The following is a 144,179-nucleotide window of genomic DNA, read 5'->3' on the forward strand; positions in this document are numbered from 1 at the left end:
CACACACACTCCAGGCCACTCCCGGCCAGCCCACACACAAACTCCAGGCCACTCCCAGCCAGCCCACACACACTCCAGGCCACTCCTGGACAGCCCACACACACACTCCAGGCCACTCCCGGCCAGCCCACACACACACTCCAAGCCACTCCCGCCCAGCCCACACACACACTCCAGGTCACTCCCGGCCAGCCCACACACACACTCCAGGCCACTCCCGGCCAGCCCACACACACACTCCAAGCCAGGACACTCCCGGCCAGCCCACACACACACTCCAGGCCACTCCCGGCCAGCCCACACACACACTCCAGGCCACTCCCGGCCAGCCACCACACAGACTAAAGTCCACTCCCGGCCAGCCCACACACACACTCCAGGCCACTCCCGGCCAGCCCACACACACACTCCAGGCCACTCCCGGCCAGCCCACACACTCCAGGCCACTCCCGGACAGCCCACACACACACTCCAGGCCACTCCCGGCTAGGCCACAAACACAGTCCAGGCCACTCCCGGCCAGCCCACACACACTGTCCAGGCCAGGCCACTCCCGGCCAGCCCACACACACTCTCCAGGCCACTCCCGGCCAGCCCACACACAAACTCCAGGCCACTCCCGACCAGCCTACACACACACTGCAGCCCACTCCCGGCCAGCCCACACACACACTCCAGGCCACTCCCGGCCAGCCCACACAGACACTCCAGGCCACTCCCTGCCAGCCCACACACACACTCCAGGCCACTCCCGGCCAGCCCACACACACACTCCAGGCCACTCCCGGCCAGCCCACACACAAACTCCAGGCCACTCCCAGCCAGCCCACACACACTCCAGGCCACTCCCGGACAGCCCACACACACACTCCAGGCCACTCCCGGCCAGCCCACACACACACTCCAAGCCACTCCCGCCCAGCCCACACACACACTCCAGGTCACTCCCGGCCAGCCCACACACACACTCCAGGCCACTCCCGGCCAGCCCACACACACACTCCAAGTCAGGACACTCCCGGCCAGCCCACACACACACTCCAGGCCACTCCCGGCCAGCCCACACACACACTCCAGGCCACTCCCGGCCAGCCACCACACAGACTAAAGTCCACTCCCGGCCAGCCCACACACACACTCCAGGCCACTCCCGGCCAGCCCACACACACACTCCAGGCCACTCCCGGCCAGCCCACACACTCCAGGCCACTCCCGGACAGCCCACACAAACACTCCAGGCCACTCCCGGCTAGCCCACAAACACAGTCCAGGCCACTCCCGGCCAGCCCACACACACTCTCCAGGCCAGGCCACTCCCGGCCAGCCCACACACACACTCCAGGCCACTCCCGGCCCACACACACACTCCAGGCCACTCCCGGCCAGCCCACACACACACTCCAGGCCTCTCCCGGCCAGCCCACACACACACTCCAGGACACTCCCGGCCAGCCCACACACACACTCCCGGCCAGCCCACACACACACTCCAGGCCACTCCCGGCCAGCCCACACACACTCCAGGCCACTCCCGGCCAGTCCACACACACACTCCAGGCCACTCCCGGCCAGCCCACACACACACTCCAGGCTAGGCCACTCCCGGCCAGCCCACACACACACTCCCGGCCAGCCCACACACACACTCCAGGCCACTCCCGGCCAGCCCACACACACACTCCAGGCCACTCTCGGCCAGCCCACACAAACACTCCAGGCCTCTCCCGGCCAGCCAACACACACTCCCGGCTACTCCCGGCCATCCCACACACACACTCCAGGCCACTCTCGGCCAGCCCACACACACACTCCAGGCCACTCCCGGCCAGCCCACACACACACTCCAGGCCACTCCCGGCCAGCCCACACACACACTCCAGGCCACTCCCGGCCAGCCCACACACACACTCCAGGCCACTCCCGGCCAGCCCACACAAACTCCAGGCCACTCCCGGCCAGCCCACACACACACTCCAGGCCACTCCCGGCCAGCCCACACACACTCCAGGCCACTCCCGGCCAGCCCACACACACACTCCAGGCCACTCCCGGCCAGCCCACACACACTCCAGGCCACTCCCGGCCAGCCCACACACACACTCCAGGCCACTCCCGGCCAGCCCACACACACACTCCAGGCCACTCCCGTCCGGCCCACACACACACTCCCGGCCAGCCCACTCACATACTCCAGGCCACTCCCGGCCAGCCCACACACACACTCCAGGCCACTCCCGGCCAGCCCACACACACTCTCCAGGCCACTCCCGGCCAGCCCACACACACTCCAGGCCTCTCCCGGCCAGCCCACACAAACAATCCAGGCGACTCCCGGCCAGCCCACACACACACTCCAGGCCATTCCCGGCCAGCCCACACACACACTCCAGGCCACTCCCGATCAGCCCACACAGACACTCCAGGCCACTCCCGACCAGCCCACACACACACTCCCGGCCACTCCCGGCCAGACAACACACACACCCCAGGCCACTCCCGGCCAGCCCACACACACACTCCACGCCACTCTCGGCCAGCCCAGACACACACTCCAGTCCACTCCCGGCCAGCCCACACGCACACTCCAGTCCACTCCCGGCCAGCCCACACACACACTCCAGGCCAATCCCGGCCATCCCACACACACACTCCAGGCCACTCCAGGCCAGCCCACACACACGCTCCAGGCCACTCCCGGCCAGCCCACACACACACTCCAGGCCACTGCCGGCCAGCACACACAGACACTCCAGGCCACTCCCTGCCAGCCCACACACACACTCCAGGCCACTCCCAGCCAGCCCACACACACACTCCAGGCCACTCCCGGCCAGCCCACACACAAACTCCAGGCCACTCCCAGCCAGCCCACACACACTCCAGGCCACTCCCGGACAGCCCACACACACACTCCAAGCCACTCCCGCCCAGCCCACACACACACTCCAGGTCACTCCCGGCCAGCCCACACACACACTCCACGCCACTCCCGGCCAGCCCACACACACACTCCAGGCCACTCCCGGCCAGCCCACACACACACTCCAGGCCACTCCCGTCCGGCCCACACACACACTCCCGGCCAGCCCACACACACACTCCAGGCCACTCCCGGCCAGCCCACACACACACTCCAGGCCACTCCCGGCCAGCCACCACACAGACTAAAGTCCACTCCCGGCCAGCCCACACACACACTCCAGGCCACTCCCGGCCAGCCCACACACACACTCCAGGCCACTCCCGGCCAGCCCACACACTCCAGGCCACTCCCGGACAGCCCACACACACACTCCAGGCCACTCCCGGCTAGGCCACAAACACAGTCCAGGCCACTCCCGGCCAGCCCACACACACTCTCCAGGCCAGGCCACTCCCGGCCAGCCCACACACACTCTCCAGGCCACTCCCGGCCAGCCCACACACAAACTCCAGGCCACTCCCGACCAGCCTACACACACACTGCAGCCCACTCCCGGCCAGCCCACACACACACTCCAGGCCACTCCCGGCCAGCCCACACACACACTCCAGGCCACTCCCGGCCAGCCCACACAAACACTCCAGGCCACTCCCGGCCAGCCCACACACACACTCCCGGCCAGCCCACACACACACTCCCGGCCACTCCCGGCCAGCCCACACACATACTCCAGGCCACTCCCGGCCAGCCCACACACACACTCCCGGCCACTCCCGGCCAGCCCACACACACACTCCAGGCCACTCCCGGCCAGCCCACACACACACTCCCTGCCATCCCACACACACTCCAGGCCACCCGGCCAGCCCACACACACACTCCAGGCCACTCCCGGCCAGCCCACAAACACTCCAGGTCACTCCCTGCCATCCCACACTCACACTCCAGGTCACTCCCTGCCATCCCACACTCACACTCCAGGCCACTCCCGGCCAGCCCACACACACACTCCCTGCCATCCCACACACACACTCCAGGCCACTCCCGGCCAGCCCACACACACACTCCCGGCCACTCCCGGCCAGCCCACACACACACTCCCGGCCATTCCCGGCCAGCCCACACACACACTCCAGGCTAGGCCACTCCCGGCCAGCCCACACACACACTCCAGGCCACTCCCGGCCAGCCCACACACACACTCCAAGCCACTCCCGCCCAGCCCACACACACACTCCAGGTCACTCCCGGCCAGCCCACACACACACTCCAGGCCACTCCCGGCCAGCCCACACACACACTCCAAGCCAGGACACTCCCGGCCAGCCCACACACACACTCCAGGCCACTCCCGGCCAGCCCACACACACACTCCAGGCCACTCCCGGCCAGCCACCACACAGACTAAAGTCCACTCCCGGCCAGCCCACACACACACTCCAGGCCACTCCCGGCCAGCCCACACACACACTCCAGGCCAATCCCGGCCAGCCCACACACTCCAGGCCACTCCCGGACAGCCCACACACACACTCCAGGCCACTCCCGGCTAGGCCACAAACACAGTCCAGGCCACTCCCGGCCAGCCCACACACACTGTCCAGGCCAGGCCACTCCCGGCCAGCCCACACACACTCTCCAGGCCACTCCCGGCCAGCCCACACACAAACTCCAGGCCACTCCCGACCAGCCTACACACACACTGCAGCCCACTCCCGGCCAGCCCACACACACACTCCAGGCCACTCCCGGCCAGCCCACACAGACACTCCAGGCCACTCCCTGCCAGCCCACACACACACTCCAGGCCACTCCCGGCCAGCCCACACACACACTCCAGGCCACTCCCGGCCAGCCCACACACAAACTCCAGGCCACTCCCAGCCAGCCCACACACACTCCAGGCCACTCCCGGACAGCCCACACACACACTCCAGGCCACTCCCGGCCAGCCCACACACACACTCCAAGCCACTCCCGCCCAGCCCACACACACACTCCAGGTCACTCCCGGCCAGCCCACACACACACTCCAGGCCACTCCCGGCCAGCCCACACACACACTCCAAGCCAGGACACTCCCGGCCAGCCCACACACACACTCCAGGCCACTCCCGGCCAGCCCACACACACACTCCAGGCCACTCCCGGCCAGCCACCACACAGACTAAAGTCCACTCCCGGCCAGCCCACACACACACTCCAGGCCACTCCCGGCCAGCCCACACACACACTCCAGGCCACTCCCGGCCAGCCCACACACTCCAGGCCACTCCCGGACAGCCCACACAAACACTCCAGGCCACTCCCGGCTAGCCCACAAACACAGTCCAGGCCACTCCCGGCCAGCCCACACACACTCTCCAGGCCAGGCCACTCCCGGCCAGCCCACACACACACTCCAGGCCACTCCCGGCCCACACACACGCTCCAGGCCACTCCCGGCCAGCCCACACACACACTCCAGGCCTCTCCCGGCCAGCCCACACACACACTCCAGGACACTCCCGGCCAACCCACACACACACTCCCGGCCAGCCCACACACACACTCCAGGCCACTCCCGGCCAGCCCACACACACTCCAGGCCACTCCCGGCCAGTCCACACACACACTCCAGGCCACTCCCGGCCAGCCCACACACACACTCCAGGCTAGGCCACTCCCGGCCAGCCCACACACACACTCCCGGCCAGCCCACACACACACTCCAGGCCACTCCCGGCCAGCCCACACACACACTACAGGCCACTCTCGGCCAGCCCACACAAACACTCCAGGCCTCTCCCGGCCAGCCAACACACACTCCCGGCTACTCCCGGCCATCCCACACACACACTCCAGGCCACTCCCGGCCAGCCCACACACACACTCCAGGCCACTCCCGGCCAGCCCACACACACACTCCAGGCCACTCCCGGCCAGCCCACACACACACTCCAGGCCACTCCCGGCCAGCCCACACACACACTCCAGGCCACTCCCGGCCAGCCCACACACACACTCCAAGCCAGGACACTCCCGGCCAGCCCACACACACACTCCAGGCCACTCCCGGCCAGCCCACACACACACTCCAGGCCACTCCCGGCCAGCCACCACACAGACTAAAGTCCACTCCCGGCCAGCCCACACACACACTCCAGGCCACTCCCGGCCAGCCCACACACACACTCCAGGCCACTCCCGGCCAGCCCACACACTCCAGGCCACTCCCGGACAGCCCACACACACACTCCAGGCCACTCCCGGCTAGGCCACAAACACAGTCCAGGCCACTCCCGGCCAGCCCACACACACTGTCCAGGCCAGGCCACTCCCGGCCAGCCCACACACACTCTCCAGGCCACTCCCGGCCAGCCCACACACAAACTCCAGGCCACTCCCGACCAGCCTACACACACACTGCAGCCCACTCCCGGCCAGCCCACACACACACTCCAGGCCACTCCCGGCCAGCCCACACAGACACTCCAGGCCACTCCCTGCCAGCCCACACACACACTCCAGGCCACTCCCGGCCAGCCCACACACACACTCCAGGCCACTCCCGGCCAGCCCACACACAAACTCCAGGCCACTCCCAGCCAGCCCACACACACTCCAGGCCACTCCCGGACAGCCCACACACACACTCCAGGCCACTCCCGGCCAGCCCACACACACACTCCAAGCCACTCCCGCCCAGCCCACACACACACTCCAGGTCACTCCCGGCCAGCCCACACACACACTCCAGGCCACTCCCGGCCAGCCCACACACACACTCCAAGCCAGGACACTCCCGGCCAGCCCACACACACACTCCAGGCCACTCCCGGCCAGCCCACACACACACTCCAGGCCACTCCCGGCCAGCCACCACACAGACTAAAGTCCACTCCCGGCCAGCCCACACACACACTCCAGGCCACTCCCGGCCAGCCCACACACACACTCCAGGCCACTCCCGGCCAGCCCACACACTCCAGGCCACTCCCGGACAGCCCACACAAACACTCCAGGCCACTCCCGGCTAGCCCACAAACACAGTCCAGGCCACTCCCGGCCAGCCCACACACACTCTCCAGGCCAGGCCACTCCCGGCCAGCCCACACACACACTCCAGGCCACTCCCGGCCCACACACACACTCCAGGCCACTCCCGGCCAGCCCACACACACACTCCAGGCCTCTCCCGGCCAGCCCACACACACACTCCAGGACACTCCCGGCCAGCCCACACACACACTCCCGGCCAGCCCACACACACACTCCAGGCCACTCCCGGCCAGCCCACACACACTCCAGGCCACTCCCGGCCAGTCCACACACACACTCCAGGCCACTCCCGGCCAGCCCACACACACACTCCAGGCTAGGCCACTCCCGGCCAGCCCACACACACACTCCCGGCCAGCCCACACACACACTCCAGGCCACTCCCGGCCAGCCCACACACACACTCCAGGCCACTCTCGGCCAGCCCACACAAACACTCCAGGCCTCTCCCGGCCAGCCAACACACACTCCCGGCTACTCCCGGCCATCCCACACACACACTCCAGGCCACTCCCGGCCAGCCCACACACACACTCCAGGCCACTCCCGGTCAGCCCACACACACACTCCAGGCCACTCCCGGCCAGCCCACACACACACTCCAGGCCACTCCCGGCCAGCCCACACACACACTCCAGGCCACTCCCGGCCAGCCCACACAAACTCCAGGCCACTCCCGGCCAGCCCACACACACACTCCAGGCCACTCCCGGCCAGCCCACACACACTCCAGGCCACTCCCGGCCAGCCCACACACACACTCCAGGCCACTCCCGGCCAGCCCACACACACTCCAGGCCACTCCCGGCCAGCCCACACACACACTCCAGGCCACTCCCGGCCAGCCCACACACACACTCCAGGCCACTCCCGTCCGGCCCACACACACACTCCCGGCCAGCCCACTCACATACTCCAGGCCACTCCCGGCCAGCCCACACACACACTCCAGGCCACTCCCGGCCAGCCCACACACACTCTCCAGGCCACTCCCGGCCAGCCCACACACACTCCAGGCCACTCCCGGCCAGCCCACACAAACAATCCAGGCGACTCCCGGCCAGCCCACACACACACTCCAGGCCATTCCCGGCCAGCCCACACACACACTCCAGGCCACTCCCGATCAGCCCACACAGACACTCCAGGCCACTCCCGACCAGCCCACACACACACTCCCGGCCACTCCCGGCCAGACAACACACACACCCCAGGCCACTCCCGGCCAGCCCACACACACACTCCACGCCACTCCCGGCCAGCCCAGACACACACTCCAGTCCACTCCCGGCCAGCCCACACGCACACTCCAGTCCACTCCCGGCCAGCCCACACACACACTCCAGGCCAATCCCGGCCATCCCACACACACACTCCAGGCCACTCCAGGCCAGCCCACACACACGCTCCAGGCCACTCCCGGCCAGCCCACACACACACTCCAGGCCACTGCCGGCCAGCACACACAGACACTCCAGGCCACTCCCTGCCAGCCCACACACACACTCCAGGCCACTCCCGGCCAGCCCACACACACACTCCAGGCCACTCCCGGCCAGCCCACACACAAACTCCAGGCCACTCCCAGCCATCCCACACACACTCCAGGCCACTCCCGGACAGCCCACACACACACTCCAAGCCACTCCCGCCCAGCCCACACACACACTCCAGGTCACTCCCGGCCAGCCCACACACACACTCCAGGCCACTCCCGGCCAGCCACACACACACTCCAGGCCACTCCCGGCCAGCCCACACACACACTCCAAGCCAGGACACTCCCGGCCAGCCCACACACACACTCCAGGCCACTCCCGGCCAGCCCACACACACACTCCAGGCCACTCCCGGCCAGCCACCACACAGACTAAAGTCCACTCCCGGCCAGCCCACACACACACTCCAGGCCACTCCCGGCCAGCCCACACACACACTCCAGGCCACTCCCGGCCAGCCCACACACTCCAGGCCACTCCCGGACAGCCCACACACACACTCCAGGCCACTCCCGGCTAGGCCACAAACACAGTCCAGGCCACTCCCGGCCAGCCCACACACACTGTCCAGGCCAGGCCACTCCCGGCCAGCCCACACACACTCTCCAGGCCACTCCCGGCCAGCCCACACACAAACTCCAGGCCACTCCCGACCAGCCTACACACACACTGCAGCCCACTCCCGGCCAGCCCACACACACACTCCAGGCCACTCCCGGCCAGCCCACACAGACACTCCAGGCCACTCCCTGCCAGCCCACACACACACTCCAGGCCACTCCCGGCCAGCCCACACACACACTCCAGGCCACTCCCGGCCAGCCCACACACAAACTCCAGGCCACTCCCAGCCAGCCCACACACACTCCAGGCCACTCCCGGACAGCCCACACACACACTCCAGGCCACTCCCGGCCAGCCCACACACACACTCCAAGCCATTCCCGCCCAGCCCACACACACACTCCAGGTCACTCCCGGCCAGCCCACACACACACTCCAGGCCACTCCCGGCCAGCCCACACACACACTCCAAGCCAGGACACTCCCGGCCAGCCCACACACACACTCCAGGCCACTCCCGGCCAGCCCACACACACACTCCAGGCCACTCCCGGCCAGCCACCACACAGACTAAAGTCCACTCCCGGCCAGCCCACACACACACTCCAGGCCACTCCCGGCCAGCCCACACACACACTCCAGGCCACTCCCGGCCAGCCCACACACTCCAGGCCACTCCCGGACAGCCCACACAAACACTCCAGGCCACTCCCGGCTAGCCCACAAACACAGTCCAGGCCACTCCCGGCCAGCCCACACACACTCTCCAGGCCAGGCCACTCCCGGCCAGCCCACACACACACTCCAGGCCACTCCCGGCCCACACACACACTCCAGGCCACTCCCGGCCAGCCCACACACACACTCCAGGCCTCTCCCGGCCAGCCCACACACACACTCCAGGACACTCCCGGCCAGCCCACACACACACTCCCGGCCAGCCCACACACACACTCCAGGCCACTCCCGGCCAGCCCACACACACTCCAGGCCACTCCCGGCCAGTCCACACACACACTCCAGGCCACTCCCGGCCAGCCCACACACACACTCCAGGCTAGGCCACTCCCGGCCAGCCCACACACACACTCCCGGCCAGCCCACACACACACTCCAGGCCACTCCCGGCCAGCCCACACACACACTCCAGGCCACTCTCGGCCAGCCCACACAAACACTCCAGGCCTCTCCCGGCCAGCCAACACACACTCCCGGCTACTCCCGGCCATCCCACACACACACTCCAGGCCACTCCCGGCCAGCCCACACACACACTCCAGGCCACTCCCGGCCAGCCCACACACACACTCCAGGCCACTCCCGGCCAGCCCACACACACACTCCAGGCCACTCCCGGCCAGCCCACACACACACTCCAGGCCACTCCCGGCCAGCCCACACAAACTCCAGGCCACTCCCGGCCAGCCCACACACACACTCCAGGCCACTCCCGGCCAGCCCACACACACTCCAGGCCACTCCCGGCCAGCCCACACACACACTCCAGGCCACTCCCGGCCAGCCCACACACACTCCAGGCCACTCCCGGCCAGCCCACACACACACTCCAGGCCACTCCCGGCCAGCCCACACACACACTCCAGGCCACTCCCGTCCGGCCCACACACACACTCCCGGCCAGCCCACTCACATACTCCAGGCCACTCCCGGCCAGCCCACACACACACTCCAGGCCACTCCCGGCCAGCCCACACACACTCTCCAGGCCACTCCCGGCCAGCCCACACACACTCCAGGCCACTCCCGGCCAGCCCACACAAACAATCCAGGCGACTCCCGGCCAGCCCACACACACACTCCAGGCCATTCCCGGCCAGCCCACACACACACTCCAGGCCACTCCCGATCAGCCCACACAGACACTCCAGGCCACTCCCGACCAGCCCACACACACACTCCCGGCCACTCCCGGCCAGACAACACACACACCCCAGGCCACTCCCGGCCAGCCCACACACACACTCCACGCCACTCCCGGCCAGCCCAGACACACACTCCAGTCCACTCCCGGCCAGCCCACACGCACACTCCAGTCCACTCCCGGCCAGCCCACACACACACACCAGGCCAATCCCGGCCATCCCACACACACACTCCAGGCCACTCCAGGCCAGCCCACACACACGCTCCAGGCCACTCCCGGCCAGCCCACACACACACTCCAGGCCACTGCCGGCCAGCACACACAGACACTCCAGGCCACTCCCTGCCAGCCCACACACACACTCCAGGCCACTCCCGGCCAGCCCACACACACACTCCAGGCCACTCCCGGCCAGCCCACACACAAACTCCAGGCCACTCCCAGCCATCCCACACACACTCCAGGCCACTCCCGGACAGCCCACACACACACTCCAAGCCACTCCCGCCCAGCCCACACACACACTCCAGGTCACTCCCGGCCAGCCCACACACACACTCCACGCCACTCCCGGCCAGCCCACACACACACTCCAGGCCACTCCCGGCCAGCCCACACACACACTCCAGGCCACTCCCGTCCGGCCCACACACACACTCCCGGCCAGCCCACACACACACTCCAGGCCACTCCCGGCCAGCCCACACACACACTCCAGGCCACTCCCGGCCAGCCACCACACAGACTAAAGTCCACTCCCGGCCAGCCCACACACACACTCCAGGCCACTCCCGGCCAGCCCACACACACACTCCAGGCCACTCCCGGCCAGCCCACACACTCCAGGCCACTCCCGGACAGCCCACACACACACTCCAGGCCACTCCCGGCTAGGCCACAAACACAGTCCAGGCCACTCCCGGCCAGCCCACACACACTCTCCAGGCCAGGCCACTCCCGGCCAGCCCACACACACTCTCCAGGCCACTCCCGGCCAGCCCACACACAAACTCCAGGCCACTCCCGACCAGCCTACACACACACTGCAGCCCACTCCCGGACAGCCCACACACACACTCCAGGCCACTCCCGGCCAGCCCACACACACACTCCAGGCCACTCCCGGCCAGCCCACACAAACACTCCAGGCCACTCCCGGCCAGCCCACACACACACTCCCGGCCAGCCCACACACACACTCCCGGCCACTCCCGGCCAGCCCACACACACACTCCAGGCCACTCCCGGCCAGCCCACACACACACTCCCGGCCACTCCCGGCCAGCCCACACACACACTCCAGGCCACTCCCGGCCAGCCCACACACACACTCCCTGCCAACCCACACACACTCCAGGCCACCCGGCCAGCCCACACACACACTCCAGGCCACTCCCGGCCAGCCCACAAACACTCCAGGTCACTCCCTGCCATCCCACACTCACACTCCAGGTCACTCCCTGCCATCCCACACTCACACTCCAGGCCACTCCCGGCCAGCCCACACACACACTCCCTGCCATCCCACACACACACTCCAGGCCACTCCCGGCCAGCCCACACACACACTCCCGGCCACTCCCGGCCAGCCCACACACACACTCCCGGCCATTCCCGGCCAGCCCACACACACACTCCAGGCTAGGCCACTCCCGGCCAGCCCACACACACACTCCCGGCCACTCCCGGCCAGCCCACACACACACTCCAGGCCACTCCCGGCCAGCCCACACACACACTCCAGGCTAGGCCACTCCCGGCCAGCCCACACACACACTCCCGGCCAGCCCACACACACACTCCAGGCCACTCCCGGCCAGCCCACACACACACTCCAGGCCACTCCCGGCCAGCCCACACACACACTCCAGGCCACTCCCGGCCAGCCCACACACACACTCCAGGCCACTCCCGGCCAGCCCACACTCACACTCCAGGCCACTCCCGGCTAGCCCACACACACACTCCAGGCTAGGCCACTCCCGGCCAGCCCACACTCACACTCCAGGCCACTCCCGGCCAGCCCACACACACACTCCCGGCCAGCCCACACACACACTCCAGGCCACTCCCGGCCAGCCCACACACACACTCCAGGCCACTCCCGGCCAGCCCACACACACACTCCCGGCCAGCCCACACACACACTCCAGGCCACTCCCGGCCAGCCCACACACACACTCCAGGCCACTCCCGGCCAGCCCACACACACACTCCAGGCCACTCCCGGCCAGCCCACACACACACTCCAGGCCACTCCCGGCCAGCCCACACACACTCTCCAGGCCACTCCCGGCCAGCCCACACACACACTCCAGGCCACTCCCGATCAGCCCACACAGACACTCCAGGCCACTCCCGACCAGCCCACACACACACTCCCGGCCACTCCCGGCCAGACAACACACACACCCCAGGCCACTCCCGGCCAGCCCACACACACACTCCACGCCACTCCCGGGCAGCCCAGACACACGCTCCAGGCCACTCCCGGCCAGCCCACACGCACACTCCAGTCCACTCCCGGCCAGCCCACACACACACTCCAGGCCAATCCCGGCCATCCCACACACACACTCCAGGCCACTCCACGCCAGCCCACACACACGCTCCAGGCCACTCCCGGCCAGCCCACACACACACTCCAGGCCACTGCCGGCCAGCCCACACAGACACTCCAGGCCACTCCCTGCCAGCCCACACACACACTCCAGGCCACTACCGGCCAGCCCACACACACACTCCAGGCCACTCCCGGCCAGCCCACACACAAACTCCAGGCCACTCCCAGCCAGCCCACACACACTGCAGGCCACTCCCGGACAGCCCACACACACACTCCAGGCCACTCCCGGCCAGCCCACACACACACTCCAAGCCACTCCCGCCCAGCCCACACACACACTCCAGGTCACTCCCGGCCAGCCCACACACACACTCCAGGCCACTCCCGGCCAGCCCACACACACACTCCAAGCCAGGACACTCCCGGCCAGCCCACACACACACTCCAGGCCACTCCCGGCCAGCCCCCACACACACTCCAGGCCACTCCCGGCCAGCCACCACACAGACTAAAGTCCACTCCCGGCCAGCCCACACTCACACTCCAGGCCACTCCCGGCCAGCCCACACACACACTCCAGGCCACTCCCGGCCAGCCCACACACTCCAGGCCACTCCCGGACAGCCCACACACACACTCCAGGCCACTCCCGGCTAGCCCACAAACACAGTCCAGGCCACTCCCGGCCAGCCCACACACACTCTCAGGGCCAGGCCACTCCCGGCCAGCCCACACACACTCTCCAGGCCACTCCCGGCCAGCCCACACACAAACTCCAGGCCACTCCCGACCAGCCTACACACACACTGCAGCCCACTCCCGGCCAGCCCACACAAACACTCCAGGCCACTCCCGGCCAGCCCACACAAACACTCCAGGCCACTCCCGGCCAGCCCACACACACACTCCCTGCCATCCCACACACACACTCCAGGCCACTCCCGATCATCCCACACACACGCACTCCAGGCCACTCCCGGCCAGCCCACATACACACTCCAGGCCACTCCCGATCAGGACACACACACGCACTCCAGGCCACTCCCGGCCTACACACACACACTCCAGGGCACTCCCGGCCAGCCCACACACACTCTCCAGGCCACTCCCGGCCAGCCCACACACACACTCCAGCCCACTCCCGGCCAGCCCACACACACACTCCAGGCCACTCCCGGCCAGCCCAAATACACACTCCAGGCCAGGCCACTCCCGGCCAGCCCACACACACACTCCAGGCCACTCCCGGCCAGCCCACACACACACTCCAGGCCAGGCCACTCCCGGCCAGCCCACACAAACACTCCAGGCCACTCCCGGCCAGCCCACACACACACTCCAGGCCACTCCCGGCCAGCCCACACACACAGTCCAGGCCACACCCGGCCTGCCCTCACACACACTCCCGGCCACTCACGGCCAGCCCACACACACTCCAGAACACTCCCGGCCAGCCCACACTCACACTCCCGGCCAGCCCACACACACACTCCAGGCCACTCACGGCCAGCCCACACTCACACTCCAGGCCACGCCCGGCCAGCCCACACACACACTCCAGGCCACTCCCGGCCAGCCCACACACACACTCCAGGCCACTCCCGGCCAGCCCACACACACTCTCCCCGCCAGCCCACACACACACTCCAGGCCAATCCCGGCCACCCCACACACACACTCCAGGCCAATCCCGGCCAGCCCACACAAACACTCCAGGCCACTCCCGGCCCACACACACACTCAAGGCCACTCCCGGCCAGCCCACACACACACTCCAGTCCACTCCCGGCCAGCCCACCCACACACTCCAGGTCACTCCCGGCCAGCCCACACACACACTCCAGGCCACTCCCGGCCAGCCCACACACACTCTCCCCGCCAGCCCACACACACACTCCAGGCCAATCCCGGCCAGCCCACACACACACTCCAGGCCAATCCCGGCCAGCCCACACAAACACTCCAGGCCACTCCCGGCCCACACTCACACTCCAGTCCACTCCCGGCCGGCCCACACACTCCAGTCCACTCCCGGCCAGCCCGCACACACACTTCAGGCCACTCCTGGCCAGCCCACACACACACTCCAGGCCACTCCCGGCCAGCCCACAAACACAGTCCAGGCCACTCCCGGCCAGCCCACACACACTCTCCAGGCCAGGCCACTCCCGGCCAGCCCACACACACTCTCCAGGCCACTCCCGGCCAGCCCACACACAAACTCCAGGCCACTCCCGACCAGCCTACACACACACTGCAGCCCACTCCCGGCCAGCCCACACAAACACTCCAGGCCACTCCCGGCCAGCCCACACAAACACTCCAGGCCACTCCCGGCCAGCCCACACACACACTCCCTGCCATCCCACACACACACTCCAGGCCACTCCCGATCATCCCACACACACGCACTCCAGGCCACTCCCGGCCAGCCCACACACACACTCCAGGCCACTCCCGATCAGGACACACACACGCACTCCAGGCCACTCCCGGCCTACACACACACACTCCAGGGCACTCCCGGCCAGCCCACACACACTCTCCAGGCCACTCCCGGCCAGCCCACACACACACTCCAGCCCACTCCCGGCCAGCCCACACACACACTCCAGGCCAATCCCGGCCAGCCCACACAAACACTCCAGGCCACTCCCGGCCCACACTCACACTCCAGTCCACTCCCGGCCGGCCCACACACTCCAGTCCACTCCCGGCCAGCCCGCACACACACTTCAGGCCACTCCTGGCCAGCCCACACACACACTCCAGGCCACTCCCGGCCAGCCCACAAACACAGTCCAGGCCACTCCCGGCCAGCCCACACACACTCTCCAGGCCAGGCCACTCCCGGCCAGCCCACACACACTCTCCAGGCCACTCCCGGCCAGCCCACACACAAACTCCAGGCCACTCCCGACCAGCCTACACACACACTGCAGCCCACTCCCGGCCAGCCCACACAAACACTCCAGGCCACTCCCGGCCAGCCCACACAAACACTCCAGGCCACTCCCGGCCAGCCCACACACACACTCCCTGCCATCCCACACACACACTCCAGGCCACTCCCGATCATCCCACACACACGCACTCCAGGCCACTCCCGGCCAGCCCACACACACACTCCAGGCCACTCCCGATCAGGACACACACACGCACTCCAGGCCATTCCCGGCCTACACACACACACTCCAGGGCACTCCCGGCCAGCCCACACACACTCTCCAGGCCACTCCCGGCCAGCCCACACACACACTCCAGCCCACTCCCGGCCAGCCCACACACACACTCCAGGCCACTCCCGGCCAGCCCAAATACACACTCCAGGCCAGGCCACTCCCGGCCAGCCCACACACACACTCCAGGCCACTCCCGGCCAGCCCACACACACACTCCAGGCCAGGCCACTCCCGGCCAGCCCACACAAACACTCCAGGCCACTTCCGGCCAGCCCACACACACACTCCAGGCCACTCCCGGCCAGCCCACACACACAGTCCAGGCCACACCCGGCCTGCCCTCACACACACTCCCGGCCACTCACGGCCAGCCCACACACACTCCAGAACACTCCCGGCCAGCCCACACTCACACTCCCGGCCAGCCCACACACACACTCCAGGCCACTCACGGCCAGCCCACACTCACACTCCAGGCCACGCCCGGCCAGCCCACACACACACTCCAGGCCACTCCCGGCCAGCCCACACACACACTCCAGGCCACTCCCGGCCAGCCCACACACACTCTCCCCGCCAGCCCACACACACACTCCAGGCCAATCCCGGCCAGCCCACACACACACTCCAGGCCAATCCCGGCCAGCCCACACAAACACTCCAGGCCACTCCCGGCCCACACACACACTCAAGGCCACTCCCGGCCAGCCCACACACACACTCCAGTCCACTCCCGGCCAGCCCACCCACACACTCCAGGTCACTCCCGGCCAGCCCACACACACACTCCAGGCCACTCCCGGCCAGCCCACACACACTCTCCCCGCCAGCCCACACACACACTCCAGGCCAATCCCGGCCAGCCCACACACACACTCCAGGCCAATCCCGGCCAGCCCACACAAACACTGCCAGGCCACTCCCGGCCCACACTCACACTCCAGTCCACTCCCGGCCGGCCCACACACTCCAGTCCACTCCCGGCCAGCCCGCACACACACTTCAGGCCACTCCCGGCCAGCCCACACACACACTCCAGGCCACTCCCGGCCAGCCCACCCACACACTCCAGGTCACTCCCGGCCAGCCCACCCACACACTCCAGGTCACTCCCGGCCAGCCCACACACACACTCCAGGCCATGCCACTCCCGGCCAGCCCACACACACACTCCAGGCCATGCCACTCCCGGCCAGCCCACACACACACTCCAGGCCAGGCCACTCCCGGCCAGCCCACACACACACTCCAGGCCACACGGCCAGCCCACACTCACGCTCCGGGCTTCTCCCGGCCAGCCCACACACACACATTCCCGGCCAGCCCACACTCACACTCCAGGCCACTCCCGGCCAGCCCACACACACACTCCAGGCCAATCCCGGCCATCCCACACACACACTCCAGGCCACTCCAGGCCAGCCCACACACACGCTCCAGGCCACTCCCGGCCAGCCCACACACACACTCCAGGCCACTGCCGGCCAGCACACACAGACACTCCAGGCCACTCCCTGCCAGCCCACACACACACTCCAGGCCACTCCCGGCCAGCCCACACACACACTCCAGGCCACTCCCGGCCAGCCCACACACAAACTCCAGGCCACTCCCAGCCAGCCCACACACACTCCAGGCCACTCCCGGACAGCCCACACACACACTCCAAGCCACTCCCGCCCAGCCCACACACACACTCCAGGTCACTCCCGGCCAGCCCACACACACACTCCACGCCACTCCCGGCCAGCCCACACACACACTCCAGGCCACTCCCGGCCAGCCCACACACACACTCCAGGCCACTCCCGTCCGGCCCACACACACACTCCCGGCCAGCCCACACACACACTCCAGGCCACTCCCGGCCAGCCCACACACACACTCCAGGCCACTCCCGGCCAGCCACCACACAGACTAAAGTCCACTCCCGGCCAGCCCACACACACACTCCAGGCCACTCCCGGCCAGCCCACACACACACTTCAGGCCACTCCCGGCCAGCCCACACACTCCAGGCCACTCCCGGACAGCCCACACACACACTCCAGGCCACTCCCGGCTAGGCCACAAACACAGTCCAGGCCACTCCCGGCCAGCCCACACACACTCTCCAGGCCAGGCCACTCCCGGCCAGCCCACACACACTCTCCAGGCCACTCCCGGCCAGCCCACACACAAACTCCAGGCCACTCCCGACCAGCCTACACACACACTGCAGCCCACTCCCGGCCAGCCCACACACACACTCCAGGCCACTCCCGGCCAGCCCACACACACACTCCAGGCCACTCCCGGCCAGCCCACACAAACACTCCAGGCCACTCCCGGCCAGCCCACACACACACTCCCGGCCAGCCCACACACACACTCCCGGCCACTCCCGGCCAGCCCACACACATACTCCAGGCCACTCCCGGCCAGCCCACACACACACTCCCGGCCACTCCCGGCCAGCCCACACACACACTCCAGGCCACTCCCGGCCAGCCCACACACACACTCCCTGCCATCCCACACACACTCCAGGCCACCCGGCCAGCCCACACACACACTCCAGGCCACTCCCGGCCAGCCCACAAACACTCCAGGTCACTCCCTGCCATCCCACACTCACACTCCAGGTCACTCCCTGCCATCCCACACTCACACTCCAGGCCACTCCCGGCCAGCCCACACACACACTCCCTGCCATCCCACACACACACTCCAGGCCACTCCCGGCCAGCCCACACACACACTCCCGGCCACTCCCGGCCAGCCCACACACACACTCCCGGCCATTCCCGGCCAGCCCACACACACACTCCAGGCTAGGCCACTCCCGGCCAGCCCACACTCACACTCCAGGCCACTCCCGGCCAGCCCACACACACACTCCAAGCCACTCCCGCCCAGCCCACACACACACTCCAGGTCACTCCCGGCCAGCCCACACACACACTCCAGGCCACTCCCGGCCAGCCCACACACACACTCCAAGCCAGGACACTCCCGGCCAGCCCACACACACACTCCAGGCTACTCCCGGCCAGCCCACACACACACTCCAGGCCACTCCCGGCCAGCCACCACACAGACTAAAGTCCACTCCCGGCCAGCCCACACACACACTCCAGGCCACTCCCGGCCAGCCCACACACACACTCCAGGCCACTCCCGGCCAGCCCACACACTCCAGGCCACTCCCGGACAGCCCACACACACACTCCAGGCCACTCCCGGCTAGGCCACAAACACAGTCCAGGCCACTCCCGGCCAGCCCACACACACTGTCCAGGCCAGGCCACTCCCGGCCAGCCCACACACACTCTCCAGGCCACTCCCGGCCAGCCCACACACAAACTCCAGGCCACTCCCGACCAGCCTACACACACACTGCAGCCCACTCCCCGCCAGCCCACACACACACTCCAGGCCACTCCCGGCCAGCCCACACAGACACTCCAGGCCACTCCCTGCCAGCCCACACACACACTCCAGGCCACTCCCGGCCAGCCCACACACACACTCCAGGCCACTCCCGGCCAGCCCACACACAAACTCCAGGCCACTCCCAGCCAGCCCACACACACTCCAGGCCACTCCCGGACAGCCCACACACACACTCCAGGCCACTCCCGGCCAGCCCACACACACACTCCAAGCCACTCCCGCCCAGCCCACACACACACTCCAGGTCACTCCCGGCCAGCCCACACACACACTCCAGGCCACTCCCGGCCAGCCCACACACACACTCCAAGCCAGGACACTCCCGGCCAGCCCACACACACACTCCAGGCCACTCCCGGCCAGCCCACACACACACTCCAGGCCACTCCCGGCCAGCCACCACACAGACTAAAGTCCACTCCCGGCCAGCCCACACACACACTCCAGGCCACTCCCGGCCAGCCCACACACACACTCCAGGCCACTCCCGGCCAGCCCACACACTCCAGGCCACTCCCGGACAGCCCACACAAACACTCCAGGCCACTCCCGGCTAGCCCACAAACACAGTCCAGGCCACTCCCGGCCAGCCCACACACACTCTCCAGGCCAGGCCACTCCCGGCCAGCCCACACACACACTCCAGGCCACTCCCGGCCCACACACACACTCCAGGCCACTCCCGGCCAGCCCACACACACACTCCAGGCCTCTCCCGGCCAGCCCACACACACACTCCAGGACACTCCCGGCCAGCCCACACACACACTCCCGGCCAGCCCACACACACACTCCAGGCCACTCCCGGCCAGCCCACACACTCCAGGCCACTCCCGGCCAGTCCACACACACACTCCAGGCCACTCCCGGCCAGCCCACACACACACTCCAGGCTAGGCCACTCCCGGCCAGCCCACACACACACTCCCGGCCAGCCCACACACACACTCCAGGCCACTCCCGGCCAGCCCACACACACACTCCAGGCCACTCTCGGCCAGCCCACACAAACACTCCAGGCCTCTCCCGGCCAGCCAACACACACTCCCGGCTACTCCCGGCCATCCCACACACACACTCCAGGCCACTCCCGGCCAGCCCACACACACACTCCAGGCCACTCCCGGCCAGCCCACACACACACTCCAGGCCACTCCCGGCCAGCCCACACACACACTCCAGGCCACTCCCGGCCAGCCCACACACACACTCCAGGCCACTCCCGGCCAGCCCACACACACACTCCAAGCCAGGACACTCCCGGCCAGCCCACACACACACTCCAGGCCACTCCCGGCCAGCCCACACACACACTCCAGGCCACTCCCGGCCAGCCACCACACAGACTAAAGTCCACTCCCGGCCAGCCCACACACACACTCCAGGCCACTCCCGGCCAGCCCACACACACACTCCAGGCCACTCCCGGCCAGCCCACACACTCCAGGCCACTCCCGGACAGCCCACACACACACTCCAGGCCACTCCCGGCTAGGCCACAAACACAGTCCAGGCCACTCCCGGCCAGCCCACACACACTGTCCAGGCCAGGCCACTCCCGGCCAGCCCACACACACTCTCCAGGCCACTCCCGGCCAGCCCACACACAAACTCCAGGCCACTCCCGACCAGCCTACACACACACTGCAGCCCACTCCCGGCCAGCCCACACACACACTCCAGGCCACTCCCGGCCAGCCCACACAGACACTCCAGGCCACTCCCTGCCAGCCCACACACACACTCCAGGCCACTCCCGGCCAGCCCACACACACACTCCAGGCCACTCCCGGCCAGCCCACACACAAACTCCAGGCCACTCCCAGCCAGCCCACACACACTCCAGGCCACTCCCGGACAGCCCACACACACACTCCAGGCCACTCCCGGCCAGCCCACACACACACTCCAAGCCACTCCCGCCCAGCCCACACACACACTCCAGGTCACTCCCGGCCAGCCCACACACACACTCCAGGCCACTCCCGGCCAGCCCACACACACACTCCAAGCCAGGACACTCCGGGCCAGCCCACACACACACTCCAGGCCACTCCCGGCCAGCCCACACACACACTCCAGGCCACTCCCGGCCAGCCACCACACAGACTAAAGTCCACTCCCGGCCAGCCCACACACACACTCCAGGCCACTCCCGGCCAGCCCACACACACACTCCAGGCCACTCCCGGCCAGCCCACACACTCCAGGCCACTCCCGGACAGCCCACACAAACACTCCAGGCCACTCCCGGCTAGCCCACAAACACAGTCCAGGCCACTCCCGGCCAGCCCACACACACTCTCCAGGCCAGGCCACTCCCGGCCAGCCCACACACACACTCCAGGCCACTCCCGGCCCACACACACACTCCAGGCCACTCCCGGCCAGCCCACACACACACTCCAGGCCTCTCCCGGCCAGCCCACACACACACTCCAGGACACTCCCGGCCAGCCCACACACACACTCCCGGCCAGCCCACACACACACTCCAGGCCACTCCCGGCCAGCCCACACACACTCCAGGCCACTCCCGGCCAGTCCACACACACACTCCAGGCCACTCCCGGCCAGCCCACACACACACTCCAGGCTAGGCCACTCCCGGCCAGCCCACACACACACTCCCGGCCAGCCCACACACACACTCCAGGCCACTCCCGGCCAGCCCACACACACACTCCAGGCCACTCTCGGCCAGCCCACACAAACACTCCAGGCCTCTCCCGGCCAGCCAACACACACTCCCGGCTACTCCCGGCCATCCCACACACACACTCCAGGCCACTCCCGGCCAGCCCACACACACACTCCAGGCCACTCCCGGCCAGCCCACACACACACTCCAGGCCACTCCCGGCCAGCCCACACACACACTCCAGGCCACTCCCGGCCAGCCCACACACACACTCCAGGCCACTCCCGGCCAGCCCACACAAACTCCAGGCCACTCCCGGCCAGCCCACACACACACTCCAGGCCACTCCCGGCCAGCCCACACACACTCCAGGCCACTCCCGGCCAGCCCACACACACACTCCAGGCCACTCCCGGCCAGCCCACACACACTCCAGGCCACTCCCGGCCAGCCCACACACACACTCCAGGCCACTCCCGGCCAGCCCACACACACACTCCAGGCCACTCCCGTCCGGCCCACACACACACTCCCGGCCAGCCCACTCACATACTCCAGGCCACTCCCGGCCAGCCCACACACACACTCCAGGCCACTCCCGGCCAGCCCACACACACTCTCCAGGCCACTCCCGGCCAGCCCACACACACTCCAGGCCACTCCCGGCCAGCCCACACAAACAATCCAGGCGACTCCCGGCCAGCCCACACACACACTCCAGGCCATTCCCGGCCAGCCCACACACACACTCCAGGCCACTCCCGATCAGCCCACACAGACACTCCAGGCCACTCCCGACCAGCCCACACACACACTCCCGGCCACTCCCGGCCAGACAACACACACACCCCAGGCCACTCCCGGCCAGCCCACACACACACTCCACGCCACTCCCGGCCAGCCCAGACACACACTCCAGTCCACTCCCGGCCAGCCCACACGCACACTCCAGTCCACTCCCGGCCAGCACACACACACACTCCAGGCCAATCCCGGCCATCCCACACACACACTCCAGGCCACTCCAGGCCAGCCCACACACACGCTCCAGGCCACTCCCGGCCAGCCCACACAAACACTCCAGGCCACTGCCGGCCAGCACACACAGACACTCCAGGCCACTCCCTGCCAGCCCACACACACACTCCAGGCCACTCCCGGCCAGCCCACACACACACTCCAGGCCACTCCCGGCCAGCCCACACACAAACTCCAGGCCACTCCCAGCCATCCCACACACACTCCAGGCCACTCCCGGACAGCCCACACACACACTCCAAGCCACTCCCGCCCAGCCCACACACACACTCCAGGTCACTCCCGGCCAGCCCACACACACACTCCAGGCCACTCCCGGCCAGCCCACACACACACTCCAGGCCACTCCCGGCCAGCCCACACACACACTCCAAGCCAGGACACTCCCGGCCAGCCCACACACACACTCCAGGCCACTCCCGGCCAGCCCACACACACACTCCAGGCCACTCCCGGCCAGCTACCACACAGACTAAAGTCCACTCCCGGCCAGCCCACACACACACTCCAGGCCACTCCCGGCCAGCCCACACACACACTCCAGGCCACTCCCGGCCAGCCCACACACTCCAGGCCACTCCCGGACAGCCCACACACACACTCCAGGCCACTCCCGGCTAGGCCACAAACACAGTCCAGGCCACTCCCGGCCAGCCCACACACACTGTCCAGGCCAGGCCACTCCCGGCCAGCCCACACACACTCTCCAGGCCACTCCCGGCCAGCCCACACACAAACTCCAGGCCACTCCCGACCAGCCTACACACACACTGCAGCCCACTCCCGGCCAGCCCACACACACACTCCAGGCCACTCCCGGCCAGCCCACACAGACACTCCAGGCCACTCCCTGCCAGCCCACACACACACTCCAGGCCACTCCCGGCCAGCCCACACACACACTCCAGGCCACTCCCGGCCAGCCTACACACAAACTCCAGGCCACTCCCAGCCAGCCCACACACACTCCAGGCCACTCCCGGACAGCCCACACACACACTCCAGGCCACTCCCGGCCAGCCCACACACACACTCCAAGCCATTCCCGCCCAGCCCACACACACACTCCAGGTCACTCCCGGCCAGCCCACACACACACTCCAGGCCACTCCCGGCCAGCCCACACACACACTCCAAGCCAGGACACTCCCGGCCAGCCCACACACACACTCCAGGCCACTCCCGGCCAGCCCACACACACACTCCAGGCCACTCCCGGCCAGCCACCACACAGACTAAAGTCCACTCCCGGCCAGCCCACACAAACTCCAGGCCACTCCCGGCCAGCCCACACACACACTCCAGGCCACTCCCGGCCAGCCCACACACACTCCAGGCCACTCCCGGCCAGCCCACACACACACTCCAGGCCACTCCCGGCCAGCCCACACACACTCCAGGCCACTCCCGGCCAGCCCACACACACACTCCAGGCCACTCCCGGCCAGCCCACACACGCACTCCAGGCCACTCCCGTCCGGCCCACACACACACTCCCGGCCAGCCCACTCACATACTCCAGGCCACTCCCGGCCAGCCCACACACACACTCCAGGCCACTCCCGGCCAGCCCACACACACTCTCCAGGCCACTCCCGGCCAGCCCACACACACTCCAGGCCACTCCCGGCCAGCCCACACAAACAATCCAGGCGACTCCCGGCCAGCCCACACACACACTCCAGGCCATTCCCGGCCAGCCCACACACACACTCCAGGCCACTCCCGATCAGCCCACACAGACACTCCAGGCCACTCCCGACCAGCCCACACACACACTCCCGGCCACTCCCGGCCAGACAACACACACACCCCAGGCCACTCCCGGCCAGCCCACACACACACTCCACGCCACTCCCGGCCAGCCCAGACACACACTCCAGTCCACTCCCGGCCAGCCCACACGCACACTCCAGTCCACTCCCGGCCAGCACACACACACACTCCAGGCCAATCCCGGCCATCCCACACACACACTCCAGGCCACTCCAGGCCAGCCCACACACACGCTCCAGGCCACTCCCGGCCAGCCCACACACACACTCCAGGCCACTGCCGGCCAGCACACACAGACACTCCAGGCCACTCCCTGCCAGCCCACACACACACTCCAGGCCACTCCCGGCCAGCCCACACACACACTCCAGGCCACTCCCGGCCAGCCCACACACAAACTCCAGGCCACTCCCAGCCATCCCACACACACTCCAGGCCACTCCCGGACAGCCCACACACACACTCCAAGCCACTCCCGCCCAGCCCACACACACACTCCAGGTCACTCCCGGCCAGCCCACACACACACTCCAGGCCACTCCCGGCCAGCCCACACACACACTCCAGGCCACTCCCGGCCAGCCCACACACACACTCCAAGCCAGGACACTCCCGGCCAGCCCACACACACACTCCAGGCCACTCCCGGCCAGCCCACACACACACTCCAGGCCACTCCCGGCCAGCTACCACACAGACTAAAGTCCACTCCCGGCCAGCCCACACTCACACTCCAGGCCACTCCCGGCCAGCCCACACACACACTCCAGGCCACTCCCGGCCAGCCCACACACTCCAGGCCACTCCCGGACAGCCCACACACACACTCCAGGCCACTCCCGGCTAGGCCACAAACACAGTCCAGGCCACTCCCGGCCAGCCCACACACACTGTCCAGGCCAGGCCACTCCCGGCCAGCCCACACACACTCTCCAGGCCACTCCCGGCCAGCCCACACACAAACTCCAGGCCACTCCCGACCAGCCTACACACACACTGCAGCCCACTCCCGGCCAGCCCACACACACACTCCAGGCCACTCCCGGCCAGCCCACACAGACACTCCAGGCCACTCCCTGCCAGCCCACACACACACTCCAGGCCACTCCCGGCCAGCCCACACACACACTCCAGGCCACTCCCGGCCAGCCTACACACAAACTCCAGGCCACTCCCAGCCAGCCCACACACACTCCAGGCCACTCCCGGACAGCCCACACACACACTCCAGGCCACTCCCGGCCAGCCCACACACACACTCCAAGCCATTCCCGCCCAGCCCACACACACACTCCAGGTCACTCCCGGCCAGCCCACACACACACTCCAGGCCACTCCCGGCCAGCCCACACACACACTCCAAGCCAGGACACTCCCGGCCAGCCCACACACACACTCCAGGCCACTCCCGGCCAGCCCACACACACACTCCAGGCCACTCCCGGCCAGCCACCACACAGACTAAAGTCCACTCCCGGCCAGCCCACACACACACTCCAGGCCACTCCCGGCCAGCCCACACACACACTCCAGGCCACTCCCGGCCAGCCCACACACTCCAGGCCACTCCCGGACAGCCCACACAAACACTCCAGGCCACTCCCGGCTAGCCCACAAACACAGTCCAGGCCACTCCCGGCCAGCCCACACACACTCTCCAGGCCAGGCCACTCCCTGCCAGCCCACACACACACTCCAGGCCACTCCCGGCCAGCCCACACACACACTCCAGGCCACTCCCGGCCAGCCCACACACAAACTCCAGGCCACTCCCAGCCAGCCCACACACACTCCAGGCCACTCCCGGACAGCCCACACACACACTCCAAGCCACTCCCGCCCAGCCCACACACACACTCCAGGTCACTCCCGGCCAGCCCACACACACACTCCACGCCACTCCCGGCCAGCCCACACACACACTCCAGGCCACTCCCGGCCAGCCCACACACACACTCCAGGCCACTCCCGTCCGGCCCACACACACACTCCCGGCCAGCCCACACACACACTCCAGGCCACTCCCGGCCAGCCCACACACACACTCCAGGCCACTCCCGGCCAGCCACCACACAGACTAAAGTCCACTCCCGGCCAGCCCACACACACACTCCAGGCCACTCCCGGCCAGCCCACACACACACTTCAGGCCACTCCCGGCCAGCCCACACACTCCAGGCCACTCCCGGACAGCCCACACACACACTCCAGGCCACTCCCGGCTAGGCCACAAACACAGTCCAGGCCACTCCCGGCCAGCCCACACACACTCTCCAGGCCAGGCCACTCCCGGCCAGCCCACACACACTCTCCAGGCCACTCCCGGCCAGCCCACACACAAACTCCAGGCCACTCCCGACCAGCCTACACACACACTGCAGCCCACTCCCGGCCAGCCCACACACACACTCCAGGCCACTCCCGGCCAGCCCACACACACACTCCAGGCCACTCCCGGCCAGCCCACACAAACACTCCAGGCCACTCCCGGCCAGCCCACACACACACTCCCGGCCAGCCCACACACACACTCCCGGCCACTCCCGGCCAGCCCACACACATACTCCAGGCCACTCCCGGCCAGCCCACACACACACTCCCGGCCACTCCCGGCCAGCCCACACACACACTCCAGGCCACTCCCGGCCAGCCCACACACACACTCCCTGCCATCCCACACACACTCCAGGCCACCCGGCCAGCCCACACACACACTCCAGGCCACTCCCGGCCAGCCCACAAACACTCCAGGTCACTCCCTGCCATCCCACACTCACACTCCAGGTCACTCCCTGCCATCCCACACTCACACTCCAGGCCACTCCCGGCCAGCCCACACACACACTCCCTGCCATCCCACACACACACTCCAGGCCACTCCCGGCCAGCCCACACACACACTCCCGGCCACTCCCGGCCAGCCCACACACACACTCCCGGCCATTCCCGGCCAGCCCACACACACACTCCAGGCTAGGCCACTCCCGGCCAGCCCACACTCACACTCCAGGCCACTCCCGGCCAGCCCACACACACACTCCAAGCCACTCCCGCCCAGCCCACACACACACTCCAGGTCACTCCCGGCCAGCCCACACACACACTCCAGGCCACTCCCGGCCAGCCCACACACACACTCCAAGCCAGGACACTCCCGGCCAGCCCACACACACACTCCAGGCTACTCCCGGCCAGCCCACACACACACTCCAGGCCACTCCCGGCCAGCCACCACACAGACTAAAGTCCACTCCCGGCCAGCCCACACACACACTCCAGGCCACTCCCGGCCAGCCCACACACACACTCCAGGCCACTCCCGGCCAGCCCACACACTCCAGGCCACTCCCGGACAGCCCACACACACACTCCAGGCCACTCCCGGCTAGGCCACAAACACAGTCCAGGCCACTCCCGGCCAGCCCACACACACTGTCCAGGCCAGGCCACTCCCGGCCAGCCCACACACACTCTCCAGGCCACTCCCGGCCAGCCCACACACAAACTCCAGGCCACTCCCGACCAGCCTACACACACACTGCAGCCCACTCCCCGCCAGCCCACACACACACTCCAGGCCACTCCCGGCCAGCCCACACAGACACTCCAGGCCACTCCCTGCCAGCCCACACACACACTCCAGGCCACTCCCGGCCAGCCCACACACACACTCCAGGCCACTCCCGGCCAGCCCACACACAAACTCCAGGCCACTCCCAGCCAGCCCACACACACTCCAGGCCACTCCCGGACAGCCCACACACACACTCCAGGCCACTCCCGGCCAGCCCACACACACACTCCAAGCCACTCCCGCCCAGCCCACACACACACTCCAGGTCACTCCCGGCCAGCCCACACACACACTCCAGGCCACTCCCGGCCAGCCCACACACACACTCCAAGCCAGGACACTCCCGGCCAGCCCACACACACACTCCAGGCCACTCCCGGCCAGCCCACACACACACTCCAGGCCACTCCCGGCCAGCCACCACACAGACTAAAGTCCACTCCCGGCCAGCCCACACACACACTCCAGGCCACTCCCGGCCAGCCCACACACACACTCCAGGCCACTCCCGGCCAGCCCACACACTCCAGGCCACTCCCGGACAGCCCACACAAACACTCCAGGCCACTCCCGGCTAGCCCACAAACACAGTCCAGGCCACTCCCGGCCAGCCCACACACACTCTCCAGGCCAGGCCACTCCCGGCCAGCCCACACACACACTCCAGGCCACTCCCGGCCCACACACACACTCCAGGCCACTCCCGGCCAGCCCACACACACACTCCAGGCCTCTCCCGGCCAGCCCACACACACACTCCAGGACACTCCCGGCCAGCCCACACACACACTCCCGGCCAGCCCACACACACACTCCAGGCCACTCCCGGCCAGCCCACACACTCCAGGCCACTCCCGGCCAGTCCACACACACACTCCAGGCCACTCCCGGCCAGCCCACACACACACTCCAGGCTAGGCCACTCCCGGCCAGCCCACACACACACTCCCGGCCAGCCCACACACACACTCCAGGCCACTCCCGGCCAGCCCACACACACATTCCAGGCCACTCTCGGCCAGCCCACACAAACACTCCAGGCCTCTCCCGGCCAGCCAACACACACTCCCGGCTACTCCCGGCCATCCCACACACACACTCCAGGCCACTCCCGGCCAGCCCACACACACACTCCAGGCCACTCCCGGCCAGCCCACCCACACACTCCAGGCCACTCCCGGCCAGCCCACACACACACTCCAGGCCACTCCCGGCCAGCCCACACACACACTCCAGGCCACTCCCGGCCAGCCCACACACACACTCCAAGCCAGGACACTCCCGGCCAGCCCACACACACACTCCAGGCCACTCCCGGCCAGCCCACACACACACTCCAGGCCACTCCCGGCCAGCCACCACACAGACTAAAGTCCACTCCCGGCCAGCCCACACACACACTCCAGGCCACTCCCGGCCAGCCCACACACACACTCCAGGCCACTCCCGGCCAGCCCACACACTCCAGGCCACTCCCGGACAGCCCACACACACACTCCAGGCCACTCCCGGCTAGGCCACAAACACAGTCCAGGCCACTCCCGGCCAGCCCACACACACTGTCCAGGCCAGGCCACTCCCGGCCAGCCCACACACACTCTCCAGGCCACTCCCGGCCAGCCCACACACAAACTCCAGGCCACTCCCGACCAGCCTACACACACACTGCAGCCCACTCCCGGCCAGCCCACACACACACTCCAGGCCACTCCCGGCCAGCCCACACAGACACTCCAGGCCACTCCCTGCCAGCCCACACACACACTCCAGGCCACTCCCGGCCAGCCCACACACACACTCCAGGCCACTCCCGGCCAGCCCACACACAAACTCCAGGCCACTCCCAGCCAGCCCACACACACTCCAGGCCACTCCCGGACAGCCCACACACACACTCCAGGCCACTCCCGGCCAGCCCACACACACACTCCAAGCCACTCCCGCCCAGCCCACACACACACTCCAGGTCACTCCCGGCCAGCCCACACACACACTCCAGGCCACTCCCGGCCAGCCCACACACACACTCCAAGCCAGGACACTCCCGGCCAGCCCACACACACACTCCAGGCCACTCCCGGCCAGCCCACACACACACTCCAGGCCACTCCCGGCCAGCCACCACACAGACTAAAGTCCACTCCCGGCCAGCCCACACACACACTCCAGGCCACTCCCGGCCAGCCCACACACACACTCCAGGCCACTCCCGGCCAGCCCACACACTCCAGGCCACTCCCGGACAGCCCACACAAACACTCCAGGCCACTCCCGGCTAGCCCACAAACACAGTCCAGGCCACTCCCGGCCAGCCCACACACACTCTCCAGGCCAGGCCACTCCCGGCCAGCCCACACACACACTCCAGGCCACTCCCGGCCCACACACACACTCCAGGCCACTCCCGGCCAGCCCACACACACACTCCAGGCCTCTCCCGGCCAGCCCACACACACACTCCAGGACACTCCCGGCCAGCCCACACACACACTCCCGGCCAGCCCACACACACACTCCAGGCCACTCCCGGCCAGCCCACACACACTCCAGGCCACTCCCGGCCAGTCCACACACACACTCCAGGCCACTCCCGGCCAGCCCACACACACACTCCAGGCTAGGCCACTCCCGGCCAGCCCACACACACACTCCCGGCCAGCCCACACACACACTCCAGGCCACTCCCGGCCAGCCCACACACACACTCCAGGCCACTCTCGGCCAGCCCACACAAACACTCCAGGCCTCTCCCGGCCAGCCAACACACACTCCCGGCTACTCCCGGCCATCCCACACACACACTCCAGGCCACTCCCGGCCAGCCCACACACACACTCCAGGCCACTCCCGGCCAGCCCACACACACACTCCAGGCCACTCCCGGCCAGCCCACACACACACTCCAGGCCACTCCCGGCCAGCCCACACACACACTCCAGGCCACTCCCGGCCAGCCCACACAAACTCCAGGCCACTCCCGGCCAGCCCACACACACACTCCAGGCCACTCCCGGCCAGCCCACACACACTCCAGGCCACTCCCGGCCAGCCCACACACACACTCCAGGCCACTCCCGGCCAGCCCACACACACTCCAGGCCACTCCCGGCCAGCCCACACACACACTCCAGGCCACTCCCGGCCAGCCCACACACACACTCCAGGCCACTCCCGTCCGGCCCACACACACACTCCCGGCCAGCCCACTCACATACTCCAGGCCACTCCCGGCCAGCCCACACACACACTCCAGGCCACTCCCGGCCAGCCCACACACACTCTCCAGGCCACTCCCGGCCAGCCCACACACACTCCAGGCCACTCCCGGCCAGCCCACACAAACAATCCAGGCGACTCCCGGCCAGCCCACACACACACTCCAGGCCATTCCCGGCCAGCCCACACACACACCAGGCCACTCCCGATCAGCCCACACAGACACTCCAGGCCACTCCCGACCAGCCCACACACACACTCCCGGCCACTCCCGGCCAGACAACACACACACCCCAGGCCACTCCCGGCCAGCCCACACACACACTCCACGCCACTCCCGGCCAGCCCAGACACACACTCCAGTCCACTCCCGGCCAGCCCACACGCACACTCCAGTCCACTCCCGGCCAGCACACACACACACTCCAGGCCAATCCCGGCCATCCCACACACACACTCCAGGCCACTCCAGGCCAGCCCACACACACGCTCCAGGCCACTCCCGGCCAGCCCACACACACACTCCAGGCCACTGCCGGCCAGCACACACAGACACTCCAGGCCACTCCCTGCCAGCCCACACACACACTCCAGGCCACTCCCGGCCAGCCCACACACACACTCCAGGCCACTCCCGGCCAGCCCACACACAAACTCCAGGCCACTCCCAGCCATCCCACACACACTCCAGGCCACTCCCGGACAGCCCACACACACACTCCAAGCCACTCCCGCCCAGCCCACACACACACTCCAGGTCACTCCCGGCCAGCCCACACACACACTCCAGGCCACTCCCGGCCAGCCCACACACACACTCCAGGCCACTCCCGGCCAGCCCACACACACACTCCAAGCCAGGACACTCCCGGCCAGCCCACACACACACTCCAGGCCACTCCCGGCCAGCCCACACACACACTCCAGGCCACTCCCGGCCAGCTACCACACAGACTAAAGTCCACTCCCGGCCAGCCCACACACACACTCCAGGCCACTCCCGGCCAGCCCACACACACACTCCAGGCCACTCCCGGCCAGCCCACACACTCCAGGCCACTCCCGGACAGCCCACACACACACTCCAGGCCACTCCCGGCTAGGCCACAAACACAGTCCAGGCCACTCCCGGCCAGCCCACACACACTGTCCAGGCCAGGCCACTCCCGGCCAGCCCACACACACTCTCCAGGCCACTCCCGGCCAGCCCACACACAAACTCCAGGCCACTCCCGACCAGCCTACACACACACTGCAGCCCACTCCCGGCCAGCCCACACACACACTCCAGGCCACTCCCGGCCAGCCCACACAGACACTCCAGGCCACTCCCTGCCAGCCCACACACACACTCCAGGCCACTCCCGGCCAGCCCACACACACACTCCAGGCCACTCCCGGCCAGCCTACACACAAACTCCAGGCCACTCCCAGCCAGCCCACACACACTCCAGGCCACTCCCGGACAGCCCACACACACACTCCAGGCCACTCCCGGCCAGCCCACACACACACTCCAAGCCATTCCCGCCCAGCCCACACACACACTCCAGGTCACTCCCGGCCAGCCCACACACACACTCCAGGCCACTCCCGGCCAGCCCACACACACACTCCAAGCCAGGACACTCCCGGCCAGCCCACACACACACTCCAGGCCACTCCCGGCCAGCCCACACACACACTCCAGGCCACTCCCGGCCAGCCACCACACAGACTAAAGTCCACTCCCGGCCAGCCCACACAAACTCCAGGCCACTCCCGGCCAGCCCACACACACACTCCAGGCCACTCCCGGCCAGCCCACACACACTCCAGGCCACTCCCGGCCAGCCCACACACACACTCCAGGCCACTCCCGGCCAGCCCACACACACTCCAGGCCACTCCCGGCCAGCCCACACACACACTCCAGGCCACTCCCGGCCAGCCCACACACGCACTCCAGGCCACTCCCGTCCGGCCCACACACACACTCCCGGCCAGCCCACTCACATACTCCAGGCCACTCCCGGCCAGCCCACACACACACTCCAGGCCACTCCCGGCCAGCCCACACACACTCTCCAGGCCACTCCCGGCCAGCCCACACACACTCCAGGCCACTCCCGGCCAGCCCACACAAACAATCCAGGCGACTCCCGGCCAGCCCACACACACACTCCAGGCCATTCCCGGCCAGCCCACACACACACTCCAGGCCACTCCCGATCAGCCCACACAGACACTCCAGGCCACTCCCGACCAGCCCACACACACACTCCCGGCCACTCCCGGCCAGACAACACACACACCCCAGGCCACTCCCGGCCAGCCCACACACACACTCCACGCCACTCCCGGCCAGCCCAGACACACACTCCAGTCCACTCCCGGCCAGCCCACACGCACACTCCAGTCCACTCCCGGCCAGCACACACACACACTCCAGGCCAATCCCGGCCATCCCACACACACACTCCAGGCCACTCCAGGCCAGCCCACACACACGCTCCAGGCCACTCCCGGCCAGCCCACACACACACTCCAGGCCACTGCCGGCCAGCACACACAGACACTCCAGGCCACTCCCTGCCAGCCCACACACACACTCCAGGCCACTCCCGGCCAGCCCACACACACACTCCAGGCCACTCCCGGCCAGCCCACACACAAACTCCAGGCCACTCCCAGCCATCCCACACACACTCCAGGCCACTCCCGGACAGCCCACACACACACTCCAAGCCACTCCCGCCCAGCCCACACACACACTCCAGGTCACTCCCGGCCAGCCCACACACACACTCCAGGCCACTCCCGGCCAGCCCACACACACACTCCAGGCCACTCCCGGCCAGCCCACACACACACTCCAAGCCAGGACACTCCCGGCCAGCCCACACACACACTCCAGGCCACTCCCGGCCAGCCCACACACACACTCCAGGCCACTCCCGGCCAGCTACCACACAGACTAAAGTCCACTCCCGGCCAGCCCACACACACACTCCAGGCCACTCCCGGCCAGCCCACACACACACTCCAGGCCACTCCCGGCCAGCCCACACACTCCAGGCCACTCCCGGACAGCCCACACACACACTCCAGGCCACTCCCGGCTAGGCCACAAACACAGTCCAGGCCACTCCCGGCCAGCCCACACACACTGTCCAGGCCAGGCCACTCCCGGCCAGCCCACACACACTCTCCAGGCCACTCCCGGCCAGCCCACACACAAACTCCAGGCCACTCCCGACCAGCCTACACACACACTGCAGCCCACTCCCGGCCAGCCCACACACACACTCCAGGCCACTCCCGGCCAGCCCACACAGACACTCCAGGCCACTCCCTGCCAGCCCACACACACACTCCAGGCCACTCCCGGCCAGCCCACACACACACTCCAGGCCACTCCCGGCCAGCCTACACACAAACTCCAGGCCACTCCCAGCCAGCCCACACACACTCCAGGCCACTCCCGGACAGCCCACACACACACTCCAGGCCACTCCCGGCCAGCCCACACACACACTCCAAGCCATTCCCGCCCAGCCCACACACACACTCCAGGTCACTCCCGGCCAGCCCACACACACACTCCAGGCCACTCCCGGCCAGCCCACACACACACTCCAAGCCAGGACACTCCCGGCCAGCCCACACACACACTCCAGGCCACTCCCGGCCAGCCCACACACACACTCCAGGCCACTCCCGGCCAGCCACCACACAGACTAAAGTCCACTCCCGGCCAGCCCACACACACACTCCAGGCCACTCCCGGCCAGCCCACACACACACTCCAGGCCACTCCCGGCCAGCCCACACACTCCAGGCCACTCCCGGACAGCCCACACAAACACTCCAGGCCACTCCCGGCTAGCCCACAAACACAGTCCAGGCCACTCCCGGTCAGCCCACACACACTCTCCAGGCCAGGCCACTCCCGGCCAGCCCACACACACACTCCAGGCCACTCCCGGCCCACACACACACTCCAGGCCACTCCCGGCCAGCCCACACACACACTCCAGGCCTCTCCCGGCCAGCCCACACACACACTCCAGGACACTCCCGGCCAGCCCACACACACACTCCCGGCCAGCCCACACACACACTCCAGGCCACTCCCGGCCAGCCCACACACACTCCAGGCCACTCCCGGCCAGTCCACACACACACTCCAGGCCACTCCCGGCCAGCCCACACACACACTCCAGGCTAGGCCACTCCCGGCCAGCCCACACTCACACTCCCGGCCAGCCCACACACACACTCCAGGCCACTCCCGGCCAGCCCACACACACACTCCAGGCCACTCTCGGCCAGCCCACACAAACACTCCAGGCCTCTCCCGGCCAGCCAACACACACTCCCGGCTACTCCCGGCCATCCCACACACACACTCCAGGCCACTCCCGGCCAGCCCACACACACACTCCAGGCCACTCCCGGCCAGCCCACACACACACTCCAGGCCACTCCCGGCCAGCCCACACACACACTCCAGGCCACTCCCGGCCAGCCCACACACACACTCCAGGCCACTCCCGGCCAGCCCACACAAACTCCAGGCCACTCCCGGCCAGCCCACACACACACTCCAGGCCACTCCCGGCCAGCCCACACACACTCCAGGCCACTCCCGGCCAGCCCACACACACACTCCAGGCCACTCCCGGCCAGCCCACACACACTCCAGGCCACTCCCGGCCAGCCCACACACACACTCCAGGCCACTCCCGGCCAGCCCACACACACACTCCAGGCCACTCCCGTCCGGCCCACACACACACTCCCGGCCAGCCCACTCACATACTCCAGGCCACTCCCGGCCAGCCCACACACACACTCCAGGCCACTCCCGGCCAGCCCACACACACTCTCCAGGCCACTCCCGGCCAGCCCACACACACTCCAGGCCACTCCCGGCCAGCCCACACAAACAATCCAGGCGACTCCCGGCCAGCCCACACACACACTCCAGGCCATTCCCGGCCAGCCCACACACACACTCCAGGCCACTCCCGATCAGCCCACACAGACACTCCAGGCCACTCCCGACCAGCCCACACACACACTCCCGGCCACTCCCGGCCAGACAACACACACACCCCAGGCCACTCCCGGCCAGCCCACACACACACTCCACGCCACTCCCGGCCAGCCCAGACACACACTCCAGTCCACTCCCGGCCAGCCCACACGCACACTCCAGTCCACTCCCGGCCAGCCCACACACACACTCCAGGCCAATCCCGGCCATCCCACACACACACTCCAGGCCACTCCAGGCCAGCCCACACACACGCTCCAGGCCACTCCCGGCCAGCCCACACACACACTCCAGGCCACTGCCGGCCAGCACACACAGACACTCCAGGCCACTCCCTGCCAGCCCACACACACACTCCAGGCCACTCCCGGCCAGCCCACACACACACTCCAGGCCACTCCCGGCCAGCCCACACACAAACTCCAGGCCACTCCCAGCCATCCCACACACACTCCAGGCCACTCCCGGACAGCCCACACACACACTCCAAGCCACTCCCGCCCAGCCCACACACACACTCCAGGTCACTCCCGGCCAGCCCACACACACACTCCACGCCACTCCCGGCCAGCCCACACACACACTCCAGGCCACTCCCGGCCAGCCCACACACACACTCCAGGCCACTCCCGTCCGGCCCACACACACACTCCCGGCCAGCCCACACACACACTCCAGGCCACTCCCGGCCAGCCCACACACACACTCCAGGCCACTCCCGGCCAGCCACCACACAGACTAAAGTCCACTCCCGGCCAGCCCACACACACACTCCAGGCCACTCCCGGCCAGCCCACACACACACTCCAGGCCACTCCCGGCCAGCCCACACACTCCAGGCCACTCCCGGACAGCCCACACACACACTCCAGGCCACTCCCGGCTAGGCCACAAACACAGTCCAGGCCACTCCCGGCCAGCCCACACACACTCTCCAGGCCAGGCCACTCCCGGCCAGCCCACACACACTCTCCAGGCCACTCCCGGCCAGCCCACACACAAACTCCAGGCCACTCCCGACCAGCCTACACACACACTGCAGCCCACTCCCGGCCAGCCCACACACACACTCCAGGCCACTCCCGGCCAGCCCACACACACACTCCAGGCCACTCCCGGCCAGCCCACACAAACACTCCAGGCCACTCCCGGCCAGCCCACACACACACTCCCGGCCAGCCCACACACACACTCCCGGCCACTCCCGGCCAGCCCACACACACACTCCAGGCCACTCCCGGCCAGCCCACACACACACTCCCGGCCACTCCCGGCCAGCCCACACACACACTCCAGGCCACTCCCGGCCAGCCCACACACACACTCCCTGCCATCCCACACACACTCCAGGCCACCCGGCCAGCCCACACACACACTCCAGGCCACTCCCGGCCAGCCCACAAACACTCCAGGTCACTCCCTGCCATCCCACACTCACACTCCAGGTCACTCCCTGCCATCCCACACTCACACTCCAGGCCACTCCCGGCCAGCCCACACACACACTCCCTGCCATCCCACACACACACTCCAGGCCACTCCCGGCCAGCCCACACACACACTCCCGGCCACTCCCGGCCAGCCCACACACACACTCCCGGCCATTCCCGGCCAGCCCACACACACACTCCAGGCTAGGCCACTCCCGGCCAGCCCACACACACACTCCCGGCCACTCCCGGCCAGCCCACACACACACTCCAGGCCACTCCCGGCCAGCCCACACACACACTCCAGGCTAGGCCACTCCCGGCCAGCCCACACACACACTCCCGGCCAGCCCACACACACACTCCAGGCCACTCCCGGCCAGCCCACACACACACTCCAGGCCACTCCCGGCCAGCCCACACACACACTCCAGGCCACTCCCGGCCAGCCCACACACACACTCCAGGCCACTCCCGGCCAGCCCACACTCACACTCCAGGCCACTCCCGGCTAGCCCACACACACACTCCAGGCTAGGCCACTCCCGGCCAGCCCACACTCACACTCCAGGCCACTCCCGGCCAGCCCACACACACACTCCCGGCCAGCCCACACACACACTCCAGGCCACTCCCGGCCAGCCCACACACACACTCCAGGCCACTCCCGGCCAGCCCACACACACACTCCCGGCCAGCCCACACACACACTCCAGGCCACTCCCGGCCAGCCCACACACACACTCCAGGCCACTCCCGGCCAGCCCACACACACACTCCAGGCCACTCCCGGCCAGCCCACACACACACTCCAGGCCACTCCCGGCCAGCCCACACACACTCTCCAGGCCACTCCCGGCCAGCCCACACACACACTCCAGGCCACTCCCGATCAGCCCACACAGACACTCCAGGCCACTCCCGACCAGCCCACACACACACTCCCGGCCACTCCCGGCCAGACAACACACACACCCCAGGCCACTCCCGGCCAGCCCACACACACACTCCACGCCACTCCCGGGCAGCCCAGACACACGCTCCAGGCCACTCCCGGCCAGCCCACACGCACACTCCAGTCCACTCCCGGCCAGCCCACACATACACTCCAGGCCAATCCCGGCCATCCCACACACACACTCCAGGCCACTCCAGGCCAGCCCACACACACGCTCCAGGCCACTCCCGGCCAGCCCACACACACACTCCAGGCCACTGCCGGCCAGCCCACACAGACACTCCAGGCCACTCCCTGCCAGCCCACACACACACTCCAGGCCACTACCGGCCAGCCCACACACACACTCCAGGCCACTCCCGGCCAGCCCACACACAAACTCCAGGCCACTCCCAGCCAGCCCACACACACTGCAGGCCACTCCCGGACAGCCCACACACACACTCCAGGCCACTCCCGGCCAGCCCACACACACACTCCAAGCCACTCCCGCCCAGCCCACACACACACTCCAGGTCACTCCCGGCCAGCCCACACACACACTCCAGGCCACTCCCGGCCAGCCCACACACACACTCCAAGCCAGGACACTCCCGGCCAGCCCACACACACACTCCAGGCCACTCCCGGCCAGCCCCCACACACACTCCAGGCCACTCCCGGCCAGCCACCACACAGACTAAAGTCCACTCCCGGCCAGCCCACACTCACACTCCAGGCCACTCCCGGCCAGCCCACACACACACTCCAGGCCACTCCCGGCCAGCCCACACACTCCAGGCCACTCCCGGACAGCCCACACACACACTCCAGGCCACTCCCGGCTAGCCCACAAACACAGTCCAGGCCACTCCCGGCCAGCCCACACACACTCTCCAGGCCAGGCCACTCCCGGCCAGCCCACACACACTCTCCAGGCCACTCCCGGCCAGCCCACACACAAACTCCAGGCCACTCCCGACCAGCCTACACACACACTGCAGCCCACTCCCGGCCAGCCCACACAAACACTCCAGGCCACTCCCGGCCAGCCCACACAAACACTCCAGGCCACTCCCGGCCAGCCCACACACACACTCCCTGCCATCCCACACACACACTCCAGGCCACTCCCGATCATCCCACACACACGCACTCCAGGCCACTCCCGGCCAGCCCACACACACACTCCAGGCCACTCCCGATCAGGACACACACACGCACTCCAGGCCACTCCCGGCCTACACACACACACTCCAGGGCACTCCCGGCCAGCCCACACACACTCTCCAGGCCACTCCCGGCCAGCCCACACACACACTCCAGCCCACTCCCGGCCAGCCCACACACACACTCCAGGCCACTCCCGGCCAGCCCAAATACACACTCCAGGCCAGGCCACTCCCGGCCAGCCCACACACACACTCCAGGCCACTCCCGGCCAGCCCACACACACACTCCAGGCCAGGCCACTCCCGGCCAGCCCACACAAACACTCCAGGCCACACCCGGCCTGCCCTCACACACACTCCCGGCCACTCCCGGCCAGCCCACACACACTCCAGAACACTCCCGGCCAGCCCACACTCACACTCCCGGCCAGCCCACACACACACTCCAGGCCACTCACGGCCAGCCCACACTCACACTCCAGGCCACGCCCGGCCATCCCACACACACACTCCAGGCCACTCCCGGCCAGCCCACACACACACTCCAGGCCACTCCCGGCCAGCCCACACACACTCTCCCCGCCAGCCCACACACACACTCCAGGCCAATCCCGGCCAGCCCACACACACACTCCAGGCCAATCCCGGCCAGCCCACACAAACACTCCAGGCCACTCCCGGCCCACACACACACTCAAGGCCACTCCCGGCCAGCCCACACACACACTCCAGTCCACTCCCGGCCAGCCCACCCACACACTCCAGGTCACTCCCGGCCAGCCCACACACACACTCCAGGCCACTCCCGGCCAGCCCACACACACTCTCCCCGCCAGCCCACACACACACTCCAGGCCAATCCCGGCCAGCCCACACACACACTCCAGGCCAATCCCGGCCAGCCCACACAAACACTCCAGGCCACTCCCGGCCCACACTCACACTCCAGTCCACTCCCGGCCGGCCCACACACTCCAGTCCACTCCCGGCCAGCCCGCACACACACTTCAGGCCACTCCTGGCCAGCCCACACACACACTCCAGGCCACTCCCGGCCAGCCCACAAACACAGTCCAGGCCACTCCCGGCCAGCCCACACACACTCTCCAGGCCAGGCCACTCCCGGCCAGCCCACACACACTCTCCAGGCCACTCCCGGCCAGCCCACACACAAACTCCAGGCCACTCCCGACCAGCCTACACACACACTGCAGCCCACTCCCGGCCAGCCCACACAAACACTCCAGGCCACTCCCGGCCAGCCCACACAAACACTCCAGGCCACTCCCGGCCAGCCCACACACACACTCCCTGCCATCCCACACACACACTCCAGGCCACTCCCGATCATCCCACACACACGCACTCCAGGCCACTCCCGGCCAGCCCACACACACACTCCAGGCCACTCCCGATCAGGACACACACACGCACTCCAGGCCACTCCCGGCCTACACACACACACTCCAGGGCACTCCCGGCCAGCCCACACACACTCTCCAGGCCACTCCCGGCCAGCCCACACACACACTCCAGCCCACTCCCGGCCAGCCCACACACACACTCCAGGCCAATCCCGGCCAGCCCACACAAACACTCCAGGCCACTCCCGGCCCACACTCACACTCCAGTCCACTCCCGGCCGGCCCACACACTCCAGTCCACTCCCGGCCAGCCCGCACACACACTTCAGGCCACTCCTGGCCAGCCCACACACACACTCCAGGCCACTCCCGGCCAGCCCACAAACACAGTCCAGGCCACTCCCGGCCAGCCCACACACACTCTCCAGGCCAGGCCACTCCCGGCCAGCCCACACACACTCTCCAGGCCACTCCCGGCCAGCCCACACACAAACTCCAGGCCACTCCCGACCAGCCTACACACACACTGCAGCCCACTCCCGGCCAGCCCACACAAACACTCCAGGCCACTCCCGGCCAGCCCACACAAACACTCCAGGCCACTCCCGGCCAGCCCACACACACACTCCCTGCCATCCCACACACACACTCCAGGCCACTCCCGATCATCCCACACACACGCACTCCAAGGCCACTCCCGGCCAGCCCACACACACACTCCAGGCCACTCCCGATCAGGACACACACACGCACTCCAGGCCACTCCCGGCCTACACACACACACTCAAGGGCACTCCCGGCCAGCCCACACACACTCTCCAGGCCACTCCCGGCCAGCCCACACACACACTCCAGCCCACTCCCGGCCAGCCCACACACACACTCCAGGCCACTCCCGGCCAGCCCAAATACACACTCCAGGCCAGGCCACTCCCGGCCAGCCCACACACACACTCCAGGCCACTCCCGGCCAGCCCACACACACACTCCAGGCCAGGCCACTCCCGGCCAGCCCACACAAACACTCCAGGCCACTCCCGGCCAGCCCACACACACACTCCAGGCCACTCCCGGCCAGCCCACACACACAGTCCAGGCCACACCCGGCCTGCCCTCACACACACTCCCGGCCACTCACGGCCAGCCCACACACACTCCAGAACACTCCCGGCCAGCCCACACTCACACTCCCGGCCAGCCCACACACACACTCCAGGCCACTCACGGCCAGCCCACACTCACACTCCAGGCCACGCCCGGCCAGCCCACACACACACTCCAGGCCACTCCCGGCCAGCCCACACACACACTCCAGGCCACTCCCGGCCAGCCCACACACACTCTCCCCGCCAGCCCACACACACACTCCAGGCCAATCCCGGCCAGCCCACACACACACTCCAGGCCAATCCCGGCCAGCCCACACAAACACTCCAGGCCACTCCCGGCCCACACACACACTCAAGGCCACTCCCGGCCAGCCCACACACACACTCCAGTCCACTCCCGGCCAGCCCACCCACACACTCCAGGTCACTCCCGGCCAGCCCACACACACACTCCAGGCCACTCCCGGCCAGCCCACACACACTCTCCCCGCCAGCCCACACACACACTCCAGGCCAATCCCGGCCAGCCCACACACACACTCCAGGCCAATCCCGGCCAGCCCACACAAACACTCCAGGCCACTCCCGGCCCACACTCACACTCCAGTCCACTCCCGGCCGGCCCACACACTCCAGTCCACTCCCGGCCAGCCCGCACACACACTTCAGGCCACTCCCGGCCAGCCCACACACACACTCCAGGCCACTCCCGGCCAGCCCACCCACACACTCCAGGTCACTCCCGGCCAGCCCACCCACACACTCCAGGTCACTCCCGGCCAGCCCACACACACACTCCAGGCCATGCCACTCCCGGCCAGCCCACACACACACTCCAGGCCATGCCACTCCCGGCCAGCACACACACACACTCCAGGCCAGGCCACTCCCGGCCAGCCCACACACACACTCCAGGCCACACGGCCAGCCCACACTCACGCTCCGGGCCACTCCCGGCCAGCCCACACACACACATTCCCGGCCAGCCCACACTCACACTCCAGGCCACTCCCGGCCAGCCCACACACACACTCCAGGCCAATCCCGGCCATCCCACACACACACTCCAGGCCACTCCAGGCCAGCCCACACACACGCTCCAGGCCACTCCCGGCCAGCCCACACACACACTCCAGGCCACTGCCGGCCAGCACACACAGACACTCCAGGCCACTCCCTGCCAGCCCACACACACACTCCAGGCCACTCCCGGCCAGCCCACACACACACTCCAGGCCACTCCCGGCCAGCCCACACACAAACTCCAGGCCACTCCCAGCCAGCCCACACACACTCCAGGCCACTCCCGGACAGCCCACACACACACTCCAAGCCACTCCCGCCCAGCCCACACACACACTCCAGGTCACTCCCGGCCAGCCCACACACACACTCCACGCCACTCCCGGCCAGCCCACACACACACTCCAGGCCACTCCCGGCCAGCCCACACACACACTCCAGGCCACTCCCGTCCGGCCCACACACACACTCCCGGCCAGCCCACACACACACTCCAGGCCACTCCCGGCCAGCCCACACACACACTCCAGGCCACTCCCGGCCAGCCACCACACAGACTAAAGTCCACTCCCGGCCAGCCCACACACACACTCCAGGCCACTCCCGGCCAGCCCACACACACACTTCAGGCCACTCCCGGCCAGCCCACACACTCCAGGCCACTCCCGGACAGCCCACACACACACTCCAGGCCACTCCCGGCTAGGCCACAAACACAGTCCAGGCCACTCCCGGCCAGCCCACACACACTCTCCAGGCCAGGCCACTCCCGGCCAGCCCACACACACTCTCCAGGCCACTCCCGGCCAGCCCACACACAAACTCCAGGCCACTCCCGACCAGCCTACACACACACTGCAGCCCACTCCCGGCCAGCCCACACACACACTCCAGGCCACTCCCGGCCAGCCCACACACACACTCCAGGCCACTCCCGGCCAGCCCACACAAACACTCCAGGCCACTCCCGGCCAGCCCACACACACACTCCCGGCCAGCCCACACACACACTCCCGGCCACTCCCGGCCAGCCCACACACACACTCCAGGCCACTCCCGGCCAGCCCACACACACACTCCCGGCCACTCCCGGCCAGCCCACACACACACTCCAGGCCACTCCCGGCCAGCCCACACACACACTCCCTGCCATCCCACACACACTCCAGGCCACCCGGCCAGCCCACACACACACTCCAGGCCACTCCCGGCCAGCCCACAAACACTCCAGGTCACTCCCTGCCATCCCACACTCACACTCCAGGTCACTCCCTGCCATCCCACACTCACACTCCAGGCCACTCCCGGCCAGCCCACACACACACTCCCTGCCATCCCACACACACACTCCAGGCCACTCCCGGCCAGCCCACACACACACTCCAGGCCACTCCCGGCCAGCCCACACACACTCTCCCCGCCAGCCCACACACACACTCCAGGCCAATCCCGGCCAGCCCACACACACACTCCAGGCCAATCCCGGCCAGCCCACACAAACACTCCAGGCCACTCCCGGCCCACACACACACTCAAGGCCACTCCCGGCCAGCCCACACACACACTCCAGTCCACTCCCGGCCAGCCCACCCACACACTCCAGGTCACTCCCGGCCAGCCCACACACACACTCCAGGCCACTCCCGGCCAGCCCACACACACTCTCCCCGCCAGCCCACACACACACTCCAGGCCAATCCCGGCCAGCCCACACACACACTCCAGGCCAATCCCGGCCAGCCCACACAAACACTCCAGGCCACTCCCGGCCCACACTCACACTCCAGTCCACTCCCGGCCGGCCCACACACTCCAGTCCACTCCCGGCCAGCCCGCACACACACTTCAGGCCACTCCTGGCCAGCCCACACACACACTCCAGGCCACTCCCGGCCAGCCCACAAACACAGTCCAGGCCACTCCCGGCCAGCCCACACACACTCTCCAGGCCAGGCCACTCCCGGCCAGCCCACACACACTCTCCAGGCCACTCCCGGCCAGCCCACACACAAACTCCAGGCCACTCCCGACCAGCCTACACACACACTGCAGCCCACTCCCGGCCAGCCCACACAAACACTCCAGGCCACTCCCGGCCAGCCCACACAAACACTCCAGGCCACTCCCGGCCAGCCCACACACACACTCCCTGCCATCCCACACACACACTCCAGGCCACTCCCGATCATCCCACACACACGCACTCCAGGCCACTCCCGGCCAGCCCACACACACACTCCAGGCCACTCCCGATCAGGACACACACACGCACTCCAGGCCACTCCCGGCCTACACACACACACTCCAGGGCACTCCCGGCCAGCCCACACACACTCTCCAGGCCACTCCCGGCCAGCCCACACACACACTCCAGCCCACTCCCGGCCAGCCCACACACACACTCCAGGCCAATCCCGGCCAGCCCACACAAACACTCCAGGCCACTCCCGGCCCACACTCACACTCCAGTCCACTCCCGGCCGGCCCACACACTCCAGTCCACTCCCGGCCAGCCCGCACACACACTTCAGGCCACTCCTGGCCAGCCCACACACACACTCCAGGCCACTCCCGGCCAGCCCACAAACACAGTCCAGGCCACTCCCGGCCAGCCCACACACACTCTCCAGGCCAGGCCACTCCCGGCCAGCCCACACACACTCTCCAGGCCACTCCCGGCCAGCCCACACACAAACTCCAGGCCACTCCCGACCAGCCTACACACACACTGCAGCCCACTCCCGGCCAGCCCACACAAACACTCCAGGCCACTCCCGGCCAGCCCACACAAACACTCCAGGCCACTCCCGGCCAGCCCACACACACACTCCCTGCCATCCCACACACACACTCCAGGCCACTCCCGATCATCCCACACACACGCACTCCAGGCCACTCCCGGCCAGCCCACACACACACTCCAGGCCACTCCCGATCAGGACACACACACGCACTCCAGGCCACTCCCGGCCTACACACACACACTCCAGGGCACTCCCGGCCAGCCCACACACACTCTCCAGGCCACTCCCGGCCAGCCCACACACACACTCCAGCCCACTCCCGGCCAGCCCACACACACACTCCAGGCCACTCCCGGCCAGCCCAAATACACACTCCAGGCCAGGCCACTCCCGGCCAGCCCACACACACACTCCAGGCCACTCCCGGCCAGCCCACACACACACTCCAGGCCAGGCCACTCCCGGCCAGCCCACACAAACACTCCAGGCCACTCCCGGCCAGCCCACACACACACTCCAGGCCACTCCCGGCCAGCCCACACACACAGTCCAGGCCACACCCGGCCTGCCCTCACACACACTCCCGGCCACTCACGGCCAGCCCACACACACTCCAGAACACTCCCGGCCAGCCCACACTCACACTCCCGGCCAGCCCACACACACACTCCAGGCCACTCACGGCCAGCCCACACTCACACTCCAGGCCACGCCCGGCCAGCCCACACACACACTCCAGGCCACTCCCGGCCAGCCCACACACACACTCCAGGCCACTCCCGGCCAGCCCACACACACTCTCCCCGCCAGCCCACACACACACTCCAGGCCAATCCCGGCCAGCCCACACACACACTCCAGGCCAATCCCGGCCAGCCCACACAAACACTCCAGGCCACTCCCGGCCCACACACACAGTCAAGGCCACTCCCGGCCAGCCCACACACACACTCCAGTCCACTCCCGGCCGGCCCACACACTCCAGTCCACTCCCGGCCAGCCCGCACACACACTTCAGGCCACTCCCGGCCAGCCCACACACACACTCCAGGCCACTCCCGGCCAGCCCACCCACACACTCCAGGTCACTCCCGGCCAGCCCACCCACACACTCCAGGTCACTCCCGGCCAGCCCACACACACACTCCAGGCCATGCCACTCCCGGCCAGCCCACACACACACTCCAGGCCATGCCACTCCCGGCCAGCCCACACACACACTCCAGGCCAGGCCACTCCCGGCCAGCCCACACACACACTCCAGGCCACACGGCCAGCCCACACTCACGCTCCGGGCCACTCCCGGCCAGCCCACACACACACATTCCCGGCCAGCCCACACTCACACTCCAGGCCACTCCCGGCCAGCCCACACACACACTCCAGGCCAATCCCGGCCATCCCACACACACACTCCAGGCCACTCCAGGCCAGCCCACACACACGCTCCAGGCCACTCCCGGCCAGCCCACACACACACTCCAGGCCACTGCCGGCCAGCACACACAGACACTCCAGGCCACTCCCTGCCAGCCCACACACACACTCCAGGCCACACCCCGGCCAGCCCACACACACACTCCAGGCCACTCCCGGCCAGCCCACACACAAACTCCAGGCCACTCCCAGCCAGCCCACACACACTCCAGGCCACTCCCGGACAGCCCACACACACACTCCAAGCCACTCCCGCCCAGCCCACACACACACTCCAGGTCACTCCCGGCCAGCCCACACACACACTCCACGCCACTCCCGGCCAGCCCACACACACACTCCAGGCCACTCCCGGCCAGCCCACACACACACTCCAGGCCACTCCCGTCCGGCCCACACACACACTCCCGGCCAGCCCACACACACACTCCAGGCCACTCCCGGCCAGCCCACACACACACTCCAGGCCACTCCCGGCCAGCCACCACACAGACTAAAGTCCACTCCCGGCCAGCCCACACACACACTCCAGGCCACTCCAGGCCAGCCCACACACACACTTCAGGCCACTCCCGGCCAGCCCACACACTCCAGGCCACTCCCGGACAGCCCACACACACACTCCAGGCCACTCCCGGCTAGGCCACAAACACAGTCCAGGCCACTCCCGGCCAGCCCACACACACTCTCCAGGCCAGGCCACTCCCGGCCAGCCCACACACACTCTCCAGGCCACTCCCGGCCAGCCCACACACAAACTCCAGGCCACTCCCGACCAGCCTACACACACACTGCAGCCCACTCCCGGCCAGCCCACACACACACTCCAGGCCACTCCCGGCCAGCCCACACACACACTCCAGGCCACTCCCGGCCAGCCCACACAAACACTCCAGGCCACTCCCGGCCAGCCCACACACACACTCCCGGCCAGCCCACACACACACTCCCGGCCACTCCCGGCCAGCCCACACACACACTCCAGGCCACTCCCGGCCAGCCCACACACACACTCCCGGCCACTCCCGGCCAGCCCACACACACACTCCAGGCCACTCCCGGCCAGCCCACACACACACTCCCTGCCATCCCACACACACTCCAGGCCACCCGGCCAGCCCACACACACACTCCAGGCCACTCCCGGCCAGCCCACAAACACTCCAGGTCACTCCCTGCCATCCCACACTCACACTCCAGGTCACTCCCTGCCATCCCACACTCACACTCCAGGCCACTCCCGGCCAGCCCACACACACACTCCCTGCCATCCCACACACACACTCCAGGCCACTCCCGGCCAGCCCACACACACACTCCCGGCCACTCCCGGCCAGCCCACACACACACTCCCGGCCATTCCCGGCCAGCCCACACACACACTCCAGGCTAGGCCACTCCCGGCCAGCCCACACACACACTCCCGGCCACTCCCGGCCAGCCCACACACACACTCCAGGCCACTCCCGGCCAGCCCACACACACACTCCAGGCTAGGCCACTCCCGGCCAGCCCACACACACACTCCCGGCCAGCCCACACACACACTCCAGGCCACTCCCGGCCAGCCCACACACACACTCCAGGCCACTCCCGGCCAGCCCACACACACACTCCAGGCCACTCCCGGCCAGCCCACACACACACTCCAGGCCACTCCCGGCCAGCCCACACTCACACTCCAGGCCACTCCCGGCCAGCCCACACACACACTCCAGGCTAGGCCACTCCCGGCCAGCCCACACTCACACTCCAGGCCACTCCCGGCCAGCCCACACACACACTCCCGGCCAGCCCACACTCACACTCCAGGCCACTCCCGGCCAGCCCACACACACACTCCAGGCCACTCCCGGCCAGCCCACACACACACTCCCGGCCAGCCCACACACACACTCCAGGCCACTCCCGGCCAGCCCACACACACACTCCAGGCCACTCCCGGCCAGCCCACACACACACTCCAGGCCACTCCCGGCCAGCCCACACACACACTCCAGGCCACTCCCGGCCAGCCCACACACACTCTCCAGGCCACTCCCGGCCAGCCCACACACACACTCCAGGCCACTCCCGATCAGCCCACACAGACACTCCAGGCCACTCCCGACCAGCCCACACACACACTCCCGGCCACTCCCGGCCAGACAACACACACACCCCAGGCCACTCCCGGCCAGCCCACACACACACTCCACGCCACTCCCGGCCAGCCCAGACACACGCTCCAGGCCACTCCCGGCCAGCCCACACGCACACTCCAGTCCACTCCCGGCCAGCCCACACACACACTCCAGGCCAATCCCGGCCATCCCACACACACACTCCAGGCCACTCCAGGCCAGCCCACACACACGCTCCAGGCCACTCCCGGCCAGCCCACACACACACTCCAGGCCACTGCCGGCCAGCCCACACAGACACTCCAGGCCACTCCCTGCCAGCCCACACACACACTCCAGGCCACTCCCGGCCAGCCCACACACACACTCCAGGCCACTCCCGGCCAGCCCACACACAAACTCCAGGCCACTCCCAGCCAGCCCACACACACTGCAGGCCACTCCCGGACAGCCCACACACACACTCCAGGCCACTCCCGGCCAGCCCACACACACACTCCAAGCCACTCACGCCCAGCCCACACACACACTCCAGGTCACTCCCGGCCAGCCCACACACACACTCCAGGCCACTCCCGGCCAGCCCACACACACACTCCAAGCCAGGACACTCCCGGCCAGCCCACACACACACTCCAGGCCACTCCCGGCCAGCCCCCACACACACTCCAGGCCACTCCCGGCCAGCCACCACACAGACTAAAGTCCACTCCCGGCCAGCCCACACTCACACTCCAGGCCACTCCCGGCCAGCCCACACACACACTCCAGGCCACTCCCGGCCAGCCCACACACTCCAGGCCACTCCCGGACAGCCCACACACACAATCCAGGCCACTCCCGGCTAGCCCACAAACACAGTCCAGGCCACTCCCGGCCAGCCCACACACACTCTCCAGGCCAGGCCACTCCCGGCCAGCCCACACACACTCTCCAGGCCACTCCCGGCCAGCCCACACACAAACTCCAGGCCACCCGACCAGCCTACACACACACTGCAGCCCACTCCCGGCCAGCCCACACAAACACTCCAGGCCACTCCCGGCCAGCCCACACAAACACTCCAGGCCACTCCCGGCCAGCCCACACACACACTCCCTGCCATCCCACACACACACTCCAGGCCACTCCCGATCATCCCACACACACGCACTCCAGGCCACTCCCGGCCAGCCCACACACACACTCCAGGCCACTCCCGATCAGGACACACACACGCACTCCAGGCCACTCCCGGCCTACACACACACACTCCAGGGCACTCCCGGCCAGCCCACACACACTCTCCAGGCCACTCCCGGCCAGCCCACACACACACTCCAGCCCACTCCCGGCCAGCCCACACACACACTCCAGGCCACTCCCGGCCAGCCCAAATACACACTCCAGGCCAGGCCACTCCCGGCCAGCCCACACACACACTCCAGGCCACTCCCGGCCAGCCCACACACACACTCCAGGCCAGGCCACTCCCGGCCAGCCCACACAAACACTCCAGGCCACTCCCGGCCAGCCCACACACACACTCCAGGCCACTCCCGGCCAGCCCACACACACAGTCCAGGCCACACCCGGCCTGCCCTCACACACACTCCCGGCCACTCACGGCCAGCCCACACACACTCCAGAACACTCCCGGCCAGCCCACACTCACACTCCCGGCCAGCCCACACACACACTCCAGGCCACTCACGGCCAGCCCACACTCACACTCCAGGCCACGCCCGGCCAGCCCACACACACACTCCAGGCCACTCCCGGCCAGCCCACACACACACTCCAGGCCACCCGGCCAGCCCACACACACTCTCCCCGCCAGCCCACACACACACTCCAGGCCAATCCCGGCCAGCCCACACACACACTCCAGGCCAATCCCGGCCAGCCCACACAAACACTCCAGGCCACTCCCGGCCCACACACACACTCAAGGCCACTCCCGGCCAGCCCACACACACACTCCAGTCCACTCCCGGCCAGCCCACCCACACACTCCAGGTCACTCCCGGCCAGCCCACACACACACTCCAGGCCACTCCCGGCCAGCCCACACACACTCTCCCCGCCAGCCCACACACACACTCCAGGCCAATCCCGGCCAGCCCACACACACACTCCAGGCCAATCCCGGCCAGCCCACACAAACACTCCAGGCCACTCCCGGCCCACACTCACACTCCAGTCCACTCCCGGCCGGCCCACACACTCCAGTCCACTCCCGGCCAGCCCGCACACACACTTCAGGCCACTCCCGGCCAGCCCACACACACACTCCAGGTCACTCCCGGCCAGCCCACACACACACTCCAGGCCACTCCCGGCCAGCCCACACACACACTCCAGGCCACTCCCGGCCAGCCCACCCACACACTCCAGGTCACTCCCGGCCAGCCCACCCACACACTCCAGGTCACTCCCGGCCAGCCCACACACACACTCCAGGCCATGCCACTCCCGGCCAGCCCACACACACACTCCAGGCCATGCCACTCCCGGCCAGCCCACACACACACTCCAGGCCAGGCCACTCCCGGCCAGCCCACACACACACTCCAGGCCACACGGCCAGCCCACACTCACGCTCCGGGCCACTCCCGGCCAGCCCACACACACACATTCCCGGCCAGCCCACACTCACACTCCAGGCCACTCCCGGCCAGCCCACACACACACTCCAGGCCACTCCCGGCCAGCCCACACACACACTCCAGGCCACTCCCGGCCAGCACACCCATACACTCTAGGTCACTCCCGGCCAGCCCACACACACACTCCAGGCCACTCCCGGCCCACACACACACTCCAGGCCACTCCCGGCCAGCCCACACACACACTCCAGGCCACTCCCGGCCCACACACACACTCCAGGCCACTCCCGGCCAGCCCACACACACACTCCAGGCCACTCCCGGCCCACACACACACTCCAGGCCACTCCCGGCCAGCCCACACACACACTCCAGGCCACTCCCGGCCAGCCCACACAAACTCCAGGCCACTCCCGGACAGCCCACACACACACTCCAGGCCACTCCCCGCTAGCCCACAAACACAGTCCAGGCCCCTCCCGGCCAGCCCACACTCACACTCCAGGACACTCCCGGCCAGCCCACACACAAACTCCAGGCCACTCCCGGCCAGCCCACACACACACTCCCGGCCACTCCCGGCCATCCCACACACACACTCCAGGCCACTCCCGGCCAGCCCACACAAACACTCCAGGCCACTCCCGGCCAGCCCACACACACACTCCAGGCCACTAACGGCCAGCCCACACACACACTCCAGGCCACTCCCGGCCAGCCCACACACACACTCCAGGCCACTCCCGGCCAGCCCACACACACACTCCAGGCCACTCCCGGCCAGCCCACACACACACTCCAGGCCACTCGCGGCCAGCCCACACACACACTCTAGGCCACTCCCGGCCAGCCCACACACACACTCCAGGCCACTCCCGGCCAGCCCACACACACACTCCAGGCCACACCCGGCCAGCCCACACACACACTCCAGGCCACTCCCGGCCAGCCCACACACACACTCCAGGCCACTCCCGACCGGCCCACACACACACTCCCGGCCAGCCCACTCACATACTCCAGGCCACTCCCGGCCAGCCCACACACACACTCCAGGCCACTCCCGGCCAGACAACACACACACCCCAGGCCACTCCCGGCCAGCCCACACACACACTCCAGGCCACTCCCGGCCAGCCCAGACACACACTCCAGGCCACTCCCGGCCATCCCACACTCACACTCCAGGCCACTCCCGGCCAGCCCACACACCCACTCCAGTCCACTCCCGGCCAGCCCACACACACACTCCAGGCCAATCCCGGCCATCCCACACACACACTCCAGGCCACTCCAGGCCAGCCCACACACACGCTCCAGGCCACTCCCGGCCAGACCTCACACACACTCCAGGCCACTCCCGGCCAGCCCACACACACACTCCAGGCCAATCCCGGCCATCCCACACACACACTCCAGGCCACTCCAGGCCAGCCCACACACACGCTCCAGGCCACTCCCGGCCAGACCTCACACACACTCAAAGCCACTCCCGGCCAGCCCACACACGCACTCCAGGCCGCTCCCGGTCAGCCCACACACACACTCCAGGCCACTCCCAGCCAGCCCACACACACTCCAGGCCACTCCCGGACAGCCCACACACACACTCCAGGCCACTCCCGGCCAGCCCACACACACACTCCAAGCCAGGACACTCCCGGCCAGCCCACACACACACTCCAGGCCACTCCCGGCCAGCCCACACACACACTCCAGGCCACCCGGCCAGCCACCACACAGACTAAAGTCCACTCCCGGCCAGCCCCCACACACACTCCAGGCCACTCCCGGCCAGCCCACACACACACTCCAGGCCACTCCCGGCCAGCCCACACACACTCCAGGCCTCTCCCGGACAGCCCACACACACACTCCAGGCCACTCCCGGCTAGCCCACAAACACAGTCCAGGCCACTCCCGGCCAGCCCACACATACTCTCCAGGCCAGGCCACTCCCGGCCAGCCCACACACACTCTCCAGGCCACTCCCGGCCAGCCCACACACAAACTCCAGGCCACTCCCGACCAGCCTACACACACACTGCAGCCCACTCCCGGCCAGCCCACACAAACACTCCAGGCCACTCCCGGCCAGCCCACACAAACACTCCAGGCCACTCCCGGCCAGCCCACACACACACTCCCTGCCACCCCACACACACACTCCAGGCCACTCCCGATCAGCCCACACACACGCTCTCCAGGCCACTCCCGGCCATCCCACACACACACTCCAGGCCACTCCCGATCAGCCCACACACACGCACTCCAGGCCACCCCCGGCCTACACACACACACTCCAGGGCACTCCCGGCCAGCCCACACACACTCTCCAGGCCACTCCCGGCGTGCCCACACACACACTCCAGCCCACTCCCGGCCAGCCCACACACACACTCCAGGCCACTCCCGGCCAGCCCAAACACACACTCCAGGCCAGGCCACTCCCGGCCAGCCCACACACACACTCCAGGCCACTCCCGGCCAGCCCACACACACACTCCAGGCCAGGCCACTCCCGGCCAGCCCACACACACACTCCAGGCCACTCCCGGCCAGTCCACACACACACTCCAGGCCACTCCCGGCCAGCCCACACTCACACTCCCGGCCAGCCCACACACACACTCCAGGCCACTCACGGCCAGCCCACACTCACACTCCAGGCCACGCCCGGCCAGCCCACACACACACTCCAGGCCATTTCCGGCCAGCCCACACACACACTCCAGGCCACTTCCGGCCAGCCCACACACACACTCCAGGCCAATCCCGGCCAGCCCACACACACACTCCAGGCCACTCCCGGCCCACACACACACTCAAGGCCACTCCCGGCCAGCCCACACACACACTCCAGGCCACCCGGCCAGCCCACACACACATACTCCGGGCCACCCCGGCCAGCCCACACACACACAATCCCGGCCAGCCCACACTCACACTCCAGGCCACTCCCGGACAGCCCACACACACTCCAGGCCACTCCCGGCCAGCCCACACACACATTCCAGGCCACTCCAGGCCAGCACACACACACACTCTAGGTCACTCCCGGCCAGCCCACACACACACTCCAGGCCACTCCCGGCCCACACACACACTCCAGGCCACTGCCGGCCAGCCCACACACACACTCCAGGCCACTCCCGGCCCACACACACACTCCAGGCCACCCGGCCAGCCCACACACACATTCCAGGCCACTCCCGGCCAGCACACACACACACTCTAGGTCACTCCCGGCCAGCCCACACACACACTCCAGGCCACTCCCGGCCCACACACACACTCCAGGCCACTCCCGGCCAGCCCACACACACACTCCAGGCCACTCCCGGCCCACACACACACTCCAGGCCACTCCCGGCCAGCCCACACACACACTCCAGGCCACTCCCGGCCAGCCCACACACACACTCCAGGCCACTCCCAGCCAGCCCACACCCACACTCCAGGTCACTCCCGGCCAGCCCACACTCACACTCCAGGCCACTCCCGGCCAGCCCACACACACTCCAGGCCACTCCCGGACAGCCCACACACACACTCCAGGCCACTCCCCGCTAGCCCACAAACACAGTCCAGGCCACTCCCGGCCAGCCCACACTCACACTCCAGGACACTCCCGGCCAGCCCACACACAAACTCCAGGCCACTCCCGACCAGCCCACACACAAACTCCAGGCCACTCCCGACCAGCCTACAAACACACTCCAGCCCACTCCCGGCCAGCCCACACAAACACTCCAGGCCACTCCCGGCCAGCCCACACAAACACTCCAGGCCACTCCCGATCAGCCCACACACACGCACTCCAGGCCACTCCCGGCCAGCCCACACGCACACTCCAGGCCACTCCCGATCAGCCCACACACACGCACTCCAGGCCACTCCCGGCCTACACACACACTCCAGCCCACTCCCGGCCAGCCCACACACACACTCCAGGCCACTCCCGGCCAGCCCACACACACTCTCCAGGCCACTCCCGGCCAGCCCACACTCACACTCCAGCCCACTCCCGGCCAGCCCACACACACATTCCAGGCCACTCCCGATCTGCCCACACACACGCACTCCAGGCCACTCCCGGCCTACACACACTCAGCCCACTCCCGGCCAGCCCACACACACACTCCAGGCCAGGCCTCTCCCGGCCAGCCCACACACAGACCCCAGACCAGGCCACTCCCAGCCAGCCCACACACACACTCCAGGCCACTCCCGGCCAGCCCACACACACACTCCCGCCCACTCCCGGCCAGCCCACACACACACTCCAGGCCACTCCCGGCCAGCCCACACACACACTCCAGGCCAGGCCACTCCCGGCCAGCCCACACACACTCCAGGCCACTCCCGGCCAGCCCACACACACACTCCAGGCCACTCCCGGCCAGACCACACACACACTCCAGGCCACTCCCGGCCAGCCCACACACACACTCCAGGCCACTCCCGGCCAGGCCACACACACACTCCAGGCCATTCTCGGCCAGCACACACACACACTCCCGGCCACTCCCGCCCAGCCCACACACACACTCCAATCACTCCCAGCCATCCCACACACACACTCTAGGCAACGTCCGATCAGCCCACACACACACACTCCAGGCCACTCCCGGCCAGCCCAAACACACACTCCAGGCCACTCCCGGCCAGCCCACACTCACACTCCAGGCCACTCCCGGCCATCCCACACACACACTCTAGGTCACTCCCGGCCAGCCCACACACACACTCCAGGCCACTCTCGGCCCACACACACACTCCAGGCCACTCCCGGCCCACACACACACTCCAGGCCACTCCCGGCCAGCCCACACACACACTCCAGGCCACTCCCGGCCCACACACACACTCCAGGCCACTCCCGGCCAGCCCACACTCACACTCCAGGACACTCCCGGCCAGCCCACACACAAACTCCAGGCCACTCCCGACCAGCCCACACACAAACTCCAGGCCACTCCCGACCAGCCTACACACACACTCCAGCCCACTCCCGGCCAGCCCACACAAACACTCCAGGCCACTCCCGGCCAGCCCACACAAACACTCCAGGCCACTCCCGATCAGCCCACACACACGCACTCCAGGCCACTCCCGGCCAGCCCACACACACACTCCAGGCCACTCCCGATCAGCCCACACACACGCACTCCAGGCCACTCCCGGCCTACACACACACTCCAGCCCACTCCCGGCCAGCCCACACACACACTCCAGGCCACTCCCGGCCAGCCCACACACACACTCCAGGCCACTCCCGGCCAGACCACACACACACTCCAGGCCACTCCCGACCAGCCCACACACAAACTCCAGGCCACTCCCGATCAGCCCACACACACGCACTCCAGGACACTCCCGGCCAGCCCACACACAAACTCCAGGCCACTCCCGACCAGCCCACACACACACTCCAGGCCACTCCCGGCCAGCCCACACACACACACTCCAGGCCACTCCCGGCCAGACCACACACACACTCCAGGCCACTCCCGACCAGCCCACACACAAACTCCAGGCCACTCCCGATCAGCCACTCCCGACCAGCCTACACACACACTCCAGCCCACTCCCGGCCAGCCCACACAAACACTCCAGGCCACTCCCGGCCAGCCCACACAAACACTCCAGGCCACTCCCGATCAGCCCACACACACGCACTCCAGGCCACTCCCGGCCAGTCCACTCCCGGCCAGCCCACACACACACTCCAGGTCAATCCCGGCCATCCCACACACACACTCCAGGCCACTCCCGGCCAGCCCACACAGACACTCCAGGCCAATCCCGGCCATCCCACACACACACTCCAGTCCACTCCCGGCCAGCCCACACACACACTCCAGGCCAATCCCGGCCATCCCACACACACACCAGGCCACTCCCGGCCAGCCCACACAGACAATCCAGGCCAATCCCGGCCATCCCACACACACACTCCAGGCCACTCCCGGCCAGCCCACACACACACTCCAGGCCACTCCCGGCTAGCCCACACACACACTCCAGGCCACTCCCGGCCAGCCCACACACACTCCAGGCCACTCCCGGCCAGCCCACACACACACTGCAGGCCAGGCCCGGCCAGCCCACACACACACTCCAGGCCACTCCCGGCCAGCCCACACACACACTCCAGCCCACTCCCGGCCAGCCCACACACACACTCCAGGCCAGTCCCGGCCAGCCCACACACACACTCCAGGCCACTCCCGGCCAGCCCACACACACACTCCAGGCCACTCCCGGCCAGCCCACACACACTTCAGGCCACTCCCGGCCAGCCCACACACACTCCAGGCCACTCCCGGACAGCCCACACACACACTCCAGGCCACACCCGGCCAGCCCACACACACACTGCAGGCCAGGCCCGGCCAGCCCACACACACACTCCAGGCCAGGCCACTCCCAGCCAGCCCGCACACACTCTCCAGGACACTCCCGGCCAGCCCACACACACTCTCCAGGCCAGGCCACTCCCGGCCAGCCCACACACACTCTCCAGGACACTCCCGGCCAGCCCACACACACACTCCAGGCCACTCCCGGCCAGCCCACACAAACACTCCAGGCCACTCCCGGCCAGCCTACACAAACACTCCAGGCCTCTCCCGGCCAGCCCACACAAACACTCCAGGCCACTCCCGGCCTACACACACACTCCAGCCCACTACCGGCCAGCCCACACACACACTCCAGGCCACTCCCGGCCAGCCCACACACACACTCCAGGCCAGGCCTCTCCCGGCCAGCCCACACAAACACTCCAGGCCACTCCCGGCCAGCCCACACACACACTCCAGGCCACTCCCGGCCAGCCCACACACACACTCCAGGCCACTCCCGGCCAGCCCACACACACACTCCAGGCCACTCCCGGCCAGCCCACCCACACACTCCAGGTCACTCCCGGCCAGCCCACCCACACACTCCAGGTCACTCCCGGCCAGCCCACACACACACTCCAGGCCATGCCACTCCCGGCCAGCCCACACACACACTCCAGGCCATGCCACTCCCGGCCAGCCCACACACACACTCCAGGCCAGGCCACTCCCGGCCAGCCCACACACACACTCCAGGCCACACGGCCAGCCCACACTCACGCTCCGGGCCACTCCCGGCCAGCCCACACACACACATTCCCGGCCAGCCCACACTCACACTCCAGGCCACTCCCGGCCAGCCCACACACACACTCCAGGCCACTCCCGGCCAGCCCACACACACACTCCAGGCCACTCCCGGCCAGCACACCCATACACTCTAGGTCACTCCCGGCCAGCCCACACACACACTCCAGGCCACTCCCGGCCCACACACACACTCCAGGCCACTCCCGGCCAGCCCACACACACACTCCAGGCCACTCCCGGCCCACACACACACTCCAGGCCACTCCCGGCCAGCCCACACACACACTCCAGGCCACTCCCGGCCCACACACACACTCCAGGCCACTCCCGGCCAGCCCACACACACACTCCAGGCCACTCCCGGCCAGCCCACACAAACTCCAGGCCACTCCCGGACAGCCCACACACACACTCCAGGCCACTCCCCGCTAGCCCACAAACACAGTCCAGGCCCCTCCCGGCCAGCCCACACTCACACTCCAGGACACTCCCGGCCAGCCCACACACAAACTCCAGGCCACTCCCGGCCAGCCCACACACACACTCCCGGCCACTCCCGGCCATCCCACACACACACTCCAGGCCACTCCCGGCCAGCCCACACAAACACTCCAGGCCACTCCCGGCCAGCCCACACACACACTCCAGGCCACTAACGGCCAGCCCACACACACACTCCAGGCCACTCCCGGCCAGCCCACACACACACTCCAGGCCACTCCCGGCCAGCCCACACACACACTCCAGGCCACTCCCGGCCAGCCCACACACACACTCCAGGCCACTCGCGGCCAGCCCACACACACACTCTAGGCCACTCCCGGCCAGCCCACACACACACTCCAGGCCACTCCCGGCCAGCCCACACACACACTCCAGGCCACACCCGGCCAGCCCACACACACACTCCAGGCCACTCCCGGCCAGCCCACACACACACTCCAGGCCACTCCCGACCGGCCCACACACACACTCCCGGCCAGCCCACTCACATACTCCAGGCCACTCCCGGCCAGCCCACACACACACTCCAGGCCACTCCCGGCCAGACAACACACACACCCCAGGCCACTCCCGGCCAGCCCACACACACACTCCAGGCCACTCCCGGCCAGCCCAGACACACACCCCAGGCCACTCCCGGCCATCCCACACTCACACTCCAGGCCACTCCCGGCCAGCCCACACACCCACTCCAGTCCACTCCCGGCCAGCCCACACACACACTCCAGGCCAATCCCGGCCATCCCACACACACACTCCAGGCCACTCCAGGCCAGCCCACACACACGCTCCAGGCCACTCCCGGCCAGACCTCACACACACTCCAGGCCACTCCCGGCCAGCCCACACACACACTCCAGGCCAATCCCGGCCATCCCACACACACACTCCAGGCCACTCCAGGCCAGCCCACACACACGCTCCAGGCCACTCCCGGCCAGACCTCACACACACTCAAAGCCACTCCCGGCCAGCCCACACACGCACTCCAGGCCGCTCCCGGTCAGCCCACACACACACTCCAGGCCACTCCCAGCCAGCCCACACACACTCCAGGCCACTCCCGGACAGCCCACACACACACTCCAGGCCACTCCCGGCCAGCCCACACACACACTCCAAGCCAGGACACTCCCGGCCAGCCCACACACACACTCCAGGCCACTCCCGGCCAGCCCACACACACACTCCAGGCCACCCGGCCAGCCACCACACAGACTAAAGTCCACTCCCGGCCAGCCCCCACACACACTCCAGGCCACTCCCGGCCAGCCCACACACACACTCCAGGCCACTCCCGGCCAGCCCACACACACTCCAGGCCTCTCCCGGACAGCCCACACACACACTCCAGGCCACTCCCGGCTAGCCCACAAACACAGTCCAGGCCACTCCCGGCCAGCCCACACATACTCTCCAGGCCAGGCCACTCCCGGCCAGCCCACACACACTCTCCAGGCCACTCCCGGCCAGCCCACACACAAACTCCAGGCCACTCCCGACCAGCCTACACACACACTGCAGCCCACTCCCGGCCAGCCCACACAAACACTCCAGGCCACTCCCGGCCAGCCCACACAAACACTCCAGGCCACTCCCGGCCAGCCCACACACACACTCCCTGCCACCCCACACACACACTCCAGGCCACTCCCGATCAGCCCACACACACGCTCTCCAGGCCACTCCCGGCCATCCCACACACACACTCCAGGCCACTCCCGATCAGCCCACACACACGCACTCCAGGCCACCCCCGGCCTACACACACACACTCCAGGGCACTCCCGGCCAGCCCACACACACTCTCCAGGCCACTCCCGGCGTGCCCACACACACACTCCAGCCCACTCCCGGCCAGCCCACACACACACTCCAGGCCACTCCCGGCCAGCCCAAACACACACTCCAGGCCAGGCCACTCCCGGCCAGCCCACACACACACTCCAGGCCACTCCCGGCCAGCCCACACACACACTCCAGGCCAGGCCACTCCCGGCCAGCCCACACACACACTCCAGGCCACTCCCGGCCAGTCCACACACACACTCCAGGCCACTCCCGGCCAGCCCACACTCACACTCCCGGCCAGCCCACACACACACTCCAGGCCACTCACGGCCAGCCCACACTCACACTCCAGGCCACGCCCGGCCAGCCCACACACACACTCCAGGCCATTTCCGGCCAGCCCACACACACACTCCAGGCCACTTCCGGCCAGCCCACACACACACTCCAGGCCAATCCCGGCCAGCCCACACACACACTCCAGGCCACTCCCGGCCCACACACACACTCAAGGCCACTCCCGGCCAGCCCACACACACACTCCAGGCCACCCGGCCAGCCCACACACACATACTCCGGGCCACCCCGGCCAGCCCACACACACACAATCCCGGCCAGCCCACACTCACACTCCAGGCCACTCCCGGACAGCCCACACACACTCCAGGCCACTCCCGGCCAGCCCACACACACATTCCAGGCCACTCCAGGCCAGCACACACACACACTCTAGGTCACTCCCGGCCAGCCCACACACACACTCCAGGCCACTCCCGGCCCACACACACACTCCAGGCCACTGCCGGCCAGCCCACACACACACTCCAGGCCACTCCCGGCCCACACACACACTCCAGGCCACCCGGCCAGCCCACACACACATTCCAGGCCACTCCCGGCCAGCACACACACACACTCTAGGTCACTCCCGGCCAGCCCACACACACACTCCAGGCCACTCCCGGCCCACACACACACTCCAGGCCACTCCCGGCCAGCCCACACACACACTCCAGGCCACTCCCGGCCCACACACACACTCCAGGCCACTCCCGGCCAGCCCACACACACACTCCAGGCCACTCCCGGCCAGCCCACACACACACTCCAGGCCACTCCCAGCCAGCCCACACCCACACTCCAGGTCACTCCCGGCCAGCCCACACTCACACTCCAGGCCACTCCCGGCCAGCCCACACACACTCCAGGCCACTCCCGGACAGCCCACACACACACTCCAGGCCACTCCCCGCTAGCCCACAAACACAGTCCAGGCCACTCCCGGCCAGCCCACACTCACACTCCAGGACACTCCCGGCCAGCCCACACACAAACTCCAGGCCACTCCCGACCAGCCCACACACAAACTCCAGGCCACTCCCGACCAGCCTACAAACACACTCCAGCCCACTCCCGGCCAGCCCACACAAACACTCCAGGCCACTCCCGGCCAGCCCACACAAACACTCCAGGCCACTCCCGATCAGCCCACACACACGCACTCCAGGCCACTCCCGGCCAGCCCACACGCACACTCCAGGCCACTCCCGATCAGCCCACACACACGCACTCCAGGCCACTCCCGGCCTACACACACACTCCAGCCCACTCCCGGCCAGCCCACACACACACTCCAGGCCACTCCCGGCCAGCCCACACACACTCTCCAGGCCACTCCCGGCCAGCCCACACTCACACTCCAGCCCACTCCCGGCCAGCCCACACACACATTCCAGGCCACTCCCGATCTGCCCACACACACGCACTCCAGGCCACTCCCGGCCTACACACACTCAGCCCACTCCCGGCCAGCCCACACACACACTCCAGGCCAGGCCTCTCCCGGCCAGCCCACACACAGACCCCAGACCAGGCCACTCCCAGCCAGCCCACACACACACTCCAGGCCACTCCCGGCCAGCCCACACACACACTCCCGCCCACTCCCGGCCAGCCCACACACACACTCCAGGCCACTCCCGGCCAGCCCACACACACACTCCAGGCCAGGCCACTCCCGGCCAGCCCACACACACTCCAGGCCACTCCCGGCCAGCCCACACACACACTCCAGGCCACTCCCGGCCAGACCACACACACACTCCAGGCCACTCCCGGCCAGCCCACACACACACTCCAGGCCACTCCCGGCCAGACCACACACACACTCCAGGCCATTCTCGGCCAGCACACACACACACTCCCGGCCACTCCCGCCCAGCCCCCACACACACTCCAATCACTCCCGGCCATCCCACACACACACTCTAGGCAACGTCCGATCAGCCCACACACACACACTCCAGGCCACTCCCGGCCAGCCCAAACACACACTCCAGGCCACTCCCGGCCAGCCCACACTCACACTCCAGGCCACTCCCGGCCATCCCACACACACACTCTAGGTCACTCCCGGCCAGCCCACACACACACTCCAGGCCACTCTCGGCCCACACACACACTCCAGGCCACTCCCGGCCCACACACACACTCCAGGCCACTCCCGGCCAGCCCACACACACACTCCAGGCCACTCCCGGCCCACACACACACTCCAGGCCACTCCCGGCCAGCCCACACTCACACTCCAGGACACTCCCGGCCAGCCCACACACAAACTCCAGGCCACTCCCGGCCAGCCCACACAAACACTCCAGGCCACTCCCGATCAGCCCACACACACGCACTCCAGGCCACTCCCGGCCAGCCCACACACACACTCCAGGCCACTCCCGATCAGCCCACACACACGCACTCCAGGCCACTCCCGGCCTACACACACACTCCAGCCCACTCCCGGCCAGCCCACACACACACTCCAGGCCACTCCCGGCCAGCCCACACACACACTCCAGGCCACTCCCGGCCAGACCACACACACACTCCAGGCCACTCCCGACCAGCCCACACACAAACTCCAGGCCACTCCCGATCAGCCCACACACACGCACTCCAGGACACTCCCGGCCAGCCCACACACAAACTCCAGGCCACTCCCGACCAGCCCACACACACACTCCAGGCCACTCCCGGCCAGCCCACACACACACACTCCAGGCCACTCCCGGCCAGACCACACACACACTCCAGGCCACTCCCGACCAGCCCACACACAAACTCCAGGCCACTCCCGATCAGCCACTCCCGACCAGCCTACACACACACTCCAGCCCACTCCCGGCCAGCCCACACAAACACTCCAGGCCACTCCCGGCCAGCCCACACAAACACTCCAGGCCACTCCCGATCAGCCCACACACACGCACTCCAGGCCACTCCCGGCCAGCCCACTCCCGGCCAGCCCACACACACACTCCAGGTCAATCCCGGCCATCCCACACACACACTCCAGGCCACTCCCGGCCAGCCCACACAGACACTCCAGGCCAATCCCGGCCATCCCACACACACACTCCAGTCCACTCCCGGCCAGCCCACACACACACTCCAGGCCAATCCCGGCCATCCCACACACACACCAGGCCACTCCCGGCCAGCCCACACAGACAATCCAGGCCAATCCCGGCCATCCCACACACACACTCCAGGCCACTCCCGGCCAGCCCACACACACACTCCAGGCCACTCCCGGCTAGCCCACACACACACTCCAGGCCACTCCCGGCCAGCCCACACACACTCCAGGCCACTCCCGGCCAGCCCACACACACACTGCAGGCCAGGCCCGGCCAGCCCACACACACACTCCAGGCCACTCCCGGCCAGCCCACACACACACTCCAGCCCACTCCCGGCCAGCCCACACACACACTCCAGGCCAGTCCCGGCCAGCCCACACACACACTCCAGGCCACTCCCGGCCAGCCCACACACACACTCCAGGCCACTCCCGGCCAGCCCACACACACTTCAGGCCACTCCCGGCCAGCCCACACACACTCCAGGCCACTCCCGGACAGCCCACACACACACTCCAGGCCACACCCGGCCAGCCCACACACACACTGCAGGCCAGGCCCGGCCAGCCCACACACACACTCCAGGCCAGGCCACTCCCAGCCAGCCCGCACACACTCTCCAGGACACTCCCGGCCAGCCCACACACACTCTCCAGGCCAGGCCACTCCCGGCCAGCCCACACACACTCTCCAGGACACTCCCGGCCAGCCCACACACACACTCCAGGCCACTCCCGGCCAGCCCACACAAACACTCCAGGCCACTCCCGGCCAGCCTACACAAACACTCCAGGCCTCTCCCGGCCAGCCCACACAAACACTCCAGGCCACTCCCGGCCTACACACACACTCCAGCCCACTCCCGGCCAGCCCACACACACACTCCAGGCCACTCCCGGCCAGCCCACACACACACTCCAGGCCAGGCCTCTCCCGGCCAGCCCACACAAACACTCCAGGCCACTCCCGGCCAGCCCACACACACACTCCAGGCCACTCCCGGCCAGCCCACACACACACTCCAGGCCACTCCCGGCCAGCCCACACTCACACTCAAGCCCACTCCCGGCCAGCCCACACACACACTCCCGGCCACTCCCGGCCAGACAACACACACACCCCAGGCCACTCCCGGCCAGCCCACACACACACTCCACGCCACTCCCGGCCAGCCCAGACACACACTCCAGTCCACTCCCGGCCAGCCCACACGCACACTCCAGTCCACTCCCGGCCAGCCCACACACACACTCCAGGCCAATCCCGGCCATCCCACACACACTCCAGGCCACTCCAGGCCAGCCCACACACACGCTCCAGGCCACTCCCGGCCAGCCCACACACACACTCCAGGCCACTGCCGGCCAGCCCACACAGACACTCCAGGCCACTCCCTGCCAGCCCACACACACACTCCAGGCCACTCCCGGCCAGCCCACACACACACTCCAGGCCACTCCCGGCCAGCCCACACACAAACTCCAGGCCACTCCCAGCCAGCCCACACACACTCCAGGCCACTCCTGGACAGCCCACACACACACTCCAGGCCACTCCCGGCCAGCCCACACACACACTCCAAGCCACTCCCGCCCAGCCCACACACACACTCCAGGTCACTCCCGGCCAGCCCACACACACACTCCAGGCCACTCCCGGCCAGCCCACACACACACTCCAAGCCAGGACACTCCCGGCCAGCCCACACACACACTCCAGGCCACTCCCGGCCAGCCCACACACACACTCCAGGCCACTCCCGGCCAGCCACCACACAGACTAAAGTCCACTCCCGGCCAGCCCACACACACACTCCAGGCCACTCCCGGCCAGCCCACACACACACTCCAGGCCACTCCCGGCCAGCCCACACACTCCAGGCCACTCCCGGACAGCCCACACACACACTCCAGGCCACTCCCGGCTAGGCCACAAACACAGTCCAGGCCACTCCCGGCCAGCCCACACACACTCTCCAGGCCAGGCCACTCCCGGCCAGCCCACACACACTCTCCAGGCCACTCCCGGCCAGCCCACACACAAACTCCAGGCCACTCCCGACCAGCCTACACACACACTGCAGCCCACTCCCGGCCAGCCCACACACACACTCCAGGCCACTCCCGGCCAGCCCACACAGACACTCCAAGCCACTCCCTGCCAGCCCACGCACACACTCCAGGCCACTCCCGGCCAGCCCACACACACACTCCAGGCCACTCCCGGCCAGCCCACACACAAACTCCAGGCCACTCCCAGCCAGCCCACACACACTCCAGGCCACTCCCGGACAGCCCACACACACACTCCAGGCCACTCCCGGCCAGCCCACACACACACTCCAAGCCACTCCCGCCCAGCCCACACACACACTCCAGGTCACTCCCGGCCAGCCCACACACACACTCCAGGCCACTCCCGGCCAGCCCACACACACACTCCAAGCCAGGACACTCCCGGCCAGCCCACACACACACTCCAGGCCACTCCCGGCCAGCCCACACACACACTCCAGGCCACTCCCGGCCAGCCACCACACAGACTAAAGTCCACTCCCGGCCAGCCCACACACACACTCCAGGCCACTCCCGGCCAGCCCACACACACACTCCAGGCCACTCCCGGCCAGCCCACACACTCCAGGCCACTCCCGGACAGCCCACACAAACACTCCAGCCCACTCCCGGCTAGCCCACAAACACAGTCCAGGCCACTCCCGGCCAGCCCACACACACTCTCCAGGCCAGGCCACTCCCGGCCAGCCCACACACACACTCCAGGCCACTCCCGGCCCACACACACACTCCAGGCCACTCCCGGCCAGCCCACACACACACTCCAGGCCTCTCCCGGCCAGCCCACACACACACTCCAGGACACTCCCGGCCAGCCCACACACACACTCCCGGCCAGCCCACACACACACTCCAGGCCACTCCCGGCCAGCCCACACACACTCCAGGCCACTCCCGGCCAGTCCACACACACACTCCAGGCCACTCCCGGCCAGCCCACACACACACTCCAGGCTAGGCCACTCCCGGCCAGCCCACACACACACTCCCGGCCAGCCCACACACACACTCCAGGCCACTCCCGGCCAGCCCACACACACACTCCAGGCCACTCCCGGCCAGCCCACACAAACACTCCAGGCCTCTCCCGGCCAGCCAACACACACTCCCGGCTACTCCCGGCCATCCCACACACACACTCCAGGCCACTCCCGGCCAGCCCACACACACACACTCCAGGCCACTCCCGGCCAGCCCACACACACACTCCAGGCCACTCCCGGCCAGCCCACACACACACTCCAGGCCACTCCCGGCCAGCCCACACACACACTCCAGGCCACTCCCGGCCAGCCCACACACACTCCAGGCCACTCCCGGCCAGCCCACACACACACTCCAGGCCACTCCCGGCCAGCCCACACACACACTCCAGGCCACTCCCGGCCAGCCCACACACACACTCCAGGCCACTCCCGGCCAGCCCACACACACACTCCAGGCCACTCCCGGCCAGCCCACACACACACTCCAGGCCACTCCCGTCCGGCCCACACACACACTCCCGGCCAGCCCACTCACATACTCCAGGCCACTCCCGGCCAGCCCACACACACACTCCAGGCCACTCCCGGCCAGCCCACACACACTCTCCAGGCCACTCCCGGCCAGCCCACACACACTCCAGGCCACTCCCGGCCAGCCCACACAAACAATCCAGGCGACTCCCGGCCAGCCCACACACACACTCCAGGCCATTCCCGGCCAGCCCACACACACACTCCAGGCCACTCCCGATCAGCCCACACAGACACTCCAGGCCACTCCCGACCAGCCCACACACACACTCCCGGCCACTCCCGGCCAGACAACACACACACCCCAGGCCACTCCCGGCCAGCCCACACACACACTCCACGCCACTCCCGGCCAGCCCAGACACACACTCCAGTCCACTCCCGGCCAGCCCACACGCACACTCCAGTCCACTCCCGGCCAGCCCACACACACACTCCAGGCCAATCCCGGCCATCCCACACACACACTCCAGGCCACTCCAGGCCAGCCCACACACACGCTCCAGGCCACTCCCGGCCAGCCCACACACACACTCCAGGCCACTGCCGGCCAGCACACACAGACACTCCAGGCCACTCCCTGCCAGCCCACACACACACTCCAGGCCACTCCCGGCCAGCCCACACACACACTCCAGGCCACTCCCGGCCAGCCCACACACAAACTCCAGGCCACTCCCAGCCAGCCCACACACACTCCAGGCCACTCCCGGACAGCCCACACACACACTCCAAGCCACTCCCGCCCAGCCCACACACACACTCCAGGTCACTCCCGGCCAGCCCACACACACACTCCACGCCACTCCCGGCCAGCCCACACACACACTCCAAGCCAGGACACTCCCGGCCAGCCCACACACACACTCCAGGCCACTCCCGGCCAGCCCACACACACACTCCAGGCCACTCCCGGCCAGCCACCACACAGACTAAAGTCCACTCCCGGCCAGCCCACACACACACTCCAGGCCACTCCCGGCCAGCCCACACACACACTCCAGGCCACTCCCGGCCAGCCCACACACTCCAGGCCACTCCCGGACAGCCCACACACACACTCCAGGCCACTCCCGGCAAGGCCACAAACACAGTCCAGGCCACTCCCGGCCAGCCCACACACACTCTCCAGGCCAGGCCACTCCCGGCCAGCCCACACACACTCTCCAGGCCACTCCCGGCCAGCCCACACACAAACTCCAGGCCACTCCCGACCAGCCCACACACACACTGCAGCCCACTCCCGGCCAGCCCACACACACACTCCAGGCCACTCCCGGCCAGCCCACACACACACTCCAGGCCACTCCCGGCCAGCCCACACAAACACTCCAGGCCACTCCCGGCCAGCCCACACACACACTCCCGGCCAGCCCACACACACACTCCCGGCCACTCCCGGCCAGCCCACACACACACTCCAGGCCACTCCCGGCCAGCCCACACACACACTCCCGGCCACTCCCGGCCAGCCCACACACACACACTCCAGGCCACTCCCGGCCAGCCCACACACACACTCCCTGCCATCCCACACACACTCCAGGCCACCCGGCCAGCCCACACACACACTCCAGGCCACTCCCGGCCAGCCCACAAACACTCCAGGTCACTCCCTGCCATCCCACACTCACACTCCAGGTCACTCCCTGCCATCCCACACTCACACTCCAGGCCACTCCCGGCCAGCCCACACACACACTCCCTGCCATCCCACACACACACTCCAGGCCACTCCCGGCCAGCCCACACACACACTCCCGGCCACTCCCGGCCAGCCCACACACACACTCCCGGCCATTCCCGGCCAGCCCACACACACACTCCAGGCCACTCCCGGCCAGCCCACACACACACTCCAGGCTAGGCCACTCCCGGCCAGCCCACACACACACTCCCGGCCAGCCCACACACACACTCCAGGCCACTCCCGGCCAGCCCACACACACACTCCAGGCCACTCCCGGCCAGCCCACACACACACTCCAGGCCACTCCCGGCCAGCCCACACACACACTCCAGGCCACTCCCGGCCAGCCCACACTCACACTCCAGGCCACTCCCGGCCAGCCCACACACACACTCCAGGCTAGGCCACTCCCGGCCAGCCCACACTCACACTCCAGGCCACTCCCGGCCAGCCCACACACACACTCCCGGCCAGCCCACACACACACTCCAGGCCACTCCCGGCCAGCCCACACACACACTCCAGGCCACTCCCGGCCAGCCCACACACACACTCCCGGCCAGCCCACACACACACTCCAGGCCACTCCCGGCCAGCCCACACACACACTCCAGGCCACTCCCGGCCAGCCCACACACACACTCCAGGCCACTCCCGGCCAGCCCACACACACACTCCAGGCCACTCCCGGCCAGCCCACACACACTCTCCAGGCCACTCCCGGCCAGCCCACACACACACTCCAGGCCACTCCCGATCAGCCCACACAGACACTCCAGGCCACTCCCGACCAGCCCACACACACACTCCCGGCCACTCCCGGCCAGACAACACACACACCCCAGGCCACTCCCGGCCAGCCCACACACACACTCCACGCCACTCCCGGCCAGCCCAGACACACGCTCCAGGCCACTCCCGGCCAGCCCACACGCACACTCCAGTCCACTCCCGGCCAGCCCACACACACACTCCAGGCCAATCCCGGCCATCCCACACACACACTCCAGGCCACTCCAGGCCAGCCCACACACACGCTCCAGGCCACTCCCGGCCAGCCCACACACACACTCCAGGCCACTGCCGGCCAGCCCACACAGACACACCAGGCCACTCCCTGCCAGCCCACACACACACTCCAGGCCACTCCCGGCCAGCCCACACACACACTCCAGGCCACTCCCGGCCAGCCCACACACAAACTCCAGGCCACTCCCAGCCAGCCCACACACACTCCAGGCCACTCCCGGACAGCCCACACACACACTCCAGGCCACTCCCGGCCAGCCCACACACACACTCCAAGCCACTCCCGCCCAGCCCACACACACACTCCAGGTCACTCCCGGCCAGCCCACACACACACTCCAGGCCACTCCCGGCCAGCCCACACACACACTCCAGGTCACTCCCGGCCAGCCCACACACACACTCCAGGCCAATCCCGGCCAGCCCACACACACACTCCAGGCCAATCCCGGCCAGCCCACACAAACACTCCAGGCCACTCCCGGCCCACACTCACTCCAGTCCACTCCCGGCCGGCCCACACACTCCAGTCCACTCCCGGCCAGCCCGCACACACACTTCAGGCCACTCCCGGCCAGCCCACACACACACTCCAGGTCACTCCCGGCCAGCCCACACACACACTCCAGGCCACTCCCGGCCAGCCCACACACACACTCCAGGCCACTCCCGGCCAGCCCACACACACACTCCAATCCACTCCCGCCCAGCCCACACACACACTCCAGGTCACTCCCGGCCAGCCCACACACACACTCCAGGCCACTCCCGGCCAGCCCACACACACACTCCAAGCCAGGACACTCCCGGCCAGCCCACACACACACTCCAGGCCACTCCCGGCCAGCCCCCACACACACTCCAGGCCACTCCCGGCCAGCCACCACACAGACTAAAGTCCACTCCCGGCCAGCCCACACTCACACTCCAGGCCACTCCCGGCCAGCCCACACACACACTCCAGGCCACTCCCGGCCAGCCCACACACTCCAGGCCACTCCCGGACAGCCCACACACACACTCCAGGCCACTCCCGGCTAGCCCACAAACACAGTCCAGGCCACTCCCGGCCAGCCCACACACACTCTCCAGGCCAGGCCACTCCCGGCCAGCCCACACACACTCTCCAGGCCACTCCCGGCCAGCCCACACACAAACTCCAGGCAACTCCCGACCAGCCTACACACACACTGCAGCCCACTCCCGGCCAGCCCACACAAACACTCCAGGCCACTCCCGGCCAGCCCACAGAAACACTCCAGGCCACTCCCGGCCAGCCCACACACACACTCCCTGCCATCCCACACACACACTCCAGGCCACTCCCGATCATCCCACACACACGCACTCCAGGCCACTCCCGGCCAGCCCACACACACACTCCAGTCCACTCCCGGCCAGCCCGCACACACACTTCAGGCCACTCCCGGCCAGCCCACACACACACTCCAGGTCACTCCCGGCCAGCCCACACACACACTCCAGGCCACTCCCGGCCAGCCCACACACACTCCAGGCCACTCCCGGCCAGCCCACACACACACTCCAAGCCACTCCCGCCCAGCCCACACACACACTCCAGGTCACTCCCGGCCAGCCCACACACACACTCCAGGCCACTCCCGGCCAGCCCACACACACACTCCAAACCAGGACACTCCCGGCCAGCCCACACACACACTCCAGGCCACTCCCGGCCAGCCCCCACACACACTCCAGGCCACTCCCGGCCAGCCACCACACAGACTAAAGTCCACTCCCGGCCAGCCCACACTCACACTCCAGGCCACTCCCGGCCAGCCCACACACACACTCCAGGCCACTCCCGGCCAGCCCACACACTCCAGGCCACTCCCGGACAGCCCACACACACACTCCAGGCCACTCCCGGCTAGCCCACAAACACAGTCCAGGCCACTCCCGGCCAGCCCACACACACTCTCCAGGCCAGGCCACTCCCGGCCAGCCCACACACACTCTCCAGGCCACTCCCGGCCAGCCCACACACAAACTCCAGGCAACTCCCGACCAGCCTACACACACACTGCAGCCCACTCCCGGCCAGCCCACACAAACACTCCAGGCCACTCCCGGCCAGCCCACAGAAACACTCCAGGCCACTCCCGGCCAGCCCACACACACACTCCCTGCCATCCCACACACACACTCCAGGCCACTCCCGATCATCCCACACACACGCACTCCAGGCCACTCCCGGCCAGCCCACACACACACTCCAGGCCACTCCCGATCAGGACACACACACGCACTCCAGGCCACTCCCGGCCTACACACACACACTCCAGGCCACTCCCGGCCAGCCCACACACACTCTCCAGGCCACTCCCGGCCAGCCCACACACACACTCCAGCCCACTCCCGGCCAGCCCACACACACACTCCAGGCCACTCCCGGCCAGCCCAAACACACACTCCAGGCCAGGCCACTCCCGGCCAGCCCACACACACACTCCAGGCCACTCCCGGCCAGCCCACACACACACTCCAGGCCAGGCCACTCCCGGCCAGCCCACACAAACACTCCAGGCCACTCCCGGCCAGCCCACACACACACTCCAGGCCACTCCCGGCCAGCCCACACACACATTCCAGGCCATACCCGGCCTGCCCTCACACACACTCCCGGCCACTCACGGCCAGCCCACACACACTCCAGAACACTCCCGGCCAGCCCACACTCACACTCCCGGCCAGCCCACACACACACTCCAGGCCACTCACGGCCAGCCCACACTCACACTCCAGGCCACGCCCGGCCAGCCCACACACACACTCCAGGCCACTCCCGGCCAGCCCACACACACACTCCAGGCCACTCCCGGCCAGCCCACACACACTCTCCCCGCCAGCCCACACACACACTCCAGGCCAATCCCGGCCAGCCCACACACACACTCCAGGCCAATCCCGGCCAGCCCACACAAACACTCCAGGCCACTCCCGGCCCACACACACACTCAAGTCCACTCCCGGCCAGCCCACACACACACTCCAGTCCACTCCCGGCCAGCCCACCCACACACTCCAGGTCACTCCCGGCCAGCCCACACACACACTCCAGGCCACTCCCGGCCAGCCCACACACACTCTCCCCGCCAGCCCACACACACACTCCAGGCCAATCCCGGCCAGCCCACACACACACTCCAGGCCAATCCCGGCCAGCCCACACAAACACTCCAGGCCACTCCCGGCCCACACTCACACTCCAGTCCACTCCCGGCCGGCCCACACACTCCAGTCCACTCCCGGCCAGCCCGCACACACACTTCAGGCCACTCCCGGCCAGCCCACACACACACTCCAGGTCACTCCCGGCCAGCCCACACACACACTCCAGGCCACTCCCGGCCAGCCCACACACACACTCCAGGCCACTCCCGGCCAGCCCACCCACACACTCCAGGTCACTCCCGGCCAGCCCACCCACACACTCCAGGTCACTCCCGGCCAGCCCACACACACACTCCAGGCCATGCCACTCCCGGCCAGCCCACACACACACTCCAGGCCATGCCACTCCCGGCCAGCCCACACACACACTCCAGGCCAGGCCACTCCCGGCCAGCCCACACACACACTCCAGGCCACACGGCCAGCCCACACTCACGCTCCGGGCCACTCCCGGCCAGCCCACACACAGACATTCCCGGCCAGCCCACACTCACACTCCAGGCCACTCCCGGCCAGCCCACACACACACTCCAGGCCACTCCCGGCCAGCCCACACACACACTCCAGGCCACTCCCGGCCAGCACACCCACACACTCTAGGTCACTCCCGGCCAGCCCACACACACACTCCAGGCCACTCCCGGCCCACACACACACTCCAGGCCACTCCCGGCCAGCCCACACACACACTCCAGGCCACTCCCGGCCCACACACACACTCCAGGCCACTCCCGGCCAGCCCACACACACACTCCAGGCCACTCCCGGCCCACACACACACTCCAGGCCACTCCCGGCCAGCCCACACACACACTCCAGGCCACTCCCGGCCAGCCCACACACACTCCAGGCCACTCCCGGCCAGCCCACACCCACACTCCAGGTCACTCCCGGCCAGCCCACACTCACACTCCAGGCCACTCCCGGCCAGCCCACACAAACTCCAGGCCACTCCCGGACAGCCCACACACACACTCCAGGCCACTCCCCGCTAGCCCACAAACACAGTCCAGGCCCCTCCCGGCCAGCCCACACTCACACTCCAGGACACTCCCGGCCAGCCCACACACAAACTCCAGGCCACTCCCGGCCAGCCCACACACACACTCCCGGCCACTCCCGGCCATCCCACACACACACTCCAGGCCACTCCCGGCCAGCCCACACAAACACTCCAGGCCACTCCCGGCCAGCCCACACACACACTCCAGGCCACTAACGGCCAGCCCACACACACACTCCAGGCCACTCCCGGCCAGCCCACACACACACTCCAGGCCACTCCCGGCCAGCCCACACACACACTCCAGGCCACTCCCGGCCAGCCCACACACACACTCCAGGCCACTCGCGGCCAGCCCACACACACACTCCAGGCCACTCCCGGCCAGCCCACACACACAATCCAGGCCACTCCCGGCCAGCCCACACACACACTCCAGGCCACACCCGGCCAGCCCACACACACACTCCAGGCCACTCCCGGCCAGCCCACACACGCACTCCAGGCCACTCCCGACCGGCCCACACACACACTCCCGGCCAGCCCACTCACATACTCCAGGCCACTCCCGGCCAGCCCACACACACACTCCAGGCCACTCCCGGCCAGACAACACACACACCCCAGGCCACTCCCGGCCAGCCCACACACACACTCCAGGCCACTCCCGGCCAGCCCAGACACACACTCCAGGCCACTCCCGGCCATCCCACACTCACACTCCAGGCCACTCCCGGCCAGCCCACACACCCACTCCAGTCCACTCCCGGCCAGCCCACACACACACTCCAGGCCAATCCCGGCCATCCCACACACACACTCCAGGCCACTCCAGGCCAGCCCACACACACGCTCCAGGCCACTCCCGGCCAGACCTCACACACACTCCAGGCCACTCCCGGCCAGCCCACACACACACTCCAGGCCAATCCCGGCCATCCCACACACACACTCCAGGCCACTCCAGGCCAGCCCACACACACGCTCCAGGCCACTCCCGGCCAGACCTCACACACACTCAAAGCCACTCCCGGCCAGCCCACACACGCACTCCAGGCCGCTCCCGGTCAGCCCACACACACACTCCAGGCCACTCCCAGCCAGCCCACACACACTCCAGGCCACTCCCGGACAGCCCACACACACACTCCAGGCCACTCCCGGCCAGCCCACACACACACTCCAAGCCAGGACACTCCCGGCCAGCCCACACACACACTCCAGGCCACTCCCGGCCAGCCCACACACACACTCCAGGCCACCCGGCCAGCCACCACACAGACTAAAGTCCACTCCCGGCCAGCCCCCACACACACTCCAGGCCACTCCCGGCCAGCCCACACACACACTCCAGGCCACTCCCGGCCAGCCCACACACACTCCAGGCCTCTCCCGGGCAGCCCACACACACACTCCAGGCCACTCCCGGCTAGCCCACAAACACAGCCCAGGCCACTCCCGGCCAGCCCACACACACTCTCCAGGCCAGGCCACTCCCGGCCAGCCCACACACACTCTCCAGGCCACTCCCGGCCAGCCCACACACAAACTCCAGGCCACTCCCGACCAGCCTACACACACACTGCAGCCCACTCCCGGCCAGCCCACACAAACACTCCAGGCCACTCCCGGCCAGCCCACACAAACACTCCAGGCCACTCCCGGCCAGCCCACACACACACTCCCTGCCACCCCACACACACACTCCAGGCCACTCCCGATCAGCCCACACACACGCTCTCCAGGCCACTCCCGGCCATCCCACACACACACTCCAGGCCACTCCCGATCAGCCCACACACACGCACTCCAGGCCACTCCCGGCCTACACACACACACTCCAGGGCACTCCCGGCCAGCCCACACACACTCTCCAGGCCACTCCCGGCCTGCCCACACACACACTCCAGCCCACTCCCGGCCAGCCCACACACACACTCCAGGCCACTCCCGGCCAGCCCAAACACACACTCCAGGCCAGGCCACTCCCGGCCAGCCCACACACACACTCCAGGCCACTCCCGGCCAGCCCACACACACACTCCAGGCCAGGCCACTCCCGGCCAGCCCACACACACACTCCAGGCCACTCCCGGCCAGTCCACACACACACTCCAGGCCACTCCCGGCCAGCCCACACTCACACTCCCGGCCAGCCCACACACACACTCCAGGCCACTCACGGCCAGCCCACACTCACACTCCAGGCCACGCCCGGCCAGCCCACACACACACTCCAGGCCATTTCCGGCCAGCCCACACACACACTCCAGGCCACTTCCGGCCAGCCCACACACACACTCCAGGCCAATCCCGGCCAGCCCACACACACACTCCAGGCCACTCCCGGCCCACACACACACTCAAGGCCACTCCCGGCCAGCCCACACACACACTCCAGGCCACCCGGCCAGCCCACACACACATACTCCGGGCCACCCCCGGCCAGCCCACACACACACAATCCCGGCCAGCCCACACTCACACTCCAGGCCACTCCCGGACAGCCCACACACACTCCAGGCCACTCCCGGCCAGCCCACACACACATTCCAGGCCACTCCCGGCCAGCACACACACACACTCTAGGTCACTCCCGGCCAGCCCACACACACACTCCAGGCCACTCCCGGCCCACACACACACTCCAGGCCACTGCCGGCCAGCCCACACACACACTCCAGGCCACTCCCGGCCCACACACACACTCCAGGCCACCCGGCCAGCCCACACACACATTCCAGGCCACTCCCGGCCAGCACACACACACACTCTAGGTCACTCCCGGCCAGCCCACACACACACTCCAGGCCACTCCCGGTCCACACACACACTCCAGGCCACTCCCGGCCAGCCCACACACACACTCCAGGCCACTCCCGGCCCACACACACACTCCAGGCCACTCCCGGCCAGCCCACACACACACTCCAGGCCACTCCCGGCCAGCCCACACACACGCTCCAGGCCACCCCCAGCCAGCCCACACCCACACTCCAGGTCACTCCCGGCCAGCCCACACTCACACTCCAGGCCACTCACGGCCAGCCCACACACACTCCAGGCCACTCCCGGACAGCCCACACACACACTCCAGGCCACTCCCCGCTAGCCCACAAACACAGTCCAGGCCACTCCCGGCCAGCCCACACTCACACTCCAGGACACTCCCGGCCAGCCCACACACAAACTCCAGGCCACTCCCGACCAGCCCACACACAAACTCCAGGCCACTCCCGACCAGCCTACAAACACACTCCAGCCCACTCCCGGCCAGCCCACACAAACACTCCAGGCCACTCCCGGCCAGCCCACACAAACACTCCAGGCCACTCCCGATCAGCCCACACACACGCACTCCAGGCCACTCCCGGCCAGCCCACACGCACACTCCAGGCCACTCCCGATCAGCCCACACACACGCACTCCAGGCCACTCCCGGCCTACACACACACTCCAGCCCACTCCCGGCCAGCCCACACACACACTCCAGGCCACTCCCGGCCAGCCCACACACACTCTCCAGGCCACTCCCGGCCAGCCCACACTCACACTCCAGCCCACTCCCGGCCAGCCCACACACACATTCCAGGCCACTCCCGATCTGCCCACACACACGCACTCCAGGCCACTCCCGGCCTACACACACTCAGCCCACTCCCGGCCAGCCCACACACACACTCCAGGCCAGGCCTCTCCCGGCCAGCCCACACACAGACTCCAGGCCAGGCCACTCCCAGCCAGCCCACACACACACTCCAGGCCACTCCCGGCCAGCCCACACACACACTCCCGCCCACTCCCGGCCAGCCCACACACACACTCCAGGCCACTCCCGGCCAGCCCACACACACACTCCAGGTCAGGCCACTCCCGGCCAGCCCACACACACTCCAGGCCACTCCCGGCCAGCCCACACACACACTCCAGGCCACTCCCGGCCAGACCACACACACACTCCAGGCCACTCCCGGCCAGCCCACACACACACTCCAGGCCACTCCCGGCCAGACCACACACACACTCCAGGCCACTCTCGGCCAGCACACACACACACTCCCGGCCACTCCCGCCCAGCCCACACACACACTCCAATCACTCCCGGCCATCCCACACACACACTCTAGGCAACGTCCGATCAGCCTACACACACACACTCCAGGCCACTCCCGGCCAGCCCAAACACACACTCCAGGCCACTCCCGGCCAGCCCACACTCACACTCCAGGCCACTCCCGGCCATCCCACACACACACTCTAGGTCACTCCCGGCCAGCCCACACACACACTCCAGGCCACTCTCGGCCCACACACACACTCCAGGCCACTCCCGGCCCACACACACACTCCAGGCCACTCCCGGCCAGCCCACACACACACTCCAGGCCACTCCCGGCACACACACACACTCCAGGCCACTCCCGGCCAGCCCACACTCACACTCCAGGACACTCCCGGCCAGCCCACACACAAACTCCAGGCCACTCCCGACCAGCCCACACACAAACTCCAGGCCACTCCCGACCAGCCTACACACACACTCCAGCCCACTCCCGGACAGCCCACACAAACACTCCAGGCCACTCCCGGCCAGCCCACACAAACACTCCAGGCCACTCCCGATCAGCCCACACACACGCACTCCAGGCCACTCCCGGCCAGCCCACACACACACTCCAGGCCACTCCCGATCAGCCCACACACACGCACTCCAGGCCACTCCCGGCCTACACACACACTCCAGCCCACTCCCGGCCAGCCCACACACACACTCCAGGCCACTCCCGGCCAGCCCACACACACACTCCAGGCCACTCCCGGCCAGACCACACACACACTCCAGGCCACTCCCGACCAGCCCACACACAAACTCCAGGCCACTCCCGATCAGCCCACACACACGCACTCCAGGACACTCCCGGCCAGTCCACACACAATCTCCAGGCCACTCCCGACCAGCCCACACACACACTCCAGGCCACTCCCGGCCAGCCCACACACACACACTCCAGGCCACTCCCGGCCAGACCACACACACACTCCAGGCCACTCCCGACCAGCCCACACACAAACTCCAGGCCACTCCCGATCAGCCACTCCCGACCAGCCTACACACACACTCCAGCCCACTCCCGGCCAGCCCACACAAACACTCCAGGCCACTCCCGGCCAGCCCACACAAACACTCCAGGCCACTCCCGATCAGCCCACACACACGCACTCCAGGCCACTCCCGGCCAGTCCACTCCCGGCCAGCCCACACACACACTCCAGGTCAATCCCGGCCATCCCACACACACACTCCAGGCCACTCCCGGCCAGCCCACACAGACACTCCAGGCCAATCCCGGCCATCCCACACACACACTCCAGTCCACTCCCGGCCAGCCCACACACACACTCCAGGCCAATCCCGGCCATCCCACACACACACCAGGCCACTCCCGGCCAGCCCACACAGACAATCCAGGCCAATCCCGGCCATCCCACACACACACTCCAGGCCACTCCCGGCCAGCCCACACACACACTCCAGGCCACTCCCGGCTAGCCCACACACACACTCCAGGCCACTCCCGGCCAGCCCACACACACTCCAGGCCACTCCCGGCCAGCCCACACACACTCCAGGCCACTCCCGGCCAGCCCACACACACACTCCAGGCCACTCCCGGCCAGCCCACACACACACTGCAGGCCAGGCCCGGCCAGCCCACACACACACTCCAGGCCACTCCAGGCCAGCCCACACACACACTCCAGGCCACTCCCGGCCAGCCCACAAAGACACTCCAGGGCCACTCCCGGCCAGCCCACACACACACTCCAGGCCAGTCCCGGCCAGCCCACACACACACTCCAGGCCACTCCCGGCCAGCCCACACACACACTCCAGGCCACTCCCGGCCAGCCCACACACACTTCAGGCCACTCCCGGCCAGCCCACACACACTCCAGGCCACTCCCGGACAGCCCACACACACACTCCAGGCCACACCCGGCCAGCCCACACACACACTGCAGGCCAGGCCCGGCCAGCCCACACACACACTCCAGGCCAGGCCACTCCCGGCCAGCCCGCACACACTCTCCAGGACACTCCCGGCCAGCCCACACACACTCTCCAGGCCAGGCCACTCCCGGCCAGCCCACACACACTCTCCAGGACACTCCCGGCCAGCCCACACACACACTCCAGGCCACTCCCGGCCAGCCCACACAAACACTCCAGGCCACTCCCGGCCAGCCTACACAAACACTCCAGGCCACTCCCCGCCAGCCCACACAAACACTCCAGGCCACTCCCGGCCTACACACACACTCCAGCCCACTCCCGGCCAGCCCACACACACACTCCAGGCCACTCCCGGCCAGCCCACACACACACTCCAGGCCAGGCCTCTCCCGGCCAGCCCACACAAACACTCCAGGCCACTCCCGGCCAGCCCACACACACACTCCAGGCCACTCCCGGCCAGCCCACACACACACTCCAGGCCACTCCCGGCCAGCCCACACTCACACTCAAGCCCACTCCCGGCCAGCCCACACACACACTCCAGGCCACTCCCGGCCAGCCCACACACACACTCCAGGCCACTCCCGGCCAGCCCACACACACACTCCAGGCCACTCCCGGCCAGCCCACACACACACTCCAGGCCACTCCCGGCCAGCTCACACACACACTAGGGCCACTCCCGGCCAGCCTACACACACTCCAGGCCACTCCCGGCCAGCCCACACACAGACTCTAGGCCACTCTCGGCCAGCCCACACACACACTCCAGGCCACTCCCGGCCAGCCCACACACACACTCCAGGCCACTCCCGGCCAGCCCACACACACACTCGAGGCCACTCCCGGCCAGCCCACACTCACACTCCAGGCCACTCCCGGCCAGCCCACACACACACTCCAGGCCACTCCCGGCCTGCCCTCACACACACTCCCGGCCAGCCCACACTCACACTCCAGGCACGCCCGGCCAGCCCACACACACACTCCAGGCCACTCCCGGCCAGCCCACACACACACTCCAGGCCACTCCCGGCCAGTCCACACACACACTCCAGGCCACGCCCGGCCAGCCCACACACACACTCCAGGCCACTCCCGGCCAGCCCACACACACACTCCAGGCCACTCCCGGCCAGCCCACACACACACTCCAGGCCACTCCCGGCCAGTCCACACACACACTCCAGGCCACTCCCGGCCAGCCCACACACACACTCCAGGCCAATCCCGGCCAGCCCACACACACACTCCAGGCCACTCCCGGCCCACACACACACTCCAGGCCACTCCCGGCCAGCCCACACACACACTCCAGGCCACTCCCGGCCCACACACACACTCCAGGCCACTCCCGGCCAGCCCACACACACACTACAGGCCAGGCCACTCCCGGCCAGCCCACACACATCCAGGCCACTCCCGGCCAGCCCACACACACACTCCAGGCCACTCCCGGCCAGCCCACACACACACTCCAGGCCAGGCCACTCCCGGCCAGCCCACACAAACACTCCAGCCCACTCCCGGTGAGCCCACACACACACTCCAGGCCACTCGCGGCCAGCCCACACACACACTCCAGGCCACTCCCGGCCAGCCCACACACACACTCCAGGCCACTCCCGGCCAGCCCACACACACACTCCAGGCCACTCCCGGCCAGCCCACACACACACTCCAATCACTCCCGGCCAGCCCACACACACACTCCAGGCCACTCCCCACCAGCCCACACACACACTCCAGGCCACTCCCGGCCAGCCCACACACACACTCCAATCACTCCCGACCAGCCCACACACACACTCCAGGCCACTCCCGGCCAGCCCACACACACACTCCAGGCCACTCCCGGCCAGCCCACACACACACTCCAGGCCACTCCCGGCCAGCCCACACTCACACTCCAGGCCACTCTCGGCCAGCCCACACACACACTCCAGGCCACTCCCGGCCAGCCCACACACACACACCAGGCCACTCCCGGGTAGCCAACACACACACTCCCGGCCACTCCCGGCCAGCCCACACACACACTCCAGTCCACTCCCGGCCCACACACACACTCAAGGCCACTCCCGGCCAGCCCACACACACACTCCAGGCCACTCCCGGCCCACACACACACTCCAGGCCACTCCCGGCCAGCCCACACACACACTCCAGTCCTCTCCCGGCCAGCCCACCCACACACTCCAGGCCACTCCCGGCCAGCCCACACACACACTCCAGGCCAGGCCACTCCCGGCCAGCCCACACTCACACTCCAGGCCACTCCCGGCCAGCCCACACACACACTCCAGTCCTCTCCCGGCCAGTCCACACACACACTCCAGGCCACTCCCGGCCAGCCCACCCACACACTCCAGGTCACTCTCGGCAGCCCACACTCACACTCCAGGCCACTCCCGGCCAACCCACACACACACTCCAGGCCAGGCCACTCCCGGCCAGCCCACACACACACTCCAGGCCAGGCCACTCCCGGCCAGCCCACTCACACACTCCCGGCCAGCCCACACACACACTCCAGGCCACTCCCGGCCAGCCCACACACACACTCCAGGCCACTCCCGGCCAGCCCACACACACACTCCAGGCCACTCCCGGCCCACACACACACTCCAGGCCACTCCCGGCCAGCCCACACACACACTCCCGGCCACTCCCGGCCAGCCCACACACACACTCCAGTCCACTCCCGGCCAGCCCACACACACACTCCAGGCCAGGCCACTCCCGGCCAGCCCACACACACACTCCAGGCCACTCCCGGCCAGCCCACACACACACTCCCGGCCACTCCCGCCCAGCCCACACACACACTCCAATCACTCCCGGCCAGCCCACACACACACTCTAGGCAACGTCCGATCAGCCCACACACACACACTCCAGGCCACTCCCGGCCAGCCCACACACACACTCCAGGCCACTCCCAGCCAGCCCACACACACACTCCAGGCCACTCCCGGCCAGCACACACACACACTACAGGCCACTCCCGGCCAGCCCACACTCACACTCCAGGCCACTCCCGGCCAGCCCACACACATACTCCAGGCCACTCCCGGCCAGCCCACACACACACTCCAGGCCACTCCCGGCCCACACACACACTCCAGGCCACTCCCGGCCAGCCCACACACACACTCCAGGCCACTCCCGGCCAGCCCACCCGCACACTCCAGGTCACTCCCGGCAGCCCACACTCACACTCCAGGCCACTCCCGGCCAGCCCACACTCACACTCCAGGCCACTCCCGGCCAGCCCACACACACACTCCAGGCCACTCCCGGCCAGCCCACACAGACACTCCAGGCCACTCCCGGCCAGTCCACACACACACTCCAGGCCACTCCCGGACAGCCCACACAGACTAAAGTCCATTCCCGGCCAGCCCACACACACACTCCAGGCCACTCCCGGCCAGCCGACACACACACTCCAGGTCACTCCCGGCCAGCTCACAAACACTCCAGGCCACTCCCGGCCAGCCTACACACACTCCAGGTCACTCCCGGCCAGCCCACACACACACTCCAGGCCACTCCCGGCCAGACCACACACACACTCCAGGCCACTCCCGGCCAGTCCACACACACACTCCAGGCCACGCCCGGCCAGCCCACACACACACTCCAGGCCACTCCCGGCCAGCCCACACACACACTCCAGGCCACTCCCGGCCAGCCCACACACACACTCCAGGCCACTCCCGGCCAGTCCACACACACACTCCAGGCCACTCCCGGCCAGCCCACACACACACTCCAGGCCAATCCCGGCCAGCCCACACACACACTCCAGGCCACTCCCGGCCAGCCCACACACACACTCCAGGCCACTCCCGGCCAGCCCACACACACACTCAAGGCCACTCCCGGCCAGCCCAAACACACACTCGAGGCCACTCCCGGCCAGCCCACACTCACACTCCAGGCCACTCCCGGCCAGCCCCCACACACACTCCAGGCCACTCCCGGCCTGCCCTCACACACACTCCCGGCCACTCCTGGACAGCCCACACTCACACTCCAGGCTACGCCCGGCCAGCCCACACACACACTCCAGGCCACTCCCGGCCAGCCCACACACACACTCCAGGCCACTCCCGGCCAGCCCACACACACACTCTAGGTCACTCCCGGCCAGCCCACACACACACTCCAGGCCACTCCCGGCCCACACACACACTCCAGGCCACTCCCGGCCAGCCCACACACACACTCCAGGCCACTCCCGGCCCACACACACACTCCAGGCCACTCCCGGCCCACACACACACTCCAGGCCACTCCCGGCCAGCCCACACACACACTCCAGGCCACTCCCGGCCAGCCCACACACACACTCCAGGCCACTCCCGGCCCACACACACACTCCAGGCCACTCCCGGCCAGCCCACACACACACTCCAGGCCACTCCCGGCCCACACACACACTCCAGGCCACTCCCGGCCAGGCCACACACACACTCCAGGCCACTCCCGGCCAGCCAACACACACACTCCAGGCCACTCCCGGGCAGCCCACACACACACTCCAGACCACTCCCGGCCAGCGAACACACCCACTCCAGGCCACTCCGGGCCAGCCCACACCCACACTCCAGGCCACTCCCGGCCAGCCCACACACACACTCCAGGCCACTCCCGGCCAGCCTACACACACACTCCAGGCCACTCCCGGCCCACACACACACTCCAGGCCACTCCCGGCCAGCCCACACACACTCCAGGCCACTCCTGGACAGCCCACACACACACTCCAGGCCACTCCCGGCTAGCCCACAAACACAGTCCAGGCCACTCCCGGCCAGCCCACACACACTCTCCCGGCCAGGCCACTCCCGGCCAGCCCACACGCACTCTCCAGGTCACTCCCGGCCAGCCCACACACAAACTCCAGGCCACTTCCGGCCTACACACACACTCCAGCCCACTCCCGGCCAGCCCACACACACACTCCAGGCCACTCCCGGCCAGCCCACACACAATCCAGGCCACTCCCGGCCAGCCCACACACACACTCCAGGCCACTCCCGGCCAGCCCACACACACACTCCAGGCCACTCCCGGCCAGCCCACACAAACTCTCCAGGCCACTCCCGGCCAGCCCACCCACTCACTCCAGGCCACTCCCGGCCAGCCCACACACACTCCAGGCCACTCCCGGCCAGCCCACACACACACTCCAGGTCACTCCCGGCCAGCCCACACTCACACTCCAGGCCACTCCCGGCCAGCCCACACACACACTCCAGGCCAGGCCACTCCCGGCCAGCCCACACACACACAATCCCGGCCAGCCCACACATAAACTCCAGGCCACTCTCGGCCAGCCCACACACACACTCCAGACCCTCCCGGCCAGCTTACACGCACCCTCCAGACCACTCCCGGCCAGCCCACACACACACTCCAGGCCACTCCCGGCCAGCCCTCTCCCACACTCCAGGTCACTCCCGGCCAGCCCACACTCACATTCCAGGCCACTCCCGGCCAGCCCACACACACACACCAGGCCACTCCCGGCCAGCCCACACACACACTCCAGGCCACTCCCGGCCAGTCCACACACACACTCCAGGCCCCTCCCGGCCAGCCCACACACACACTCCAGGCCAATCCCGGCCAGCCCACACACACACTCCAGGCCACTCCCGGCCAGCCCACACACACACTCCAGGCCACTCCCGGCCAGCCCACACACACACTCCAGGCCACTCCCGGCCAGCCCACACACACACTCCAGGCCACTCCCGGCCTGCCCTCACACACACTCCAGGCCACTCCCGGCCAGCCAACACACACACTCCAGGCCACTCCCGGCCAGCCCACACTCACACTCTAGGTCACTCCCGGCCAGCCCACACACACACTCCAGGCCACTCCCGGCCCACACACACACTCCAGGCCACTCCCGGCCAGCCCACACACACACTCCAGGCCACTCCCGGCCCACACACACACTCCAGGCCACTCCCGGCCCACACACACACTCCAGGCCACTCCCGGCCAGCCCACACACACACTCCAGGCCACTCCCGGCCAGCCCACACACACACTCCAGGCCACTCCCGGCCCACACACACACTCCAGGCCACTCCCGGCCAGCCCACACACACACTCCAGGCCACTCCCGGCCCACACACACACTGCAGGCCACTCCCGGCCAGGCCACACACACACTCCAGGCCACTCCCGGCCAGCCAACACACACACTCCAGGCCACTCCCGGGCAGCCCACACACACACTCCAGACCACTCCCGGCCAGCGAACACACCCACTCCAGGCCACTCCCGGCCAGCCCACACCCACACTCCAGGCCACTCCCGGCCAGCCCACACACACACTCCAGGCCACTCCCGGCCAGCCCACACACACACTCCAGGCCACTCCCGGCCCACACACACACTCCAGGCCACTCCCGGCCAGCCCACACACACTCCAGGCCACTCCCGGACAGCCCACACACACACTCCAGGCCACTCCCGGCTAGCCCACAAACACAGTCCAGGCCACTCCCGGCCAGCCCACACACACTCTCCTGGCCAGGCCATTCCCGGCCAGCCCACACGCACTCTCCAGGTCACTCCCGGCCAGCCCACACACAAACTCCAGGCCACTCCCGACCAGCCTACACACACACTCCTGGTCACTCCCGACCAGCCCACACAAACACTCCAGGCCACTCCCGGCCAGCCCACACAAACACTCCAGGCCACTCCCTGCCAGCCCACACACACACTCCAGGCCACTCCCGATCAGCCCACACACACGCACTCCAGGCCAATCCCGGCCAGCCCACACACACACTCCAGGCCACTCCCGATCAGCCCACACACACGCACTCCAGGCCACTTCCGGCCTACACACACACTCCAGCCCACTCCCGGCCTGCCCACACACACACTCCAGGCCACTCCCGGCCAGCCCACACACAATCCAGGCCACTCCCGGCCAGCCCACACACACACTCCTGGCCACTCCCGGCCAGCCCACACACACACTCCAGGCCACTCCCGGCCAGCCCACACACACACTCCAGGCCACTCCCGGCCAGCCCACACACACACTCCAGGCCAGGCCACTCCCGGCCAGCCCACACACACACAATCCCGGCCAGCCCACACATAAACTCCAGGCCACTCTCGGCCAGCCCACACACACACTCCAGACCCTCCCGGCCAGCTTACACGCACTCTCCAGACCACTCTCGGCCAGCCCACACACACACTCCAGGCCACTCCCGGCCAGCCCTCTCCCACACTCCAGGTCACTCCCGGCCAGCCCACACTCACATTCCAGGCCACTCCCGGCCAGCCCACACACACACTCCAGGCCACTCCCGGCCAGCCCACACACACACTCCAGGCCACTCCCGGCCAGCTCACACACACACTCCAGGCCACTCCCGGCCAACCCACACAAACACTCCAGGCGACTCCCGGCCAGCCAACACACACACTCCAGACCACTCCCGGCCAGCCCACACACACACTCCAGGCCACTCCCGGCCAGCCCACACACACACTCCAGGCCACTCCCGACCAGCCCACACACACACTCCCGGCCACTCCCGGCCAGACAACACACACACTCCAGGCCACTCCCGGCCAGCCCACACACACACCCCAGGCCACTCCCGGCCAGCCCACACACACACTCCAGGCCACTCCCGGCCAGCCCACACAGATACTCCAGGCCACTCCCGGCCAGCCCACACACACACTCCAGGCCACTCCCTGCCAGCCCACACGCACACACTCCAGGCCACTCCCGCTCAGCCCACACACACACTCCAGGCCACTCCCGGCCATCCCACACTCACACTCCAGGCCACTCCCGGCCAGCCCACACACACACTCCAGGCCACTAACGGCCAGCCCACACACACACTCCCGGCCACTCCCGGCCAGACCACACACACACTCCAGGCCACTCCCGGCCAGCCCACACACACACTCCAGGCCACTCCCGGCCAGCCCACACACACACTCCAGGCCACTCGCGGCCAGCCCACAGACACACTCCAGGCCACTCCCGGCCAGCCCACACACACAATCCAGGCCACTCCCGGCCAGCCCACACACACACTCCAGGCCACACCCGGCCAGCCCACACACACACTCCAGGCCACTCCCGGCCAGCCCACACACACACTCCAGGCCACTCCCGACCGGCCCACACACACACTCCCGGCCAGCCCACTCACATACTCCAGGCCACTCCCGGCCAGCCCACACACACACTCCAGGCCACTCCCGGCCAGACAACACACACACCCCAGGCCACTCCCGGCCAGCCCACACACACACTCCAGGCCACTCCCGGCCAGCCCAGACACACACTCCAGGCCACTCCCGGCCATCCCACACTCACACTCCAGGCCACTCCCGGCCAGCCCACACACCCACTCCAGTCCACTCCCGGCCAGCCCACACACACACTCCAGGCCAATCCCGGCCATCCCACACACACACTCCAGGCCACTCCAGGCCAGCCCACACACACGCTCCAGGCCACTCCCGGCCAGACCTCACACACACTCCAGGCCACTCCCGGCCAGCCCACACACACACTCCAGGCCAATCCCGGCCATCCCACACACACACTCCAGGCCACTCCAGGCCAGCCCACACACACGCTCCAGGCCACTCCCGGCCAGACCTCACACACACTCAAAGCCACTCCCGGCCAGCCCACACACGCACTCCAGGCCGCTCCCGGTCAGCCCACACACACACTCCAGGCCACTCCCAGCCAGCCCACACACACTCCAGGCCACTCCCGGACAGCCCACACACACACTCCAGGCCACTCCCGGCCAGCCCACACACACACTCCAAGCCAGGACACTCCCGGCCAGCCCACACACACACTCCAGGCCACTCCCGGCCAGCCCACACACACACTCCAGGCCACCCGGCCAGCCACCACACAGACTAAAGTCCACTCCCGGCCAGCCCCCACACACACTCCAGGCCACTCCCGGCCAGCCCACACACACACTCCAGGCCACTCCCGACCAGCCCACACACACTCCAGGCCTCTCCCGGACAGCCCACACACACACTCCAGGCCACTCCCGGCTAGCCCACAAACACAGTCCAGGCCACTCCCGGCCAGCCCACACACACTCTCCAGGCCAGGCCACTCCCGGCCAGCCCACACACACTCTCCAGGCCACTCCCGGCCAGCCCACACACAAACTCCAGGCCACTCCCGACCAGCCTACACACACACTGCAGCCCACTCCCGGCCAGCCCACACAAACACTCCAGGCCACTCCCGGCCAGCCCACACAAACACTCCAGGCCACTCCCGGCCAGCCCACACACACACTCCCTGCCACCCCACACACACACTCCAGGCCACTCCCGATCAGCCCACACACACGCTCTCCAGGCCACTCCCGGCCATCCCACACACACACTCCAGGCCACTCCCGATCAGCCCACACACACGCACTCCAGGCCACTCCCGGCCTACACACACACACTCCAGGGCACTCCCGGCCAGCCCACACACACTCTCCAGGCCACTCCCGGCCTGCCCACACACACACTCCAGCCCACTCCCGGCCAGCCCACACACACACTCCAGGCCACTCCCGGCCAGCCCAAACACACACTCCAGGCCAGGCCACTCCCGGCCAGCCCACACACACACTCCAGGCCACTCCCGGCCAGCCCACACACACACTCCAGGCCAGGCCACTCCCGGCCAGCCCACACACACACTCCAGGCCACTCCCGGCCAGTCCACACACACACTCCAGGCCACTCCCGGCCAGCCCACACTCACACTCCCGGCCAGCCCACACACACACACTCCAGGCCACTCACGGCCAGCCCACACTCACACTCCAGGCCACGCCCGGCCAGCCCACACACACACTCCAGGCCATTTCCGGCCAGCCCACACACACACTCCAGGCCACTTCCGGCCAGCCCACACACACACTCCAGGCCAATCCCGGCCAGCCCACACACACACTCCAGGCCACTCCCGGCCCACACACACACTCAAGGCCACTCCCGGCCAGCCCACACACACACTCCAGGCCACCCGGCCAGCCCACACACACATACTCCGGGCCACCCCCGGCCAGCCCACACACACACAATCCCGGCCAGCCCACACTCACACTCCAGGCCACTCCCGGACAGCCCACACACACTCCAGGCCACTCCCGGCCAGCCCACACACACATTCCAGGCCACTCCCGGCCAGCACACACACACACTCTAGGTCACTCCCGGCCAGCCCACACACACACTCCAGGCCACTCCCGGCCCACACACACACTCCAGGCCACTGCCGGCCAGCCCACACACACACTCCAGGACACTCCCGGCCCACACACACACTCCAGGCCACCCGGCCAGCCCACACACACATTCCAGGCCACTCCCGGCCAGCACACACACACACTCTAGGTCACTCCCGGCCAGCCCACACACACACTCCAGGCCACTCCCGGCCCACACACACACTCCAGGCCACTCCCGGCCAGCCCACATACACACTCCAGGCCACTCCCGGCCCACACACACACTCCAGGCCACTCCCGGCCAGCCCACACACACACTCCAGGCCACTCCCGGCCAGCCCACACACACGCTCCAGGCCACTCCCAGCCAGCCCACACCCACACTCCAGGTCACTCCCGGCCAGCCCACACTCACACTCCAGGCCACTCCCGGCCAGCCCACACACACTCCAGGCCACTCCCGGACAGCCCACACACACACTCCAGGCAACTCCCCGCTAGCCCACAAACACAGTCCAGGCCACTTCCGGCCAGCCCACACTCACACTCCAGGACACTCCCGGCCAGCCCACACACAAACTCCAGGCCACTCCCGACCAGCCCACACACAAACTCCAGGCCACTCCCGACCAGCCTACAAACACACTCCAGCCCACTCCCGGCCAGCCCACACAAACACTCCAGGCCACTCCCGGCCAGCCCACACAAACACTCCAGGCCACTCCCGATCAGCCCACACACACGCACTCCAGGCCACTCCCGGCCAGCCCACACGCACACTCCAGGCCACTCCCGATCAGCCCACACACACGCACTCCAGGCCACTCCCGGCCTACACACACACTCCAGCCCACTCCCGGCCAGCCCACACACACACTCCAGGCCACTCCCGGCCAGCCCACACACACTCTCCAGGCCACTCCCGGCCAGCCCACACTCACACTCCAGCCCACTCCCGGCCAGCCCACACACACATTCCAGGCCACTCCCGATCTGCCCACACACACGCACTCCAGGCCACTCCCGGCCTACACACACTCAGCCCACTCCCGGCCAGCCCACACACACACTCCAGGCCAGGCCTCTCCCGGCCAGCCCACACACAGACTCCAGGCCAGGCCACTCCCAGCCAGCCCACACACACACTCCAGGCCACTCCCGGCCAGCCCACACACACACTCCCGCCCACTCCCGGCCAGCCCACACACACACTCCAGGCCACTCCCGGCCAGCCCACACACACACTCCAGGTCAGGCCACTCCCGGCCAGCCCACACACACTCCAGGCCACTCCCGGCCAGCCCACACACACACTCCAGGCCACTCCCGGCCAGACCACACACACACTCCAGGCCACTCCCGGCCAGCCCACACACACACTCCAGGCCACTCCCGGCCAGACCACACACACACTCCAGGCCACTCTCGGCCAGCACACACACACACTCCCGGCCACTCCCGCCCAGCCCACACACACACTCCAATCACTCCCGGCCATCCCACACACACACTCTAGGCAACGTCCGATCAGCCTACACACACACACTCCAGGCCACTCCCGGCCAGCCCAAACACACACTCCAGGCCACTCCCGGCCAGCCCACACTCACACTCCAGGCCACTCCCGGCCATCCCACACACACACTCTAGGTCACTCCCGGCCAGCCCACACACACACTCCAGGCCACTCTCGGCCCACACACACACTCCAGGCCACTCCCGGCCCACACACACACTCCAGGCCACTCCCGGCCAGCCCACACACACACTCCAGGCCACTCCCGGCCCACACACACACTCCAGGCCACTCCCGGCCAGCCCACACTCACACTCCAGGACACTCCCGGCCAGCCCACACACAAACTCCAGGCCACTCCCGACCAGCCCACACACAAACTCCAGGCCACTCCCGACCAGCCTACACACACACTCCAGCCCACTCCCGGACAGCCCACACAAACACTCCAGGCCACTCCCGGCCAGCCCACACAAACACTCCAGGCCACTCCCGATCAGCCCACACACACGCACTCCAGGCCACTCCCGGCCAGTCCACACACACACTCCAGGCCACTCCCGATCAGCCCACACACACGCACTCCAGGCCACTCCCGGCCTACACACACACTCCAGCCCACTCCCGGCCAGCCCACACACACACTCCAGGCCACTCCCGGCCAGCCCACACACACACTCCAGGCCACTCCCGGCCAGACCACACACACACTCCAGGCCACTCCCGACCAGCCCACACACAAACTCCAGGCCACTCCCGATCAGCCCACACACACGCACTCCAGGACACTCCCGGCCAGTCCACACACAATCTCCAGGCCACTCCCGACCAGCCCACACACACACTCCAGGCCACTCCCGGCCAGCCCACACACACACACTCCAGGCCACTCCCGGCCAGACCACACACACACTCCAGGCCACTCCCGACCAGCCCACACACAAACTCCAGGCCACTCCCGATCAGCCACTCCCGACCAGCCTACACACACACTCCAGCCCACTCCCGGCCAGCCCACACAAACACTCCAGGCCACTCCCGGCCAGCCCACACAAACACTCCAGGCCACTCCCGATCAGCCCACACACACGCACTCCAGGCCACTCCCGGCCAGTCCACTCCCGGCCAGCCCACACACACACTCCAGGTCAATCCCGGCCATCCCACACACACACTCCAGGCCACTCCCGGCCAGCCCACACAGACACTCCAGGCCAATCCCGGCCATCCCACACACACACTCCAGTCCACTCCCGGCCAGCCCACACACACACTCCAGGCCAATCCCGGCCATCCCACACACACACCAGGCCACTCCCGGCCAGCCCACACAGACAATCCAGGCCAATCCCGGCCATCCCACACACACACTCCAGGCCACTCCCGGCCAGCCCACACACACACTCCAGGCCACTCCCGGCTAGCCCACACACACACTCCAGGCCACTCCCGGCCAGCCCACACACACTCCAGGCCACTCCCGGCCAGCCCACACACACTCCAGGCCACTCCCGGCCAGCCCACACACACACTCCAGGCCACTCCCGGCCAGCCCACACACACACTGCAGGCCAGGCCCGGCCAGCCCACACACACACTCCAGGCCACTCCAGGCCAGCCCACACACACACTCCAGGCCACTCCCGGCCAGCCCACAAAGACACTCCAGGGCCACTCCCGGCCAGCCCACACACACACTCCAGGCCAGTCCCGGCCAGCCCACACACACACTCCAGGCCACTCCCGGCCAGCCCACACACACACTCCAGGCCACTCCCGGCCAGCCCACACACACTTCAGGCCACTCCCGGCCAGCCCACACACACTCCAGGCCACTCCCGGACAGCCCACACACACACTCCAGGCCACACCCGGCCAGCCCACACACACACTGCAGGCCAGGCCCGGCCAGCCCACACACACACTCCAGGCCAGGCCACTCCCGGCCAGCCCGCACACACTCTCCAGGACACTCCCGGCCAGCCCACACACACTCTCCAGGCCAGGCCACTCCCGGCCAGCCCACACACACTCTCCAGGACACTCCCGGCCAGCCCACACACACACTCCAGGCCACTCCCGGCCAGCCCACACAAACACTCGAGGCCACTCCCGGCCAGCCTACACAAACACTCCAGGCCACTCCCGGCCAGCCCACACAAACACTCCAGGCCACTCCCGGCCTACACACACACTCCAGCCCACTCCCGGCCAGCCCACACACACACTCCAGGCCACTCCCGGCCAGCCCACACACACACTCCAGGCCAGGCCTCTCCCGGCCAGCCCACACAAACACTCCAGGCCACTCCCGGCCAGCCCACACACACACTCCAGGCCACTCCCGGCCAGCCCACACACACACTCCAGGCCACTCCCGGCCAGCCCACACTCACACTCAAGCCCACTCCCGGCCAGCCCACACACACACTCCAGGCCACTCCCGGCCAGCCCACACACACACTCCAGGCCACTCCCGGCCAGCCCACACACACACTCCAGGCCACTCCCGGCCAGCCCACACACACACTCCAGGCCACTCCCGGCCAGCTCACACACACACTAGGGCCACTCCCGGCCAGCCTACACACACTCCAGGCCACTCCCGGCCAGCCCACACACAGACTCTAGGCCACTCTCGGCCAGCCCACACACACACTCCAGGCCACTCCCGGCCAGCCCACACACACACTCCAGGCCACTCCCGGCCAGCCCACACACACACTCGAGGCCACTCCCGGCCAGCCCACACTCACACTCCAGGCCACTCCCGGCCAGCCCACACACACACTCCAGGCCACTCCCGGCCTGCCCTCACACACACTCCCGGCCAGCCCACACTCACACTCCAGGCACGCCCGGCCAGCCCACACACACACTCCAGGCCACTCCCGGCCAGCCCACACACACACTCCAGGCCACTCCCGGCCAGTCCACACACACACTCCAGGCCACGCCCGGCCAGCCCACACACACACTCCAGGCCACTCCCGGCCAGCCCACACACACACTCCAGGCCACTCCCGGCCAGCCCACACACACACTCCAGGCCACTCCCGGCCAGTCCACACACACACTCCAGGCCACTCCCGGCCAGCCCACACACACACTCCAGGCCAATCCCGGCCAGCCCACACACACACTCCAGGCCACTCCCGGCCCACACACACACTCCAGGCCACTCCCGGCCCACACACACACTCCAGGCCACTCCCGGCCAGCCCACACACACACTACAGGCCAGGCCACTCCCGGCCAGCCCACACACATCCAGGCCACTCCCGGCCAGCCCACACACACACTCCAGGCCACTCCCGGCCAGCCCACACACACACTCCAGGCCAGGCCACTCCCGGCCAGCCCACACAAACACTCCAGCCCACTCCCGGTGAGCCCACACACACACTCCAGGCCACTCGCGGCCAGCCCACACACACACTCCAGGCCACTCCCGGCCAGCCCACACACACACTCCAGGCCACTCCCGGCCAGCCCACACACACACTCCAGGCCACTCCCGGCCAGCCCACACACACACTCCAATCACTCCCGGCCAGCCCACACACACACTCCAGGCCACTCCCCACCAGCCCACACACACACTCCAGGCCACTCCCGGCCAGCCCACACACACACTCCAATCACTCCCGACCAGCCCACACACACACTCCAGGCCACTCCCGGCCAGCCCACACACACACTCCAGGCCACTCCCGGCCAGCCCACACACACACTCCAGGCCACTCCCGGCCAGCCCACACTCACACTCCAGGCCACTCTCGGCCAGCCCACACACACACTCCAGGCCACTCCCGGCCAGCCCACACACACACACCAGGCCACTCCCGGGTAGCCAACACACACACTCCCGGCCACTCCCGGCCAGCCCACACACACACTCCAGTCCACTCCCGGCCCACACACACACTCAAGGCCACTCCCGGCCAGCCCACACACACACTCCAGGCCACTCCCGGCCCACACACACACTCCAGGCCACTCCCGGCCAGCCCACACACACACTCCAGTCCTCTCCCGGCCAGCCCACCCACACACTCCAGGCCACTCCCGGCCAGCCCACACACACACTCCAGGCCAGGCCACTCCCGGCCAGCCCACACTCACACTCCAGGCCACTCCCGGCCAGCCCACACACACACTCCAGTCCTCTCCCGGCCAGTCCACACACACACTCCAGGCCACTCCCGGCCAGCCCACCCACACACTCCAGGTCACTCCCGGCAGCCCACACTCACACTCCAGGCCACTCCCGGCCAACCCACACACACACTCCAGGCCAGGCCACTCCCGGCCAGCCCACACACACACTCCAGGCCAGGCCACTCCCGGCCAGCCCACTCACACACTCCCGGCCAGCCCACACACACACTCCAGGCCACTCCCGGCCAGCCCACACACACACTCCAGGCCACTCCCGGCCAGCCCACACACACACTCCAGGCCACTCCCGGCCCACACACACACTCCAGGCCACTCCCGGCCAGCCCACACACACACTCCCGGCCACTCCCGGCCAGCCCACACACACACTCCAGTCCACTCCCGGCCAGCCCACACACACACTCCAGCCAGGCCACTCCCGGCCAGCCCACACACACACTCCAGGCCACTCCCGGCCAGCCCACACACACACTCCCGGCCACTCCCGCCCAGCCCACACACACACTCCAATCACTCCCGGCCAGCCCACACACACACTCTAGGCAACGTCCGATCAGCCCACACACACACACTCCAGGCCACTCCCGGCCAGCCCACACACACACTCCAGGCCACTCCCAGCCAGCCCACACACACACTCCAGGCCACTCCCGGCCAGCACATACACACACTCCAGGCCACTCCCGGCCAGCCCACACTCACACTCCAGGCCACTGCCGGCCAGCCCACACACATACTCCAGGCCACTCCCGGCCAGCCCACACACACACTCCAGGCCACTCCCGGCCCACACACACACTCCAGGCCACTCCCGGCCAGCCCACACACACTCCAGGCCACTCCCGGCCAGCCCACCCGCACACTCCAGGTCACTCCCGGCAGCCCACACTCACACTCCAGGCCACTCCCGGCCAGCCCACACTCACACTCCAGGCCACTCCCGGCCAGCCCACACACACACTCCAGGCCACTCCCGGCCAGCCCACACAGACACTCCAGGCCACTCCCGGCCAGTCCACACACACACTCCAGGCCACTCCCGGACAGCCCACACAGACTAAAGTCCATTCCCGGCCAGCCCACACACACACTCCAGGCCACTCCCGGCCAGCCGACACACACACTCCAGGTCACTCCCGGCCAGCCCTCAAACACTCCAGGCCACTCCCGGCCAGCCTACACACACTCCAGGTCACTCCCGGCCAGCCCATACACACACTCCAGGCCACTCCCGGCCAGACCACACACACACTCCAGGCCACTCCCGGCCAGTCCACACACACACTCCAGGCCACGCCCGGCCAGCCCACACACACACTCCAGGCCACTCCCGGCCAGCCCACACACACACTCCAGGCCACTCCCGGCCAGCCCACACACACACTCCAGGCCACTCCCGGCCAGTCCACACACACACTCCAGGCCACTCCCGGCCAGCCCACACACACACTCCAGGCCAATCCCGGCCAGCCCACACACACACTCCAGGCCACTCCCGGCCAGCCCACACACACACTCCAGGCCACTCCCGGCCAGCCCACACACACACTCCAGGCCACTTCCGGCCAGCCCACACACACACTCGAGGCCACTCTCGGCCAGCCCACACTCACACTCCAGGCCACTCCCGGCCAGCCCCCACACACACTCCAGGCCACTCCCGGCCTGCCCTCACACACACTCCCGGCCACTCCTGGACAGCCCACACTCACACTCCAGGCTACGCCCGGCCAGCCCACACACACACTCCAGGCCACTCCCGGCCAGCCCACACACACACTCCAGGCCACTCCCGGCCAGCCCACACACACACTCTAGGTCACTCCCGGCCAGCCCACACACACACTCCAGGCCACTCCCGGCCCACACACACACTCCAGGCCACTCCCGGCCAGCCCACACACACACTCCAGGCCACTCCCGGCCCACACACACACTCCAGGCCACTCCCGGCCCACACACACACTCCAGGCCACTCCCGGCCAGCCCACACACACACTCCAGGCCACTCCCGGCCAGCCCACACACACACTCCAGGCCACTCCCGGCCCACACACACACTCCAGGCCACTCCCGGCCAGCCCACACACACACTCCAGGCCACTCCCGGCCCACACACACACTCCAGGCCACTCCCGGCCAGGCCACACACACACTCCAGGCCACTCCCGGCCAGCCAACACACACACTCCAGGCCACTCCCGGGCAGCCCACACACACACTCCAGACCACTCCCGGCCAGCGAACACACCCACTCCAGGCCACTCCCGGCCAGCCCACACCCACACTCCAGGCCACTCCCGGCCAGCCCACACACACACTCCAGGCCACTCCCGGCCAGCCTACACACACACTCCAGGCCACTCCCGGCCCACACACACACTCCAGGCCACTCCCGGCCAGCCCACACACACTCCAGGCCACTCCCGGACAGCCCACACACACACTCCAGGCCACTCCCGGCTAGCCCACAAACACAGTCCAGGCCACTCCCGGCCAGCCCACACACACTCTCCCGGCCAGGCCACTCCCGGCCAGCCCACACGCACTCTCCAGGTCACTCCCGGCCAGCCCACACACAAACTCCAGGCCACTTCCGGCCTACACACACACTCCAGCCCACTCCCGGCCAGCCCACACACACACTCCAGGCCACTCCCGGCCAGCCCACACACAATCCAGGCCACTCCCGGCCAGCCCACACACACACTCCAGGCCACTCCCGGCCAGCCCACACACACACTCCAGGCCACTCCCGGCCAGCCCACACAAACTCTCCAGGCCACTCCCGGCCAGCCCACACACACTCCAGGCCACTCCCGGCCAGCCCACACACACACTCCAGGTCACTCCCGGCCAGCCCACACTCACACTCCAGGCCACTCCCGGCCAGCCCACACACACACTCCAGGCCAGGCCACTCCCGGCCAGCCCACACACACACAATCCCGGCCAGCCCACACATAAACTCCAGGCCACTCTCGGCCAGCCCACACACACACTCCAGACCCTCCCGGCCAGCTTACACGCACTCTCCAGACCACTCCCGGCCAGCCCACACACACACTCCAGGCCACTCCCGGCCAGCCCTCTCCCACACTCCAGGTCACTCCCGGCCAGCCCACACTCACATTCCAGGCCACTCCCGGCCAGCCCACACACACACACCAGGCCACTCCCGGCCAGCCCACACACACACTCCAGGCCACTCCCGGCCAGTCCACACACACACTCCAGGCCCCTCCCGGCCAGCCCACACACACACTCCAGGCCAATCCCGGCCAGCCCACACACACACTCCAGGCCACTCCCGGCCAGCCCACACACACACTCCAGGCAACTCCCGGCCAGCCCACACACACACTCCAGGCCACTCCCGGCCAGCCCACACACACACTCCAGGCCACTCCCGGCCTGCCCTCACACACACTCCCGGCCACTCCCGGACAGCCCACACTCACACTCCAGGCTACGCCCGGCCAGCCCACACACACACTCCAGGCCAATCCCGGCCAGCCCACACACACACTCCAGGCCACTCCCGGCCAGCCCACACTCACACTCTATGTCACTCCCGGCCAGCCCACACACACACTCCAGGCCACTCCCGGCCCACACACACACTCCAGGCCACTCCCGGCCAGCCCACACACACACTCCAGGCCACTCCCGGCCCACACACACACTCCAGGCCACTCCCGGCCCACACACACACACCAGGCCACTCCCGGCCAGCCCACACACACACTCCAGGCCACTCCCGGCCAGCCCACACACACACTCCAGGCCACTCCCGGCCCACACACACACTCCAGGCCACTCCCGGCCAGCCCACACACACACTCCAGGCCACTCCCGGCCCACACACACACTGCAGGCCACTCCCGGCCAGGCCACACACACACTCCAGGCCACTCCCGGCCAGCCAACACACACACTCCAGGCCACTCCCGGGCAGCCCACACACACACTCCAGACCACTCCCGGCCAGCGAACACACCCACTCCAGGCCACTCCCGGCCAGCCCACACCCACACTCCAGGCCACTCCCGGCCAGCCCACACACACACTCCAGGCCACTCCCGGCCAGCCCACACACACACTCCAGGCCACTCCCGGCCCACACACACACTCCAGGCCACTCCCGGCCAGCCCACACACACTCCAGGCCACTCCCGGACAGCCCACACACACACTCCAGGCCACTCCCGGCTAGCCCACAAACACAGTCCAGGCCACTCCCGGCCAGCCCACACACACTCTCCAGGCCAGGCCATTCCCGGCCAGCCCACACGCACTCTCCAGGTCACTCCCGGCCAGCCCACACACACACTCCAGGCCACTCCCGACCAGCCTACACACACACTCCTGGTCACTCCCGACCAGCCCACACAAACACTCCAGGCCACTCCCGGCCAGCCCACACAAACACTCCAGGCCACTCCCTGCCAGCCCACACACACACTCCAGGCCACTCCCGATCAGCCCACACACACGCACTCCAGGCCACTCCCGGCCAGCCCACACACACACTCCAGGCCACTCCCGATCAGCCCACACACACGCACTCCAGGCCACTTCCGGCCTACACACACACTCCAGCCCACTCCCGGCCAGCCCACACACACACTCCAGGCCACTCCCGGCCAGCCCACACACAATCCAGGCCACTCCCGGCCAGCCCACACACACACTCCAGGCCACTCCCGGCCAGCCCACACACACACTCCAGGCCACTCCCGGCCAGCCCACACACACACTCCAGGCCACTCCCGGCCAGCCCACACACACACTCCAGGCCAGGCCACTCCCGGCCAGCCCACACACACACAATCCCGGCCAGCCCACACATAAACTCCAGGCCACTCTCGGCCAGCCCACACACACACTCCAGACCCTCCCGGCCAGCTTACACGCACTCTCCAGACCACTCTCGGCCAGCCCACACACACACTCCAGGCCACTCCCGGCCAGCCCTCTCCCACACTCCAGGTCACTCCCGGCCAGCCCACACTCACATTCCAGGCCACTCCCGGCCAGCCCACACACACACTCCAGGCCACTCCCGGCCAGCCCACACACACACTCCAGGCCACTCCCGGCCAGCTCACACACACACTCCAGGCCACTCCCGGCCAGCCCACACAAACACTCCAGGCGACTCCCGGCCAGCCAACACACACACTCCAGACCACTCCCGGCCAGCCCACACACACACTCCAGGCCACCATCGGCCAGCCCACACACACACTCCAGGCCACTCCCGACCAGCCCACACACACACTCCCGGCCACTCCCGGCCAGACAACACACACACTCCAGGCCACTCCCGGCCAGCCCACACACACACCCCAGGCCACTCCCGGCCAGCCCACACACACACTCCAGGCCACTCCCGGCCAGCCCACACAGATACTCCAGGCCACTCCCGGCCAGCCCACACACACACTCCAGGCCACTCCCTGCCAGCCCACACGCACACACTCCAGGCCACTCCCGCTCAGCCCACACACACACTCCAGGCCACTCCCGGCCATCCCACACTCACACTCCAGGCCACTCCCGGCCAGCCCACACACACACTCCAGGCCACTCCCGGCCCACACACACACTCCAGGCCACTCCCGGCCCACACACACACTCCAGGCCACTCCCGGCCAGCCCACACACACACTCCAGGCCACTCCCGGCCAGCCCACACACACACTCCAGGCCACTCCCGGCCCACACACACACTCCAGGCCACTCCCGGCCAGCCCACACACACACTCCAGGCCACTCCCGGCCCACACACACACTCCAGGCCACTCCCGGCCAGGCCACACACACACTCCAGGCCACTCCCGGCCAGCCAACACACACACCAGGCCACTCCCGGGCAGCCCACACACACACTCCAGGCCACTCCCGGCCAGCGAACACACCCACTCCAGGCCACTCCCGGCCAGCCCACACCCACACTCCAGGCCACTCCCGGCCAGCCCACACACACACTCCAGGCCACTCCCGGCCAGCCCACACACACACTCCAGGCCACTCCCGGCCCACATACACACTCCAGGCCACTCCCGGCCAGCCCACACACACTCCAGGCCACTCCCGGACAGCCCACACACACACTCCAGGCCACTCTCGGCTAGCCCACAAACACAGTCCAGGCCACTCCCGGCCAGCCCACACACACTCTCCAGGCCAGGCCACTCCCGGCCAGCCCACACGCACTCTCCAGGTCACTCCCGGCCAGCCCACACACAAACTCCAGGCCACTCCCGACCAGCCTACACACACACTCCTGGTCACTCCCGGCCAGCCCACACAAACACTCCAGGCCACTCCCGGCCAGCCCACACAAACACTCCAGGCCACTCCCTGCCAGCCCACACACACACTCCAGGCCACTCCCGATCAGCCCACACACACGCACTCCAGGCCACTCCCGGCCAGCCCACACACACACTCCAGGCCACTCCCGATCAGCCCACACACACGCACTCCAGGCCACTTCCGGCCTACACACACACTCCAGCCCACTCCCGGCCAGCCCACACACACACTCCAGGCCACTCCCGGCCAGCCCACACACAATCCAGGCCACTCCCGGCCCACACACACACTCCAGGCCACTCCCGGCCCACACACACACTCCAGGCCACTCCCGGCCAGCCCACACACACACTCCAGGCCACTCCCGGCCAGCCCACACACACACTCCAGGCCACTCCCGGCCCACACACACACTCCAGGCCACTCCCGGCCAGCCCACACACACACTCCAGGCCACTCCCGGCCCACACACACACTCCAGGCCACTCCCGGCCAGGCCACACACACACTCCAGGCCACTCCCGGCCAGCCAACACACACACCAGGCCACTCCCGGGCAGCCCACACACACACTCCAGGCCACTCCCGGCCAGCGAACACACCCACTCCAGGCCACTCCCGGCCAGCCCACACCCACACTCCAGGCCACTCCCGGCCAGCCCACACACACACTCCAGGCCACTCCCGGCCAGCCAACACACACACTCCAGGCCACTCCCGGGCAGCCCACACACACACTCCAGACCACTCCCGGCCAGCGAACACACCCACTCCAGGCCACTCCCGGCCAGCCCACACCCACACTCCAGGCCACTCCCGGCCAGCCCACACACACACTCCAGGCCACTCCCGGCCAGCCCACACACACACTCCAGGCCACTCCCGGCCCACACACACACTCCAGGCCACTCCCGGCCAGCCCACACACACTCCAGGCCACTCCCGGACAGCCCACACACACACTCCAGGCCACTCCCGGCTAGCCCACAAACACAGTCCAGGCCACTCCCGGCCAGCCCACACACACTCTCCAGGCCAGGCCATTCCCGGCCAGCCCACACGCACTCTCCAGGTCACTCCCGGCCAGCCCACACACACACTCCAGGCCACTCCCGACCAGCCTACACACACACTCCTGGTCACTCCCGACCAGCCCACACAAACACTCCAGGCCACTCCCGGCCAGCCCACACAAACACTCCAGGCCACTCCCTGCCAGCCCACACACACACTCCAGGCCACTCCCGATCAGCCCACACACACGCACTCCAGGCCACTCCCGGCCAGCCCACACACACACTCCAGGCCACTCCCGATCAGCCCACACACACGCACTCCAGGCCACTTCCGGCCTACACACACACTCCAGCCCACTCCCGGCCAGCCCACACACACACTCCAGGCCACTCCCGGCCAGCCCACACACAATCCAGGCCACTCCCGGCCAGCCCACACACACACTCCAGGCCACTCCCGGCCAGCCCACACACACACTCCAGGCCACTCCCGGCCAGCCCACACACACACTCCAGGCCACTCCCGGCCAGCCCACACACACACTCCAGGCCAGGCCACTCCCGGCCAGCCCACACACACACAATCCCGGCCAGCCCACACATAAACTCCAGGCCACTCTCGGCCAGCCCACACACACACTCCAGACCCTCCCGGCCAGCTTACACGCACTCTCCAGACCACTCTCGGCCAGCCCACACACACACTCCAGGCCACTCCCGGCCAGCCCTCTCCCACACTCCAGGTCACTCCCGGCCAGCCCACACTCACATTCCAGGCCACTCCCGGCCAGCCCACACACACACTCCAGGCCACTCCCGGCCAGCCCACACACACACTCCAGGCCACTCCCGGCCAGCTCACACACACACTCCAGGCCACTCCCGGCCAGCCCACACAAACACTCCAGGCGACTCCCGGCCAGCCAACACACACACTCCAGACCACTCCCGGCCAGCCCACACACACACTCCAGGCCACCATCGGCCAGCCCACACACACACTCCAGGCCACTCCCGACCAGCCCACACACACACTCCCGGCCACTCCCGGCCAGACAACACACACACTCCAGGCCACTCCCGGCCAGCCCACACACACACCCCAGGCCACTCCCGGCCAGCCCACACACACACTCCAGGCCACTCCCGGCCAGCCCACACAGATACTCCAGGCCACTCCCGGCCAGCCCACACACACACTCCAGGCCACTCCCTGCCAGCCCACACGCACACACTCCAGGCCACTCCCGCTCAGCCCACACACACACTCCAGGCCACTCCCGGCCATCCCACACTCACACTCCAGGCCACTCCCGGCCAGCCCACACACACACTCCAGGCCACTCCCGGCCCACACACACACTCCAGGCCACTCCCGGCCCACACACACACTCCAGGCCACTCCCGGCCAGCCCACACACACACTCCAGGCCACTCCCGGCCAGCCCACACACACACTCCAGGCCACTCCCGGCCCACACACACACTCCAGGCCACTCCCGGCCAGCCCACACACACACTCCAGGCCACTCCCGGCCCACACACACACTCCAGGCCACTCCCGGCCAGGCCACACACACACTCCAGGCCACTCCCGGCCAGCCAACACACACACCAGGCCACTCCCGGGCAGCCCACACACACACTCCAGGCCACTCCCGGCCAGCGAACACACCCACTCCAGGCCACTCCCGGCCAGCCCACACCCACACTCCAGGCCACTCCCGGCCAGCCCACACACACACTCCAGGCCACTCCCGGCCAGCCCACACACACACTCCAGGCCACTCCCGGCCCACATACACACTCCAGGCCACTCCCGGCCAGCCCACACACACTCCAGGCCACTCCCGGACAGCCCACACACACACTCCAGGCCACTCTCGGCTAGCCCACAAACACAGTCCAGGCCACTCCCGGCCAGCCCACACACACTCTCCAGGCCAGGCCACTCCCGGCCAGCCCACACGCACTCTCCAGGTCACTCCCGGCCAGCCCACACACAAACTCCAGGCCACTCCCGACCAGCCTACACACACACTCCTGGTCACTCCCGGCCAGCCCACACAAACACTCCAGGCCACTCCCGGCCAGCCCACACAAACACTCCAGGCCACTCCCTGCCAGCCCACACACACACTCCAGGCCACTCCCGATCAGCCCACACACACGCACTCCAGGCCACTCCCGGCCAGCCCACACACACACTCCAGGCCACTCCCGATCAGCCCACACACACGCACTCCAGGCCACTTCCGGCCTACACACACACTCCAGCCCACTCCCGGCCAGCCCACACACACACTCCAGGCCACTCCCGGCCAGCCCACACACAATCCAGGCCACTCCCGGCCCACACACACACTCCAGGCCACTCCCGGCCCACACACACACTCCAGGCCACTCCCGGCCAGCCCACACACACACTCCAGGCCACTCCCGGCCAGCCCACACACACACTCCAGGCCACTCCCGGCCCACACACACACTCCAGGCCACTCCCGGCCAGCCCACACACACACTCCAGGCCACTCCCGGCCCACACACACACTCCAGGCCACTCCCGGCCAGGCCACACACACACTCCAGGCCACTCCCGGCCAGCCAACACACACACCAGGCCACTCCCGGGCAGCCCACACACACACTCCAGGCCACTCCCGGCCAGCGAACACACCCACTCCAGGCCACTCCCGGCCAGCCCACACCCACACTCCAGGCCACTCCCGGCCAGCCCACACACACACTCCAGGCCACTCCCGGCCAGCCCACACACACACTCCAGGCCACTCCCGGCCCACACACACACTCCAGGCCACTCCCGGCCAGCCCACACACACTCCAGGCCACTCCCGGACAGCCCACACACACACTCCAGGCCACTCTCGGCTAGCCCACAAACACAGTCCAGGCCACTCCCGGCCAGCCCACACACACTCTCCAGGCCAGGCCACTCCCGGCCAGCCCACACGCACTCTCCAGGTCACTCCCGGCCAGCCCACACACAAACTCCAGGCCACTCCCGACCAGCCTACACACACACTCCTGGTCACTCCCGGCCAGCCCACACAAACACTCCAGGCCACTCCCGGCCAGCCCACACAAACACTCCAGGCCACTCCCTGCCAGCCCACACACACACTCCAGGCCACTCCCGATCAGCCCACACACACGCACTCCAGGCCACTCCCGGCCAGCCCACACACACACTCCAGGCCACTCCCGATCAGCCCACACACACGCACTCCAGGCCACTTCCGGCCTACACACACATTCCAGCCCACTCCCGGCCAGCCCACACACACACTCCAGGCCACTCCCGGCCAGCCCACACACAATCCAGGCCACTCCCGGCCAGCCTACACACACACTCCAGGCCACTCCCGGCCAGCCCACACACACACTCCAGGCCACTCCCGGCCAGCCCACACACACTCTCCAGGCCACTCCCGGCCAGCCCACCCACTCACTCCAGGCCACTCCCGGCCAGCCCACACACACTCCAGGCCACTCCCGGCCAGCCCACACCCACACTCCAGGTCACTCCCGGCCAGCCCACACTCACACTCCAGGCCACTCCCGGCCAGCCCACACACACACTCCAGGCCAGGCCACTCCCGGCCAGCCCACACACACACAATCCCGGCCAGCCCACACATAAACTCCAGGCCACTCTCGGCCAGCCCACACACACGCTCCAGACCCTCCCGGCCAGCTTACACGCACTCTCCAGACCACTCCCGGCCAGCCCACACACACACTCCAGGCCACTCCCGGCCAGCCCTCTCCCACACTCCAGGTCACTCCCGGCCAGCCCTCACTCACATTCCAGGCCACTCCCGGCCAGCCCACACACACACTCCAGGCCACTCCCGGCCAGCCCACACACACACTCCAGGCCACTCCCGGCCAGCTCACACACACACTCCAGGCCACTCCCGGCCAGCCCACACAAACACTCCAGGCGACTCCCGGCCAGCCAACACACACACTCCAGACCACTCCCGGCCAGCCCACACACAGACTCCAGGCCACTCCCGGCCAGCCCACACACACACTCCAGGCCACTCCCGACCAGCCCACACACACACTCCCGGCCACTCCCGGCCAGACAACACACACACTCCAGGCCACTCCCGGCCAGCCCACACACACACCCCAGGCCACTCCCGGCCAGCCCACACACACACTCCAGGCCACTCCCGGCCAGCTCACACAGATACTCCAGGCCACTCCCGGCCAGCCCACACACACACTCCAGGCCATTCCCTGCCAGCCCACACACACACACTCCAGGCCACTCCCGCTCAGCCCACACACACACTCCAGGCCACTCCCGGCCATCCCACACTCACACTCCAGGCCACTCCCGGCCAGCCCACACACACACTCCAGGCCACTCCCGGCCAGCCCACACGCACACTCCAGTCCACTCCCGGCCAGCCCACACACACGCTCCAGGCCACTCCCGGCCAACCCACACACACACTCCAGGCCACTCCCGGCCAGCCCACACAGACACTCCAGGCCAATCCTGGCCATCCCACACACACACTCCAGGCCACTCCCGGCCAGCCCACACACACACTCCAGGCCACTCCCGGCCAGCCCACACACACACAATCCCGGCCAGCCCACACATAAACTCCAGGCCACTCTCGGCCAGCCCACACACACACTCCAGACCCTCCCGGCCAGCTTACACGCACTCTCCAGACCACTCCTGGCCAGCCCACACACACACTCCAGGCCACTCCCGGCCAGCCCTCTCCCACACTCCAGGTCACTCCCGGCCAGCCCACACTCACACTCCAGGCCACTGCCGGCCAGCCCACACACACACTCCAGGCCACTCCCGGCCAGCCCACACAAACACTCCAGCCCACTCCCGGTGAGCCCACACACACACTCCAGGCCACTCGCGGCCAGCCCACACACACACTCCAGGCCACTCCCGGCCAGCCCACACACACACTCCAGGCCACTCCCGGCCAGCCCACACACACACTCCAGGCCACTCCCGGCCAGCCCACACACACACTCCAATCACTCCCGGCCAGCCCACACACACACTCCAGGCCACTCCCCACCAGCCCACACACACACTCCAGGCCACTCCCGGCCAGCCCACACACACACTCCAATCACTCCCGACCAGCCCACACACACACTCCAGGCCACTCCCGGCCAGCCCACACACACACTCCAGGCCACTCCCGGCCAGCCCACACACACACTCCAGGCCACTCCCGGCCAGCCCACACTCACACTCCAGGCCACTCTCGGCCAGCCCACACACACACTCCAGGCCACTCCCGGCCAGCCCACACACACACTCCAGGCCACTCCCGGGTAGCCAACACACACACTCCCGGCCACTCCCGGCCAGCCCACACACACACTCCAGTCCACTCCCGGCCCACACACACACTCAAGGCCACTCCCGGCCAGCCCACACACACACTCCAGGCCACTCCCGGCCCACACACACACTCCAGGCCACTCCCGGCCAGCCCACACACACACTCCAGTCCTCTCCCGGCCAGCCCACCCACACACTCCAGGCCACTCCCGGCAAGCCCACACACACACTCCAGGCCAGGCCACTCCCGGCCAGCCCACACTCACACTCCAGGCCACTCCCGGCCAGCCCACACACACACTCCAGTCCTCTCCCGGCCAGTCCACACACACACTCCAGGCCACTCCCGGCCAGCCAACCCACACACTCCAGGTCACTCCCGGCAGCCCACACTCACACTCCAGGCCACTCCCGGCCAACCCACACACACACTCCAGGCCAGGCCACTCCCGGCCAGCCCACACACACACTCCAGGCCAGGCCACTCCCGGCCAGCCCACACACACACTCCAGGCCAGCCCACACACACATTCCAGGCCAGGCCACTCCCGGCCAGCCCACACACACACTCCAGGCCACTCCCGGCCAGCCCACACACACACTCCAGGCCACTCCCGGCCAGCCCACACACACACTCCAGGCCACTCCCGGCCCACACACACACTCCAGGCCACTCCCGGCCAGCCCACACACACACTCCCGGCCACTCCCGGCCAGCCCACACACACACTCCAGTCCACTCCCGGCCAGCCCACACACACACTCCAGGCCAGGCCACTCCCGGCCAGCCCACACACACACTCCAGGCCACTCCCGGCCAGCCCACACACACACTCCCGGCCACTCCCGCCCAGCCCACACACACACTCCAATCACTCCCGGCCAGCCCACACACACACTCTAGGCAACGTCCGATCAGCCCACACACACACACTCCAGGCCACTCCCGGCCAGCCCACACACACACTCCAGGCCACTCCCAGCCAGCCCACACACACACTCCAGGCCACTCCCGGCCAGCACACACACACACTCCAGGCCACTCCCGGCCAGCCCACACTCACACTCCAGGCCACTCCCGGCCAGCCCACACACATACTCCAGGCCACACCCGGCCAGCCCACACACACACTCCAGGCCACTCCCGGCCCACACACACACTCCAGGCCACTCCCGGCCAGCCCACACACACACTCCAGGCCACTCCCGGCCAGCCCACCCGCACACTCCAGGTCACTCCCGGCAGCCCACACTCACACTCCAGGCCACTCCCGGCCAGCCCACACTCACACTCCAGGCCACTCCCGGCCAGCCCACACACACACTCCAGGCCACTCCCGGCCAGCCCACACACACACTCCAGGTCACTCCCGGCCAGTCCACACACACACTCCAGGCCACTCCCGGACAGCCCACACACAGACTAAAGTCCATTCCCGGCCAGCCCACACACACACTCCAGGCCACTCCCGGCCAGCCGACACACACACTCCAGGTCACTCCCGGCCAGCCCACAAACACTCCAGGCCACTCCCGGCCAGCCTACACACACTCCAGGTCACTCCCGGCCAGCCCACACACACACTCCAGGCCACTCCCGGCCAGACCACACACACACTCCAGGCCACTCCCGGCCAGTCCACACACACACTCCAGGCCACGCCCGGCCAGCCCACACACACACTCCAGGCCACTCCCGGCCAGCCCACACACACACTCCAGGCCACTACCGGCCAGCCCACACACACACTCCAGGCCACTCCCGGCCAGTCCACACACACACTCCAGGCCACTCCCGGCCAGCCCACACACACACTCCAGGCCAATCCCGGCCAGCCCACACACACACTCCAGGCCACTCCCGGCCAGCCCACACACACACTCCAGGCCACTCCCGGCCAGCCCACACACACACTCCAGGCCACTCCCGGCCAGCCCACACACACACTCGAGGCCACTCCCGGCCAGCCCACACTCACACTCCAGGCCACTCCCGGCCAGCCCCCACACACACTCCAGGCCACTCCCGGCCTGCCCTCACACACACTCCCGGCCACTCCCGGACAGCCCACACTCACACTCCAGGCTACGCCCGGCCAGCCCACACACACACTCCAGGCCACTCCCGGCCAGCCCACACACACACTCCAGGCCACTCCCGGCCAGCCCACACACACACTCTAGGTCACTCCCGGCCAGCCCACACACACACTCCAGGCCACTCCCGGCCCACACACACACTCCAGGCCACTCCCGGCCAGCCCACACACACACTCCAGGCCACTCCCGGCCCACACACACACTCCAGGCCACTCCCGGCCCACACACACACTCCAGGCCACTCCCGGCCAGCCCACACACACACTCCAGGCCACTCCCGGCCAGCCCACACACACACTCCAGGCCACTCCCGGCCCACACACACACTCCAGGCCACTCCCGGCCAGCCCACACACACACTCCAGGCCACTCCCGGCCCACACACACACTCCAGGCCACTCCCGGCCAGGCCACACACACACTCCAGGCCACTCCCGGCCAGCCAACACACACACTCCAGGCCACTCCCGGGCAGCCCACACACACACTCCAGACCACTCCCGGCCAGCGAACACACCCACTCCAGGCCACTCCCGGCCAGCCCACACCCACACTCCAGGCCACTCCCGGCCAGCCCACACACACACTCCAGGCCACTCCCGGCCAGCCTACACACACACTCCAGGCCACTCCCGGCCCACACACACACTCCAGGCCACTCCCGGCCAGCCCACACACACTCCAGGCCACTCCCGGACAGCCCACACACACACTCCAGGCCACTCCCGGCTAGCCCACAAACACAGTCCAGGCCACTCCCGGCCAGCCCACACACACTCTCACGGCCAGCCCACACGCACTCTCCAGGTCACTCCCGGCCAGCCCACACACAAACTCCAGGCCACTTCCGGCCTACACACACACTCCAGCCCACTCACGGCCAGCCCACACACACACTCCAGGCCACTCCCGGCCAGCCCACACACAATCCAGGCCACTCCCGGCCAGCCCACACACACACTCCAGGCCACTCCCGGCCAGCCCACACACACACTCCAGGCCACTCCCGGCCAGCCCACACACACTCTCCAAGCCACTCCCGGCCAGCCCACCCACTCACTCCAGGCCACTCCCGGCCAGCCCACACACACTCCAGGCCACTCCCGGCCAGCCCACACCCACACTCCAGGTCACTCCCGGCCAGCCCACACTCACACTCCAGGCCACTCCCGGCCAGCCCACACACACACTCCAGGCCAGGCCACTCCCGGCAAGCCCACACACACACAATCCCGGCCAGCCCACACATAAACTCCAGGCCACTCTCGGCCAGCCCACACACACACTCCAGGTCACTCCCGGCCAGCTTACACGCACTCTCCAGACCACTCCCGGCCAGCCCACACACACACTCCAGGCCACTCCCGGCCAGCCCTCTCCCACACTCCAGGTCACTCCCGGCCAGCCCACACTCACATTCCAGGCCACTCCCGGCCAGCCCACACTCACACTCCAGGCCACTCTCGGCCAGCCCACACACACACTCCAGGCCACTCCCGGCCAGCCCACACACACACTCCAGGCCACTCCCGGGTAGCCAACACACACACTCCCGGCCACTCCCGGCCAGCCCACACACACACTCCAGTCCACTCCCGGCCCACACACACACTCAAGGCCACTCCCGGCCAGCCCACACACACACTCCAGGCCACTCCCGGCCCACACACACACTCCAGGCCACTCCCGGCCAGCCCACACACACACTCCAGTCCTCTCCCGGCCAGCCCACCCACACACTCCAGGCCACTCCCGGCAAGCCCACACACACACTCCAGGCCAGGCCACTCCCGGCCAGCCCACACTCACACTCCAGGCCACTCCCGGCCAGCCCACACACACACTCCAGTCCTCTCCCGGCCAGTCCACACACACACTCCAGGCCACTCCCGGCCAGCCCACCCACACACACCAGGTCACTCCCGGCAGCCCACACTCACACTCCAGGCCACTCCCGGCCAACCCACACACACACTCCAGGCCAGGCCACTCCCGGCCAGCCCACACACACACTCCAGGCCAGGCCACTCCCGGCCAGCCCACACACACACTCCAGGCCAGCCCACACACACACTCCAGGCCAGGCCACTCCCGGCCAGCCCACACACACACTCCAGGCCACTCCCGGCCAGCCCACACACACACTCCAGGCCACTCCCGGCCAGCCCACACACACACTCCAGGCCACTCCCGGCCCACACACACACTCCAGGCCACTCCCGGCCAGCCCACACACACACTCCCGGCCACTCCCGGCCAGCCCACACACACACTCCAGTCCACTCCCGGCCAGCCCACACACACACTCCAGGCCAGGCCACTCCCGGCCAGCCCACACACACACTCCAGGCCACTCCCGGCCAGCCCACACACACACTCCCGGCCACTCCCGCCCAGCCCACACACACACTCCAATCACTCCCGGCCAGCCCACACACACACTCTAGGCAACGTCCGATCAGCCCACACACACACACTCCAGGCCACTCCCGGCCAGCCCACACACACACTCCAGGCCACTCCCAGCCAGCCCACACACACACTCCAGGCCACTCCCGGCCAGCACACACACACACTCCAGGCCACTCCCGGCCAGCCCACACTCACACTCCAGGCCACTCCCGGCCAGCCCACACACATACTCCAGGCCACACCCGGCCAGCCCACACACACACTCCAGGCCACTCCCGGCCCACACACACACTCCAGGCCACTCCCGGCCAGCCCACACACACACTCCAGGCCACTCCCGGCCAGCCCACCCGCACACTCCAGGTCACTCCCGGCAGCCCACACTCACACTCCAGGCCACTCCCGGCCAGCCCACACTCACACTCCAGGCCACTCCCGGCCAGCCCACACACACACTCCAGGCCACTCCCGGCCAGCCCACACACACACTCCAGGTCACTCCCGGCCAGTCCACACACACACTCCAGGCCACTCCCGGACAGCCCACACACAGACTAAAGTCCATTCCCGGCCAGCCCACACACACACTCCAGGCCACTCCCGGCCAGCCGACACACACACTCCAGGTCACTCCCGGCCAGCCCACAAACACTCCAGGCCACTCCCGGCCAGCCTACACACACTCCAGGTCACTCCCGGCCAGCCCACACACACACTCCAGGCCACTCCCGGCCAGACCACACACACACTCCAGGCCACTCCCGGCCAGTCCACACACACACTCCAGGCCACGCCCGGCCAGCCCACACACACACTCCAGGCCACTCCCGGCCAGCCCACACACACACTCCAGGCCACTACCGGCCAGCCCACACACACACTCCAGGCTACTCCCGGCCAGTCCACACACACACTCCAGGCCACTCCCGGCCAGCCCACACACACACTCCAGGCCAATCCCGGCCAGCCCACACACACACTCCAGGCCACTCCCGGCCAGCCCACACACACACTCCAGGCCACTCCCGGCCAGCCCACACACACACTCCAGGCCACTCCCGGCCAGCCCACACACACACTCGAGGCCACTCCCGGCCAGCCCACACTCACACTCCAGGCCACTCCCGGCCAGCCCCCACACACACTCCAGGCCACTCCCGGCCTGCCCTCACACACACTCCCGGCCACTCCCGGACAGCCCACACTCACACTCCAGGCTACGCCCGGCCAGCCCACACACACACTCCAGGCCACTCCCGGCCAGCCCACACACACACTCCAGGCCACTCCCGGCCAGCCCACACACACACTCTAGGTCACTCCCGGCCAGCCCACACACACACTCCAGGCCACTCCCGGCCCACACACACACTCCAGGCCACTCCCGGCCAGCCCACACACACACTCCAGGCCACTCCCGGCCCACACACACACTCCAGGCCACTCCCGGCCCACACACACACTCCAGGCCACTCCCGGCCAGCCCACACACACACTCCAGGCCACTCCCGGCCAGCCCACACACACACTCCAGGCCACTCCCGGCCCACACACACACTCCAGGCCACTCCCGGCCAGCCCACACACACACTCCAGGCCACTCCCGGCCCACACACACACTCCAGGCCACTCCCGGCCAGGCCACACACACACTCCAGGCCACTCCCGGCCAGCCAACACACACACTCCAGGCCACTCCCGGGCAGCCCACACACACACTCCAGACCACTCCCGGCCAGCGAACACACCCACTCCAGGCCACTCCCGGCCAGCCCACACCCACACTCCAGGCCACTCCCGGCCAGCCCACACACACACTCCAGGCCACTCCCGGCCAGCCTACACACACACTCCAGGCCACTCCCGGCCCACACACACACTCCAGGCCACTCCCGGCCAGCCCACACACACTCCAGGCCACTCCCGGACAGCCCACACACACACTCCAGGCCACTCCCGGCTAGCCCACAAACACAGTCCAGGCCACTCCCGGCCAGCCCACACACACTCTCACGGCCAGCCCACACGCACTCTCCAGGTCACTCCCGGCCAGCCCACACACAAACTCCAGGCCACTTCCGGCCTACACACACACTCCAGCCCACTCACGGCCAGCCCACACACACACTCCAGGCCACTCCCGGCCAGCCCACACACAATCCAGGCCACTCCCGGCCAGCCCACACACACACTCCAGGCCACTCCCGGCCAGCCCACACACACACTCCAGGCCACTCCCGGCCAGCCCACACACACTCTCCAGGCCACTCCGGGCCAGCCCACCCACTCACTCCAGGCCACTCCCGGCCAGTCCACACACACTCCAGGCCACTCCCGGCCAGCCCACACCCACACTCCAGGTCACTCCCGGCCAGCCCACACTCACACTCCAGGCCACTCCCGGCCAGCCCACACACACACTCCAGGCCAGGCCACTCCCGGCAAGCCCACACACACACAATCCCGGCCAGCCCACACATAAACTCCAGGCCACTCTCGGCCAGCCCACACACACACTCCAGGTCACTCCCGGCCAGCTTACACGCACTCTCCAGACCACTCCCGGCCAGCCCACACACACACTCCAGGCCACTCCCGGCCAGCCCTCTCCCACACTCCAGGTCACTCCCGGCCAGCCCACACTCACATTCCAGGCCACTCCCGGCCAGCCCACACACACACTCCAGGCCACTCCCGGCCAGCCCACACACACACTCCAGGCCACTCCCGGCCAGTCCACACACACACTCCAGGCCCCTCCCGGCCAGCCCACACACACACTCCAGGCCAATCCCGGCCAGCCCACACACACACTCCAGGCCACTCCCGGCCAGCCCACACACACACTCCAGGCCACTCCCGGCCAGCCCACACACACACTCCAGGCCACTCCCGGCCAGCCCACACACACACTCCAGGCCACTCCCGGCCTGCCCTCACACACACTCCCGGCCACTCCCGGACAGCCCACACTCACACTCCAGGCTACGCCCGGCCAGCCCACACACACACTCCAGGCCACTCCCGGCCAGCCCACACTCACACTCCAGGCCACTCCCGGCCAGCCCACACACACACTCCAGGCCACTCCCGGCCAGCCCACACACACACTCTAGGTCACTCCCGGCCAGCCCACACACACACTCCAGGCCACTCCCGGCCCACACACACACTCCAGGCCACTCCCGGCCAGCCCACACACACACTCCAGGCCGCTCCCGGCCCACAGACACACTCCAGGCCACTCCCGGCCCGCACACACACTCCAGGCCACTCCCGGCCAGCCCACACACACACTCCAGGCCACTCCCGGCCAGCCCACACACACACTCCAGGCCACTCCCGGCCCACACACACACTCCAGGCCACTCCCGGCCAGCCCACACACACACTCCAGGCCACTCCCGGCCCACACATACACTCCAGGCCACTCCCGGCCAGGCCACACACACACTCCAGGCCACTCCCGGCCAGCCAACACACACACTCCAGGCCACTCCCGGGCAGCCCACACACACACTCCAGACCACTCCCGGCCAGCGAACACACCCACTCCAGGCCACTCCCGGCCAGCCCACACCCACACTCCAGGCCACTCCCGGCCAGCCCACACACACACTCCAGGCCACTCCCGGCCAGCCCACACACACACTCCAGGCCACACCCGGCCCACACACACACTCCAGGCCACTCCCGGCCAGTCCACACACACTCCAGGCCACTCCCGGACAGCCCACACACACACTCCAGGCCACTCCCGGCTAGCCCACAAACACAGTCCAGGCCACTCCCGGCCAGCCCACACACACTCTCCAGGCCAGGCCATTCCCGGCCAGCCCACACGCACTCTCCAGGTCACGCCCGGCCAGCCCACACACAAACTCCAGGCCACTCCCGACCAGCCTACACACACACTCCTTGTCACTCCCGACCAGCCCACACAAACACTCCAGGCCACTCCCGGCCAGCCCACACAAACACTCCAGGCCACTCCCTGCCAGCCCACACACACACTCCAGGCCACTCCCGATCAGCCCACACACACGCACTCCAGGCCACTCCCGGCCAGCCCACACACACACTCCAGGCCACTCCCGATCAGCCCACACACACGCACTCCAGGCCACTTCCGGCCTACACACACACTCCAGCCCACTCCCGGCCAGCCCACACACACACTCCAGGCCACTCCCGGCCAGCCCACACACAATCCAGGCCACTCCCGGCCAGCCCACACACACACTCCAGGCCACTCCCGGCCAGCCCACACACACACTCCAGGCCACTCCCGGCCAGCCCACACACACACTCCAGGCCACTCCCGGCCAGCCCACACACACACTCCAGGCCAGGCCACTCCCGGCCAGCCCACACACACACAATCCCGGCCAGCCCACACATAAACTCCAGGCCACTCTCGGCCAGCCCACACACACACTCCAGACCCTCCCGGCCAGCTTACACGCACTCTCCAGACCACTCTCGGCCAGCCCACACACACACTCCAGGCCACTCCCGGCCAGCCCTCTCCCACACTCCAGGTCACTCCCGGCCAGCCCACACTCACATTCCAGGCCACTCCCGGCCAGCCCACACACACACTCCAGGCCACTCCCGGCCAGCCCACACACACACTCCAGACCACTCCCGGCCAGCTCACACACACACTCCAGGCCACTCCCGGCCAGCCCACACAAACACTCCAGGCGACTCCCGGCCAGCCAACACACACACTCCAGACCACTCCCGGCCAGTCCACACACACACTCCAGGCCACTCCCGGCCAGCCGACACACACACTCCAGGCCACTCCCGACCAGCCCACACACACACTCCCGGCCACTCCCGGCCAGACAACACACACACTCCAGGCCACTCCCGGCCAGCCCACACACACACCCCAGGCCACTCCCGGCCAGCCCACACACACACTCCAGGCCACTCCCGGCCAGCCCACACAGATACTCCAGGCCACTCCCGGCCAGCCCACACACACACTCCAGGCCACTCCCTGCCAGCCCACACACACACACTCCAGGCCACTCCCGCTCAGACCACACACACACTCCAGGCCACTCACGGCCATCCCACACTCACACTCCAGGCCACTCCCGGCCAGCCCACACACACACTCCAGGCCACTCCCGGCCCACACACACACTCCAGGCCACTCCCGGCCCACACACACACTCCAGGCCACTCCCGGCCAGCCCACACACACACTCCAGGCCACTCCCGGCCAGCCCACACACACACTCCAGGCCACTCCCGGCCCACACACACACTCCAGGCCACTCCCGGCCAGCCCACACACACACTCCAGGCCACTCCCGGCCCACACACACACTCCAGGCCACTCCCGGCCAGGCCACACACACACTCCAGGCCACTCCCGGCCAGCCAACACACACACCAGGCCACTCCCGGGCAGCCCACACACACACTCCAGGCCACTCCCGGCCAGCGAACACACCCACTCCAGGCCACTCCCGGCCAGCCCACACCCACACTCCAGGCCACTCCCGGCCAGCCCACACACACACTCCAGGCTACTCCCGGCCAGCCCACACACACACTCCAGGCCACTCCCGGCCCACACACACACTCCAGGCCACTCCCGGCCAGCCCACACACACTCCAGGCCACTCCCGGACAGCCCACACACACACTCCAGGCCACTCTCGGCTAGCCCACAAACACAGTCCAGGCCACTCCCGGCCAGCCCACACACACTCTCCAGGCCAGGCCACTCCCGGCCAGCCCACACGCACTCTCCAGGTCACTCCCGGCCAGCCCACACACAAACTCCAGGCCACTCCCGACCAGCCTACACACACACTCCTGGTCACTCCCGGCCAGCCCACACAAACACTCCAGGCCACTCCCGGCCAGCCCACACAAACACTCCAGGCCACTCCCTGCCAGCCCACACACACACTCCAGGCCACTCCCGATCAGCCCACACACACGCACTCCAGGCCACTCCCGGCCAGCCCACACACACACTCCAGGCCACTCCCGATAAGCCCACACACACGCACTCCAGGCCACTTCCGGCCTACACACACACTCCAGCCCACTCCCGGCCAGCCCACACACACACTCCAGGCCACTCCCGGCCAGCCCACACACAATCCAGGCCACTCCCGGCCAGCCTACACACACACTCCAGGCCACTCCCGGCCAGCCCACACACACACTCCAGGCCACTCCCGGCCAGCCCACACGCACTCTCCAGGCCACTCCCGGCCAGCCCACCCACTCACTCCAGGCCACTCCCGGCCAGCCCACACACACTCCAGGCCACTCCCGGCCAGCCCACACCCACACTCCAGGTCACTCCCGGCCAGCCCACACTCACACTCCAGGCCACTCCCGGCCAGCCCACACACACACTCCAGGCCAGGCCACTCCCGGCCAGCCCACACACACACAATCGCGGCCAGCCCACACATAAACTCCAGGCCACTCTCGGCCAGCCCACACACACACTCCAGACCCTCCCGGCCAGCTTACACGCACTCTCCAGACCACTCCCGGCCAGCCCACACACACACTCCAGGCCACTCCCGGCCAGCCCTCTCCCACACTCCAGGTCACTCCCGGCCAGCCCTCATCACATTCCAGGCCACTCCCGGCCAGCCCACACACACACTCCAGGCCACTCCCGGCCAGCCCACACACACACTCCAGGCCACTCCCGGCCAGCTCACACACACACTCCAGGCCACTCCCGGCCAGCCCACACAAACACTCCAGGCGACTCCCGGCCAGCCAACACACACACTCCAGACCACTCCCGGCCAGCCCACACACACACTCCAGGCCACTCCCGGCCAGCCCACACACACACTCCAGGCCACTCCCGACCAGCCCACACACACACTCCCGGCCACTCCCGGCCAGACAACACACACACTCCAGGCCACTCCCGGCCAGCCCACACACACACCCCAGGCCACTCCCGGCCAGCCCACACACACACTCCAGGCCACTCCCGGCCAGCTCACACAGATACTCCAGGCCACTCCCGGCCAGCCCACACACACACTCCAGGCCACTCCCTGCCAGCCCACACACACACACTCCAGGCCACTCCCGCTCAGCCCACACACACACTCCAGGCCACTCCCGGCCATCCCACACTCACACTCCAGGCCACTCCCGGCCAGCCCACACACACACTCCAGGCCACTCCCGGCCAGCCCACACGCACACTCCAGTCCACTCCCGGCCAGCCCACACACACGCTCCAGGCCACTCCCGGCCAACCCACACACACACTCCAGGCCACTCCCGGCCAGCCCACACAGACACTCCAGGCCAATCCTGGCCATCCCACACACACACTCCAGGCCACTCCCGGCCAGCCCACACACACACTCCAGGCCACTCCCGGCCAGCCCACACACACACAATCCCGGCCAGCCCACACATAAACTCCAGGCCACTCTCGGCCAGCCCACACACACACTCCAGACCCTCCCGGCCAGCTTACACGCACTCTCCAGACCACTCCTGGCCAGCCCACACACACACTCCAGGCCACTCCCGGCCAGCCCTCTCCCACACTCCAGGTCACTCCCGGCCAGCCCACACTCACACTCCAGGCCACTGCCGGCCAGCCCACACACACACTCCAGGCCAGGCCACTCCCGGCCAGCCCACACACACACTCCAGGCCACTCCCGGCCAGCCCACACACACACTCCAGGCCACTCCCTGCCAGCCCACACACACACTCCAGGCCTCTCCCGACCAGCCCACACACACACTCCCGGCCACTCCCGGCCAGACAACACACACACCCCAGGCCACTCCCGGCCAGCCCACACACACACTCCAGGCCACTCCCGGCCAGCCCACAAAGATACTCCAGGCCACTCCCGGCCAGCCCACACACACACTCCAGGCCACTCCCTGCCAGCCCACACACCCACACTCCAGGCCACTCCCGACCAGCCCACACACACACTCCAGGCCACTCCCGCCCATCCCACACTCACACTCCAGGCCACTCCCGGCCAGCCCACACACACACTCCAGGCCACTCCCGGCCAGCCCACACGCACACTCCAGTCCACTCCCGGCCAGCCCACACACACGCTCCAGGCCACTCCCGGCCAGCCCACACAGACACTCCAGGCCAATCCTGGCCATCCCACACACACACTCCAGGCCACTCCCGGCCAGCCCACACAGACACTCCAGGCCACTCCCGGCCAGCCCACACACACTTCAGGCCACTCCCGGACAGCCCACACACAGACTAAAGTCCATTCCCGGCCAGCCCACACACACACTCCAGGCCACTCCCGGCCAGCCCACACACACACTCCAGGTCACTCCCGGCCAGCCCACAAACACTCCAGGCCACTCCCGGCCAGCCCACACACACTCCAGGTCACTCCCGGCCAGCCCACACACACACTCCAGGCCACTCCCGGCTTGCCCACAAACACAGTCCAGGCCACTCACGGCCAACCCACACACACTCTCCAGGCCAGGACACTCCCGGCCAGCCCACACACACTATCCAGGACACTCCCGGCCAGCCGACACACAAACTCCAGGCCACTCCCGACCAGCCTACACACACACTCCAGCCCACTCCCGGCCAGCCCACACAAACACTCCAGGCCACTCCCGGCCAGCCCACACAAACACTCCAGGCCACTCCCGGCCAGCCCACACGCACACTCCCTGCCATCCCACACACACACTCCAGGCCACTCCCGATCAGCCCACACACACGCACTCCAGGCCACTCCCGGCCAGCCCACACACACACTCCAGGCCACTCCCGATCAGCCCACACACACGCACTCCAGGCCACTCCCGGCCTACACACACACTCCAGCCCACTCCCGGCCAGCCCACACACACACTCCAGGCCACTCCCGGACAGCCCACACACACTCTCCAGGCCACTCCCGGCCAGCCCACACTCACACTCCAGCCCACTCCAGGCCAGCCCACACACACACTCCAGGCCAGGCCTCTCCCGGCCAGCCCACACAAACACTCCAGGCCACTCCCGGCCAGCCCACACACACACTCCAGGCCACTCCCGGCCAGCCCACACACACACTCCAGGCCACTCCCGGCCAGCCCACACTCACACTCCAGCCCACTCCCGGCCAGCCCACACACACACTCCAGGCCACTCCCGGCCAGCCCACACACACACTCCAGGCCACTCCCGGCCAGCCCACACACACAGTCCAGCCCACTCCCGGCCAGTCCACACTCACACTCCAGGCCACTCCGGGCCAGTCCAAACACACACTCCAGGCCACTCCCGGCCATCCCACTCACACACTCCAGGCCTCTCCCGGCCAGCCCACACACACACTCCAGGCCAATCCCGGCCAGCCCACACTCCTTTACTCCAGGTCACTCACGGCCAGCCCACACACACACTCCAAGCCACTCCCGGCCAGCCCACACACACACTCCAAGCCACTCCCGACCAATCCACTCTCACACTCCAGGCCACTCCCGGCCAGTCCACACACACACTCCAGGCCACTCCCGGCCAGCCCACACACACACTCCAGGCCACTCCCGGCCAATCCACTCTCACACTCCAGGCCACTCCCGGCCAGCCCACACACACACTCCAGGCCACTCCCGGCCAGCCCACACACACACTCCAGTCCTCTCCCGGCCAGCCCACACACACACTCCAGGCCACTCCCCAGCCCACACACACACTCCAGGCCGCTCCCGGCCAGCCCTCACACACACTCCAGGCCACTCCCGGCCAGCCCACACACACACTTCAGGTCACTCCCGGCCAGCCCACACACACACTCCAGGCCACTCCCGGCCAGCCCACACACACACTCCAGGCCACTCCCGGCCAGCCCACTCACACACTCCAGGCCACTCCCGGCCAGCCCACACACACACTCCAGGCCACTCCCGGCCAGCCCACACACACACTCCAGGCCACTCCCGGCCAGCCCACACACACACTTCAGGCCACTCCCGGCCAGCCCACACACACACTTCAGGTAACTCCCGGCCAGCCCACACACACACTTCAGTCCACTCCCGGCCAGCCCACACACACTCCAGGCCACTCCCGGCCAGCCCACGCACACTCCAGGCCACTCCCGGCCAGCCCACACACACACTCCAGGCCACTCCCGGCCAGCCCACACACACACTCCAGGCCACTCCCGGCCAGCCCACACACACACTCCAGGCCACTCCCGGCCAGCCCACACACACACTCCAGGCCACTCCCGGCCAGCCCACACACACACTCCAGGCCACTCCCGGCCAGCCCACACACACACTCCAGGCCACTCCCTGCCAGCCCACACACACACTCCAGGCCACTCCCGGCCAGCCCACACACACACTCCAGGCCAGGCCAGTCCCGGCCAGCCCACACACACACTCCAGGCCACTCCCGGCCAGCCCACACACACACTCCAGGCCACTCCTGGCCTGCCCACACACACACTCCAGGCCACTCCCGGCCAGCCCACACACACACTCCAGGCCAGGCCACTCCCGGCCAGCCCACACACACACTCCAGGCCACTCCCGGCCATCCCACACACACACTCCAGGCCACTCCTGGCCTGCCCACACACACACTCCAGGCCACTCCCGGCCAGCCCACACACACACTCAAGGCCAGGCCACTCCCGGCCAGCCCACACACACACTCCAGGCCACTCCCTGCCAGCCCACACACACACTCCAGGCCACTCCCGGCCAGCCCACACACATACTCCAGGCCACTCCCGGCCAGCCCACACACACACTCCAGGCCAGGCCACTCCCGGCCAGCCCATACACACACTCCAGGCCACTCCCTGCCAGCCCACACACACACTCAAGGCCACTCCCGGCCAGCCCACACACACACTCCAGGCCACTCCCGGCCAGCGCACACACACACTCCAGGCCATTCCCGGCCAGCCCACACACACACTCCAGGCCACTCCCGGCCAGCCCACACACACACTCCAGGCCACACCCGGCCAGCCCACACACACACTCCAGGCCACTCCCGGCCAGCCCACACACACACTCCAGGCCAGTCCCGGCCTACCCACAAACACACTCCGGGCCAGGCCACTCCCGGCCAGCCCACACACACTCCAGGCCACTCCCGGCCAGCCCACACACACACTCCAGGCCACTCCCGGCCAGCCCACACACACACTCCAGGCCAGGCCACTCCCGGCCAGCCCACACACACACTCCAGGCCACTCCCGGCCAGCCCACACACACACTCCAGGCCAGGCCACTCCCGGCCAGCCCACACACACACTCCAGGTCAGGCCCGGCCAGCCCACACACATACTCCAGGCAACTCCCGGCCAGCCCACACACACACTCCAGGCCATTCCCGGCCATCCCACACACACAGTCCAGGCCACTCCCGGCCAGCCCACACACACACTCCAGGCCACTCCCGGCCAGCCCACACACACTCTCCAGGCCACTCCCGGCCAGCCCACACACACACTCTAGGCCACTCCCGGCCAGCCCACACACACACTCAAGGCCACTCCCGGCCAGCCCACACACACACTCCAGGCCACCCCCGGCCAGCCCACACACATACTCCAGGCAACTCCCGGCCAGCCCACACACACACTCCAGGCCACTGCCGGCCGGCCCACACACACACTCCAGGCCAGGCCACTCCCGGCCAGCCCACACACACACTCCAGGCCACTGCCGGCCAGCCCACAAACACACTCCAGGCCAGGCCACTCCCGGCCAGCCCACACACACTCCAGGCCACTCCCGGCCAGCCCACACACACACTCCAGGCCACACTCGGCCAGCCCACACACACACTCCAGGCTACTCCCGGCCAGCCCACACACACACTCCAGGCCACTCCTGGCCAGCCCACACACACTCTCCAGGCCAGGCCACTCCCGGCCAGCCCACACACACACTCCAGGCCACTCCCGGGCAGCCCACACACACTCCAGGCCACTCTAGGCCAGCCCACACACACAATCTAGGCTACTCCCGGCCAGCCCACACACACACTCCAGGACACTCCCGGCCAGCCAACACTCACACTCCAGGCCAGGCCACTCCCGGCCAGTCCACACACACACTCCAGGCCACTCCCGGCCAGCCCACACACACACTCCAGGCCACTCCCGGCCAATCCACTCTCACACTCCAGGCCACTCCCGGCCAGCCCACACACACACTCCAGGCCACTCCCGGCCAGCCCACACACACACTCCAGTCCTCTCCCGGCCAGCCCACACACACACTCCAGGCCACTCCCCAGCCCACACACACACTCCAGGCCGCTCCCGGCCAGCCCTCACACACACTCCAGGCCACTCCCGGCCAGCCCACACACACACTTCAGGTCACTCCCGGCCAGCCCACACACACACTCCAGGCCACTCCCGGCCAGCCCACACACACACTCCAGGCCACTCCCGGCCAGCCCACTCACACACTCCAGGCCACTCCCGGCCAGCCCACACACACACTCCAGGCCACTCCCGGCCAGCCCACACACACACTCCAGGCCACTCCCGGCCAGCCCACACACACACTTCAGGCCACTCCCGGCCAGCCCACACACACACTTCAGGTAACTCCCGGCCAGCCCACACACACACTTCAGTCCACTCCCGGCCAGCCCACACACACTCCAGGCCACTCCCGGCCAGCCCACGCACACTCCAGGCCACTCCCGGCCAGCCCACACACACACTCCAGGCCACTCCCGGCCAGCCCACACACACACTCCAGGCCACTCCCGGCCAGCCCACACACACACTCCAGGCCACTCCCGGCCAGCCCACACACACACTCCAGGCAACTCCCGGCCAGCCCACACACACACTCCAGGCCACTCCCGGCCAGCCCACACACACACTCCAGGCCACTCCCTGCCAGCCCACACACACACTCCAGGCCACTCCCGGCCAGCCCACACACACACTCCAGGCCAGGCCAGTCCCGGCCAGCCCACACACACACTCCAGGCCACTCCCGGCCAGCCCACACACACACTCCAGGCCACTCCTGGCCTGCCCACACACACACTCCAGGCCACTCCCGGCCAGCCCACACACACACTCCAGGCCAGGCCACTCCCGGCCAGCCCACACACACACTCCAGGCCACTCCCGGCCATCCCACACACACACTCCCGGCCACTCCTGGCCTGCCCACACACACACTCCAGGCCACTCCCGGCCAGCCCACACACACACTCAAGGCCAGGCCACTCCCGGCCAGCCCACACACACACTCCCGGCCACTCCCTGCCAGCCCACACACACACTCCAGGCCACTCCCGGCCAGCCCACACACATACTCCAGGCCACTCCCGGCCAGCCCACACACACACTCCAGGCCAGGCCACTCCCGGCCAGCCCATACACACACTCCAGGCCACTCCCTGCCAGCCCACACACACACTCAAGGCCACTCCCGGCCAGCCCACACACACACTCCAGGCCACTCCCGGCCAGCGCACACACACACTCCAGGCCATTCCCGGCCAGCCCACACACACACTCCAGGCCACTCCCGGCCAGCCCACACACACACTCCAGGCCACTCCCGGCCAGCCCACACACACACTCCAGGCCACTCCCGGCCAGCCCACACACACACTCCAGGCCAGTCCCGGCCTACCCACAAACACACTCCGGGCCAGGCCACTCCCGGCCAGCCCACACACACTCCAGGCCACTCCCGGCCAGCCCACACACACACTCCAGGCCACTCCCGGCCAGCCCACACACACACTCCAGGCCAGGCCACTCCCGGCCAGCCCACACACACACTCCAGGCCACTCCCGGCCAGCCCACACACACACTCCAGGCCAGGCCACTCCCGGCCAGCCCACACACACACTCCAGGTCAGGCCCGGCCAGCCCACACACATACTCCAGGCAACTCCCGGCCAGCCCACACACACACTCCAGGCCATTCCCGGCCATCCCACACACACAGTCCAGGCCACTCCCGGCCAGCCCACACACACACTCCAGGCCACTCCCGGCCAGCCCACACACACTCTCCAGGCCACTCCCGGCCAGCCCACACACACACTCTAGGCCACTCCCGGCCAGCCCACACACACACTCAAGGCCACTCCCGGCCAGCCCACACACACACTCCAGGCCACCCCCGGCCAGCCCACACACATACTCCAGGCAACTCGCGGCCAGCCCACACACACACTCCAGGCCACTGCCGGCCGGCCCACACACACACTCCAGGCCAGGCCACTCCCGGCCAGCCCACACACACACTCCAGGCCACTCCCGGCCAGCCCACAAACACACTCCAGGCCAGGCCACTCCCGGCCAGCCCACACACACTCCAGGCCACTCCCGGCCAGCCCACACACACACTCCAGGCCACACTCGGCCAGCCCACACACACACTCCAGGCTACTCCCGGCCAGCCCACACACACACTCCAGGCCACTCCCGGCCAGCCCACACACACTCTCCAGGCCAGGCCACTCCCGGCCAGCCCACACACACACTCCAGGCCACTCCCGGGCAGCCCACACACACTCCAGGCCACTCTCGGCCAGCCCACACACACAATCTAGGCTACTCCCGGCCAGCCCACACACACACTCCAGGACACTCCCGGCCAGCCAACACTCACACTCCAGGCCAGGCCACTCCCGGCCAGCCCACACACACACTCCAGGCCACTCCCGGCCAGCCCACACACACTCTCCAGGCCAGGCCACTCCCGGCCAGCCCACACACACACTCCAGGCCACTCCCGGGCAGCCCACACACACTCCAGGCCACTCTCGGCCAGCCCACACACACACTCCAGGCCACTCCCGGCCAGCCCACACACACACTCCAGGCCACTTCCGGCCAGCCCACACACACACTCCAGGCCACTCCCGGCCAGCCCACACACACACTCCAGGCCACTCCCGGCCAGCCCACACACACACAATCCCGGCCAGCCCACACACACACGCCAGGCCACTCCCGGCCAGCCCACACACACACTCCAGGTCACTCCCGGCCAGCCCACACACACACTCCAGGCCACTCCCGGCCAGCCCACACACACACTCCAGTTCACTCCCGGCCAGCACACACACACACTCCAGGCCACTCCCGGCCAGCCCACACACACTCTCCTGGCCACTCCCAGCCAGCCCACACACACACTCCAGGCCACTCCCGGCCAGGCCACACACACACTCCAGGCAAGGCCACTCCCGGCCAGCCCACACACACTCCAGACCACTCCCGGCCAGCCCACACACACACTCCAGGCCACTCCCGGCCAGCCCACACACACACTCCAGGCATGGCCACTCCCGGCCAGCCCACACATACACTCCAGACCACTCCCGGCCAGCCCACACACACACTCCAGGCCACTCCCGGCCAGTCCACACACACACTCCAGGCCACTCCCGGCCAGCCCACACACACACTCCAGGGCACTCCCGGCCAGCCCACACACACTCCAGGCCACTCCCGGCCAGCCCACACACACACTCCAGGCCACTCCCTGCCAGCCCACACACACAGTCCAGCCCACTCTCCCCAGTCCACACACACACTCCAGTGGAACCCTTTCTGCTCACTCTCTCTAAACTCCTTCCTAATTTGGAGTCCTCTGTGAAATTGCTCTTTACCTTAAACTGATCTACAGATTACAATTCCAGTTCACTAATCCCCATATTTAACTGAAATCCTCCATTCCTGACAACACTCCATTAAATACCCTTTGTTTTGTCTCCAAGATCCTCACATCCTTTTGTATATTTAGCGGCAGAACAAGAAGCAATTCCTCCGCTATGGTCCTCTCTATAAACCTGGTTATAACTCTATAGGCTATTGGCAAAGTGTTAGAAAGTGGGATTCAAATACTCAGGTGGTTGTTTATGACCTGCCCAGTCCAGATGGGCCGAATGGCCTTTCTGTGCTCTGGACCTCGATGACTCTATGATCCTAACATCCTTCTTTTCGGAGTCTCCGCCTCTATTGATCAAGTTAAATATCTTCTGAGGTTTTTCCAATCTTATCGCCATGACCTTCCAGTGCAAAGTGTGGACATGTCCCCGCTCCCTTCCTGTACACTTTTTAAACTTGTCCCGTTTAGTTTATATTTCCTGTCCTCTGCCCTCCTCCCTAATGCATCACCCACACGACAGTGATTTAAATTTACTTTCCCCGTGACCCTCCCTTTCACAGATCTGGGAACATGCTGCTGAAGATTGCTGCTACCCTGCTCACTGTGTCATTGCTGAGTGTCTGTCATTTGTGAATGTTGAAAGTCTTTCCATTGAAGCCTATCGCAGTGAATTGTGTCTTGAAGAGCAATTGTCCTCATGTGGACCCCGAGTGAACATCAGTGTCTCCTCCCCTCCTGTCTGAATAACTATCATTCACCGCTTCTCTCTGCTTTCTGTTTCTTAGCCAATCTCACATTCTCACTGTCACAGACCCTTTAATCCACGGCTTTGGGACTCGATAACATCTCTAATAAATGACATTTGATCACAATATGTCCCAGTACATAAATTTATATCAGTTCCCTCATTAATCCTCCAGTTATATCGAAATATAACTGCAATAACAACATGCGATGTGATTTCCCACGAATATCGCCGTGTTTCTGGTCACATAACACCATTTCCTCGCGAAGGAGCAATATTCCTGTTGCCCAATCTGACCCCGAGAAATGTCCTGGTGACTAACATTATACTGACTGCTCTGTCACTCCAGGGTTTATCCCTCTCTCTCCTTTTATAAACAGGATGGGGCAGTGAAAATGCCCCAGTCCCCTGGAACCACTCAGATATCAATGAGGATTGAGTATCAGGTTCAGTGTGTCCACTATTTCCACACTCCATCCCTCAGTCACTGTCACACAACCGATCCAGACCCGGCTAATCTTCTATTTCATTGTGATAGAAAAAGTATTGGATTGAAAGGGGTTAATGGAGCCTGTTTGTTTAGTGACTGTGATTAATGTCAGTCTCCATGGATCTAACCGTGTCACTGGAGGGGTTGTCTCTGCTATTAATAAGCGATTCCTTTCATTGTGTTATCCCAAACTGTCAGCGGGAGCGTCAATTCCAACACTGCCAGAGATCAGCGGCTCCAGAGAGACCGAGAGGAGGGAGCAGAATCTGGGAACTGCCCACAGGAACGTTACAGCAATGGATCAGAATCTGGGAACTATCCACAGGAACGTTACAGCAATGGATCAAAATCTGGGAACTGCCCACAGGAACGTTACAGCAATGGATCAGAATCTGGGAACTATCCACAGGAACGTTACAGCAATGGATCAAAATCTGGGAACTGCCCACAGGAACGTTACAGCAATGGATCAGAATCTGGGAACTATCCACAGGAACGTTACAGCAATGGATCAGAATCTGGGAACTGCCCACAGGAACGTTACAGCAATGGACAGGAGTTTATCCTGGGGTCTTTCCTATGTGTCTGACCAGTATTTACCATACCGGATCTACGGCGCACTGCTGATAATTCAAGCGGGGTACTATCCCCTCCTGGCTGTTGTCGGTGTCCCTGGTAAGTCTCCCTGTCCAGTTATTTATTGTATAAACCACTTTAAGTGTATTATTGCTCTGGTCATTTGCATCTTGGAAAGATTGAATCCACGTTCTTCAGTACAGAAGTTTGTAAGTTTTCAGGTCCAGGAGCAGAATGAGGCTATTTGGCCCCTCGCATCTGCTCCGTCATTCGGTCTTGGCTGATCTCATCCTCGGCTTAACGCTGCCGCCCTGCCCATTATCCAAAATTCCCAACCCCATTCCCAATTCAAAATCTATCTAACTGCTCCTTAAATGTACTCACTGTCCCAGCATGCCCCGCACTCTGGATAGCGAATTCCACAGGTTCCCATCCCATTGGGAGAAGTAGTTTCTCCTCAGCTCTGATTCACATTTGCTGCCTGTTATCCTGAGATTCTGACCTCTCGTTCCAGAACGCCCCACAAGAGGAAGCATCCGCTCCACTTCCACTTCACCCACACCTTTTATCATCTTATAAACCACAATTGGATCTCTACTCCTTCTTAACAACGCTCTTGATAAGACAAAGCCCTCATCTCTGCGATCAATCTAGTCAACCTCCTCTGAACTTCCTCTAAAGCCCCCACATCTTTCCTCAAATCAGGGGCCAGGACTGTGCAATACTCCAGGTGTGGTCAGACCAACATCTGGAATAGTGGGAATAACACTTCCTTACCTTGAAGCTCTGTGCCTTTAGCTGTAAATATCAACATCGATTCCAGTCACTGAGGTCATTCCCTATCCAGTGGCCCCACTCGCTCTCTGGTTAATATCGGAGGCTGTTCACAATCCCTGCTCTCCTTTGACAGTAAAGTTATTATAGCCAGACACTCTCTCCATTCCCAATCCTGCACACTTGCCATCGCCACCTCTGCTTCATCTCAGCTGCAGAATAAATCATCATCTGTGTCTTTGTTAAATCCACACTCGACTAATCCAATGATATTCTGTCACACAATTTCTGATACAAATCTTCATGAAGCGCAGCTCATCTCCAACTCTGCTGCCATATCCTAACCCACACCCAATCCCAGTCCCCTATTATCCCTGTGCTCATTGCTGTAGATTGGATCCCAGTCTGGGAGCATCTCACTAACCTAACCCTCACCCAATCCCAGTCACCTATCATCCCTGTGCTCACTGCTGTAGATTGGTTCCCAGTCTGGCAGAATCCCACTATCTGAATTCTCATTCAGTGATTGAAATTCTCCACAGTCTCACTCAATCAAATTAGACCAAGCCCATGTCCATTTTCAATGAATGTGGAAATGAGTTATTTTTCATTACTTTTGCAATTCTGTTATTGGGAGGTGAGTGAAGAGGCTGAGAATGGGTTTCTGCAGGTTGTGTTATTGGGAGGTGAGTGGAGATGCTGAGGATGGGGTTCTGCAGGTTGTGTTATTGGAAGGTTAGTGAAGATGCTGACAATGGGTTTCTGCAGGTTGTGTTATTGGAAGGTTAGTGGAGATGCTGAGGATGGGGTTCTGCAGTTTGTGTTATTGGAAGGTGAGTGGAGATGCTGAGGATGGGTTTATGCAGGTTGTGTTATTGGGAGGTGAGTGAAGATGCTGAGGATGGGTTTCTGCAGTTTGTGTTATTGGGAGGTGAGTGGAGATGCTGAGGATGGGTTTCTGCAGGTTGTGTTATTGGGAGGTGAGTGAAGATGCTGAGGATGCGTTTCTGCAGGTTGTGTTATTGGAAGGTAAGGGAAGATGCTGAGGATGGGGTTCTGCAGGTTGTGTTATTGGGAGGTGAGTGGAGATGCTGAGGATGGGTTTATGCAGATTGTGTTATTGGGAGGTGAGTGGAGATGCTGAGGATGCGTTTCTGCAGGTTGTGTTATTGGAAGGTTAGGGAAGATGCTGAGGATGGGCTTCTGCAGGTTGTGTTATTGGGAGGTGAGTGGAGATGCTGAGGATGAGTTTATGCAGATTGTGTTATTGGGAGGTGAGTGGAGATGCTGAGGATGGGTTTCTGCAGGTTGTGTTATTGGAAGGTGAGTGAAGATGCTGAGGATGGGTTTCTGCAGGTTGTGTTATTGGGAGGTGAGTGGAGATGCTGAGGATGGGTTTCTGCAGGTTGTGTTGTTGGAAGGTTGGGGAAGATGCTGAGGATGGTTTTCAGCAGATTGTGTTATTGGAAGGTTAGTGGAGATGCTGAGGATGGGGTTCTGCAGTTTGTGTTATTGGAAGGTGAGTGGAGATGCTGAGGATGGGTTTATGCAGGTTGTGTTATTGGGAGGTGAGTGAAGATGCTGAGGATGGGTTTCTGCAGTTTGTGTTATTGGGAGGTGAGTGGAGATGCTGAGGATGGGTTTCTGCAGGTTGTGTTATTGGGAGGTGAGTGAAGATGCTGAGGATGCGTTTCTGCAGGTTGTGTTATTGGAAGGTAAGGGAAGATGCTGAGGATGGGGTTCTGCAGGTTGTGTTATTGGGAGGTGAGTGGAGATGCTGAGGATGGGTTTATGCAGATTGTGTTATTGGGAGGTGAGTGGAGATGCTGAGGATGCGTTTCTGCAGGTTGTGTTATTGGAAGGTTAGGGAAGATGCTGAGGATGGGCTTCTGCAGGTTGTGTTATTGGGAGGTGAGTGGAGATGCTGAGGATGAGTTTATGCAGATTGTGTTATTGGGAGGTGAGTGAAGATGCTGAGGATGGGTTTCTGCAGGTTGTGTTATTGGAAGGTGAGTGAAGATGCTGAGGATGGGTTTCTGCAGGTTGTGTTATTGGGAGGTGAGTGGAGATGCTGAGGATGGGTTTCTGCAGGTTGTGTTCTTGGAAGGTTGGGGAAGATGCTGAGGATGGTTTTCAGCAGATTGTGTTATTGGAAGGTTAGTGGAGATGCTGAGGATGGGGTTCTGCAGTTTGTGTTATTGGAAGGTGAGTGGAGATGCTGAGGATGGGTTTATGCAGGTTGTGTTATTGGGAGGTGAGTGAAGATGCTGAGGATGGGTTTCTGCAGATTGTGTTATTGGGAGGTGAGTGGAGATGCTGAGGATGGGTTTCTGCAGGTTGTGTTATTGGGAGGTGAGTGAAGATGCTGAGGATGCGTTTCTGCAGGTTGTGTTATTGGAAGGTAAGGGAAGATGCTGAGGATGGGGTTCTGCAGGTTGTGTTATTGGGAGGTGAGTGGAGATGCTGAGGATGGGTTTATGCAGATTGTGTTATTGGGAGGTGAGTGGAGATGCTGAGGATGCGTTTCTGCAGGTTGTGTTATTGGAAGGTTAGGGAAGATGCTGAGGATGGGCTTCTGCAGGTTGTGTTATTGGGAGGTGAGTGGAGATGCTGAGGATGAGTTTATGCAGATTGTGTTATTGGGAGGTGAGTGGAGATGCTGAGGATGGGTTTCTGCAGGTTGTGTTATTGGAAGGTGAGTGAAGATGCTGAGGATGGGTTTCTGCAGGTTGTGTTATTGGGAGGTGAGTGGAGATGCTGAGGATGGGTTTCTGCAGGTTGTGTTGTTGGAAGGTTGGGGAAGATGCTGAGGATGGTTTTCAGCAGATTGTGTTATTGGAAGGTTCGTGAAGATGCTGAGGATGTGTTTCTGCAGGTTCTGCTATTGGGAGTTGAGTGGAGATGCTGAGGATGGGTTTCTGCAGGTTGTGTTATTGGAAGGGTAGTGAAGATGCTGAGGATGGGTTTCTGCAGGTTGTGTTATTGGGAGGTGAGTGAAGATGCTGAGGATGGGTTTCTACAGGTTGTGTTATTGGAAGGTTAGTGAAGATGCTGAGGATGGGTTTCTACAGGTTGTGTTATTGGAAGGTGAGTGAAAATGCTGAGTATGGGTTTCTGCAGGTTGTGCTATTGGACTGTGAGTGGAGATGCTGAGGATGGGTTTCTACAGGTTGTGTTATTGGAAGGTGAGAGCAGATGCTATGGATGGGTTTCTTCAGGTTGTGTTATTGGGGGGTGAGTGGAGATGCTGAGGATGGGTTTCTGCAGATTGTGTTATTGGGAGGTGAGTGACGATGCTGAGGATGGGTTCAGCAGGTTGTGTTATTGGGAGGTGAGTGGAGATGCTGAGGATGGGTTTCTGCAGGTTGTGTTACTGGGAGGTTAGTGGAGATGCTGAGGATGGATTTCTGCAGGTTGTGTTATTGGAAGGTGAGTGGAGATGCTGAGGATGGGTTTCTGCAGGTTGTGTTATTGGGAGGTGAGTGGAGATGCTGAGGATGGGTTTCTGCAGGTTGTGTTATTGGGAGTTGAGTGAAGACGCTGAGGATGGAATTCTACAGGTTGTGTTACTGGAAGGTGAGTGGAGATGCTAAGGATGGGTTTCTTCAGTTTGTGTTATTGGGGGGTGAGTGGAGGTGCTGAGGATGGGTTTCTGCAAATTGTGTTATTGCAAGGTTAGTGAAGATGCTGAGGATGGGTTTCTGCAGGTTGTGTTATTGGAAGGTGAGTGAAGATGCTGAGGATGGGTTTCTGCAGGTTGTGTTATTGGAAGGTGAGGGAAGATGCTGAGGATGGGTTTCTGTAGGTTGTGTTATTGTGAGGTGAGTGGAGATGCTGAGGATGGGTTTCTGCAGGTTGTGTTATTGGGAGATGAGTGGAGATGCTGAGGATGGATTTCTGCAGGTTGTGTTATTGGGAGGTGATTGGAGATGCTGAGAATGGGTTTCTGCAGGTTGTGTTATTGGAATGTTAGTGAAGATGCTGAGAATGGGTTTCTGCAGGTTGTGTTATTGGACGGTGAGTGGAGATGCTGAGGATGGAATTCTACAGGTTGTGTTACTGGAAGGTGAGTGGAGATGCTAAGGATGGGTTTCTTCAGTTTGTGTTATTGGGGGGTGAGTGGAGGTGCTGAGGATGGGTTTCTGCAAATTGTGTTATTGCAAGGTTAGTGAAGATGCTGAGGATGGGTTTCTGCAGGTTGTGTTATTGGAAGGTGAGTGAAGATGCTGAGGGTGGGTTTCTGCAGGTTGTGTTATTGGGAGGTGATTGGAGATGCTGAGGATGGGTTTCTGCAGGTTGTGTTATTGGAATGTTATTGAAGATGCTGAGAATGGGTTTCTGCAGGTTGTGTTATTGGACGGTGAGTGGAGATGCTGAGGATGGAATTCTGCAGGTTGTGTTACTGGAAGGTGAGTGGAGATGCTAAGGATGGGTTTCTTCAGTTTGTGTTATTGGGGGGTGAGTGGAGGTGCTGAGGATGGGTTTCTGAAAATTGTGTTATTGCAAGGTTAGTGAAGATGCTGAGCATGGGTTTCTGCAGGTTGTGTTATTGGAAGGTGAGTGAAGATGCTGGGGATGGGTTTCTGCAGGTTGTGTTATTGGAAGGTGAGTTAAGATGCTGAGGATGGGTTTCTGCAGGTTGTGTTATTGGAAGGTGAGTGCAGATGCTGAGGATGGATTTCTGCAGGTTGTGTTATTGGGAGGTGATTGGAGATGCTGAGGATGGGTTTCTGCAGGTTGTGTTATTGGAAGGTTAGTGAAGATGCTGAGGATGGGTTTCTGCAGGTTGTGTTATTGGAAGGTGGGTGGAGATGCTGAGGATGGGTTTCTGCAGGTTGTGGTATTGGGAGGTTAGTGAAGATGCTTAAGATGGGTTTCTGCAGGTTGTGTTATTGGGAGGTGAGTGAAGATGCTGAGGATGGGTTTCTGCAGGTTGTGTTATTGGAATGTTATTGAAGATGCTGAGAATGGGTTTCTGCAGGTTGTGTTATTGGACGGTGAGTGGAGATGCTGAGGATGGAATTCTGCAGGTTGTGTTACTGGAAGGTGAGTGGAGATGCTAAGGATGGGTTTCTTCAGTTTGTGTTATTGGGGGGTGAGTGGAGGTACTGAGGATGGGTTTCTGAAAATTGTGTTATTGCAAGGTTAGTGAAGATGCTGAGCATGGGTTTCTGCAGGTTGTGTTATTGGAAGGTGAGTGAAGATGCTGAGGATGGGTTTCTGCAGGTTGTGTTATTGGAAGGTGAGTGAAGATGCTGAGGATGGGTTTCTGCAGGTTGTGTTATTGGAAGGTGAGTGCAGATGCTGAGGATGGATTTCTGCAGGTTGTGTTATTGGGAGGTGATTGGAGATGCTGAGGATGGGTTTCTGCAGGTTGTGTTATTGGAAGGTTAGTGAAGATGCTGAGGATGGGTTTCTGCAGGTTGTGTTATTGGAAGGTGAGTGGAGATGCTGAGGATGGGTTTCTGCAGGTTGTGGTATTGGGAGGTTAGTGAAGATGCTTAAGATGGGTTTCTGCAGGTTGTGTTATTGGGAGGTGAGTGAAGATGCTGAGGATGGGTTTCTGCAGGTTGTGTTATTGGGAGGTGAGTGGAGATGCTGCTGATGAGTTTCTGCAGGTTGTGTTATTGGGAGGTGAGTGGAGATGTTGACGATGGGTTTCTGCAGGTTGTGTTATTGGAAGGTGAGTGAAGATGCTGAGGATGGGTTTGTGCAGGTTGTGTTATTGGGAGGTGAGTGGAGATGCTGAGGATGTGTTTCTGCAGGATGTGTTATTGGGAGGTGAGTGGAGATGCTGCGGATTGGTTTCTGCAGTTTGTGTTATTGGGAGGTGAGTGGAGACGCTGAGAATGGGTTTCTGCAGGTTGTGTTATTGGGAGGTGAGTGGAGATGCTGAGGATGTGTTTCTGCAGGATGTGTTATTGGGAGGTGAGTGGAGATGCTGAGGATGGGTTTCTGCAGGTTGTGTTATTGGGAGGTGAGTGGAGATGCTGAGGATGTGTTTCTGCAGGATGTGTTATTGGGAGGTGAGTGGAGATGCTGAGGATGGGTTTCTGCAGGTTGTGTTATTGGGAGGTGGGTGGAGATGCTGAGGATGGGTTTCTGCAGGTTGTGTTATTGTGAGGTGAGTGGAGATGCTGAGGATGGGTTTCTGCAGGTTGTGTTATTGGGAGGAGAGTGGAGTTGCTGAGGATGGGTTTCTGAAGTTTGTGTTATAGGAAGGTGAGTGAAGATGCTGAGAATGGGTTTATGCAGGTTGTGATTTTGGGAGGTGAGTGGAGATGCTGAGGATGGGTTTCTGCAGGTTGTGTTATTGGAAGGTGAGTGGAGATGCTGCGGATTGGTTTCTGCAGTTTGTGTTATTGGAAGGTGAGTGAAGATGCTGAGAATGGGTTTCTGCAGGTTGTGTTATTGGGAGGTGAGTGAAGATGCTGAGGATGGGTTTCTGCAGGTTGTGTTATTGGAAGGTGAGTGGAGATGCTGAGGATGGGTTTCTGCAGGTTGTGTTATTGGGATGTGAGTGGAGATGCTGAGGATTGATTTCTGCAGGTTGTGTTATTGTGAGGTGAGTGGAGATGCTGAGGACGGGTTTCTGCTGGTTGTGTTATTGGAAGATGAGTGGAAATGCTGAGAATTGGTTTCTGCAGGTTGTGTTATTGGGAGGTGAGTGAAAATGCTGAGAATGGCTTTCTGCAGGTTGTGTTATTGGAAGGTTAGGGAAGATGCTGAGGATGGGTTTCTGCAGGTTGTGATATTGGGAGGTGAGTGGAGTTGCTGAGGATGGGTTACTGCAGGTTGTGTTATTGGGAGGTGAGTGGAAATGCTGAGAATGGGTATCTGCAAGTTGTGTTATTGGGAGGTGAGTGGAGATGCTGAGGATGGGCTTCTGCAGGGGGAGATAATGAGGATGGGTTTCTGCAGGTTGTGTTATTGTAAGGTGAGTGAAGATGCTGAGGATGGGTTTCTGCAGGTTATGTTATTGGAAGGAGATGGAGATGCTGAGGATGGCTTTCTGCAGGTTGTGTTATTGTGAGGTGAGTGGAGATGCTGAGGATGGGTTTCTGCAGGTTGTGTTATTGGAAGGTGAGTGAAGATGCTGAGGATGGGTTTCTGCAGGTTGTGTTATTGGAAGGTGAGTGAAGATGCTGAGAATGGGTTTCTGCAGGTTGTGTTATTGGAAGGTGAGTGGAGATGCTGAGGATGGATTTCTGCAGGTTGTGTTATTGGGAGGTGATTGTAGATGCTGAGGATGGGTTTCTGCAGGTTGTGTTATTGGAAGGTGAGGGAAGATGCTGAGGATAGGTTTCTGCAGGTTGTGTTATTGGAAGGTGAGTGAAGATGCTGAGGATGGGTTTCTGCAGGTTGTGTTATTGGAAGGTGAGTGAAGATGCAGAGGATGGGTTTCTGCAGGTTGTGATATTGGGAGGTGAGTGAAGATGCTGAGTATGGGTTTCTGCAGGTTGTGTTATTGGGAGGTGAGTGGAGATGCTGAGGATTGGTTTCTGCAGGTTGTGATATTGGGAGGTGAGTGGAGATGCTGAGGATGGGTTTCTGCAGTTTGTGTTATTGGAAGGTGAGTGAAGATGCTGAGGATGGGTTTCTGCAGGTTGTGTTATTGGGAGGTGAGTGAAGATGCTGAGGATGGGTTTCTGCAGGTTGTGTTATTGGGAGGTGAGTGGAGATGCTGAGGATGGATTTCTGCAGGTTGTGTTATTGGGAGGTGATTGGAGATTCTGAGGATGGGTTTCTGCAGGTTGTGTTATTGGAAGGTGAGGGAAGATGCTGAGGATAGGTTTCTGCAGGTTGTGTTATTGGAAGGTGTGTGGAGATGCTGAGGATGGGTTTCTGCAGGTTGTGGTATTGGGAGGTTAGTGAAGGTGCTTATGATGGGTTTCTGCAGGTTGTGTTATTGGGAGGTGAGTGAAGATGCTGAGGATGGGTTTCTGCAGGTTGTGTTATTGGGAGGTGAGTGGAGATGCTGAGGATGAGTTTCTGCAGTTTGTGTTATTGGAAGGTTAGTGAAGATGCTGAGGATGTGTTTCTGCAGGTTGTGTTATTGGGAGGTGAGTGGAGATGCTGAGGATGGGTTTCTGCAGGTTGTGTTATTGGAAGGTGAGTGAAGATGCTGAGGATGGGTTTCTGCAGGTTGTGTTTTTGTGAGGTGAGTGAAGATGCTGAGGATGGGTTTCTCCAGGTTGTGTTACTGGGAGGTGAGGGAAGATGCTGAGGATGAGTTTCTGCAGGATGTGTTATTGGGAGGTGAGTGGAGATGCTGCGGATTGGTTTCAGCAGTTTGTGTTATTGGAAGGTGAGTGAAGATGCTGAGGATGGGTTTCTGCAGGTTGTGTTATTGGAAGGTGAGTGAAGATGCAGAGGATGGGTTTCTGCAGGTTGTGATATTGGGAGGTGAGTGAAGATGCTGAGTATGGGTTTCTGCAGGTTTTGTTATTGGGAGGTGAGTGGAGATGCTGAGGATTGATTTCTGCAGGTTGTGATATTCGGAGGTGAGTGGAGATGCTGAGGATGGGTTTCTGCAGTTTGTGTTATTGGAAGGTGAGTGAAGATGCTGAGGATGGGTTTCTGCAGGTTGTGTTATTGGGAGGTGAGTGAAGATGCTGAGGATGGGTTTCTGCAGGTTGTGTTATTGGGAGGTGAGTGGAGATGCTGATGATGGGTTTCTGCAGGTTGTGTTATTGGAAGGTGAGTGGAGATGCTGAGGATGGGTTTCTGCAGGTTGTGTTATTGGGAGGTGAGTGGAGATGCTGACGATGGGTTTCTGAAGGTTGCGTTATTGGAAGGTGACTGGAGATGCTGAGGATGGGTTTCTGCAGGTTTTGTTATTGGAAGGTGAGTGGAGATGCTGAGGATGGGATTCGGCAGGTTCTGTTATTGGGAGGTGAGTGGAGATGCTGAGGATGGATTTCTGCAGGTTGTGTTACATAGATTACATAGAACATACAGTGCAGAAGGAGGCCATTCGGCCCATCGAGTCTGCACCGACCCACATTAATCCCTCACTTCCACCTTATCCCCGCAACCCAATAACCCCTCCCAACCCTTATGGACACTACGGGTAATTTAGCATGGCCAATCCACCTAACCTGCACGTCTTTGGACTGTGGGAGGAAACCGGAGCACCCGGAGGAAACCCACGCACACACGGGGAGAACGTGCAAACTCCGCACAGACAGTGACCCAGCGGGGAATCGAACCTGGGACCCTGGCGCTGTGAAGCCACAGTGCTAATCACTTGTGCTACCGTGCTGCCCATAGAGGTGAGTGTTATTGGGAGGTGAGTGGAGATGCTGAGGACGGGTTTCTGCTGGTTGTGTTATTGGAAGATTTGTGAAGATGCTGAGGATTGGTTTCTGCAGGGTGTGTTATTGGGAGATGAGTGGAAATGCTGAGAATTGGTTTCTGCAGGTTGTGTTATTGGTAGTGAGTGAAAATGCTGAGAATGGGTTTCTGCAGGTTGTGTTATTGGAAGGTTAGGGAAGATGCTGAGGATGGGATTCTGCAGGTTGTGATATTGGGAGGTGAGTGGAGTTGCTGAGGATGGGTTTCTGCAGGTTGTGTTATTGGGAGGTGAGTGGAAATGCTGAGAATGGGTATCGGCAAGTTGTGTTATTGGGAGGTGAGTGGAGATGCTGAGGATGTGTTTCTGCAGGTTGTGTTATTAGGAGGTGAGTGGAGATGCTGAGGATGGGCTTCTACAGGTGGAGATAATGAGGATGGGTTTCTGCATGTTGTGTTATTGGAAGGTGAGTGAAGATGCTGAGGATGGGTTTCTGCAGGTTATGTTATTGGAAGGAGATGGAGATGCTGAGGATGGCTTTCTGCAGGTTGTGTTATTGGGAGGTGAGTGGAGATGCTGAGGATGGGTTTCTGCAGGTTGTGTTATTGGAAGGTGAGTGAAGATGCTGAGGATGGGTTTCTGCAGGTTGTGTTATTGGAAGGTGAGTGAAGATGCTGAGGATGGCTTTCTGCAGGTTGTGTTATTGGGAGGTCAGTGGAGAGCCTGAGGATGGGTTTC

This window comes from Scyliorhinus torazame, chromosome 5 (genome assembly GCF_047496885.1).
Source record: "Scyliorhinus torazame isolate Kashiwa2021f chromosome 5, sScyTor2.1, whole genome shotgun sequence".
Classification (NCBI taxonomy): domain Eukaryota; kingdom Metazoa; phylum Chordata; class Chondrichthyes; order Carcharhiniformes; family Scyliorhinidae; genus Scyliorhinus; species Scyliorhinus torazame.